General features: G+C 45.3%; 3 protein-coding genes across 9 annotated transcripts; 2 read left to right on the top strand and 1 right to left on the bottom strand.

Moving 5' to 3' along the window:
* The first annotated feature begins 3,653 nt into the window (after positions 1-3,653).
* On the top strand, positions 3,654-19,076 carry PPP2CA (protein phosphatase 2 catalytic subunit alpha). The gene is made up of 7 exons (XM_069028677.1): positions 3,654-3,973; positions 15,097-15,306; positions 15,821-15,994; positions 16,175-16,264; positions 16,547-16,708; positions 17,473-17,591; positions 18,330-19,076. Exons 1-7 carry the CDS (start codon positions 3,872-3,874, stop codon positions 18,400-18,402), a joined length of 930 nt encoding a protein of 309 aa, XP_068884778.1. The 5' UTR covers positions 3,654-3,871; the 3' UTR covers positions 18,403-19,076.
* A 10,247-nt stretch (positions 19,077-29,323) lies between these two features.
* On the top strand, positions 29,324-38,034 carry SKP1 (S-phase kinase associated protein 1). 3 transcript variants are annotated; one of them, XM_069028704.1, is made up of 6 exons: positions 29,324-29,427; positions 31,972-32,068; positions 33,810-33,883; positions 35,090-35,233; positions 35,865-36,005; positions 36,777-38,034. In XM_069028704.1, the coding sequence occupies exons 2-6, from the start codon at positions 31,972-31,974 to the stop codon at positions 36,810-36,812; spliced, it is 492 nt and encodes a 163-aa protein (XP_068884805.1). In that variant the 5' UTR covers positions 29,324-29,427; the 3' UTR covers positions 36,813-38,034. The 3 variants fall into 3 exon arrangements, with proteins under 3 accessions (XP_068884805.1, XP_068884804.1, XP_068884806.1); XM_069028703.1 differs by lacking the exon at positions 29,324-29,427 and adding an exon at positions 30,827-30,887; XM_069028705.1 differs by lacking the exon at positions 29,324-29,427 and adding an exon at positions 31,544-31,607.
* Positions 38,035-39,685: 1,651 nt separating this feature from the next.
* On the bottom strand, positions 39,686-112,531 carry TCF7 (transcription factor 7). Of its 5 annotated transcripts, none has more exons than XM_069028839.1 (11): positions 112,179-112,531; positions 112,007-112,073; positions 111,497-111,603; positions 61,814-61,946; positions 58,645-58,735; positions 52,351-52,461; positions 51,975-52,137; positions 51,655-51,762; positions 49,015-49,063; positions 47,375-47,447; positions 39,686-43,490 (listed from the first exon to the last, which is right to left on the bottom strand). In XM_069028839.1, the coding sequence occupies exons 1-11, from the start codon at positions 112,371-112,373 to the stop codon at positions 43,190-43,192; spliced, it is 1,398 nt and encodes a 465-aa protein (XP_068884940.1). In that variant the 5' UTR covers positions 112,374-112,531; the 3' UTR covers positions 39,686-43,189. The 5 variants fall into 5 exon arrangements, with proteins under 5 accessions (XP_068884940.1, XP_068884937.1, XP_068884936.1 ...); XM_069028836.1 differs by lacking the exon at positions 47,375-47,447 and adding an exon at positions 54,110-54,196 and having other exon boundaries at positions 43,327-43,490; XM_069028835.1 differs by lacking the exon at positions 47,375-47,447 and adding an exon at positions 54,110-54,196 and having other exon boundaries at positions 43,327-43,490; positions 111,497-111,606.
* Between the last annotated feature and the right edge of the window lie 6,977 nt (positions 112,532-119,508).

Below are 119,508 nucleotides of genomic sequence, written 5' to 3' on the forward strand. Positions count from 1 at the left end.
TCACTGATTTTGTCATGTACTATATGGACTCTGAAATTAATCAAATATACAGAAATAGTATTTGTTTGTGGTGATGTAACAAATATCTGATGTAAATGTGTTCTGTTTTTCTTTCGGTCTTTTGCAATGGTTCTACTTAAGATGACAGGTTTATCTGACTTAGTAGGACTGTTAAGACACAAATCATATATTTTATCCAGTAGTGGCCAGTATCTGAATATGCAAGAGATTACATCACATGTACTTCTGATTTTAGTCGATCAGAAGTCCCTTTCCTCATAGAGACAGTTGACTTCCATACAACTGTACCAGGGTCTATATTCTTGGCTTGCAGAAATACATATATTAATCAAAGCTGGCAGCGCTGCATCTAAAGGTGGCTCATTGTTACACTATTGTATAGCCTTTTAATTGTATAGTATAGTCTTTATATTGCATTGCATAGCCCTTTAATTCTGCATTTAGTATTAAAACACCATAGCAACAGACATTTTGGACATGCATTAATGGGTAATTTAGAATCACTAAAATATTCAGAGAGAGTCAAGTGTGAAGAAAACTAATTTACGTGTTTCTTACTCTACAATGCTAAGTAGACAATACGTTGCATAGTTGGACGGTGCGATATAAATCTGCATAAATCTGCATTTAAACCCTGATGTCTCATAGTACAATGGAAATGTTGGTGTTACTGGTAAGATTATTGCAGTTGCTAACACCCTCATCCATGAGTTTGAGGTTAATTTAAGACTAGTACAGAATTAGTTGGCACTATAGGCTAACAGCTGAATAACTTACAGCTGGATGTGTGTAAACCTAAGTGCAGTCAGCCTGACCAGTTCACCTCTCTCCAGAATGCCACACATGTGACACACATGGGTCCCTGACTCAGGTGTCAGCACAGCAGTGTGGCCTCAGTACCCCTGACTCACCGGGGCAGCCGCACCCAGACAGCTCCTTAGGTACAAACCACACACACACCTGGCATATATTCATATACTAAATACAATTTACTACTGCCATCTCACAGGTCACAGTTTAATCTTACTGTGAATCTGAAGCCCTGACAAACCCCCGACTTATGAAACACAGTATGTATCCTTTCATTATCACATTCTCCTTTGAAGGGTCAGATAAACATCTAAGAAGAGAAAAGCAATTGGGACTCTCTAAACTATTGATTGTCATTCTCAAGCCAGAGGGAGGAAGGAGATCTGATTTCTGATCCACATATAGACAATTCAAAATAGTATGAGGATAAAATACAGAGCTAGTGCTTGGGATGGAGATGGAAATTGAGGATTTCCCCTTCTCTGTGAGTGTCCAGATAAATGAATCCTGAATTTCCTTTGCTGAGTCCTGAATTCTCCTATAGTGAGTGGCACGGCTTCAGCTTTCAGTAGCAAGCAGAGAGTGCTGAATCACCCTTCCCAAGTGGAGTTTGTCTGAAAAAGAGCTATGACTGAGTCTTTTCAAACAAGTGTTCCTTTCTTTACCACTATGTTCCTGGGAACCAACGGTGGAGTTGGGAACCATGACAGTTGCTCTCAAGACAGCAGTGATTGTTAATCTGTGAGGAGTCTTGATCCACAGTAGCAGGAAGAAACTATTAACCCAGCTTGTTTGCCTATGAAACTGCAACTGAAATCCTGCCATGTTTTATCAGGTAGGTGTGAGGAAAGCACAGCTTGTGTGAATGGTTTGCAGTGTGATCCTCAAACATCTAACTATGCCAGAAAGTCAACAGTTATTAAAGAAAATTAACTTTAGCTTGGCAAATTACACAAGAGTTGATGTTATTGCTTCATATTCTTGGCATGTATTTGCTCAAGACTGTTTTGGGAAGATGTGCTACAGAGCGAATTCTTGAAACCCATCACTTCTCAATGAATGGTAGTTTTCCTTCTACAACTTCAAGCACAAAACAAAGGTTGTCTGACGATGGGAACCTGTGTAGGAACAGCAAAAATATTTTGGAAGATAAACAAAACCTGAGTCAGGTAATTCAAAACAACTGATGTGTAGCAGGAGACTATGACACCAAGAAACCGAGACTGACCCATGAAAGCAAATATTCCTTACCCCTTGCTCACGATGGAATTCTTAATTTGCTTCAATAGTAGGCAAAGAATTTAATAAGCCAGACTCCATATTAGGCAAGACAATTAACACAAATTAACTAGGAAAAGTCATTGGACCCCTTGAAATTAACAAATCAACATTTTATCAACATTCTGACCCATTTAAATGAAAAAATATTACTTTTTGTTACTGATCATTTCATGCCTTTTAAAAGTTATTTAAGGGAAATCTTCCTCTATAATTTAAGATGCAGATTGCAATAGAATACATAATCCATTAGAAATTGGTGATGCATATTTCTTACATTCTTTTTTATTGCAACTTATCGCTGTCTTACTGACATATTTTCCCTTAGGTAGCAAGTGTCTGATTACACTAAGGTAGCTGAGGTCACCTCTAGTTTCCTGAAAAAATACCACCTTCCTCAAAGTTTCCTGAAATGTCCACCACTGATTTCCTTTACTGAACACTTACACTGCACACATTACTTCTGTCTAAAAAGGTCTTAATAAACTCTAGACTTCCAAGAACTCTTTCAGTATAAATTGTTTTAAAGAAATGCAGCATGGCCTTTTTAACCTAAGCATTATCTGGTGGTACAATTACAATGGTATTTAATGCTCATGATTTAGAAGGGAAAAGCTTTATTTCAAAGCACCCAACACCAGCAAGCGCCATCCACTTCCCTCTTCTCTGACGGACACGGTAACTGGGCTCAGGACTTCAGAATCACAGAATTGTTCGGGTTGGAAGGGACCTCTGGAGATCACCCAGTCAAAACCCCCTGCCAGGGCCGTGTCACCTGGAGCAGGTGACACAGGAACGTGTCCAGGAGGGTTTTGAAAGTCTCCAGAGAGGAAGGCTCCACGCCCTCCCTGGGCAGCTCGTTCCAGTGCTCTGCCATCCTCAACCTAAAGTTCGTTCTCGTGTGGAGGTGAAACTTTTTGTGTTTTAGTTTACGGCGACTGTCAGTCTGTAGTACGTAGTACGTAGACAGTCTTGAGTACGTAGACTGTTAGTTTACGTCCTGTCACTGCGAAGACCCTGACAGCAGCCTCCTGGCACCCGCCTCGGAGATATCTATATGCACTAACTGCAGCGAGAGCCATAAACACTGTGGAGCCGCACAAAGCCCTCAGATACATCGCCTCCCGACCCCGCAGTAGGCGCTTGGCAGGCGGGAACCGTGCCCCGCCTGTGCGCTGCGAGAAGCCGGCGCTCAGCACCCGGGCACAGGAGGGGCCGGCACCGCCATGTCGGCGACCCCTCACGGCGGTGCCCTGGCTCCCGCCTCAGCGCTGCGGCCGGGCGGGGCTGCACCGCGCCGCGCCCCTCAAGCAGAGCCCCCATGGGAAGAGCGCCAGCCCCCGACGGGGCCAGGAGCAGAACCGCGGACAAGGACCGGCACGGAGCACACCCACCCCTCGCTCCCCGGGCGGGAGCGAGGTCACTGCCCTCGCCCTCACCCTCACCCGCCCCCTCCCCTCAGAGCGCACTCGCGGCCCCGCCCTGGCGCCGCGCACGCGTCGTCGGCTCCCGCGGCGTCCCCCTCCCCGCGGTGGGGCCGGGGCGGTGACGTCAGCAGCGGCGGCCATTACACGGTGCGGAGTGAGGAGCGGCAGCGCTGCCGCAGCCGGAGCGCCCCGGGCCGCCCTCTCCCCGCGCTCGCCCGCCCTGACGCGTCGCGGCCGCCGCCGCTGTGGGGAGCGCGGATCGCAGGGGCCCGCGGGGCGGTGCGGCGGCAGCAGCAGCAGCCGGTGAGGAGGAGGAGGAGGAAGGGGAGAGCGGGATGGAGGAGAAGGTCTTCACCAAGGAGCTCGACCAGTGGGTGGAGCAGCTCAACGAGTGCAAGCAGCTGTCCGAGGGGCAGGTGAAGAGCCTCTGCGAGAAGGTGAGGCGCGAGGGGCTGCGGGGAGGCGGCGGGGCCGGGCAGGGAGCTGCCGGCGGGGGCGGTGCCGCTCAGCCGGGCGGGCGCGGGGCCCTCGGGCGGGCCGGGGGCTCGGCACGGCCCGGCGGGGGGAGCGGGCTGGGAGCCGGGGCCGGGCGAGCCGCGGCCCCTCGGCTGTGCTGGAGCCTCGGCTCCGCCTCCCGTTCGCTCAGCGCCTCCTAAAATGGCGCCGCGGCCGTGATGGATCCTCGGGAGAGACCCCCGAGAGACCCCCCGGTTAAAATGTTAAATCAGCCCCCAAAAGCGTGAGTTATTATAGTGAAAATAAAAGGTTGTGGTAAGGGTTTGGAAATTACACGCGATGAAGAGCTGCTGTTTTGATTTTTTTTTTTTTCATTATATGAATAAGCACAGACACTTTTATAGCTAATTGAAGGGTAAATTTCCTTTGGGGTTTTGGCTTCCCTCAGTAAGGTTCTGGGTTGCACGAAATTCACAGAATAAACATTCGAGATCCTATATAACTATATATTTTCGTGGTGATGGTTTGAAAATGTTGAGACGTGGGTGTTACAGAGCAATGTGTCGATTGAGACGTTCGTAGCTTAGAAAGGTTGTAAAGCCAAGTCAGGATAGATTACGTTTTGGAAATTAAGGAAAATGTTGTTCTGGTAGCATCCAGAGGCATTTTCCAGTTGAATTCTAGTTCTGGTTGTAACTTAATAGTTGAGGATTGTTGTTGTTGTTTTGTTTTTTTTTTTTTTTTTTAACTACTGAAGGTTTTATGTATTCCTGTATTTCTAGACTGAAAGATGGAATATTTGTGAGTTGTTTGGGAAGTGGATATTAACGAATACATGAAGTTATTGATGTACTTGCCACAGAAAGTACTTAGAATATTTTAGAATTGGAATCATGCCTTCAGATACTACATTGGGTTGTTTTGGAAGCAAATTGTTTCGAGAGGACTGTCTATGATCTTAGTAAAGAACTTGCAGTGCTTTTGGCCAGACAGGCTTTTGCTCCAATATAGATTTTAATTCACTTGTATTCCAGCAACTCAACATTGTTTCCATTTGATCCAGGCTGTGTATTTTAAACTGTGTTGCAAGCAAGTGGCAATGTCACTGCCTGGTTATTTCCATGTGCGTCTCCAATGACAGTGGTCCAGCTTCTTCCTTGTATTGCTTTGTGCGAGAGGCAAGTATTTCACTTGCCATTGTTTATAAACTGATGGGTATTGAGTCCTGAATCCCACAGGAGAGGGTGCATATGGCCTCATTTTGTGGGGCTGTATGGTAACTTGCAGGACCATGAGGGATGTACAAAAAGCTTGCAGTATGCTGGGGGTTTTGGCTCAGTGAGGAGCAAGCATACAACTAGAAATTCCTTACAGGAGATACAGTAGTCCCAGTCATCAGTGTTGCACAAGATGACATTTTCATTTTTTCCCAGTGGAGAATAGAAATGAGCTGTATTTATGGATAAATGTGTAACGCTCATCACCGAGATAATGGTAAACGAAAAAATAAAAGAAAACTTTGTCTGACTAATGTGTGTTGAGATGAGAGGCTATGAGAACGTGAGAGTGAAATCTACCTGAACAATGTCATTTAGCAGCAGCCTTCATGTTGGCTGAGTTGGGTGGCCGTGAGCTCTGGGTAGGGTGACAATTCCCTCTGTGTGCTGGGTGTGTGGTCAGCACTGTGCAGAGTTCAGCCACGGGGCTGGTGATGTTAGGGAAAATTGATTTGTTGCTGGTAACTACAGGTGGATTTACTTGGACTTTCTGCTAGGAGTAGTTAAGTTTCTTCATGGTTGCTGAGGCAAGGAGTTGGAAGTAGGCCCTTGATGTCCGAGTTTTCCATCTTGTCTCTGCTGTGTTCATGGAAGTGGGGTGTGAGCTGAGTTCTGCACCTTCCTGCTGAGGGACAGCACTTGCTTTAATGTGTTCCCATGCTCCCACCACTGACTCTCAGAAATCTCTCTGGGTTGTGCTTTGTTTGGACTGTTTAAGTAGTTTGTGGATGTAACCACACCAAAAGGCTGTTTTTGCATGAATGGCTTAAAGACAGTGTCAAATACAGCTATTGTTCCAAAGGACAGATGAGGACCCTACTAGGTATAAACTGTTCTTCACCACACTGAATTGTAGCTAGGGCTAGTTAAAATAAACAATCAAAAAAATTTGAGGGCTTTTTCCTGGTAACACTGTTTGATTGGATGATCTCCCTGATGAGTATTTCTTGATCTGCTGGGGCTTTGTGTGTGCAGACTGGTGCCTCTCTAATAAGGACAAGCCTAATGGCTCTCTTGTGTTTCAGTATTGATACCTGAAGAACATAACAGCTTTTTACAAACACAGTAATTGTGTGGCCATTTGTGCATCCCAGTTACTTTCTTGGGGTGTCTTTCACTGAGCCGGGTTACCTGGGTGGTGGTGGTGGGAACTGGGGAGAAACATCTTCGAAGTCTAGAAACAATTTGTAACCATGAATAATACATTATACTTCACAGATGATTTGAAATAATCAACCTCTGAGTAGCAGTTAAATTATTCTAGGCTTAGTACGTGCTCTGTATTTAATGTTACATCAGTTGAGTGACCGATTGGGTGTGCTTTGCTTCAGCATTTGAGAAGAGCAAGTTCTAAAGAAGTGGTCAAAATATACCCAGTCCAGTTACATGTCAGCAGTGTTCTGTTAGTGCTGAATTGTTTATTGGCAGAGGAGAAAGAAAGTCCTTTATTGCCAGGTGAGAGTTTTTCCACTGGCCATTTTGAATGAAAGGATGCTGGTTTAGAGGTTTTTTTTCATACATTGTGAGGGTAGAGGGAAATGGTCTTGTCTCATCTGTGTATAAATGCCCTTTATCACAGGAGCTAGGGTATGGTACATTGCTCAGGAAGGTGGGATGACAGTCTAAAATTGCACAAAGGAGTGAGGAGAATTTTTGGATAGAGTTTGTTTTGGTTATTGCAGAAGGTATCTAGTGCAGGTGGAGGCAGAGATGTCAGAGTCACTCTCTTGAAAACACTACTCCATAATTAGTGAGTTTCAGTGTGGCATCCAGTTTTTGGAGAGAGAGATGACTGTTTGGTCATATATACTGTGTAGAGTGTTCAGGGTTCTTGAATTGCTGGTAAAACACCTTTGAATGGACAGTGCTGCTTGACAAAATACTGTAAACTAAGTGAAGGGCTGGTACTGGTAAAGGCATTCAAGAAGCCTTGATTCAAGCTTTGACTGCTGCAATTTTTGATCTGTAACAATGATATTGGTTACATCTGCTTTTTAATTTGTCACGAGTGCTAATATTCATAGTGTAAATATGTTTCCAGGCCATACTGTCCTCTGGTAAGTAGCTTGTTCATGGTGTATTTTTATAATTTTTTTCCTGTTGCAGAATTTTGATTTTAGCACCTGATCTTCCAAGTTAGGGGTTCTCTAACCAAACATGCTTATACCCACTGTAGCTGTGTGAGTTGCTCAAACTCATTTAGCTTATGTTAAGTGATTTAATTCTGAGAGGACAAGTATGTTACTAATGAAACTAAAGCCTCTGCAATCAAGGTTCAGTTCCTCTAATGTATAGAACTTACATGTTTTGTGGCTCTCACTCCTGTGTTTTAAGCTGAATTGTCTGCCTGACTTCTTTTTCAGACAGAGGCACATGTTCCCTTCTACTTCTCTGCTGTTCAGGAGTTATCTTTCTTAGCTGATTATTTTTGGCCAGGAGTGAATGTTCTAAACTGTTTCCAGCTGCATTTGCAAGGGCTTTTTCATTAGCTAGCTTTTGCATTCCCATATCCATCATGTATAACTAACTATTCTTCAGACTAAGATGATTGGGAAAATTAGTGTTCCTGTCTGAACTTGCTGTAAATCAGCCAAGAAACCTGCCCCAACAGAATTCCCAGGTAGTGAGAGTGTGGTGTACCGTGTGGTGGGCTGTGTATTGGGCAGGTTTTGTGTCCCTCCACCCCTGGCCCTGGCAGAAGAGGAATGTGCAGCATTGCAGTTCTGCCTTAGCACTGCACTGGCTTCTGGATTCTGTAGCAAGGGAGCTCTGCTGCCAATGGCAGAAGGGCCCCTCAGTAGCTGTTCAAGGGGCTCTGGGAGACCAGAGAATGGCTTAGGGCTGCTTTGAACATACCCAGGGATCGAGTCACTGATGGGGCCATGTAGTCACACCTCCTGTCTCTGAAGAGTTAGGAGTATAGTGTACAAAGCTTTTTGTAACATTTAAATAACTGTGTTTTAGATTATTCTGGAACACATTAAAAAAAAAAAAATCTTTTCATGCCCAGTGTTCTGATTTGTTGTGATGAATTTGTTGGTTTTTGGTTGTTTTTTTTTTTTTTCTGGTGGATTTTGTTTTGGTTTGGTTTTTGAGTGGGTTTTTTTTCTTTTATTGTGGTTGATAATGTAATATGGAAATTATCTCTTTCCACAGAAGGCATTTGAAGTGTCAACCTCACCAGCCTTCTCACCTAGTCCGGATTTACATAGAACATCTTGATGTGCATATGAAAATTCAGTCTTGAATGTGCCGCTGATTGTAGCATCAGCAGCTTTCTGGGGTTTTTTTTTTGGGTTTTTTTTTTCAATTCTAGTAAATCCTGTAAAAATAGAGCTGTGCTGGCAGTAAGATGTTGGGTTTTGGTTTTTTGGTTTTTTGCTTTTTAATTGCAGCATTAGTTGTGATCAAGTAGGAGTGAAAGATACTTTTGTTGTTTTGGGCATAGCTTAAGCTAACAGCAGTAAGCACTCCTAAGTCAGAGCAAGTTCCTACTTGAGTTCTACCAGTTTAAGGCTGAAGATATGGATGTGGCTGCAAGACTGATGTCCTCTTCCAAATCTACCTCTGCTGAGGCTGTTGCCTCCTCAGATGTGATGACAGTGCTGCTCTGTGATTGCTTCTGAGACATTTTCAGTTACTCAGCTGGGTTGCCTTGCCCAGCACAAAACCCCCAAACCTGTCTGGCTGTGTCTGGCAGGAGTTCACAAGGCCTCGTACAACAGATCTGTGTGAGGGGAATCAGAGGAGCAGGGATTGAATTTTCACCCTTGCTTAGGGACCCTTAAACACTACACCTGTATTCAATAATGCTGTTGTTAGTTCTTTTTCTTCAGGTAGTATATATTAAGCTGGAAAATGTTTATTCCTGACTAGAGAATGAATGCTGGAGCTCAATTACTCAGTAGCCAGGTATCCAGTATTTCTGCTGAATGTCTTGAACATGCCTTCCAATACAGGTGTTTCGTGCTTGCTGGTCGGCTCTAAACTTTTTCTTGAGTTTTGACATGCCATCCTCCAACTGGTATCCTGACCTGTAGCATGACTGCCAAGCTGTGTTGGAGTTACTGGAACAAAAGGGTTGAGAACTTTGAGTTCATTGCGTGAAGCTGGACTTGTGGATGTCAGGCATAACTAGTTTGGGAGTAGGTTTAGCCTATTTCTTTTAACAACTTGAATGATTCAAAATGAATACAGCTTGTTCTACAGACAGGACTGAAAAACATCCCTGTAAGTGGTCAGCTTCCTGCATTGCTGTCATTGCTGTGTTTCTTGGAACTCCCACGAGGCAAGGAAGGCATAAAGGTTATTGAGTTATTTGCTTCTTATGTTTTTTAAAAAAGATTTTTATAGATTATTTTTCTTCAATTTAAAATTAAAGATACTAAGATCTTTTGTGTGAAGCAAAATAATGACATCGAGTTCTTTCAGAAGATCCTGTTCCTATCCCCACTGCTCTTGTCAGCTACTGCTGGATAAATACCCTTTCCCCCTTCTTGCAGATTTTCCTCTGAGGGAAAGAACACTCATCAGTTACTGAGTGTGTAAGACTGATCTTTTCAAATAGAAATGTTGAGGGGACTATCAAAGTTTGAATGGTGTCAATCCTTTTGTAAGGTAGAGGGGATTATTTGGCAGAAGTTTGCTGCTTGCATGCTTTCTTGTAGATCATCTAGAATTTACAGGAGACAAAGGAAAGTGGTTGTCTTATTTAATCTTACAGCAGTCCTGGCATTGGGATTGCTCTTTTGGTTGGCTAAGATCTTGTATTTAAACTGGTCTCTCTTCTCACCGAACAGAAGAGATTAGAAATGAAGGTGTAGGTGCTTGTCACAAATCCAGAGAGAAAGCAGATGTATCATCTTCTGTCCCAGCAAAAGACTATTTTGCAGCTCAGACTTCTATGTGGATGGAAATCCTGGTTTTACTTACTTTGGAATACTAAATAATTAAATGTCACTGGGGAGCTTTGTATTTTAATTTTGCTCCTACTTATACATTCACATTGAACTCCTTAGTGGATTGTGAAGTTCAGCATAAATCAGTTTCCCATTTGTGTCATGTGTAATTTGACTGCCATGCCCCCTTCACAGAAGGGTTTTATTGGAGGCTTCATTTATCTAATTTTGTTTAAAATGTAAGACAGTGAATGAAAACACTTCTGCTTTAAAAAATGAGCCTATCTCTTGTCTGAACCTGCTCTCTTTCCTCTCCATGTAAGGAGTGGGGGAAACCTTTAAATTGAAAAGCATTGACTCTGCAGAAGAACTGCTGACTGTAATGGATGACTTTGCTTGGAACTGGAATCTCTTCCAGGTCATGATATTTGGACAGCTAAAACCAGTATTCATCCCAATTAGCTGATCATTGTGTCTTTAGTCACATCCTGTGCACCTTAGTGACAGGAAATTATGGGTGTGGTTGAAGTCTTCAATCTCATCAAAATATCTTTATGGTAACTACAAATAACTGTTTCTTGGTTACAGTGGAAGTTTCTCAATACATACTTTACTAGACATCATGGTGGGCTGCAGGTGTGAATTCTGGTCTGCCAAGAATGACATGTTACCATCTGCAACCATGACTTTGGAGCTGTGTTGTCTAATTAAAATAGTGGTTGTATTTCCTTTACTGAGTTAGTGGTAATCTTTTGATGAGTGCTTCATAGTGCTGCTTCGAGCATTGAATTCTACACAGACACAGTGATGTTTACTGTTTGGTTTGGGTCTTGTCATTTTCTTTTATGTGCCCCAGAATTTTTCAGGGTAGATAATTCGGCTGAGTTGTCAGAGCTCATGCTAGAATTTGGGGACCTAAGAAGAGGTTGGAGTAATTAAGAAATATCTGGTATATTCTGGAAACACAGAGGAATTTGGGTACAGATTAATTCAGAGGATTTTGCAGAAATGGACCACTGGAAATTATTTCTGTGAGCCAGCGTTGATGATGTATGCTGCTCATGAGGGAAACTTGCTTATCCTCAGCACAGAGTGAGTTGAGGAAGTAATATGGATGGGTTATGGCTTTTATGGCACTTGACTCTGAGCCTTAATTTGTGGCATATAGGATAAAAATATATGGAGGGAGCAGGGGAAATAAGAGTTGTCTGCATGCATACAACCACTGCATCTCATTAAATGAACTGAGGATCTGCAAATCATATGGTAGTAACGTTAATAGTCATCTTTTCAAAATTCTTATCCATGGTAGTTCATACACTTGGATCTTGTACTGTCTTAAAATGATGAAGCTGATCTTTCCATTTTAAGAACAGCTTTTTGCTGAGATGTGCTTTGTAAGCAGAGGCACCAAAGCAGCTTGGTACTGTTAAGCTGGGCCTTTAGATTATGTGCATCAGGCCAGGTATGGTTTAATTCTTAAGTACTAGGTTGTGCTTTTTATTGTGCTACTCTTTATAATAAAGTGAAAATTGGTTGTTTTCTTGTGTGTTTGAACCAATATTGGTTTTATTCTTGTTGAGTTTTGGATTGTACAGGTCTTCTCTTCACAGTGAAATGACTGAGTAAGCCAGTATCAAGTCAGAATGAATTCCAGTCACTATGACTAAGCTGAAATGTATTTGATACGTGCATATTGTTTGAACTTTGAGATTGTTCTGAGTAAAATACGTAACTTTCCACCTCTGCAGTAGTGTTTATGACAGCATTGCACTTGGTGGTTCTTATACTCTTCTTGTGTAACTGTGTCACAGCTGTGTGTTTTTTCTGTATTAGACTTTATTGGTAATTGGCTGTAAAATTAGCATTTATCAACTTGAAGTAATGTTTTCTTTGCAGTCTTATTCTGTATCTGTTCGCATTTTATTTTGAAATCTGAGTATAGTGCTGAAAAAATAATTAAACTGATTCAGAGGCGAGGTCTTACAACTGTAATATAGTAGGTTGTTGATAACAAGTTTTTGCTTAAGTTAAGTACCCCACACCACACAAGTTTGACTTGTGGCGGTATTCTACTATGTAAAAAAGATCAATTAAGTGTTGGAGGTGTAGAGAAGTTCAGGGCTGTCTTAATGGTAAGAATTGTTAAGAACTGAAAAAAGGCAGAGATACCAAAGAGTTAGTAAGTGCTCAAGAGAATCTGTTTATGAATTTTATAATTGTTTATCCTGATGATAGGCAGTGAAGCCTGGATGCTTCAAAATGTCAATGTCAAAATACTGCAGTGTTGCACTATTATCCTTTGTGGCAATAGGTCACTGAGTTTTTGAAGTTCAAGGGGTGGTGTGTGTGTGTCTTACCTAGTTCTCCTTTGTCAGATGGTTGGATCAAGGAGTTTTCTACCTTCTGCTGAAGGATGCTGAAGAGTGCTCTACTGCCTCTCTGTGAGGAAGTGTAGGAGAGCTGCTGGTGGGAAGTGCATTTGTTGGAGGGAAGATGGGTGGGGGGAGGGAGTTGTGTGATGTGGTGAGTAAGCAGCAGAGATCATGGATCTCGCTAAAAGAATCAATAAAAAGAGGGAGTGGAACCAGGTGGAGTTGCACAGGGCTGTGTTTGATCCAGTACAAGGTCAGGGGCACAGATACTGTAGGAGTAGCATTAGTGATTGCTTACCATTGTGAAATTATAGCATTAAATGTAATGTTGTCTTACCAACTTGTGTTTGTATTGTGTTACAGTATATTAAAAGTCCTTGGGGTTTTTGGGGGGGGGGTTGTTTTTTGTTGGGTTTTTTTTTGGTTTTTTTTGTGTTTTTTTTTGTTTGTTTTTGGGGTTTGTTTGTTTGTTTTGGTTTTTTTTTGTTTTTGTTTTGTTTTGGTTTTTTTGTTTTTTTTTTTTTGCTGTACCTTTTTATAGGAATTCATTTAATGTGGAAGTTGGAGTATAGTAGACTGCTTGTTGGTGGCTTGTTTTCAGGATGTTGTTTTTTCTATCTTCAGCTCTGCTGAAGTTCTTTGTAGAGCCAAGTAGAGTGTTTAAGCACTTGAGGTTGTGCCACTTCTAATGCTGTGGGACATAAGACTGTAAATGAACTAAGCAGTTCTTAACACGGTGTTGCATGAAGCTGGTTTTAGAACATGGAAATGTTAGAATCCCTGCACCAGCATTCCTCCACTGCAGGATTTAAGCAGAGGTTGCTGTTTTGCAAGTTGACCTGGAACAGTCTTTTTCCATCAGAGTAGCTATCTGACTTCTCTGTGTTCTTGGTCATGTGCGTATCTGAGTGATTTAATATTTCAGAAACTGAGGAAGCAGCAACTCAGTTGCTGAGAACTCTGCCATTCTCAGCACAAACGCTGCATACCTTTGATGAAAAATGAATGCTGCATTCTTTGTGCAGTGCTTTAAGTGTGTTAAGAAAATCCAGTGGTAGAAACATTCTAATTAAAGAGCAGGGTTTTTTTTATATCGAAGTGCTGTAAGCATCTGTGATGTTCTCTGTCAAAAGGAGAATTAAGCTGGCTAATGCTTCTAATGTAAAAGAGTATTAGAAGAGGCTAAGGCTGTTAAAACACCTTCAAAACATCCGGTGAGTGTCACTGCGTTAAAATTAACTCAAGTCAGGCTATCTTAAAATAAATCTGCACTTTTAGCATCAACCACAAGCCAGGAATGACCTATCTTTAGTACTGAGCACAACGTATGTGGAAAATGTCATTTGAGACTGACTTTTGATGTAAATATGCCTGCAGAGTGACATCTAAAGCTTTGTGTTGTGCAGGGTGCTTAACCACGCTGCATTTTTGCATTTCTTTGCAGTGTTGAATGAAACATTGAATTTAATGAATTTTCCATCATTAAACTTACATGTTGCTTCTGTTTGAAGTGGTGACTGTGGTGGTCAGCCAGGATGACATGTGGGGACAGTGAGACCACTTTTGGGTGGGAGTGTCAGCCACTGTCTTGTAGACAACTTGGAATATAGTTTTTATATATTCTCTTGTAATGGAGGTAATGAGGTAAAAAAGGATCCTTTTTGAATAGGAGCATTGACTATTGAAAAACAGGGAAATCTTTGTAGATGGTAACTAGTAAACTCATTACTATTTATATTTCTAATACCTTCTTGATTTAGCAAATCATTGTGGCATGTGTCTGGTGACTGTTCTGAGAACAAACTGTAACAACTGTCTTGCATTATTTCAAAATTATCTTTCTGGTGCTATATTTAGCCCGTGCTTCTTCATACAAATTACCTTTGTCTGCAACTTATATATATAACACAATTTTTTGGGAAAAAAATGGTGATAACAAAGATCTTACCCAGCTTTGGTTAATAAAGACACAACTTGATGTTTTTCGTTTGTGTTTAATCACAAAACTTGTTGAGAAAGCTTGTGCAGGTAATGACTTGCTCTGTAATTGCTGGTACCTGTGGATGTTTGTTCTCATTCTGCTTCATGCAAGACTCCCTGCCCTTTGCAGGTAGGTTGAAGATGTTTGTACAAATGGGTGCCAAAGTGTTGGTAGTGTTTTGACCATGTCTGAGTTTGTGCTTTTGGAGGTAAGATGTTGGCAGGATTTTTAGATTTAATTTTTCAAAATACTTAAAAGCTTCTTAAGTTGCAGTAGTGATGATGATTGTTTTATGCTTCACAGAACCATTTTTGTAGAAAGTCTGAAGTTTTACTTAAGATACCATCCTTAAGGAGGGAAAAAAGCCACTCAACTACTAATTACTTACACAGGGTTTCATAAAGCGAAATGCTGTTTTAAATAAAGAAACTTTTACCTCAGGTGCTTCAGAGAAGGAAGGGACAAGAGCTCCTAAAGAGAGCAGGTAGCAGAGTTGGAAGTCATAGAGTGTGTTTTGAATAAAACGGATGTTCATAGACAAACTCACAATTTATGTGCTGTTTTGTTTTATAGGCTAAAGAAATTTTGACAAAAGAATCCAATGTACAAGAAGTGCGATGTCCAGTCACAGTCTGTGGAGATGTCCATGGACAATTTCACGACCTCATGGAACTTTTCAGAATTGGAGGCAAATCACCAGACACAAACTATTTGTTTATGGGGGACTATGTTGACAGAGGATATTACTCAGTTGAAACAGTCACATTGCTTGTAGCTCTTAAGGTAACTTTTCTTCTCAGCTGTACAGTTTAGTGTAAAATATATCATTACTATCCTGACTACACTTAATATCTATTATGTTTTTCATAATGCATAACAATGCATTGGTATTAGAGGTACCAAAACTGACTTCTTGGCTGTCTTAGTTTTCTAAGTCACTTCTTAAAAAAAATTCATGTTCAGGTGCAAGCCTGAGCTTTATCTAAAATGAGTGTTGAGTTATTTATTACTTGACTAAGTAGCAATTTAAGAATCTGCTTGGAGAGATCAGCTTAATGCACAGGTGTAGTGAAGTCCACTAGTAATAATAAATACAACTTGTAATTAATCTCAAAAGTATTTGGCAGTTGAAGATTTCAATAAATTATTCCTTTTTTTACCTCAAAGGTTATAATTGAATCTTCAGAAGGGTTTGGTTTTGATTGCTTTATTGATGTGTGGCAGGAAATGAAAAGTGCAAATTCTGTTCTGGGGAAGAGGTACTCATTGGTGCTCTAAAATAAACTGTTCTGTTTAGGTCCGTTACCGTGAACGTATCACAATTCTTCGAGGGAACCATGAAAGCAGGCAAATCACACAAGTTTATGGTTTCTATGATGAATGTTTAAGGAAATACGGAAATGCAAATGTTTGGAAATACTTTACAGACCTTTTTGATTACTTGCCTCTAACTGCCTTGGTGGATGGCCAGGTATGTTGACATTTGACAAAGTTGAATGTTTTTCGTTTTAAAGGGAGCTCTTAACACTGCATTCTGTCAGCTCTCATCTTTAAGGGAATCTCATGCAGATTTTCTCCTAATCATTTATTCTAACCTGTTCTAACTGCACTGATTAATGCAAATAAACTTCATGTATGTTAACTCTTGCAGATTTTCTGTCTACATGGTGGCCTCTCTCCATCTATAGATACACTGGATCACATCAGAGCACTCGATCGCTTGCAGGAAGTTCCCCATGAGGTACTTTTTTTCTAAGCCAATGAGATTGATGATTCAGTATGTACTGGAGGGTTGAGTTCACAGGCTGAAAATGAAATTCAGATCAACTTAGCAATATTAAAGTGCCTGTCTTCCTGTTCTGGATTTTTTAAAGGAAAAATGAGGGGCATCTCCTTGCTTAAAGAAAGAAACATACTTTTCAAAGCATTGTGCAGGGGTGGGTTGTGTGCAAGTTTTTTGTGGTTTTGTTGGGTTCAGGTTCTTTGCACTTCACCTCTGAAACATCATCTACGTCTCTTACAGGGTCCAATGTGTGACTTGCTATGGTCAGATCCAGATGATCGTGGTGGCTGGGGAATTTCTCCTCGAGGTGCAGGTTACACATTTGGACAGGATATTTCAGAAACCTTTAACCATGCTAATGGCCTTACGTTGGTTTCAAGAGCTCATCAGTTGGTAATGGAGGTGAGCAAGGACAGCCTGTGTGTTCAAACTTTGGATTGTGTCCTTGGTCTGATTATTCCATGCTCTGTGTGTCAGAGATGTGCATCTGCTGCTGTGACAACTGATGATCCACCTGAGAGGCTTCCAGAGACTTGACCTTGACAGTATTCATGTGCTACTAAAGGAGTTTGACAGTGGAATAACCTTTATTTTGGCCTTATTTTCCTGAAAATTTACAGTAATATCCCAAATCAGGCTTTGGTACTAGATGTGGTATTGCATTTCTGTGTAGATAAAAAGGTTTTTAAATATGTGTTCCTTGAAAAAAAAGGTACATTTTTTCTTTTTAGCTTGGATGTATGCTTTTGTTCTTGGCCTCTAGTTATTCCTAGCAGTTCAGATTTCTAAATGCGTGTCTGGATTCTGGTTTTGGTGATCACAGTTGAAGGTTCAGAGTAGACTGTGTAGTTCAAAATTGCTGTTTTAACTATTTAATGTTAATGCAATGGAGAAATCTTGCTAGGTGGTTTGTTTTTTGTTTGTTTCTTGTTTGGTTTTTTTTAATATCTAGCTCATATTTACTAGTAGGAAGCAACCTATGAAGGCCGAAATTCCTTTTTACCCTTTTTCTCTCCAGAAGGAAAAAAAGACACATCCTTAAATTTATTTAAAATAACCCTATAAATGCCACTTAGAGCTGTGTGCATTAAAAGATTGGTTTCTAGTCAGGTGGTTACATGGGGTACGTGAACTTGGTTGTCATAGTTATTTTTTCCTTCCTCCAGGGGTACAACTGGTGCCATGATCGGAATGTAGTAACAATTTTCAGTGCTCCAAACTATTGTTACCGTTGTGGCAACCAGGCTGCAATTATGGAACTTGATGATACTCTAAAATACTCCTTGTAAGTATGTTTAAAAATGAGAATTACATTGCCCGTGACTTTAAAATACCACTTAATTGTGTTAAAGTATGGGGTTTTTTTCCCCTCTGTGCTTCTGGGAGGTGGAGTGAGTATGGAATTGTTGGGTTAGTCTTGGAGTCAAGCCTCTGGAACAGTTGCTGTTGAGATCTTCTCTGTCAGATTAAAGTGAGACTCCTCATTTTTGTTTTGTATAACTACCTGGATTTTAATGAATTACTGTGTAGGGATGTGATTTGAGAGCAGGAGTAGTCTGTCACATCTAAGGTAATGCCTTCCTGTTGGTCTTGGACAGGAGACTTTAGGAATCTTTGAATTCTTCAGATGTTGGGATGTCAGCTTTTTGAATGAGATTTCTAATTAACTACTGCAGCAGCAACTTAACTAGTAAATGATGCGAAAGCACTGTGCAAACTGCCCTCTTTGATAATAACTGGAGACTTCAACTTTCTAAATAGATACTAATGTTTGACCAGTTTGAGTCTTAAAACTAAAATTAATTTCTCTCCAGACCTTCATGGTAAGAGGAATTTAAAATGTGATGGTTATAAGTACATACTAATAGGAGTGGAAGAGCTGTAACACTTGTTCTAGAATACTTAACTTGGTTGATAAAACTTGCAAAGATTCACCTGCATTAAACCACTGTAAATTCATAGCTAGAACATATGTGAATGTAAGCCGAGCTCTTGTGTTTTCATTGATGTCTGTGCTCTTCAGTTTGCAGTTTGACCCGGCACCACGCAGAGGTGAACCGCATGTTACTCGTCGCACCCCAGACTACTTCCTGTAAAGAGATTTTAGACCTGTACAGTATTGCCATGAACCATATGTTGACCTAAAGAAAATGGGAAGAGCAACAGTAACTCCAAAGTGTCAGAAAATATTTAACATTCAAACTTTGTTTTCACATGGACCAAAAGACGTGCCATATTCAATACAAAGCCTCTTGTCGTCAACAACTGTGACCACTTTAGAATGAACCAGTTCATTGCATGCTGAAGCAACATTGTTGGTCAAGAAACCAGTTTCTGGCATAGCGCTATTTGTAGTTACTTTTGCTTTCTCTGAGAGACTGCAAATAATAAGATGTAGACATTAACACCTCGTGAATACATTTAACTTTCCATTTAGCTATAGCTTTATTCAGCATGACTGTAGATAAGGGTAGCAGCAAACAATCATTGAAGCTTAAAGAACATTTTTAAAATAAGTACCAAGGCCTCATATTTGTTCTGAAACTGTTTGTTTTATTTTCAGGGAATACTGTTTAATTTAATTGTATTGATTATTTTTTTGTCTGCACTCAGTTCCCTTTTCCACTCTGCCCTACCATATTGTCCCTTGTAATTGTCCAAGGATAGTGAATTACTTTGAACAGAACTGTTTTTTTCTGTAAAACAATGTTACTGCAGGACAGAGCTGCAGTGTTTTTCATAATAAACTTGTGAACTAAGTATGGAAAAATGTCAAAATTCTAATTGCATCTCAGGTCAACTGTGGTTTAATAAACTAACATGTAGCTGGATGGGTTTTATAAACTTGCATAGAAATTTCCACCTTAAAAATAACTAAAACTGAGGTGATATGGAGTGTGCTGGAAAACTCTGACTTTTGAACCCTGTCCCAGGAAGGTGCCTGGGCTTGTGTCTCACAGCTGAGAACAGCTTGCTGGTTACTCACATGTTGCTCTTTCCCTCTTGGTGCTCTACTGAAATACTCAGAAATGGAAGAATATAGGATCACTTAATTGATTGTGTGTGGCTTTATTTCAAGTGTAAATCTAAGTTTGAGTCATTTACAATGTAGGTGCTAATACTTAAAATCATTTTTCTGAAAAACTAAGAATAAAACCAGTTTTCTAAATATTAAAGGAAACAACTTGAAGTTTAGTACTATGTGTATTTGCCCAAGCTTCCATTCTGAAAAATAGTGGTATGTGGTTTATGTTAACTTCTGTTTAAATATTTCCTTTCTACTAACTTCTTCAAAATTGGAGCCCTGATTTGATGGTTTGGTTCAAAATAGAAATTCAAATGTTATGCCTTCTTAAGGCTTATGTGTTAAACTTCTTGGATACATCTAAATTATGTACCTGGCTGTTCATTCAATAGAAGGACTCCTAACGTTCATATTGTTTGAGACTTTTAAGTTTCTTGGGCACAAGCAGATTCTGTAATAACATGGAGGTTTGTTTTTTACACTGCTTGTTTCTAAGGAAATGCACAGAACTTTCGCAAATGTCCAGCTCACCTGGACCATGCTTTTTGGGGCTTTCTTGCTTTTCTGAAAAGCTGGAGGACCACTTAATTCTTTAACTTGGAAAGAAGATGCTGCATTTCATCAACCATTACTTCATCCCCTTTCAGAAAGGCTCAAGTGGTTGCTTTTCCTTCAGCAAAATTTGAGCTTTGTCCTGTAGGTTGGGTTCCAAATGGCTTCTGGAGAGCTCAGTCTGCTGTAGTTTGATCTCTTACAGGAAGAAGTGCATGCTAAAAGTAAGTGCATCTGCAGTGGCTTTTTTTAGTATAGTGGGAGCTTTTGCTTTGATCACTATTAAAATAATCCTTTGCTGAGAGTAGTTCACGTTCCATTCCTGTCACTTGTCTTTCTCTGTGTTTGTGTAGATGGAACTTTGTGCTTTCATTGACACCATTCCTTCAAGAGGAATGACTTTGCCCTATTTTCTGCTTTCCTTGTTGCTTTAATTGGCATGACTCATCTCCTCTGGCGAGGAGCAGTCCTTTCCTTGCTTCAGTTTCTGTACACAAATCCAAGTGGTTGTTAGTAAAGTCCATGGACAATGTTGGAGTCACTCCAGTTTTCGTGCTTTCCTCTATAATTATGTTGTGACCGCCTGTGTGAAGATTCCAGTGAGAAAGCCACATTGTGAAGAAAAAATTGGTTGTGCTGATGGAGCGCTAACCAACTACAACCATGTTTGGAAGATGCAAGAGAAGAAACAAAGCTTCAGCTATAAATAAATGGGGTTTGATTTATTGGTAGCTGATTGATCAGTTTACCTGCGCAAAATTTCCTTTACTTCAGCCTGTGAGCGTAGTGGCTGCAGCGAAATGAGATGTGTTGGAGATCAGTGGTGACGTTTCCTTCATCTCTACAACGACTGCTGCATTCCATGAAATGCAAAATAGGCATAGCTGGAAATCCCGTATTGTGGTTTATTCCAGTGTTTAAGTGGGAATGTCACACCCAGCTCTTAGCGGTGGGGAGGGCTTACATTGGGGTTCAGATTATCAGAAGGCAGTCGGGAATGAAATGACACTTTTCCATGAACCACTCCTCCTCTTTTTTTATTCTTTCTCAGAACTTGAATAGCGCCAGGCGAATGCTGGTGGACAAAGGCGGGGAGGGTTTGGAGCTTTCCATATTTTGTTTTGTGTAAGTCATTGGCTACATCAGATGTAGGTGGATGTTTGTCCAAGGTAACCAATGTGCGTAACTGTCACCTGGTGCTCATTTCAGATTGTTGTTTCTAGCTGCTGACACTTCTGTACACACTCAGTATCCCTGCTCCAAGTGCTTGGGCCATGTTACATCATTTAGGTCTTAGGATACTACCCTGGCAAGATACTGGATGCATGGGAGGGTGCAGAGTGTTACCTCCTTCCCCGTATGTCTGGATAGTAACAGAACACATTCTGCCCTTTGAAAGAGGTGGTATGGGGACATCCTGCCAATGAAAGCTGTGACATTTCATGTGCCTGTATGTTAGTCTGGTTCCTGTCACAAACAGAAAAAACTGCTGATGGGTACCAATACCTACCAATCCATGTTCGATGGGGTTTATTTTGATTTTATAGTAGTAAACTGAAACACTGAAAGTCTTTTTTAGAAAGCAATTGTGTTTCAAGGGCCTTGGGTCAAAGTCTGCTCTGACAATTTAAAATTCATCCTGAATCTTAAAGGATTTCCTCCTGTACAAGACAAACCCAAACCTGTTATGCAAGTGCTGGGTTTATTTTGGGCCTTTTTTCATAGTTGAATAAACACATTCTTTTCCCCCTCTGACCTCTTCATTTCCTTAGTAATACTAGAGTGCAGTTCCTGCTCTTGGAGGAGCTGTGACCTTGGGAGGGGGCTAAGGAGTAAGTACTCTTTCATTCGGGAAAAATGGTCTGTAAAAAGATGCAAGTGTGATCACAATTTTGAATTTCAAATTAAGTGCTGGTCCAAATTCAGTGAGTTGAAGGTGTGCCTCCACTCTCATCACCTCCTTACGCACCTGTTCACACTCATTTATTGCTCTAATTGCTGCTTGTTTTGTCTGGATGCAGAGCACTCCTGGAAGCTCTTAATGTGTTTTAGGGGTTGTATATGTTACAGCAAATTTTGCCTGAGAAGTGACTTTCTACGTCTTCCATGATTTTTGCAACCATATTCATGGTTTGTATGAGCTTGGATTTTTGGAGCAAAATGTCTGCAAGCAGTGGTTTTTGAAGCCTTGTAGAAGGCGTTGGGTGCCTTCTGTGTGCAGTCATGGCACAGAGTATTGGTGTTCTGCACATTCTTCTGGGAGAAGGTTGGAAACAGGTATAAGTGTTAAGTAAAAATCACACTGGACTCTGTGGAAATCTTTTGGTACCCATGAACACACCAACAAAGCCCTGCAGAGTCAGCAGTTCATGAGTCAGCCTTCTGTGGTTTTACAAAAAGTTACTTTGGTGCTCTAATTCATTTGGCTGTACTCCTTTTGGATGGGAATTAAGGCAGGCTGCTTTCTTGAGCAAGGGACCAGAGTGCTTTGGCATATGAACAGCAAAAAAAGGCTGAAACGACGCTTTTGGTTTTAAATTAAGCAGTGCTGCATGTTTTAGCCTTTTAAAACCTGTGCTGTGCTTAAAAGCTTTATTCTTTAAAATGGGTTCAACTACTGATCTCTTAATTACTCTCTGGTGAACAGAACTGCTTTGGGATGGAGACTAAAATGATTGTTGCTGGTATAAATAAAGCATTAGTTGCTAATAGTACCTGTGACTGGTGATGGAAGAGTGTGATCAGGGTGAGCATCCTGCATGAGAACTTGCAGGAAAGTGATTTTGAGGAGAAAATTCAATTTTGCAGCTACTCTATCATTGCGCAAGGTCGTATAAATTAAACTAAATCTTTGCTTTTGGTTGTCTTGACTTCTGTATTCATCTTCCTCTGTAGATTTCCCCCAAACACATCTGGGTTTTTAGAGGTTAGGTTCTTTTGGTTTGTTTTTGTTGCTTTCGTTTGTTTGTTTTTTTAATTTCAATAAATATATAAGCTGTTTTCCAGATTATGCATTTAAAACTGAAAGTGCTGAACTGTAAAAGATGAGTATCCTGCTTACATTGATAATTGCATGACTGATTGGGCTGAAAGTCTTTAGCCTGGCTCGCAACTGCCTTTATTTTTCAGGAGTTTGAGAAAACACGCCCCCACATCCAGACTAACCGTAAACCTTGCTGTGAAAAACCTTTGTTGTGGCCATCAGTGCAGGAGTGGGCAGTGATGGCTGCTCTCTTCTGCTTCCTCATTCTGTAAGGAGAACTCGGGGGGTGGGGTGGGCCTGGAGATGCCCTGTCTGGGAGCATCCTATGGTGGGTGTTTCATTCCACGCTTGACCCACTTTACAGCCAGCTCTGCTCCTTTTCCGCTGCAGTGTTTGTCCTCGGGGAAGAGGAACACAGCCGGCTGCTGCGGGAGCTGGGACAATGCCCAGGGGAGGGGGTGCCACCGCTTCCGGGGAGAGAGAAAGGCTGGTGCTGGGTTGTTTGTCTGGTAATGAGTTTATGCAGCTTTGGCTCAGCCATCTCAAAATGTTACTGGACTGTCTCTTTCCCCCCCGGAATCCCCTTTAAAATGCTTTGAATGCATTTTAAAATGCTTGACTTCTGAAACACACTATATTTATTTCCATGGGCTTTGAAACCTCAAAGCAACTGCTCGTTATCATCTGTGGTGTCAGAACCAGCCCAGAATTTGCTTTTTGGACTTTGAACGGCTCCAGCGTTGGACACCAGTGCCAGGCAGCCCTGTAAAGCTAACCCAGTTCCCTTCCCCTCGTGCTTATATCAAGGATAGCTACAATTTTATACGGTACCACTGAAGGTCGTTCTCAAGGCCAGGTATAGAAAGTCTGCTCTTTACATTTTCTTGGAACGCCCGGGAGCGCATCTCTCCGGGGCTGAGCTCGCTGGCGGCTCCCGTCCCTCGGAGCGAGCCCCGGCGCCACCGCGTGGCACTGCCCGGCCTGTCGGACCGCGTGTCGTGACCCGCAGGGCCGGGAACTGCTCTGCTGTCGGCAAGGCTGAGACATGCACTGGCCCTAACGGAGCTGAAGGTGGGTGACTCTCACCCTCAGCAGACGGAGGATCCGGTTTGGCTCCTCCAAGGTGCTCCAGATGATTTCAGAGGATGCCAGGGCAGAACTGGAAAAAAAAATCATTGTTTAAATATGGGGAGGTGGAGTGAGGGTGAGGTTAGGAAGTAGATGCTGCAAATAGGTTTGAGGTAGGTATTTCTATTTTCAGTCTTCCTCCTCTTCATCTTCACTTTTTAAAACTGTCTTGAATCCCCGCTGTTATGTAAGGGGAATGGGAGTGCTGTTACAGGAAGAAATAGAAGCTGATAAAAAAATCTCACTTGGTGTCAGCTTGACAGGATTTGGTTACTGGGTTTTGTCAGTCCATTGGTGTCTACTCTGCTCTCAGAGTCCCCACCTGCTGTGATGGGTCCAGCTCTGGGACCCCCAACATCAGAAGGACGTGGACCTGCTGGAGTGAGACCGGGGGAGGCCATGGACGTGCTCCAAGGGCTGGAGCCCCTCTGCTCTGGAGCCAGGCTGGGAGAGCTGGGGGTGTTCACCTGGAGAAGGCTCCAGGGAGACCTGAGAGCCCCTTCCAGTGCCTAAAGGGGCTACAAATGAACTGGAGAGGGACTTGGGACAAGGGCCTGGAATGACAGGACAAGGGGGAATGGCTTTAAACTGACAGAGGGCAGGATTAGATTGGATGTTGGGAAGAAATTCTTACCTGTGAGGGTGGTGAGGCCCTGGCACAGGTTGCCCAGAGACATTGCAGCTGCCCCATTCCTGGAAGTGTTCACGGCCAGGTTGGATGGGCCCTGACCAACCTGGTCTAGTCCACAGCAGAGGGTTGGAACTGGATGAGCTTTAAGGTCCCTGCCAACCCAAAGCATTCTAGGATTCTCTGATTGTGTAACCTGGACTATCACCTAAGTGCTGGGCTCTGCCACCCACCATTTCGCATTGCTGGGGCACAACTTGTATGAAAAGTGACACCTTCTCAAGGATGCTGTTTTAATACAAGTCTTGATGAAGTAGAAATGCAATAATTAGCTTTTTCAGACTTGTATTGAGATCAAGAATTTTCCTCTTCTGATGCTGCTTTGTTCCAAGACTGCTTTAAACAACAGTGGCCCAGGCCTTTGAGCTCAGCAGTGTCTTTCTACCATCTCTCTCACATGAATAATTCTGATGTTTTCTGGTTTTACACTGATCCAGTCAGTTAAATTATTTTCAAACTTGTCGATCTGGTTGCTTGTTTTAAAAAATGTTCATCTTTTGTATTCCTGAAAAAAAAGACGATTTTTGCAGCAAGTCTCATTCTCCCCTACACGTAGATAAGGTTCTTTTTCAGATTCCATGGTCATACCTGGCTCTCTCCCTGACTTGCTCTCCCTGGTTCAGTGAATCCAGGATGAGTTCTGTGGATTTTTCCAACTTATTGATGGAGTAAAGCTAAGCTCTTTCAAGCCTGATTGTCATTAGACTTTGACAATCCCACATCATATTTGTATTGAAAAATAATCAGTGTGTTATCTCCATAGTCTCTAAATCACCACCAGCAGCTAAAAAAATCCTGTTTCTCTGTCAAAGTGGAGTGTGAGCTGCTCTGAAGAGTGGGGGGCACAGTAATTTTTGCCTGAGAGAAACACCTAGGAAGGGAATCTGAGGCTGTGGAGCAGATGCAGGACTGTCTCCAGGTGGCTGCTCCCTCATGTTCAGTGTGTTAAACGCTCTTCCCCTGCAGCTGTGTGGCTGCTCAACTGGCTGTGCCTGCAGCCCAGGGATGCTGTGAGTATGTAGGTCAGAGCTCTTCTGGATCTGATTAAGCGTTAAATCAAGCTCAGTTGCACCAATCTTTTCAGGTATTTGCTTTGGCATTAAGCTGCTCCCTTCCTCCTCCATGTTCTCAGTGGTAAAGACCCTTAATTGTAATTTACCTGTGGCCGATACATGGTGTGATTCTCTGCACTCAGGGAAGCAATGCTCATCTTCAGGATTATTTGCAGTGCAATCATTACCTATATGCAGAACAATTGAAATTGGGCCACCCCTTTTTTAAGCAATCTTTTTCTTTTCCTCACAGCTTTAGCCAAGGATAGGGGTTTTGTGCCATTAATACTGACTGACTCACAGCACTTGGGCTACCGCTGCCGCAGCAGCTGCTTTATCACAACAGATAACGGGAAGCATCTGGAGTGGCTGGGGAGGTTCATTGTACGATATGTAGGGCACAGTGGGAGGTGCTGTCGCGTGATTATGGCATATCTATGACAGCCATCTGCCTCTTTATGGGGTGTGGGGTATTTTTGCTGTTTTAACTTTCCCAGACTTCTGATTCAACAGTAGAATTCAAAGTCCACTGAGGACTGAATTTTCTCCTTTGGAAAGCTGTACCAAGTATAAAGCTCATCAGTAGTATAATTTTGAATTAAATTTATCCAAGACTATAATTAAGCATAGAATTTAGCTTTCTGCCTGTTCCTAGATGCCATTAGATTTGTCTTGTGTTGAGAGCAAACCCCATCCCCCCTTTGCTGAGCCTCATTTGCAGTCTGTGAGTTGTGCTTGCTGGTCACGAGCCAAATCAGAAACCTTGGTCTTTGGCAACATTGGGAAAGGAGATTTAGAATTTGTAGATATGTTTTCCACAGGCCACCTTCTGTTATTTTCTGATTCTCTAAACCAAGGAGTTTTAATATAATTAAAAAATAATAATTTAGGGAAAATAAAGGCAGTGGGTTTTAGTGCACTGAATGTGATCCTCAGCATTGGAGTATGAGATGGAGTGATTGAGGAAGAAAGAAGTAAATGCAATGCTGATACAATCAAAAAGTCACATTAGATGTAGTTTGGAGGCTTCACACTCTATGTATGAGACACACATAAATTAAAAATGAAAATTAGGTCCCATTAAATGGTGAACAAAGAACTTATGTGGTTATCAGTACCAGGACCTTTGAGGAACTCCTGTTGGTGTCCAAGTCTGCTGCCAAGCATCACCTGGCCCCCCCTGGCTGCTCACTCAGCTCGTAGGAAGAGTTCCAGGGGAGCACATGTTACAGAAGCACACAGTAATCCAGGCTGGAAGGGACCAGAGGTGACCTAGATCCACCTGCAAAGTCAGATCAGGTTGCTCAGAGTTGTATTCAAGTCTGCTCTAACAAGCTGCTCAGCATCCTAAAGCCCATGGAACAAGCTTCCCAAGTCAGGCAGTCATCTCCAACAGCTTTTTGGAATTTATAGAGAAGCTGTTCTAAGTGTTATGCTCTGATGTAGAACAGCCTGGCTATCAGCTGAGCTCTAGGAGGTCCTTCCTGGCTGAGAATCTCTTTGAGTCTTCCATCTCTCCAGAGAATCAGCCCCAACCAACAAGGTATTTAATATTAAATGCTTCTCTAATTGTAGTCTCACTTGTTATGTGAGAAAAATACTGGCAGAGGTTGCCCAGAGAAGCTGTGGCTGCCCCACCCCTGGAAGTGTCCAAGGCCAGGTAGGACAGGGCCCTGAGCAACCTGATCTAGTGGAAGGTGTCCCTGCCCATGGCAGGGTAGGTGGGACCAGATGAGATTGAGGTCCCTTCCAACCTTTATCATTCTATGTCTACTCTCAGATGGAAGGGAAGGGAGCAAAGGAGGGAAGAGAGTAAGGAATACTTGACACTTCATTGGCTTGGCTACTGAACTGAGGAAAACAAGATTCTGAACTAAGAAATTCTGTATCTTGGGAAAATTCTTTGTGTTAGAAGATATTTTCCAGTGGGTCTGGCTGTCATTTTTTCAATAAGGTGTGGGGTGCACAGCCTGGAGCTCTCAGGGACCCCAAGGGAAGGGAAACCTGTGACTTACGACAGAATCATTAAGACTGGAAAACATCTCCAAGATCACTAAGTCCAACCCTTGATTGATCACCACCTTGTCAACCGGAGCAGAGCACTCAGTGCTACGTCCTGTTGTTTCTTGAACACCTCCAGGGATGGTGACTTCACCACCATGCCAATGCTTGACAACCCTTTCAGGGAAGAAATCCTTGCTGACGTCCAACTTGAACCTCCCCTGGTGCTGCCTAAGGATATAAATTATGCTGGACTCTACCGTGTGGTGCTGTTGCAGGCATCAGTGTGCTTACAGGCACCCTGGCTGTGTCTGCATTGGAGTGATGTGAAAACAGGCTTTTTGGTTCTTAAAACATTTTTATTTAAGATTGGAAGTAAAAAAATTTGCCAGAATCCTGTGTTGTCACTGTGGAAATATCTTGCCTACTTGAAAGCCATTTTGCCATGGAGAGCGGACGCAAAACTGAGCTCAGCAGTGGAGCACGGAGCGTGTGCTGTGACAGCACAACACAGTGTTCTGGACACCTCATAGCGACGTGAGGGGTCATACCCTGCCCTTCCTCACAAAGCACAACCCTTCACATCTTCTTTTCTTGAAGACCCAGTACCTGTCACTTTCTAGCTCACACTGGTGACCTTTCAGCTGTCACCTGTGCTGGGCACAGCGCTCAGGTGGAACTGTGCTAACACAAAGGCCTGGGCTGTGTTTGGGTGCCCAGCCCTGCTCCTCGGCCCAGCGGCTCCTAGCACAGCTGGTGTCTGGAGATGCTTTAAAGGGCTGAGCTGGAGCCGCCTGAAATTCTTGGCGGGATCTAGGGCAGATATTCTGTGAGCACCACTCAGAGCTAAATCCATTTCCGGCTCCATCAAAGGTCCCGCACGCATTTCCAGTTGAGGAAGGCTGGCTGTTGTTGGAACGATTTTAAACTAGCCGGTTGTTCAATGCTGCTTTTTGGCTAAAACGTCTTCTGCCGCTGCAGCAGCCCCTGACGATGGGGTTTCACCCTGTTTACCTGCGGGAAGCCTCCACAGATTGTTGCAGCCTTACCCCGCTTACCCCTAGGCCTCGGCCTTTCTCCCCGTGAAGGAAAACCCACACCGTGGGCGTTCTAGGGCGAGCCCGGGTTACCGTGAATGACCGATTTCACTACACGACCTGCCATCCGGGCCCGCGGGTCGCTGGAGGGCACCGAGCCAGCCCCCCGACACCACAGGCCGCTCCGGCGCGCTCCACTGCCACGGGAGCCCCGCGCTGCTCTCAGGGGGCGGCCCCGACCCCGGACCCCGCAGGGCCGTTCTCCCCTCACCGGGGCCGGGCCGGGCCCGCGGCACCGCCTCGGCCCGTGGGGAGGGGGGAGCTCCTCGGCCTCCTCCTATTGTGCGGCTCCTGCCGCGGCCCCGCCGCTGCCTGAAAAACTCGCCCCCGCCCGCTCCGTCCCCTCAGACCCGTTTCGGCTCCGCTCGCCCCTCCGCACCTCACGGAAAAGGGCGCGGGTATCGCTTTTTACCCTTTGGGAGCCCCGGTAGGGAGTTTTACTCAGGCGTTCGCGGCGGGCAGCCCGGGCGTTGCGAGGCGGCGAGGGGCGGGTCCTTCCCCCTCCCCCGCTCGGTATAAAAGCGCCGCCGCAGTCGGGCCCGAGCGCCGCCGCTCTCTCTTCACGGTCCGTTCGTGGAGCTGTCGCTGCCTCACGGTGAGGCCCGGCCCGGCCCGGGGAGGGGGCGGGGCGGGGCAGTAGTAGGAGCTTTGTGGGGGTGGCGGGCCTGGCTTGCCGCGGACAGAGGGTCGGGAGGCCGTGGGGTGGTCGCGGGGCCCGCGGCGGGGAGGGCGGAGACGTGAGCGCTCCTGGGCCGTACGGGGATGGAGCTTCTGGGGGTTCGTTGGGGCCGAGCCATCCCGGGCCATGCGGGAATGAAGCTCCCCGGTGTGGGGAGCCTTGCCCGCGGGGGTGCTGAGTGTCCCGGAGCGGCCGCGCCTCAGGTGCGAGTTCGTTATCCGGCTCCTGGTTACCAGCGCTGGCATCCATCCGGAATGGCGCTGGGAGGCGCAGCTGTAGGTGGCTGAGCTCGGCGTTTCAGGCTTAGACATGTAAATTATCGCTGTAATTCAGGTTTGGCTTCAGCCCGGCTCCAAGCCTGTTGTGCTGTTGTTGAATAAAGCTTTTAGGAGTGGTTTGCTTAGTCACCCAGTAGTGCTGCTGCCCGGGGACTGTCACCTGCCAGGGCTGTACTGCAGCTTGCTAAAAATGATTTTTCCCCCCCTATTTTCTAGGGTGCTGAGTTCTGTGGTATAAAAAAACAATGAAAATTTTGATGAAATTCTGGTTTGTTGTCAGCGATAAGGCAGTAATTGAACTTCATTCTACCTGTTTCACACCCTCAGCAATAAAAGTCTTGTCAGAAGAGGGTTTGGGTGATAGGAGGGAAATATCCTTGCAGGGGCTGCCCTGGCTAAGGCAGCATCCCTGCCTGGCTGGCTCTGCTGTGCAGCATTATGTAAGCCCAGGCACAAGGAGGCTGGCGATGGATCTGGGTTTGTTCTGGAGTGCTCCCAGACAGTCACTGTAAGAACAGATGCATTACATTTAAAATGTGTGCCTACAGCACTTTTTCCTAGAGCATCGTTCAAACGGCTAACCCAGAATGGCGCTTTAATCCAGATTTTGGTTTTGTGCATGTGTGTAATATATATACTTGTACCTTTGGAACAATCATGACTATGTCCCTCCAGAACACCCATCTTAATTAGAAGTAGCACTGTCATATAGGGTTACATTGCTGTGTAAACATTAACTGGCTGCTCACTGCCAAATGGAAATTAAAGCAATGAGGACTTGGGGCTGGTGTGAGCTGCTTAATAACACGTGTTGGCCGAGCCTCCTTTGGCCTGGGTTTGCGTAGGGCGGTCAGGCTCAGCCACGCTACACTGATGAGCTCTTAGAAAGAGGTGATGCGAGTTTGCTGCAAGTGGTCCAACTAATTAACTGTTCATAGCTCAAGTACTACTGTGAGGAACTAGTTTGTGACGCTGGGAAGTTTGATGGGGGAAGAACATTTGAAAATTAATTGAAATTGAATTGAAATTCTTTATTCCTAAAGCTGTTCAAAGTAGTTGCAGGCTGTGCAAATGTACACTTCAGTGATCTTGAAGCAGGTAACTTGAGGACAAAAAAAAGGAAACTGTTGCAATGGTTTGCTGCTAACGAATATTTTGAATGGTAAAGGAACTTACAACACATCCTACTAACTGGTTGAGAAGAAATTTATAAAACTTACGTGGCCAGATGGTTGTGTTAATAGTGCCCTTTGGCTGGTTCAAGTGCAGTGATAACCCCCACAGTCTGTATGTGTAGTTTCAGACAGAAATTGTAATCTCCTGGCTGCTGTGTCATGTGCTTTACTTCTGGGTTTGAGTTGTTACATATCTGGAAATACACTTTCTTGTAAAATTTGATTGTGTTTCTGCTAATGACATCTTTTAAGACTGCTGCCTCTTTATTGTAGGTCTTACTACAGTTTGTTTGAGAAACTTTGTTAAAATGCATGGTCATCTCAGATACTAACAAAGTACTGGTCTTACCTCCTGCTTTTCAAGAGCAGTAGTGAGTGCTGAAGGCCTTCCTTGTAGGAGTTTATTGCTTTTTAATCTCATCAGAAAACCAAACACTTTCCTCGAGGAAAGCCTTTGATCCTGAGTAACCTGGTCTGTTTAATTCTGTTTGGAGCAAGGAAGGCTGGACTAGACTCTGTCTAGGGGAATTCCTTCCAACCTTAATGCTATGATTCTGTTCTAGAGGCTATCATTTGAAAACTGCTTTTGAGATCTGACATCATTTGAGCAGTTGAAGTGAGTAGCAGTTGTTTGGATTTGAAGGCAAGTAGTGTTTTGGAAGTGCTGAAAATTATTTCAAGAGAAAGATAGCCCTAGTGTTATACTGAAAAAAAAAAATAAAAGCACTGTTAACTAATCTGTGTATTTTATGCTTTCAAATTAAGGAAAAAAAGCTCATAAATTAGTGTTAGACTTCAGTCAATCCTTGTTTCTTAAGCATGAGGATTAATGAATTTAGGGCTGTTGATTCAAGCAGTGAATAATCTGAGTGTGCCTTAAGTGGCGTTGGGCTATCTGCTGTTGGGAAGAAGCAATTTTAGCAGTAAAGGTGATGCTCATCTTTGAGTCAGCTGAACTTGTAATGTCTGCTGAATATTGTGTGGAAATAACTGTCCTTCTCTTGTAGATGCCTTCAATTAAACTGCAGAGTTCAGATGGAGAAATCTTTGAAGTTGATGTGGAAATTGCAAAGCAGTCTGTGACTATAAAGACTATGCTTGAAGGTAAGAGTGTGAGACCCTGAGGAGGCCTCTTGGACAGGAACTGTGACCAGAGGAGACAAGCTGGTACTCTGCTGAAAAAGGATTCCCAAGTCTATGGAGCAGCTTGCTGTCTCCTGTCAGAACAGCTGGAACTCCTGCTGTTGTAGCTGAAACTGTTTAGGGTGGATATGCTCTTGTAAAAAGCCCTGGTTAAGAGCACTTGCGGGGAGGCCAGTAAAATAAAAGCAGCCCAGTGCCTTGCCTACAGTCTACTTCAGTTTTGTGAGAGTTAAGCAAACAGAACATTAATAATATTTAAAACTTCAGTTTATTTAATCACACAAACGAGTCTTAGAATGTAAATATCACTTGTATGGAGTGGGAGATGATAAATCAATGCAATAAAGAGCTTGTATTGTGAGCTTGTGAATGCTGTTAAATTATTTGGGATAAATACTTAGGTCTGATCTCCTGCTGACATAAATTTGAAACAAAAGAACTCGTGGCGGGGGAGGGGAAATCTGCCAGATGGCTGGGATACAGAGCAAACTGTCTAATCCCTCTAGTGCAAATCTCCTCATTGTTTACTGGTGTTTTTTTCTAGTTTTTGGATGTATTCATGGATTAACTTAGAAATAATTATTTCTGTAGATGTAGTTAATATTATGCTCTTGGATGTAAATCTTTGTTTGGTTGTGACACCTTATAAGAACAGTAAAAATAAGGTTGAATTATGTCAAGCATTGAACACTTCTGTTAATATGATGCTGTTGAACATGACTGGCAACTCAAACAGGAAATGGAATGCATTAGGGTGTTAATTAATAGCCTACTGATAACAACAGTAGCGGACTTGTCTAAATACAGAAGTACATGATTTTTATCATGTACAAATTTGATGAGTGATGATGTTCATATGTTCTTAAAAATTAAGTTCCTTGGTGATATAGAATTGGCTCATCTGTGCATGTAATGAGTGAAGGTCTGCATAGTTACTCAATTACATAACTAATTACAAGATGTCTTTGACAGCTAGGGTGTCATCCAACTGTTAGCATTTGGGTAATAAAAAAAGCACATTCTCTAAGATGGCTAATGTGGTATTTGTTCTGTGTATCAAGCTGACACTTTAATTATATTTTTCTCCTAATTTTTACTTTGATTCCTTGATCATACCAAGGGGACAAATCCAAATCTGCCTGGAGCATGCTGACAAGCTTTTAAAACAAGGAGTGTTGGAAGCATGCTTTATAAATGCTTTATTGATGGAAGGATTTGTACTGCTGTCTTACCATGTGAACTTCTTCAGCTGGTACAGGATCGGTACAAGTGATTCAGAGGCAGAGAGCAGCATGTCTGTGGCTACAGTATTTCCTGCTCATGCAGAGGACAAGACATTGTGTCTATTTACCACACTAGATTTGAATTCTTACTTAATAAATGGAATGGGAACCCTCAGTTAGAACTTGTGGGTTGAAACTGTGTAAGGGGTAAAAATATACAAATGTTTGTCAGATTGTTCAGCTCTCATTTGATGAGGCAGCCTTATCAGCCACTTAGCCTCAACTTGGTACAACCTAGCATGTATAATGTAGCTGTAGCTCCACAAAGCCTTCCAAAAGCTCCTGGCTTCACAGTTTAGAGGTCCTTTGTTACTGATCATTCAGCCTCAGTGTTGTCAAAATAGTGAAGAATAGATGAAGGATCCTAGTTCAGTGAATGGTTTTGTCTGCCAATTGCTCAGTCATCTTTCCATTTTTAGATTTGGGAATGGATGATGAAGGTGATGATGACCCAGTCCCTCTTCCAAATGTTAATGCAGCCATCTTAAAAAAGGTAAGTTGATGAAAGTGGTTGTGCTGCATGGCAGTAAAGAAATGTGAAATTCATCTTGGAGCTGGGTGTTATGAGCTACTAGTTAAAAAATACTTTTCATGTGCTACAAGCTTAACCAAGTCAAGGTGCATGCACACGGGCATGTGGGCTGAGGCTGGCAGGTGGATAATGGCAGAGGACATACAGGGGTGACCTGGAACAGCAAGCTGGAGGCCAGACAGGCTTCCTAAGGTGCTGAAGTGGTGCTGGGGATCTGTGCACACAGGCATTTCATGGTGTTAAAGCACTAATTTTAATTGGACTCTGTAAACTGAGGTGGCTGTTCATGAGATGCAAATGTTTGGAGAAGGGATTAAGAGACAGGCAGTAGTGAGAGTGACTGGCGGTGGCAGTGACAGTGCTTAAGAGACACTGTGTGCACTTGGTGGTATTAAATTCATTAACAGGCCATGGTCATTGGGTCAAGGGGGAAGAGTGTAGTACTGTGGTATCCAAGATTCTTTTTGCTTTCAAATAGAAAGAGTTGTGCCAAAATAAGCACCGAACTATTGTGACTGTTTTGGGGTAAACACAGGGTTAGGAATTGTTTCCTAGTGAAGAGACACATAAATAACTTAAACTTGTGAAGGCTCTTGGGTTGATGAAATGGAACAGGATTGTGCTTGCAGTAGATCCCTGCTCCTTTATTTGTCTGGGTCGTGAGATTGCATGTTCCCAAACTAAAAAAAAAACAAAACCAAACCTGAGCCAACACTAATGGCAAACTTGCTGGCTGAACTTTGTACTGGGGTGAATGTGACCTGCTGGTAGCTATTGCCACTCTGCACTCTTCCCCCGTGTAGTGGTCTGCTTAATACAAAATGTTTCTGTAAACAGATTAAATACAGCAAAATGAGGTTTAGGTTTTCTTTGTACAGCCTGTGTGTTAGCACCGGGACTAATAACTTTATAGCACCAGCAGCTGGCTTTTAAGATTAAGTAATTAACATGCAACTAACTATGTTGGGTATCTTGAAAGCTGTTGTACTCTGGGATTGGGGATCAATTGTTCTAAAATGAAGATATTGAGGATTTGAGCATGTTTGCACAGGATTTTAATATAATCTAGAGAAAAAGGTATGTTTCTTCCAAAATGAAGTTAAGTTTTACTTGGAGTTTAATGGGAGAATCACTTGGATAAAACTTTAATTTCAAAACCATAATTAGGTGATTCAGTGGTGCACCCATCACAAGGATGATCCACCTCCTCCTGAGGATGATGAGAACAAAGAAAAGAGAACAGATGACATCCCTGTGTGGGATCAAGAGTTTCTGAAAGTAGACCAAGGAACACTTTTTGAACTTATCCTGGTGAGTGTCCTCAAGAAGTGCAAAGGCTGTGCCTGTGAAGTGAAGCTCTGCTATGCACTTGAGAAATAAAGCCTTTATGCTTCTTGAGTTACTACTTCATTGGAAGCGGGGATGTGGGGAGGGCAGGTGGTTCTGATAAATATTGACTGAAATTGCTGAGGATGTTGGAATGCTTATTAGCCTAATGCTGGCATGAATCTATACTCACTCATCAACCTTTCTAAATATCAAAATTTCTAAATATAAACATACTTCTCTAAATATCGCTGTCTTTTATTCTTGTGGCTCTCGAGTCCAAGTTGAGGGCTTATTACTAATTATGGAGTTCTGGAGATCTGTATAAGAACTAGACAACTGCCTTGGCTAGTTAACAGTACTGCAACACTGAAGATCTTGGGTGTTTGAAGCCTTCTGAAAGCTCTTTGTAAAAAGAGGAGCAGGAAGAATGTTTTTCATGGTACAAAGGACTCCTGTTTGGCAAGCAAGTTCTAGGTACTGTCCCTTGAAGGTTCTCAAAGCAGAGATGATCTGTTTGCATACAATATTCTACAATTTCATTGTAAGCTTAAATTAGTACATCTACAGAGGCAGAATATTGATATGGAGGCTTTAAATCTGAAAACTCTTACAGGCTGCAAATTACTTGGACATCAAAGGTTTGCTGGATGTCACATGCAAGACAGTGGCAAACATGATCAAGGGGAAAACTCCAGAAGAAATTCGCAAGACATTCAATATTAAGAATGACTTCACTGAAGAGGAAGAAGCACAGGTACTTGATCTGGATTTAATTATAATTTAGCTGCCTGTTCGTGCTGGATTACTGTGTGGTGCTTCATAACTTGTGATGCAAGAGACTTGGTACCAGTAAGTGTAAACTAATGCATCAACCCCTCATAATTGGGGTGGTACTAGTAGAAGACTTTATGATGTCTACCACACTTGCAGCCTGACCTGCACGCTTTGATCTGAAAGGGTCAAAGCAAAGTATATTGATTTTCTAGCTCCAGCATGTCTAGCAGGAAAGCATGTAGGATTGTTTGTGGCAGCCTTAGTTTGCTGGTTTGGGCCTGTAGTAGGAATGCTGAAGATGTATTGCTGCATGTGGCTGGAAAGGTAAGTTTGGGTTCTCTAAGTAACAAACTCACTGATCTTAAAACTTGAGCAATAAACCAACTGCAAAATGGTTGAGTTGGGAAAAGCAGAGCAAGATGCCTGGTTTCTATACAAGGCAATGAATTGTAGACTTGGATATCTTTTCAATGCTATGTCATGAAACAAATAACTTGGACTTAAGGTAATCCATTTGGTTACTTGGTTGGAAAATTTCAGATTTGATCAAACCTAGGCATGAAAAACCTGGCTTATATTGATGAACAGGCCAGTTTGGAAGACTGACTTTTATAATTGCAAAACCTGTGTGAAAAATTAAAGCTGCTTCAAGTTTGTCTCCCTGCAGTAAATAATCCTGAATGCTTATGGGTATTTACAGCCAAGGCTTAGAATTTCACTGCAGCATACTAACAATAAACTACTCTTTCAGGTACGTAAAGAGAACCAGTGGTGTGAAGAGAAATGAAGTATTGTGCCTGACACTCGAACACTGTAAGGATTGTTCCAAATACTAGTTGCACTGCCCTGTTCATAATTGTTAATATTAGACAAATGCAGCAGCAAATGAAGTTGTGTTAGCAGGATATTGTTCCCTTTGCATGTGTAGTGTTTTTTTGAGTACAGATCTAAATCTCTGAGTTTTTACTAGTGTAATTTGATGTCTTTTTACTTTGCAATGAATAAAACTGAACTAAGTGTGACTTCTGTATGGGTAGTAGCACTTCAGGTTGTCATTTTCATTACACTTTTAAACTGTTGAAGTCCAGTTATAGTGCTAAGGATTGACTCTGTTGTAAATAAAAACATCTATGACTTCCCCAAGAAGAACAAAACACTTGTATTTACAGGGTATTGATAACTTCACAAAGAGAACAAACCAGAATGTGTCTTGGGGTACTAGATAAAAGTTACTGGATTTCTTACAAAAACATTGTGGAAAAAGATTAGTGTTACTTAAAGCTATATAATTTTCAAGATGGTTCTTGTCCTGCATTTAAAAAAAAAATTAAATATTTGACCACTTTCTCGTCCTTTTAGTCTTGCCTTACAGACTAGTGAAAATGTGATTTAGAACTAAACAAGCTCCTGACAGTTAAATTTGAATACTTCAGCCATGTCTTGAAGACCTGCCTCTAGGTGATAGCAAATAAAGTGTGTTGCTTTATGCACACAATGGGTGTGTTTTTATACATGTTACTGTTTAAAGTGGAATCCAGATTTGACCAAAAATGACTGACATTACCAAAGTTAATATTATTGACCTGTGCATGCCATTAGTGGCTGGTTTTTAGGCAGTTTTAAAGACCCTTGTGATGTAGCTCTTGAAAACATGGTTTCATGTGTCCACAGGAAATTTTACGCCTCTGTATGTGATATTTCAGCTTATAGAGACTTAATTATTGCATACAAAGCTAATGCAATATCAAGCTTAACTTCTTTGGACAAAGCCACTTGCAACTAGTTAAACAGTAACTGGTTTTCTGATTTTTTTTTTTTTTTTTTTTTACAGTTCCCTTATAGGGAGTAGGGGGATGGTTGTGTGGTAGATCTTTGAGGTGTGCTCTTAGCTTGTATTGCATTCCATTCTCTGTATAAACCTTAGAGTAGAATAAACCTTAATAAACATACTTATCTCACTTGAAATATTGGTGTTTCACTTCTGAATTAATAAAGGGCTTTTAAACTTTTGTTTGCAAATGGTTCTAGTTATTTGGAACTAGACAATATTACTGTCACTTACTGAGTGTAGAAATAATAGCACTGAGGCAGTGGTTAATTGAAATAAAACAGATATAAAGGGTTTTTTTTAAATGACTAATGCAGGGTACTAGTTAAGACACAGTGGGCAACTTTCAAATGAATTGGGTGATGGTTAAATATCCAGAGAGATATTTTTTGATGGCTTACCAAGATTTACCTAAATTTTGAATGTGACCATTATGGAAAGCATTCAGAATTTGCTCTAAAGCAGCATTCAAACCCATGCTTTGGGTACAGCTCCTCTTCACATCTGCTTACTCAGGAGGTTGTGGGGCCTGCCTTTGTGCTGCTGTGCATTATATGGGTGTCTTAGACATGTCAGTGGGCATAAAATACTCCACTGCTACACTTGGACATGCTGAAGCCTTTCCAGCAGCCTGTATTGCAAACAATGCACCTCAGTTTAAAAGTGCTACCAGAGGAAAATCTGATGTCATTTCTGTGGCTATGTTTGTAGTTAATATTCAGTTTATGCTGGATTCTTACAAGAAATAAATCTGTGTGTGCAATGTTCCAGAGTACACTTGTTCCCCCTTAGAGTGCTGTGGCTAATACAGAAGCCTGGTGTAATTGTGTTTGGTGGCAGCAGCCTGTGTAAATTCCTTTGGGTGCTTGTCAGGAGCCCAGTGTCAATGCTTGTTAGCAGCCACCACCTTGCACGATGCCTCATGGTGCTGTAGGGTGAGGGAGGGACACACTTTATCTTCCTCATTGCACTGCTTCAACTGTGCTGTGCCTGCATAACCACACCTGGGATAAAACTTGGTAATTGTGTGAGCAGCTGGCCCAAAGCCTGACCTGTGCTGTCCAAACATGCAGTGGTGGAGCCTCTGCTGCAGCTCCAGGTTGTGACACTTGGCTGTTGGCACTGAAGCACCTGTGGATGTGTAGGGTAGGGCTGGTCTTTGTGCTCAAGGCATTGTGTAGCTTTGGCAGATTTGTAATAGTCTCAGTAGTCTTGGTTGGTAGGATTGCATACAACTGACTCTCTAATTGAAATTCCCCTGTAGCACTGACTCAGACTTCAGCCAGATTCACATTCTGTAGCTGCCTGGCAGGGATGGCAGCAGGAAAAGACTGTTTTTGATTCTCTCAGTTATCTTACCCACTCCAGTAATACTAGTGCTCAGCTGTAGAGAAGGATACTTGAGGAGGTGCTGAGCGTTTGGGTTGTCATGTGGCTGCTGCCTGTGTTCCTGCTTCAGGTGAACCTGCTCCTAGCTACTGTAACAGGCACTGGCTGCCTACTCTGAAATTCCAGAAAGGAGAGATTGATTTCCCTCTGTTAAACTTTCTGTTGCTGTTTAACTTGTATGGTGCTTCCCTAACTTTTTTAAGTCTGTGCATGATCAGGGATCAGGCCTCTCTTGGATAAAGGGATTAAGTGTGGGGGTAGGGAGAGGGAAGGCTGGGTGTCAGTAGGAATTGTGGAAAAAATATTTTCTTCTTCCCCTTGGCTTACTATTTCAGTCTTACCCATTGAAGGTTATTGGCAGTTATTCTAAAAACTATTCAAATATACAAATGCTGAAGGGAAAAAAGAAAATTCCTGCTTGCTTGTCTTGAATGCTAAGAAATAGTTATTTGAGAGTTTGATAGCATTATAACTTCCAGTGGCCTCTTCTGAACAGCCAGTCTGGCAATTACTTTATTTATAAAGCTATAAACATACTTTGAACATAAAAGCCAAAAAATACAAACTCAGTGAAGTAAAAAAATTAAAACAAATGATGGATCGTCATTGGACAAATGAAGGTACAGCTGCAATACATTTTCCCCTGCTACATACATACAGTGGTTTTACTTGTTTTAATGAATTGGTACTTCCATGACTTCTACATTCAGACTGACTTCAGGAATTCAAATATCTGTTTCAGGAAGAGTTAAAACTGCTGTAAAATAACTAGAAAAAAAATCTTGTTGAGAATCTCCTTCTATTAAAAAGAGTATTAACACAAAATAGCAACACTTCATATAGCAGTTCTAAAGACACTTTTTTTTGGTATTAATAAGAGTAACTTTGTTTTGGCATTGGTTATCAGCCGTGGGGCCGTGGAACAGAAGTCCGTCATGCTGTTTTGTCTTGGAAAGGGGCAGCCTAAAGGTATCTTTTTGTGTGTGTTGGAATAAAAATAATGAAATTTTCTCAGTTACCCCAGTATAAACTGACTGCAGTATTTCACAAGTGGACATTCTGAGTTTATCCTGCAGTAGCTGGAAGCACAGGGTAAGGTCTGGCCATAAACCCGTATGTATAGAGCAGAGCACAGGCAAAACAATGCTGTGGGTGTGACTGCTCCAGCTCTGGGGCTCTGAAAATGCTTCTGTGTGCTACGAGGGCCCAGGGAAAGGCTCCTGGAGAAGGGGTGTTAGGTGTCACTAAAGAGCTTTTGCAGGAATCAGTTGGAATAACAATAGTGAGAGGAGGCTGTAATGCAGATGAGCATTTTGCTGGTCGAGGCAGGGACTCACAACACCGTGGAGGGGCCAGAGGAGCCTTGAAATAAGTGGGTGAAAGTCCCAGAGTGAAATGAATGAGGGCTGGTCTGGGTGCCTTGGCCAGTTTAATACGGATCAGGACTTACCCTGAAATTTCCTCTGGTGTTACTTAGACACATCTGCTTTTCCTTTTATACCTGCCTTTGCTTTCCTGCTAAGTTACATCTGTCATCCAACCATGCAGTACCAGTCGGGTGTTAAGTTACACCAGCCTTACACCCAGTGTGGGGTACACCAGGCTATGGTGGCTGGTCTGTCATCTGTGGTGTTTCCAGTAGGTGACACTTGTACAGCACCTTACAGCAGAGGGTCTCAGAGTGACAAATGATGAGCTGAAACACAGCCATTTTCTAAAGCTGTTTTTTTTGTTTGTTTGAAAATCAGATGATTAAAAGAGACCATGTCAGATCTGGCAAGAGTCTACTGAGTTCCTCTGTTCAGCACTGGAACATGCTGTTGGCTAAGCTTGCTAAAATAATTTAAAATAAACAGATTGCATATTGATCTAGTGCTATGTAATTAACCCTCTGAGTGCAGTCTGTACACAAATGTACAGTTGGCATTGGATCAGGTAATGCTATTTCTCCAAGGGTTAAAATGGTTTAAACTTCAAAATGACTCTTTGCAAACTTGTCAGGTTTGTGCACGTAGCTTTCTATCAGTGCTTCTGAAGTTACAGTTATACAGGAGAGGAATAAAGAAATAGGTTTAGATCTCCTAAACTAAAACCAGAAATAAAAAATCTACACTACTGTAAGCAAAACTACCTAAATAAAGGGACTAAAGCCAAAGCTGCTCTACAGACTAGTTAGGTTTGGCTTTTTTTTTTTTTAATTTTAAATCTTTGAGGCATAAACTTGGTTAAAAAGTTATGTTTAATCCAATGTAAAAAATTATGGTTTATGTTTTTGCATTAAGAAAAAAAATATAAAAATATTTTGTACATTATAAAGGTAATCTTAAATTTCTTGTAGTTCTACAATAATATTACTACATAATTTGTATTCAGTACTCCAGAACCTATTTATCAAGTAGGAAAAAAATAGTGCCCCCTCTACCTCTGTGTGGTGTCATTTTTCTCTTCAGCAGTCTGTAATATATTTCTTTCAAGCAGGAAAAAAGTCTGCACTGGACTAGACTGTGGTCTCTGAAAAGACTGTAAACCTGAAGTAAATCCAGCATTTGGAATTATTTGGGATTTACACCAGTTCATGGAGATCATAATCCATCCACAGTGTTTTTTGTTTATCAAACTCAAAATATAAATACAATACCAGAAACCGGTAAACATTTTCAAGCTGAAAAGAATACATTAACATTTGGCATCCTCATTGGGGTGGAGGGAGAGTCTTTTAGAAAAAGCTAAAATAAGATTTTTTAAAAAGTTCTACACTGAATCATGAAAAACAGGGTTCCCTTCTTGCCGAGGGTACATACAGAGGGATGCCTACAGCCCAGGGCAGGGTAGTGAGTGCTGCTCTGCTGCCACACTGCCCCGGGAAGGGAGAGCTCACACCTCCCCCCCGTCTGCTCAGAGAAAGGACCCGCTGGGCCAGCGTGGTCCTCAGCCCTGGGCTAGTGTGATCCTGGGACACTGGCCAGCCTGCCGGGGCTGCTGGCTCCCCACATGCCCTGCCCTGCTCACTGCTGTGGAGGTGCAGAGCTCGATCAGAGCCTACAAAACCAACAGGCTGATTTCTGAGGCTTTGCCCAGCCTGTCTGGTGGGATTTCTGACCATCCACATCTGCAGAGGACAATTCCTAACAGCAGGGCAGACCCTGCATCTGACTGATGCCCTGAGGAACTATCAGCCCTTCTTCCTGTGGCCGGTCCGTGCTCCTTTGCCCAGCTGGTGCTCCCTTTTCCTCTGCCGTGCTGTACGACCGTGGAATGGGACACGTCTGCACAGAGACCTGTTACCTGAAAACAACATCTTCCTGTTCTCAAACAAGAAGTTAAAAAAATTCACCTCATTGGTTTAAATATTTAATGTCTCTTTTACCCGGTCGGATCAGAACACCGGCAACACTACGTTTACTTTTCAGATATAAGGGCTTTAAAAAATGCTCCTATTCCAGCTTTTCTAGCTCCGTGGTGTAATGGCTATGAGAGATCTGTGGGTGACTACACTTTCAAGCAGCTCGGAGGGCAGGGAGCGGAAGCCAGGGTTAGACTGACAGCACCTACCACCTACAGCAGCAAGCTGGGGATGTGACTCTGCTCTCCGCCACACTTAGAGATAACGCAGTAAAAAAGAAACCAAAACAAAACCCCAAACAAACAAACAAACAAAAGCATCACAGGGCAGGGACAAAAGGCTTGTTTACTCATCAGCACTTTAAGTTTTGGCAAGTACTTATTTTTTACGTTTTTTAAAATTGCTTTTCTATCTTTATCACCCCTCCCCTCCAAAAAAACCCCAACCAAGTGAGTTTTCCATCATCCTTTAAGTCATCGTGTCGCCAAACTTTGCGTGTTTTACAGTGAGATGGGGATTCGGCTGGGCCTCTGGTCCTCGTCCAGGTGCAGCGGAACCAGGTGGGCGAGCGGAGTGCCCGGTGTGGCCAGCGACTGGCGAGGGACTATGTCCCGGAGGAGGCGCGGCTGTAGGCGGGGGGCGCGGCGGGCGCCGAGGAGCGCCGGGCGCCGGGTCTGGAGGGGCCGGAGGCGGGCGGGAGGTGTGCGGACACGGGGCAGGGGTCGGGCTGGTCGCGGTGCGCGGGGTCGGCGGGGGCTGCGAGCTGCTCTGACGGGAAGGCGGAGGGGATGCATCGGAGTGCGTCCGGTGGGGATGGAGGGGAGTCTATAGCACTTCCATCGGAAGAAACTGGGCTGGCACAGCGTCCTTCTCCTTGTAGGTACCGAATGCACTTCTTTTTCCTCCTGGAACAGCGGAGAGAGGCCTCTGTGAGTAACGGGAGGGTCCCGGCACCCTCGGGGATCCGCCGTCCCCTTCTCCCCGCGGGGCTGGGATGGCGGCGGCGCTGCAGCGCTGCGGGGACACCGCCGGGCGGCGCCTGCGGGCCGGGAGCGGGGCCGCGGGCGAGGAGAAGGAGGGCATGAAACAGCAGTAAAGATCAAAATGCAGTAATAAAAATGAAAACAGCAAAAAAACCCCAAACCCAAAATAATAATAATTATCAACGCCATGAAATGACAATAATAATAAAAATTTAAAATAATAATATAAACAGTAATTAACACCCCAAACAAAAAAAAAACCCACAAAAACAAAAAATCAAAAGAATAATAAAAATCCAACCCGTGAGGTCATTCCTCACCAGCCACCACCCCAACTGCTCGAATTCTGGGACGCTGTGTGGGTGCCTGGCTCTCACGAGTTCAGGACTAAAGCATTGCCGTGCGTCCCCTCCCCACCTGCCACAGAGCCCACGCAGGGCCCACAGGACACTCATGTGCGCTGGTGTCACAGGGCAGGTCGGCATCACTGTGCTTAGCAGCGCCAGGTTGTGCCTTGCTGGGACACTGCCCTTTACATCAGTCTCGGCTTTTCTCATCCCAAAATCAGAAGGTTCCAAGACCCCATTTCCTAGCACTTTTCCTAGCCTTGTGCACAGTATCATCTACTTAGAACCACAGACTGGTTTGGGTTGGAAGGGACCTTAAAGCTCATCCCGTTTCAACCTCCCTGTGTTAAAGTTCATCCCATTTCAACCTCCCTGTCATGGGCAGGGACACTTCCCACTAGACCAGGTTGCTCCAAGTACCATCCAACCTGGCCTTAGCACTCAGCTCTTCTCTTCTGCTCTGAGTTATCTCTGCATCTGAGTGTACTTTCCATTCATTCCCACCTCCAAGGACAACTCAGTGATGCAGCTGAGCAGAAAGTGCTCAGCAGCCATTCAGGAAAAGGGAACAAAATAGCCTGGGACTGGCTGGAGGGAGATGGTCTGAGCGTGTCTGTGGTCCTGCTTCGAAAGCTAGAACAGTCCCGAGGCCTTCAGAGGAACTGTTGCTCCTTGGAGGGCAGATCACCATCAACCTGCTCACTGAGCTAAGGGAAAATCAGCCCTGACAGAGCTACCAATCACACTTCAGCCCGTGGGGTTCCTGGGCAGGAAATGTTTGCTGTGACCTCCCCTTGGGATGTGACCTCTCCCCTGGAAGTAGAGTACAGGTACAAAATGCCATGTGGGCAGGCACTGGGGAGAAAGATTTGGCAGAAGGATATGAATGGTCCTGCAATGGTGACACTCTCAGTTCCATGCTTCCATTCTGTGGAGTGTGACAGAGCTCATCAGCTGGGGATGGCTATACTAACCCAAAGGGGTTTTTACAGGACAGTACCCATCGGGGGCAGATCTCCTCCCCCAGCTCTGCTCTTCTAAGAAGAAATCTGCTGGAAGCAGGAAGGTCCTGAAGGCAGCAGCACCTGAGAGCAGGGACCAGCCTCCCTTCATTTCTCCTGGAAGAAACGTTCAGGTTCCCTACTTGTTTGGATGTTATGATTTGGGGGTCTCAAAAATACAAGTCACACATCATTCTTGCTGTAGCTGGGTTTGGCCATGATTCCTTCACATCCTGTGACAATTCTGTTCAGTATTTATCCCAAGTTCCAGGTGTCACCTTGTACATCCAGATTGTTTTAACTACCCCTGGCTGTCCAGAGTCAGTCCCTCACACTATCTTGTCTTTGCTCTTTGTTGAGCTGGTTTTCCTTCTCTCCATGTGACAGATCCCTTATGTCACCTGCTTTGGGTCCTTGAGCACCTCAGTATAGATCCTCACACAAAAGAGCTTTCAAGATGTCACCTTAATAGTATTGAGGGGACAATTCCTCTGCTGGAGACTTTACAGCTAAAACAGGTAAAAGAACGTCTCCCACCCGGCTGTCTCATTTGAGGAAAACTGATCAAATGGAGAACTTGCTAATGTGGGCACACACCTTTCTTTGATCTTCCTAATGAAAAACCAGACCCTGTGAGAATGTGTATTAACTAGTCCAGTATTAAACATGACTTGCACTGGAAGTGAACAAGAGCAGTGCTATTACTGCTGTCAGTGCCATCGCTAGCCGTGGTGACCCAGTTAGTGCGACAGGAAACACAACAGCTCAAGCTGAACCTAGCATTCAACTCAAGGGTATTTTCCATGGGCAGTAATTCCCCAGAGACAAGCCTGAGGAGGAGCTTGTGTTTCCCACAGACATCTTGGGAGTAGCTGCAGGATAGAGTTTCAATGACCTCTTTAAGATTACAAGAATGTGTCCATTGATTCATTCAATTTAAAGAAACAGGGAAAAAAGCAGATGTGATACTACAGACTGCTGATAATGGCCCAGTCCATGGGCTATGCTGAAGTGGGTGTTACACAGCTAAAGGAACTGTTCCCTCTCTCTCTGGGAACTGCAGCACCGTGGAGTGTTTGTCCAGGGTATGAGGGAGGAGTGTGAAAGCTCTAGAGCAGGAACACCCAGTCTTAACCAGTTAACCTCTCCTGTGGAGTGGAAATCCTCATGTGGAAGTTGTTCTCCACAGGTAAACAGAGCACATAGGACAGGAGCCCCTGAGTGGCAGCAGCACGTTAGTACGGGAATTGCAGAGCAGCTCTGGCTGACCAGGGCTTGGTTACACAGGGTACACGAGAAGAGCATGCCAAGGTGTCTGGGCACTCCAGCAGCCTGTGTTAATTGGGAAGCGGTGCAGAGGAGAAGCTGAGTTCAGAGCTGGAATGGAGGCAGAGGGAAGGTGGAAGAAGTGCCCATGGAAGAACGGGGCACTCAGCCTGGCGGCACAGCTGCAGGGGGCATGGGGGGCTCCAGCAACCCCCTCTGGACATTCAAGTATTAATGAGACAGTAAGGGAGCTGTGTCTGGACTCTTAATCAATTAAAAAGTGGTGCTTGATGACACTACCCAGGGAATAAAAGGAGAGCAGGGAGCTCTGCTGCTGTGGCACGTTGATGTGCAGGAGGTGAGCTCATGTGGGGCTCAGCCCCAGTGACTGGAGCCTGGAGTGCAGCAAGGTCTGGGCCAGATTTGGGTCAACTAAATGATTTTAGTCACTTCAAGCTGAAGTGAGCACATCAAGCAGTACTTCCACCTTTTTCCTCAATGTGTTGGTGCAAAACTGCAAATTGCAGACCTCTGTCCAAGCTGGAGTCTCTCTGTGCTCTGGCACCGAGATCCAGAAGCTCCTAGGAGCTTTTTCTGCCTGGCTGCCTTTGCAGGCCCTCTGAGCCAGACAACACTTGGTTGATGCACCAAACTTTACTACTGCCTGGCCAAATCCATCTCTGGAAGCCTGAAGGGCACAGCACTGCTCTGTTTGGCTGCTTGAGGCTGTCCCACCCCACCCATGGTGGATACTGCAAAATTTAAGGCTCAGGAAGAACTGGATCTTGAAATACATGGTTAGCCCAGTATAAATAGGAAAAAGAAACCCATTAAATCCTCACTGCTGGCCCTAGGGTGTCACTAATGGGATTGGAAAACACTAATGGAGGAAAAAAAGCCTCATGTCAGGGTCACAGAGGCCTCCATCCTAGAAATAAGGTTTTAAGACCAGGGAAGTCTATCAGCCGAGAAATATGTCCAGCACTAAACCAACACTGCCCCAGAAGGGATAAAAAGCCCAGACTACAGCCTGTCCCTTGCAGCTCAGAAACTCCTGAGGATGCCCAGAGCACACCCCATCCCTGCCTGGACAGAGCAGCCCCCACTGGCACTGGGATGGCTGCGGGAGGACACTTGGAGCTGAACCCACTCTCCCAGGAACACCCAGCAGCGAGGAGATGCCGATACACACCTGCACGGGCCGCACCAGTCCGTTTGTTGGTTGAGACCAAAGCGAGCTCTGCATTTCTTAGGAGAGGCAGGATCTGAACACAGAAGCATGCGCGGCGGAGAATGGGCAAGGCAGAGGCACAAAGAGGAGGAGGAGCACGAGGAAGAAAAGAGGCAACATCATTTTAGCCACTTTAACACACAACTAACAGACTAAAATCCCATTATTTTCTGCTACAGAATGGCACTGGCACCACCTGGAAAAAAGTGATCGTTAGGCAAATATCAGTGATCACTGCTGACAGCTAAAGGTGGTTTGGGAAACAGCTTTGAGAAACGTGGGCAATTACGGGGAAATTCACAGCTCTTCAAATTTCTTAAGTCTGGAAAAGCTGCCAAATCCCAGAGGCGATGCCTGACTCCTGTGTCTGCATCCTTACCTGCTCCCTCCCTTTCCAGCAGCGACTATGTGCGCTGCCAGCGAGCTTGGACTGTGCACGGAGAAAAGAGGAGGAAACGTTGCAGAAGCAGGCTGAAAGCAGAGTTAGCACCAAGGAGACCCAGGCCCAGGGTATTCCACCCTGCCCCCCATCATAACCCTTCCAGTTTTAATGGAAAAGCTGTTCTCCACGGCCTTTCCTAAAACGTTGCTGTTTTACTGTATAATTACGGGACTCATTAGGGTGAAGCGCTGTTTGCTTTCAGTCACATCATGTTTTTTTCTAGTGTTGCAAATGAGATTTGAACAGCACATTTCTGTGCTGGATTCAGCTTCCCTCTTTCAACCACTGTCAATGTCTCGTTGTGTACAACCAGTAGTTGGTTTTAAATCTGTAACAGGCAAAATTATCATTTTTGTATCATACAGACAAAACATATATATGGATATATAAAAATACATAATGCACTCTACATAAAGGCCTAAAAGCTTGTATTCCTCTTATCAGACTCAGCAATGAATGAAATCAACAGTGCTAATTAAACTGTAGGTATTACTGGGACACATCTCTTGATAATGATTCCCTTTATAATGAATATTTATTGGTAGAGTTAATATTTATTCCTGATATGGCAGAAATACTTCAGAAATCAGCACATGAAGAGCCTTGGATGATGGGAATGTGTCTGTGACCAGCTGAAATCTGTTGAAAGGGCCTTTTCTAATCAGCAGGGTGGTACAGGGAGGCAGCTGGTATTGGGGTTTAGTATGACTTTGCTTCAACTCCACATTACTTTGACATGACAACCAAACTTGGGTAGTCCTGTGAATGATCTTCAGTCCTGCCACTGCATTTCATCCCACACACAGCATGGATGCGTTTGAGAGGAGTTTTCTTTAGTTAATAACATCTGTAGGTCTGATGGGGACATTCACCCTGGATGTTTTCAATAGATTAAGTTTAGTGATAGTTCATATGAAGTTATACACTTGCCAAAATCTGATCTTTTCAGTTTCCACACACTACCCATGTTCTAAATCAAACATGTCTATTAAAAAGTCACAGAAAGGTTAATTTACCATGTCTTAAAAAAATAATGAATGTGTATTTCTCTAGTAAAGCTCAGGATAATAGCAGAAAACATGGTGAAACACAACAAGTGCTTCGGATTCTCCCATCTGAGCAGGAAAGCTGAGACAGCTGCCAGGCCGCACGCACTTACCTGAGTTGGAATCTTGCTGCTTTTCCCGTGTTCGTCTCTTCTTTTTCCCCTAGGAAATCAAAGGAAAGGCCGTTACCTGTGCTCCAGGAAACTGAGGGTGCTGTGCAGGGTTTTTGGGACTGGACTGGGTGCTGGGGATGGCTGCTGCCTCCCAGATGACCAGATCTGGTACGAGTCATGGTGCTGCTGGCTCAGCCCATTCCAGGAGGATATGAACTGAAGAAGGCTGCAAAGGGACTACTCAGGTTTATCTATGAGGATGTCCCCTTCCTTTCTCCTCTTCCCACTCCAATGCTCCTAAGAAAAAACTCAGGAGGAGCTCTCAAAGTGAAACCCATGTGTGTTTTTGCGCACTTGCTATGGCTTCTGCACAGCACACATTCGTTCTGGGCTTGTGCCTTTTCTCAGGGATTACCCCTCATTTCCAATACCCCCGGATCCAGCACCACAGGGCATTTTGGCTCAGCACTTTGCATGAGATCTGTGCATATTTAGAAACTGCAATAAACTCAAGAGGCGATGGCAGCCATGTCCCCACTCTACCCCCATGTCTGCTCCATGCTCTGGTTTATGAGTCCAGGACCATGCTGCAAATGCAGCTAAGACCTGGATTTATGCTGCAGGCTGTGTCAGAAGGTGTGAGAGAAAATGCTAGTGGATGTAAACCAGCTGTAATAAAGCCAGTGCCTGTGCCTGCGCTGCTCAGCACCTCTGCCAACTCCTGCCAGAACTCCTCAGCCCACTCTGACACACCTCACCTGGGGATCCCACCCATTATTCCTTTAATTATTGAATTGATAATTTAATTAGTAAGTTTATTGAGATTAATAGAATTAAACAAGATTTGCTGCATGCAATGGAGAGAATATGATCAATAGCTGATGCTCCTGTCATATTCTTATTCCTCCTCCTTGCATTTCTAAGAAGCACTTGGTCCATTTTAGAACCTTCCCTATTTCCAAAACATGCTTTAATGTGGTACCTTGATATTCCCTTAAGTTGCTCCTTGATATTCCCTGATTTCAAATGGGAAATAAAGCTTTAGGAAATCCCCAGAAATTTATTTTTAAATAATACTAATATATTTCAATGCTTTTGCAGTTCTGGACCCATCTCTCATTCTTCTTTCACTAATAAAAAAGTCCTATTTTATCCCCAAACTGCCTCTCTGATTCACAAGATGCTCATCCCCTAATGAGCTGATTAATGAGGGCACAGCAGCGCAGGAGCAAATCTGGCTGTGTGGAGCAGGCAGCTCCCAGGGCTGCCTTTTGACCTGTGACTTCTTATATGACTTTTTGTGGTTTGAGTGAAGGTGGAAAGCTCTGAGCTGTGGTAAGCTTTTTCTTCAGTGGGGGAGCAACTGTACTTCCTGCCTGATATCCGCATCACGTGCTGCAGAAGTGACCTACATTCCTCCTCCTCCTCATCCCTGCTCAACTCCGGAGAGAAAAGCACCTCTTCCAACAACCAGAACACCCAAACCAGCTGGTTTACAGTGCTGGGAGGACCAATATGCACCTTTGGAGCCCACCATCTATCTTCTGGAACAAGGAACCAGCCCTTGGCTCCTCAAGGAACCAGATGAAGATGATACAGGACTTGGATTTCCATGGAGGATGTGCTTGGTCTTGGAGGAAGATGGTGTCATGTTCTCAGCAGTGCTGCTGCCCTCCAGATGTTAATGCCCTCCAGATGTGTGCCCATCAAAATGTGGGGTGGGGGCTTCCCATCACCTCTGCTTTTTCTGCATCATCTCTGCCCTCTGTGTTTGGGGGGAGTTTGGGGTGGTTTGGGTCTGTTTATAGGTGTTTTCTTGCCCCTGGTGGAGTTAGTCACTCTGGAAGGAGGGCTGGAGTCAGTGTGGGATGGATGGGCACTCACTGTGCAGCTCCCAGGGTTAAGAAAGTGTCTGTGAGGGAAATGATGGAGATTAAGATCAAAAGGACAGAGCCCATGAGTGGATGGACAGATATCTGAAGACTTAGGTGTGCTTTGCTTCAGTTCTCTAATGAGCTTGTTAGGCATGTAACAGCAAAACAGTCACGAAAGTCACAAGAAAAGACCCCCTACAAAAAGAGCCACTATTTTAAATCACAGCATCATATAATGATTTGGGTTGGAAGGGACCTTAAACACATCCTGTTCCAACCCCCTGCCGTGGGCAGGGACACCTTCCACTAGACCAGGTTGCTCCAAGCCCCATCCAACCTGGCCTTGAACACTTCCAGGGATGCAGCATTCACAACTTCTCTGGGCAACCTGTGCCAGGGCCTCCTCACCCTCACAGATACCTCACCTGCTGTCCAAGATGCACAAAGCAGTTCGTTTCCATAAAACTGTATTTCCAAGGATAAAATTATATTTCCACAGCACTTAAAAGCTTCTCTTCATTTCTACTTGTATTTGCTTAGACAATAAGCAAATAAATGCCTGTGGTTGCTGGGGGCTGTATCATTCATCCTTTAGACAGGCAACAAGAGGGTGTTCAAAATACTCCTGAAATGTGAATTTCTATGGCTCTTGTGCTGCCAGGAATGACATTGCCAGGACCAGGTATTTGGTAAATGCCAGCTGTCAGCGCCCCAGGTCATTTTGGGCCATGCCACAGGGTGGGGGTCCGAGCATGGTGGCACTTACGTAGTTGTCTCTGGCAGACCAGCCAGGGTAGAGCTGCATGTGGAGCTGCCGTTCCTTGCGGGCCAGTTCGTAGTACTTGGCTTGTTCCTCCCGGGACAGTGCGTGCCACTGCAAGGACAAAGAGCAATGAAGCATGGCCCCACTGTCCCCTCCCAGCCCAGCCCACCGTGGCCACCCCGCCCCAGGGCACATCTGGCCCCCTGTGTTTGTGGGATAAGAGCACCTGGATTTGAAGCAGATGCTGGTTATGCGCTTAAGAGTAGCTGCAAGGGACAGGGATGTGGCACTAGGTGATGACACTGGGCCCCGTGAGCTCTTACCCTCCTTCCCAAGATCTGGTTGATGGCAGCACTCTCTTTCAGGGTGCACTCGGCGATGACTTTTGCCCGCATTTCTTTCATATACAACATGAAAGCGTTCAGGGGCTTCTTAATAGTGGGCTTCTTGGCTTCCTTCTCTCTCTTTGGTTCTGGTTGAGGTTTCCTTGGTGGGAAAAAAGGAGGGGCTGTCAGCATCAGAGCCACCAGAAGACTCGACCCCAAAACAACCCAACAGCACGAGCAGGTGGGGGGCCCGAGATCTGCTCCTCAGATGCAGAGCTCAGTGTTCATCCATCCTCCTCCCTTATGAGCACAGAGTGATAAATGAAATGGGTGTTGAGGTGCTTGTGCTGCTGAGCCAGCACTTCCCACTCACATGTTTCGGTCGTAGTGCTCCATCTCTTGCTTGCCGGAGTGGGGCACGATGGCAGGGTGCGGGATGCCGGTGGTGTGCATGCCAGAGCCCAGCATCAGCGGGTGAGTGAACCTGCAACAGAGAGTGGGTGAGTGGTGCTGGGAGGGCTGCACCGTGCTGGGGACACTGCAGATGCCGGGCAGCCAGGGCGGCGTCTCTCGGAGTGCACTCTGACGTGGCGGAAGCAGACAGAAAGCAGAAGACATGGAAAGCACGCAGGTGCTGCTGGGCTGGTGGGGGCAGGCAGTGCCACCACCCCTGGGTCACCCTCGTGCCATGGCTGGTCAAGCCGTGGGCACGTGGATGGAAAGGATCCGGTGCCACAGTGAGGGAACCCGGCTGCAGCAGGAGCCAGCCTGGCTGAGATCAAGGGCGCTTTCACCCAGCAGTTTCAGCTACTCAGATCTCTGTTGTTGCAATATCTCATTAGCACTGCAGAAAGAAACAACAAACTCAACCTGGCGTTTGGATGGGAGAGATTAGGACCACTCCACACCTGCCTTTTAACAGAAATAGACTAAGTCTGAACATGAACCCAACTGCAACTCTAGGAGGTGCACCTTGCCTAAGCAATGCTCTCCACAACACGGGCTGAGATCACGAGAGGTCTCATTAGCTCTCAGGCTTCATTAGCTCTCTCCGGAGTTTTGGAGGATAAAGCCAGCAGAGTCAGCTTTGCCAAGCTTGCCACTTTATGACTGGAGCTTGAGATGGCAGAATTGCCCATGGGAGATGAACTGTTCATTAGATATGCTGGCACGAAAAGAAAAGCTGTTTAATTTAATCCACCAGCACAGTCTGATCCTTATCTGACCAGGTGTACTTTCTCGGCTGCAGCAGTGCTACAAAATCCACCCCAAAATCCTGCAGGCAGGAGCTCATGGAGGCTGCTGAGGCTCCACAGGGAACCGTTACCTTCTCTTGCCTTCACTTTTGAGGCTGTGCAAGGGTGATGCCTTGTGAGAAAGGAGGCCTGGCAGCACTCCCTCCCCTCTTCCGCAGGATCGAAGGTTGCACAGATCCAGGTTTCTGCATGGCTAAGGGCTCGCATGAGCAAGGATTTACATGGTTTTCCTGTGGGAAATCTCCACTAACAGCTCTTCAGGACAACACAAAGCAGAAGCAAAAGCTGGTGTGGCCCTGGCATCCCTATGAAGCCAAGGGGGCTTTGCCCAGCAGCACGCCTGGAAGAGCTGGGCTCTGTGATTCCCATCCACAGGGGATGCATTTTGCTCACCTGAAGGCAGAGGCTGTGTTCATATCTCACAGAATTGACTTGTGCCAATGGGAGGGCAGGAAATCCCTGTCCACTCCTGTCCTGCTTTTAAAGCTGAGACCAAGTAAACCAGATCCATCTCTGCAGAGCAAAGCGGTGGTGGCAGCAGGGACACACTTAGGATTAGGGTTAGTGACACGGAGCAAAATCCTGAGCAATGGATTCCACCCCATTCTCCCAATGCTGAGCTGAAGGCTGGAGTTTCTGACTCTCTTTAGAGTTCTGCTGATTAAAACCCAACTGTTGTGCATCCTTCATCCTCGATATTCCCCTGAGCACCCTTTGGACCAGACGCTGCCTACAAGCACCTTCTCTTCCCATACCTGCCCCAGGGAGGGTGCGTGGCTGTCCCTGGGTGGCTGTGGTCTGCTGCAAGCTGCTACTGCACAAACTGCAAGCTGTGTGACCAGCTGAGCTGCCCTGTCTCACACAGCTCATACTCACCTGGAGAAAGAAGCCCCAGCAGAAAGCGCTGACGAATACGGCTGTCTAAATCCACATGACGGGAGCGGATAGACAGACTGGCTCTGCCTGGGATCAGGAAGAAAGAGTCTATAAAGTATCCACAGCTACGTGGTATTTCCTACAGATACCCTTTGCTAAGGGGACTCAGAGCACTAATGCCCCTGGTTGGGGGGACACTTGGTGTCCCTTGGGCTTGAGGGGCAGTGTGGGATTTGGATGTTATTTTGAGAGAACCTCGGCCTTCCTACAAAGGTTGGATCCAATTCTGACCCCCTTCTGCCCCTGGTACTGAGTAATGCTGCAGCTTTGAGTTTATCCAGTAATAATGCGAAATGCAGAGGTGTGCTGAAAAATCAGGAGATGTTGCTATTGCACAGAAGAAGTTGCTCAAAAGAGCACAGTGTAACCAAAAAAACTAAAGCCTGCTCAGATTCTCTGTGTGGTGCATAAGAAGCTGCACCAGGAGGGTACATATGAGGAAAACTTCCTTACTGTGCAGTGACCAAGCACTGGAACAGGCTGCCCAGAGAGGGTGTGGAGCCTTCCTCACTGGATACCCCAGGATGGTCTGGACACAATCCTGTGCCATGTGCTCTGGGACGACTCTGCTTGAGCAGGGAGGTTGGACCACATGACCCACTGTAGTCCCTTCCAACTTTATCTCCTCTGTGACTCTGTAATGCCCCAAGTGTGGGAGACTCCTGGAGTCTGGAGAGAAAGTACCTACCCTGCCCTTGTGCTTCAGGAATGCTCTGATTTCCCCAGCACATCCTTTTAAGGACACCCATCAGTTTTAAACAAGCCAAAAGCTCAGTCCTGCATTCATTTTGAAAGTTGTTTCATACTGGGGACCAGGCATGTATCAGACCTGGGGCTGGAAATTATTTTTGAGATAGTAAAATAACTATGCAGGAAGTTCCTTGTTGTTCCCAGCAAGGGAACCCCCACATTTTCATATGGAAATAGCTCAAAAATACCATGGCTTGTTCTGCAAACCTGCCAAAAGATACTTCTAGCCTAAAACTGCACATGGAAACGGAGATCATAGATTTACAGAATGGTTTAGGTTGGAAGGGACCTTAAAGCTCAGCTCATTGCAAGCTCCTGCAATGGGCAGGGACACCTTTCATTAGATCCAGATGCTCCAAGCCCTGCCCAACCTGACCATGAACACCTCCAGGGATGGGGCACAATGGGGTGCTTATACCTGTGCTGGTGCTCATGCTCCTCTGGCCAGGCTGCACAGAGCTGTACCTAAACCCAGGACCAGCTATTTTCACTCTAATGATGAAAAAATCCACAAAAAATCCACTGTCATTAAATGTGGTGCTCTGTGAAGGACAAAGCTCCTGGATGCCTGGGATTTTTTGGGGCTAAAGACAAGTTTCTGCCCTGAAGAGGAATAATGACAGTGGGGCAGCAGTCAAGCCCCTGAGCTGCTCTGGGCAGGAAGGAGGCTCCCGTTCCTGCTGCTGTGTCTTGGCTTGAACGAAATCTGCCAGATCTGTCTGTAGGAAAGGCAGCCAGGGCTGTTTAGACCCTGGCAGGCAGAAGCCCTCTCCCACCCCTCAGATGTCGGTGGGTATAAACACACCAACAAACAGCCAAGTGTTGCCGTGCACCGGGAAACCGAAACAACCTTTGAAGTTGGAGGCGGCTGCCCCAGGGCTGAGAAAACACTTGGAGCTAATCCAGAAGCAAGCTGTGTTACTCCAGAGGCTGGTACATTGGGATAGGAATGGAGTCGGGCACTTGCATCTTCATCCGAAGTCCCTCTGACACGCAAAATAAAGCAACTGCAAAATCAGTCCCTGATGATTGGGAGTGCACAATTACAGCCCATATCATGGCATTACAGACTGGTTTGGGTTGAAAGAGACCTTAAAGTTCACCTCATTCCAAGCTCCTGCCGTGGGCAGGGACACCTTTCACTAGATCCAGATGCTCCAAGCTCTGTCCAGCCTGACCATGAACACCTCCAGAGATGGGGCAGCTGCAATGTCTCTGGGCAACCTGTGCCAGGGCCTCACCACCCTCTATGTAAAGAACTTCTTCCAAACACCTAATCTAACTCTCTTCTTTTAGTTCAAAACTGTTCCCCCTTGTCCTATCACTATCTGCCCATATAAAAAGTCCCTATCCCTCTTTTATAAGCTCCTTTTAGGTATGGGAAGGGACTCTGAGTCGTCCCTGGAAATTCCTCCAGGCTGAACAACCCCAGCTCTCCCAGCCTTTTTCTAGAGGATCACCTGGTGATGGGAGAGTGGCTCAGAAAAAAGGCTGTGGGATGGTGGAGGAGAGGCTGCCATGGCACCGCCGTGCTCGGCCCCAGGAGGCTTTTATCTGACTGTCATCCCAGCTTAATTACAGAGAGAGTGATTGCAGCTCCTCCTCCTGAAGCGCTCGGTGAGAACAAAACCAGTTTCTGCCCAGCTCCTGCCTGTCAGTTTGTGGAGGAAAAGTTGCTTCCCGTGTGTGGCTGCCCTGACTTGGCAGCTGACTTGGTGGCACCAGCACAGCCATGGAATCCTGTAATGATTTGGGTCGGGAGGAACCTTAAAGATCATCCAGTTCCAACCCCCTGCCATGGGCAGGGTCACCTTCCTCTAGACCAGGTTGCTCAAGACCCCATCCAACCTGGCCTTGAACATTTCCAGGGACGGGGCATCCACAGCTTCTCTGGGATGCATCCCTGGCATGACCATCCCCAGCACATCCATCCCTGGCACATGGCCCCTGCTGCCTGCTGCTGGCATGAGGGGGATGCTGCCATGAACCTGCTGGGCTTCAGTGCTTCTGCACCCACCCACAGCGGTGTGCTGAGCCTCAGCTGAGGACTGGGCACTCCACAAAGTGGGTTTGGGGCTCTTTCCGTACATTCCGGGCAAGGAAAAGAATGAGCAAAAGCTCTGTTAGACACATGTCCCTCAAGGTGCTGCTCTCTGCATGTCAGGCTGTTTGTTGCTTTACCATATCTGCTTATTAGCCATTAATGAAGGCATCTGATGAGGCTGCAGGAGGATGCCAAACCCCATGGATGCTGGAGCAGCTCTCAGCCATGAAAGCTCTCTCCACCACCAACCGCCCCACAGAACCTCCATAAAAAACCAGATTGCTCTCCCTTCCTGTGCCCAGGGCTGTCTGAACAGCACCATCCTAACCCAGGAGCGGACCTTCCATTTGACAAACAGGCTCCTTTCTCCCCACTCCAACTATTTCTTTCAGGTTGCAGCACCGTCACCCCAATCCTTGTTTTTCCTGAGGATGAATCACATCATATGAGGAGTTAAATCATCACCCAAGAGTAGCAGATTTAGCACAGAAGGTAAAATGTAATCTCTTTGAAGCCAGACTGTATCAAAGGCCTCATCCTCTGTTTCTTTGTGGTTAAATATCTGAAACACGAAATTCATAAGCAAAACAAAGCAAAAAGCTAACATTTTACTTTGTGCTTTAAGAAGCTTCCCCTTTCCCAATTTGCAATATGTTCTTGTACCTGGAGCTCTCCCCCAGGCTCTGCCAGGGTTTTATCCACCGGCATTGGGGGGATCTGGCCACACCCCCTGTGATCACCTGCCCTGCACTCTCTCCTCATCCCAGCAACCCTGAATTGCCACCTGCAGCCACCAGTCTCCCTGTCAGCCTCTGCCATGTCCCTACATCATCACTGGGGATTAAAAGTTAATCTGAGCAGCGATGATGCCCACATGGCAGCACCTGCCAGACCTGCTCTCTCGGTGTTCTCATGGTCACGAGGACAAAAGCCAGTGGCAATGACTACAGAGAACACACTGGTGTAGTTTTAACTTGTGTCCCCAGGGCAGGTTTACCACCAGGCTCTGCTTTGCAGGGTGCTCCGCAGGGCTGGCCCACGCAGGGGGTACATTTTGGGAGTGCTCCAGCTCATGGCCTCTCCTTTCCCATGCCTGCTGGGGCAGTGGTTACCAACTGGCTGAGCTGTGGCCAGGCTGTGGGTACTGGGGTTGCTTCCTGGCAGGTCTCTACCATGATGTACTTTTTCCCTGTATGTCAGATTCCAAGAAACACCATGGCCTGGCAGATGGAGCATCCCACAGGATTACTCTGTGCTGGTGGCATGCTCAGGGAAAGCACTGTTTGTGCTGAAAAGTCCAGCGAGGGAGAAAATTACCTCCTACTCAAAAGAGAGACTTTTGCTGTGATTAGGAGGGGTGTGTAGGAAGCTCTCGCTGGGTTCCCTAGTCCACATAGACAGATGTAAAGCAGGAGGCAGTTTTGAATTGGGCAGGTTGTAACCCCTCTCCAGGGATGCCTCAGCCAGGACACAGCCTTCAGCCTCTCCATGAGGCTGCTCCCCACCTCCAAGACAGGGCTAAAATCTCCTCCCTCTTCGCACAGCACACAGGAGGGGTGAAGCTGGGAGAAAGCACCGTGGAGGTCACGGGGAGCAGGCGCAGTGGTTGGCTCAGTGACCCATCCCCGCCCTGCACGTCCAGCGGGGCTGGGGCTGCGCGGGCCAAGCCCTCCTCACTCACCATCCCATCGACGGCGTGATCTGGCTGACTCCTCCGGGGGGCAGGGGGTAGAAACCAGGGATGTCTGAGGTCTGGGAAGGACGGTGCACTCCTGGAAGAAGGGAGAAGGAGAGGAGTTGGACCTGGCACTGAACTCCCTGGCTGACCTGGATCGTTCCCAACCCCCTGGCTGCTTCATCTATGGTCACTTGTGGACAGCTACATGAAATAGCACTCTGCAAGTGGCAGGATGGTGTAATTCCCTTTTATTTTCTGTGGTTCTCTCTGTGGGGATGTGGTGGGTCATCCATGTTGCTGCAAAATCACAAACACTCACATAAGGGGGTGGAGGAGGCATCTTGCTCTTGCACAAGCATCACAGCTGCTCCGTGCCACCCTGAGGCCAAGCAGCACTGTGCTTTGGTAAGGATTTGGCTAACTCCAGGCTCCCCTCTGCCTTTCCCAGAGAGCCCACTCAGGTGCTCAGTAGATGGTCAAAGCCATTCCTATGCTCCCTCTCCAACTGTCATCCACAGGACCCCCCGTGAGCAGGCAGTGGGGATGTTCCAGCAGTCATCACTTCCAACTTCATTTTAAGCAATTTGAGTTCAAAACAATTGTTCTGCGGCTCTGTGGGTGCCAAGAACTGTGGAGGTGGGTATGGTGCCAGCTGGGAATTCACCCTTTGTATGGGGAATCCCTGTGTGATCTTCAAAGCCGCTGGCACAGGCAGCATGGCCAGGGGACACAGCCGCAGCCATCGCTCCGTTCCTATCTGGACTGAAAAACATCCTGTGGAGCCTGGGGCTGTGAGTGGGACTCAGACAACCATGGTGCTGCTCACAAAAACAGCCTCCAGCTGACCCCTGGACTGGGAAACTGGGGGGTGCTGAGGCTGAGCTCAGGCACAGCATGGTGTAGTGATGGCTGCTATTGAGCCTCAGACAAAAATTGGGTACAGGGATTGACGAGTGGCTGTCCTGGGTGATAAATACATGGACTAAATTGGTGATGAGTTGCAAGCAGTTGCAACTGGATTTTTTTCCTAGGTGTATGAATGATACCTTATTAACTAGGAATGACATCAACCAATTCCAAGCATCTTAGTAGGCAGCTAAAATAAACACATAACTGACCTGAAAGGAATATATAACCTAATATGAGATTTGCTTCAAGTGGGACTCAGTGGCCCACAGAGGGTCAAACAAAACCAGCCCTGCACAAGGCAGCTGATGGAACATCCTCAGATTTGCACCCCCAACAATATGAGTTGCGTAAGTCAGAGCACAAGTTATTCTTGCTGGCCCAGTGGTTGGGACACCAGCCACTGACTCAGAATTCCTGCTTGTATTTCCTCGTCTGTGTGTCCTTGGGCTACTGTGAGAAACTTTAAAGGGATGCTGGGAGAACGAGAGTGACTCTCAAGTGCTTACTGTGGGTGATAATGGGAGCTATTTCAGTGATGAAGACAGAGATGGGGCACAGCCAGGATGAACAGGGAAGAAAACCCTCACCCCAGCAGTGTAGGGATGGGGCATGTATGTATGATCACAGCTGCACCACAAAGGCGAGACCCAGCTGAGGACGATGGTCTGAACCTCTCCTTGAATAGCACCTGGGGGGCCTCTGGGACAAACAGACTCCTGTGCCTGTAAAAGCACAGGCTAAATGGGAAGTGGAAACTGGACAGTGCCTGCAACTGAGGGCGCAGGTGGGCAGTCCAAGGACAATGTCCTAGAACGACTGACCCACTGCAGAGATGAATGCTCAGGGACTGCTCCAGTGCCAATCGTAGCCTCTACAGAGGGATATAACCAGCTCTGCCCTTGGGAGAGCTGCTCTTGTATCACTTAAGGTTTTCCAAGCTGACAGTGAGTCCCAGGAGGCAGCTCACAGTGAGGGGCTCTTGGAGGGGCAGAGCCCTGCCAGGTACAGCAAAGGCAGTGTGGGGGAAGGTGTGTCAGCTTGCCTTCCTGCGCACTTTCTCTCCAGAATCAAACTCAGCCATTAGCTGAGATTTTAATAGGTTTATTTTGTTAACTCTTCCTATTTTTCTGCTGAGTTTATTATGCTCTGATGGCTGAGAAGCAGTGTGCTGCCTGGAAGACAACCAGGATATGCCTGGGTATCTCTTACACCAGACCTAAATCCTACCCATCTGCATCCCTGTTGAGTCCAGAATGTGGCCTTCAGGGTCAGACCAGGGATTATTCAGTGAGTCCTTCAGCCAAGAGCATCTTATATAACCCATTGTTTTATCAGTGATGTTAACTTGGTGAAGCTGATGCCTCTGGGACAGTTTGGATCACTCCTGGGTGGAGGCCTTTGCCCAAATCACAACAGTTGGTTTTGTGCCTCTGTTTTGGCACTGATTTCTGGGCTATGATGGACACTGACCTCCTTCCTGAATGCAGTTTGACAGAAAACTGTCAATTTGCTTGCTTTCCCACAAAATCAAGCCCAGGTTTGTGTAAAAGCCTGGCTAATCTGAACAGAGGTTCTGCACTAATGTAAGGTTGAGAAAAGTTTGATTTTGCACTCAGTTTGCCAGGAACCCATGAAGAATGATGGAATGATGGACTGGGGTGAATTCCTCAACACATACCTGTATTTACAGTTTATTTTAGAGGGTTTAACCTCAACATACTGTACTTTCCTCCATCGCCTCATAAGCCAATTGACACAGCCTGGGCTCACACAGGAACACAAAAAGCCAAACTGTGTGACAACCAGATAACGTGTGGCTACGGGGACACATGTGTCACTATCCAGTCAACTATCAGACACTGATCCTGTTTAGTCAAAATATTTCCTGTTTCAAGCATTTATTTTCTCAAAATGACGACCTGACAACAGTTTGGGTATGAGTCAAAGGAAAGATTACTTTCCATTTTCTGGTTGACTCTTGTGCATAATCATGCAGGCTCTGGTCTGGTCTCAAGGTGCAGGACAGCTTGTACAGAGAACTGAACACACTCCATCAGCAGGGCTGGCCCTTTTGGTATCAAACTGCTCACGGCCAGACCACAAAGCATTGCCAATAAGCTAAATAACCTCTTACTGCTAAGCAATGTCCCAGCTGACCAAAGCTCCCAGTTTTTCTCATTGATTTGGGACCAGGAAGGTTACAGCCTCAGTGGTCTCCAGCTCTGTCCCTCTCCCAGCACACAGGTCCCAGTGCTGCCATTACCTTGTTTCTGGTTGATGTCAGCGGGCAAGTGGGGCGAGTGGGAGCCGTGGCTGAAATGGTCGTTGCTGTACGGGATGAGCGGGGTGAGCGGGTGCACTCCGTGGGACGGCTGCACGACGGGAACTTTGTTGGACTGCAAGACACAATGACAGAGAGGACTCAGAAGTCATCAGGATCCACCAGCAAGGAAGGCCAGTGCCCTCTGCAGTCCTGCTGATGCCAGCAAGGCTGGGAATAACTAAAAACACTTAACAAACCCTAAACAAATTATTAAACAAACACTGCAGCATCCTGCAAAAAAAACCAAAAACCATAAACCAAGCAGGGAAAACAGCTGGAAATGATTTCTTGGATAAGTGGAAAACAGATCAAATCAGCATGAAGTTTTCAAAATTCAGAACTTTTTTTCATTCATTTCCAGTCTCTTTTATTCCAGGATGAACGCTCCAAGTGTGTTACCCAATGCAAAGCTCTTGTTCTCTGTCCTGAGCTACCACAGGGTCTCAATCTGGACTTTCACAGTGAATCCTTCATATTCACTGTGAAAGTCATGTTTGGGCTTTACTTATCAGGCCTGTCATGCAAGGACAGACACAGGATCATGGAATCATTTAGGCTGGAAAAGACTTTGTAGAGATTGTCAAGTCCAACCATTAACCCAGCACTGCCAAGGCCACCATTAAACGCTGAGGGTAATGCCTTTGAAAATGGGACATAGTCACCAGTGAGCCCTTGGGCTGAAATCCCTGTTGGACTGAGCTCCAGTGCTGGAGAAGGACCAGAGGGAGCTGAGGTAATGCTAGAGATGCAAGAAATCCAGGAAAACTAAGCAAAGAAAAATCCATCTCCTCTTGTGTCTACTCCTGGTTACGCACAGCTTGGCTGTTGGAGCCCAACACCTTGGAAAAGGCCCTTTTTGGTGAACGCAACAGGAAGTCCTCCTGCATGTTGGAGCAGAGAGAGGGGAACCTGTTTGGAAGAGCTGCACAGCTGTAAGGAACACACACACACACATTCACACACGCTGCCATCTACGCAGCCTCCTCGCCTCGAGCGTCTCGTGCTGCTTCCTAACATGCCCAGTTTCGCCCATGGTTGCCTTTAAATCCAAACTGACTTCGTCTTGGTGGTGGAATGTTAGGATTTGTCCCAGATAAATCCACAAAAAGAAACAGGACTAACAGCACTCCAAAACAGGGTGAAAATGGAAACAGAGCAGGTCTGACAGCTCTCCAGGGGCTAGGAGCTGGGCACTGCCAGCCAGTTCTCATCAGTCTCACTGGGATGTCTACAGATGATTTGCTGTGTGACTTTCGACAAGTCATTTGATCCCTGGACTCAATTCACTGGTGCCTTTCACTTTGGTGATGATTTTGCTCAGGTAGAATGAGCACGAAGCTCCGGTTGGCTTTGGTGGAGGAGGCACAGATGCAGACAGTGGCTCTGGCCGGCCTGTCCTGGACCTATCCCGGCTGCTCCAAGTGAACTGGGAGCCCTGGGCAGGTCCTGTGTTTTGCATCCGTGCTCTGAGGAGGAAGCCCATGAAGCGGAAAGGAAAACAAACTGGTGGAGACGCTGCTTTACATCTGCCTTTCCCACAAAGGTTTGCTCATGCAAATAAAAACCAAGAGGCACGCAGGTTTGCATTTGAGAATGAATGAAAACCCCAATTCCTGATGCTTAACAGGTGTAGATTTACTGTATACAATGGGGTACTGGGAACGTAACCCCCCTTCCCAGCACAAACTGGTGTGGTACAAGCATTCCAGTCCTGCAGCAGGGCCATGGGTTATGCGGTTTTCCCATTGAGAGCAGCACTGGGCTGGTTCCTGCTTAGTTAAACACATGTTTAGAACTCTGAGCTTTTTCTATTCTTAGCCATGAAATGAGATGAAGCAGAGCTTTTCAGTGATATTTCTAAAATTAGCTATGGTTTAGCTTATTTAAGAGCCACAAAGCCTAAATGAGGGATATGCAGTTCTACGTGTACATTTTAACATGAGACTGGAGCAGAACGAGTTCGATGTTGAGCTGTTTGGAAAACCTCAACTCAAGCATTTCTTCTGTTCAAAGTAGGGCAGATCTTTCTTTCCCATTTGCCTTGTGCTTGATCCAAAGCACAGCACCATTCACCAGCCAGTCTTGCTGCCTGATGACTGTGAACAGCTTTCAGAGCAATGACAGAAGACACAGACCACTAAAAAGGCAGATGAACTGTTCTGATGCTGATCTGCAGGATACCTCCCCAGGGAAAAGCAGAGAGTACATGTGGTTAGAGCAAAGCATGGACTGTCCTCCTTCCCATCAAAGCAGAACTTTCAGAACAAGTTCTGGAAGTGTTCAAGGCCAGGTTGGACTGTGCTTAGAACTGATCTAGAGGAAGGTGTCCCTGCCCATAGCAGGGGATTGGAAGGAGATGATTTTTAAGGTCCCTTCCAACCCAAACCATTCTCAGATTCAATGATTCAAAGGTAACTTGGTGGTACAACAAAGACTTGCAGCTCAATTACTCAGCTTTTCCATCAGACGGAAAACAAGATGCTGCACCATTAAGAAGAGCTGCCTTTCCCATGACCCTTCTACATTTGGCCCTTGCCTCACTCAAAAACTTCTTTACTCTATAAAGCCATAAAGATCTGGTGGGGAAGGATGACCAGCAAGGAGACAAGAAAAATTTCTGCAAGGGGCTATTTATGCCCCTCCTACTTTCTCCATTAAGGAGTTTGTTACAGGAACCCATCTCCCAAAATGAAGGGAAGAAGGAAATGCTGCACAAAAATATGGAGAAACAGAGAAAACTCTGTGTTGATCCTGGTTCAAAGACTGCAGCTGCCAATGATTGTGGCCCATGGCCATGACTGCAGCTCCTGGTCTTCCCCAGCTGCACTATGAAACCATACCTGGCTTATGGAAATCCATATGCCAGAGAAACAGGATCAATCCTCTTTTTTGCAAGGTCTAGATTACGTTCCTGCAAATCAGCTGCAGCACATGAACCCTGATGAGGCTTTTCAAAGCCAGAACTTAGCAGGTAACAATGTTTTATGCCATAAAATTAACCTCAAGTAAATGTTCTCTCCCAAGAGGATTGATTTGACAGGAGGGCAGTGATTTGGCATTCTCTCAGCAGGTCCCCTGGGAGATCACAGGGTGCTGCCGGTCAGGACATCACAGAGGACGTGCTGTGGTTTGGTAAACTATCTTATTTTGTCTCCTGGGGTTCAACACAGCCCAGAGCTGCAATGACAGAGCTGCTCACTACCCACCCACCAAAAATAAAGCTGCTGGTGCCAAACATCATGGTCCCAACACCAATTTGTCACCTCCTGTCCTTTAGCAGCTGTGGGGAACATGAAAGGGCTCCAAGGACAGCATTGCCTCACCTCTTTCAGCACAGCCCTTTGAAGACATGTTGGGGAATGAGCTGTGCAGCCACAACCTCGTACAGAAAGGAAGAGACACATTCACAGCAACAGCAGAATGGTATTTCCAGAGGGGACGGAGCAGCAGGACGGGGTTTGCAAGCCTGGAGGGCTTTTCCCCCCTCTCAAATTTGCTAAATTGCAGCTCTGCTGAGTGCCCAGCTCCCTGGTGAGCGCTGCCCCCTCCTCCCCTGTGTGCTAGGCCAGGCACTGATGCTGCAGCACATCTCTCTCCCAGCACCAAACACCCCACCAATCTCCCTGAAAATGACTGAAAAACCCAACGCTATGGAGGGAAGAGGATCCCTCCTTGAAGCCAAGATGTGACTTTAATAATTAGAGGTAATTACAGGAGCACAGAGAAAACACAGTTGCACTAATTGTTAAGAAAGACTAACTGTTGGCAAGGCAAAATTAGATCTCTCCACTCACACACGGGTGTGTGATTGTGATGGGATCTCAAGGCCAGACAGAAAACTCTCTTCTGAGCACACACAAACCCAGTGGATCTTGCATATGAGGATCACCCTCACCACTGCAGTCCCAGTGTATTTTGGCTCCAAGGTGCCTGACCAGGCTCAACATCCTTCTCCTTTACTCCCATTCCCCATCACACGTGCTCTGGCCACAGGTAGCAGTGGGGTTATACAAGCTGCTGGGATGCTGCTGGTTGATCAGAACTATAAATGAGGGTTTGTTTAATCAAAATGTGGGGTTTTCACTAGAGAATGGTGTGAGATTATAATCAAACATTTTCTGGAAAGCACCTTGTCTTAGCAAGTATTTGAAATTCATTTTTTTAAAGACTTATCTATTTAGTCATGACATGCTAAAAATGAGTAGTTTTACTTTGCTGGTTTGATGGAGGATTTTTCTCTTAAACTTTAAAGCTAACCTTAGAAAAATGTAGCACAGAAGGTCAAAAGTCAAAGTTTGAGTGAAATGATCAAACTAAAAAAATTTCCATGGCTGGTAAAACTCTTTGAGTTTTTAACTCTGGGAAAATATTAGAGAGAAAAAAAAAGAATTTTTTTCTGCTCGGATCAGTTTAGGAAAAGAAACAAATGAAAAAAAGAAGAGGATGTTTTGTAACCTGTGGAAAGTATTCCTTTTTACAACTGAACACAGCTATTAAAAGCAGCAGTGGTCACACCATGCTGCCTGGGGGGCTGCTGAGGATCCCGACATCCCACCAGCACTGGGCTCCACTGCTGCTTCTATGGATGGGAATGACTTTAATTTTCTGGTAGAAGACAATTCAGAACTAAAATAAAGTAGCTTAATTCTACTGTCCCTTCCAATCGTGAAAAATGTTAAATTTCATGCAGGTAAATTTTCTTTGGGGATGTGACTCCAAGGGGTGCTGTGCTCCCCACGGAAGATAACAGGGTGCTGCCTGCCTTGCACAAACCACAGCTCCCAGAACATCAGCCAACATTCCTAGAGCCAAAACTGCTGGAAACCCCTGCACTGTGGGAGCCACTGTCCGTCCATGGATGCACAGGAGCCTGCAGGGAGAGGAAAGTCCCATAACCCCTCTGTGACCCCTGGAGCCAGGTGCCCCCATGGCCCAGACCGTGCTGAGGGAAAGCTGGGAGCACCCTGGAGGGAGCAGGATCTGTCCCCCACAGCACAGAGTGCCTGGGTGCAGGAGCTGGTGGCCGGGGTGAGCGCTGTGGTTTCCAGCCTCACCGGGGAGCCGAGCCGCAGTCAGGTGAGATTACTCACATTACTTTCAAATTTTCCCACACTGCCAGCCCCAAAAACAGAGAAATGAAGAGCTGTGGGGCAGCCCAGCAGTGACCCATGTGTGGTGAGGGGCCTGGCCAAGGGAAGGGAGCTGGGGCTGGCAGCTGTGCCGTGCTGGTGGCCATCACCACCACGGCAGAGGCGGGTTTTGGCAGTCCCAGAGCCCTGTGCCACTGGCTGCGCTGTGTGTTTGGCTGCTGGGAGCATCCCCCAAGGCTGTTCCCAGCTCAGATGGTGGGCTGAGCTCCGAGCAGGTCTCCGTGCTCCTCTGCCCTGCGTTGATGCCTGGGTGCAGCACAGGAGCTGCAGGCTGCAGTTCAGCCCCGAGTCTCCCCATATGTGTTTGCTCTGACGTCACTTCTCAGAGAGAGTGAGATGAGTTGATGTGTCGGCTATGAAAAACAAAACCTACCAAGTTTTGCTGTGGCTGATTCAATGAGGAATTAATTCCTCTTCACTGCAAAATTAGTCATCATGCCACAGAAAGAAAGGTATAAGGTCAGGCTGCACCAAGCATGCACTGCTGCTGGGGAAGCTACCTGTGACCAGGGGCACTGTGCCTTTTGCTCTTTATCCTCCAATCAGTCCAAATTAGCAAGGCATTAGGGATGTATTGAAGACATTAGACCAGGTTGGATGAGGCCCTGGGCAACCTGGTCTAGTGCAAGGTGTTGCTGCCCATGGCAGGTGGGTTAGAACTGGATGATCTCTAAGGTTACTTCCAACCCAAACCATCCTGTGATTCTATGGTATTATTAAGGACATTGTTAGGTACATCCTGCAGCATCTGCTGCCAGGAGGGCTCACAGGAGGACTCCCAGGGGAATGTTGCCACTTGGGGCACCAGGGACCCAGAGCCCATGACTCAAAGCCAGCTCTCCACACTCTTAAGTTCTGGTAACACCTCCCAGCTCAGGGCCCCAGACCGTGTCAGCAGACACCTTCACCCATCATTTCCCCGTGCTGTTATACCAGGAGATGCTGTGATAAAAGATCACCCTAAGTACCCACTGCAGACCGTTTTTGGCACTGACTGCACGCGCCAGGGCTGGAGCCCTTGGTAGCTCGTGGGCAAAGGCAGCGTCGACTCATTTCTTGTCTCAGCACACTTTTTTCTCTTTTCTCACTTTTGCTGCAGTCCCAGCGCCCCAGCCTGCTGCTGCAGCGGAAAGGAAACAGGGAAAGTTAAAGCTGCCCACGCTCAGGCACTGCCCTCATCCAGCTGTGCACCCCTCCAGCAGAGCCAAATTTTGGTGGCTGCAGCAGCAGCAGCAGCAGCAGCAGCAGCAGCAGCAGCAGCAGCAGCATCTCCCTGGCCACTGCCCAGGTCAACCAGCATGGCTGTGGCTCAGAGATCTGGATATGGTTCTTACCCTCAGCACCACCAAGGGTTCCTGCAGAGCCCAGAGACCTCATCCCCAAGACCAGAAGAGTCCTGCTGCCCTGTGCACCCCACCTCTGGATGGCTCTGATGTACTTATGAGCAGCAGTCAGAAGGAGAGGAAAGGAATAATCTGCAGCTATTAATTCTTGCACCAATTCTGCATATGAATTGCAACAAGGAGCTGATTGGTTTAAGAGACATGTCCCACATACAGGCAATACTGTCTTTGCTCAGGTTTTTATCCAAACATTGTCCTCGCCCTGGTTTTTATCCCGGCACTCTACATTTTGTGGTTGATGGAGCATGAATTCCCTCAACTCTTCCCTTTCCCTCTGATTTCTTTCAGCTTCTTTAAAATCCAGCTCTGCTTTGAAAATGCTGATGAGGCACCTGGGTAGCCCTGATCTTTGCACATTCCAGGGGATGCGCTCGCCTTAGTGGCCAGACTCAGCTCCCTTGATCCTGATTCCCCTGTGACTGGGATGTGCATCACGGAACAAGTTCCCTGGCATTTCACCTCTTCTGTGTCTGAGCACTCAGAGGGGTGACCAAGCTCCAGACACGATGGGGACAAATCACAGAATCACAGAACAGTTTGGGTTGGAAGGGACCTTAAAGATAATACAGTTACAACTCCCTGCTATGGGCAGATATACCACCCACTAGACCATGTTGCTCAGGGCCCCCTCCAACCTGGCCTTGAACATGTACAGCGATGGGAGAAATACAGCAAAAGTACTTAAAAACGTTCTAAAATTTCTCAGTGACCTTCCATGCTGCTGCTGGTTTCTGGTTTTAAGCAATAAGGGTTATTATTTTTCAGTCAAACCCTACAGGGGAAATAAGCTGAGTTTTTTGCCATTTATGGGCACAGGAAGAGCTGTTTCACTTCTCAAGTATTTATCTTCTAAGAGAAAGATGTAGGTGGTTCTTCCTGAAAATTAAAAAAAAAAAAAGAAAAAAAAAAGGCATGGAAAAATAAAGATGAAAAGTCCCTCCCAGAGGCTGCTCTCTTAGGGTGACTGGGGGCAAGTGTAGAGGCAGCTACACCCTATACCAGAGAGATGGAACCCCAAAAACCCGAAATTTAGGCATCACCACCCAATGTTTACAGTTCCATTCAGCAGAAGAGCCACCTCACTCCAGAAGCCTCCCCAAACCCACAGAAAGTGCCCTCATGCAATGCTTGCCTTGCTTGGGAAACGCTCCTGCTGTGATGCTCAAAGCATCTGCTCAGGAGAGGACAGAACCATCCCTCCAGTCCCAATGTGCACTGCCACATGGAACCAAAATGCTGGGGCAATCACCCAGGGGCTGCACTGGAGCACCAAACCCCTGCTAGTTTCTCCCCAAAACCAGGGCAGTTTAATTCTGGGGCTGCATCAACCCCCAGCTGTTCCTCTTGTTCTGCAACATCCATCCCTGGTTACTGGCTCTCTCATGTTCTGGGCTACAGAGAAAAAAAAATCTCTGTCCCCATCATGTCCTGTGGTTCTGAGAATTTGAATCAAAACCTGCAAACCCTGGAGTTACTGGTAACACTTGAGGCTGTGAACACGAAGGCTCCCACTTGACCTGTGGAGGCTGATAGTATCTGACCTGCTTTATTTCGCTCCACTTTTCGAAGGTGAGTGGTCGATCCAGTACCCAGAATTAATCAGGAAAACGCCCGAGAGAGCAAGGGATGGAAGCAAAATAAAAATATGTCACAGAAGCAAGGCTTGCCCTGTTGCCAGGCTTGAAACACCATTTCTCGAAGGAGCAGGGATGTCACCCTCTGTGTGCCTGGCAGCACCAGGTCCAGACAAACTTCAGGGTGCAAGGTTTGGTGAAACACTGAGGGTCTGCACTGTGAGAGCCGTGCCTGATCCCTGGTGCTGCTGGCTTCAAGGATTTTCACCTGCTTTGAGAAGCCATTTGCAAACCCCAGCCCCAGCTGTGTGCTGGATCTGAATTGAGATGGTTTTGGCATCTGATTGTCACATCCGTAGATATTGGGAAGAAATTATTCCCTCTGAGGGTGGTGAGGCACTGGCACTGGTTTCCCAGAGAAATTGTGGCTGCCCCATACCCTGGAAATGTTCCGGGCCAGGTTGGCTAGGGCCTGCAGCAACCTGGTCTAGTGGAAGGTGTCCCTGCCCGTGGCAGACGAGATGGAACAAGATAGTCTTTAAGGTCCCTTCCAACCCAAACCATTCTGTGATTCCAAGATCCCTCCTCTCCAAGGATGTGCTGCAGCAGCAGATGGAAAAACCTGCAAGATTTCTGGGGCCATCTGCCAGCAACAAGAACTCTCCAGGTGCCAGCATTGTGCAGTTTTCTGGAGGCAAATATTTGCTTACAGAACCCTTGGGCGTGAGGAGAGGGGTCCTGGCTGCTGGCTGCGTTTTTTTTCTTTCCATTTATAACAAAAACAAAACCAGCCCATGGACTTGAAAGAGTGTGGGGGAGTTTACAAAACACAACCCCCCAAAACACTGTGATGTGATTTAAAACGTTTCGATTCACCAAACATCAGAGGGGTGAAACCTGCCCCTCCACATCACAGCAGTGCCAGGGTGCAAGGCCACCATGGGTGACACCATCCTGCCGGTGTCACCCCTGTCAGACCAGGACCTAGACAGGAGACCTATCATAGGATATTTGCCCCTTGTCTATAGGCTTGGGAAGGGACAGTCACCAGCCCCTCCTGGCAAGCACTACAGTCCCTGTTTTATTTTCACCTTTTTCTTTCCCCATCCCCTCTCCCCCCCCACATCCCCTCTCCCCCCCCACATCCCCTCTCTCCTCTCTCTCTCCCTCTCCCTCTCCCTCTCCCTCTCCCTCTCCCTCTCCCTCTCCCTCTCCCTCTCCCTCTCCCTCTCCCTCTCCCTCTCCCTCTCCTCTCCCTTTTAAATCTGCTAGTCTCAAAGGTCAGCTTCAGGTGAGACCTCACTATCTGACAACAGCACTGGTTGAAAGAAACAGACAACAAACCCAAGTTTCTCACCCCATCTGAAATCCCCAACTCGCTGACAATGCTGCAAAAAACCAATAGTAATAACAGGAATAATAAATAAAAATAAAAATGGTATTGTAATGCTGCTGACTTGTCCAGAGGGAGCTTTCTCCCATGGCACCCGATGGCCAAGGCCACGCACTCGCACAACATCAGATGACACCAAAGGAAAGTGTTTTACCATGTCAGAGGTGGCCATGTCCAAGCCCATGCCACAATCCAGTAACAGATAAGCCAAAACAACCAGGGATGATAATATGTAATATCATCATCCTCTTTGAGAGCACATTTCTCTGTTATGGTGAAATCCTTTCAAATTTATACAAATGTCAAGCACATTTCCAGCATGGATGGCCAGGAACGAATGAACCACGGCTGCTCTGAGCCTTCCCTGGGGTCTCTCCCAGACTCCTCCACAGCATCATTCCAGCCCAATGTGGGGACAGATGTCACTCCCTCCCTAACACTGGTTTTGCCAACCAGCGAAGACCAATGGGTGAGGCTGTGGCAAGGGGCATGCCTCCCCACAGGGACCCCCAAATCCCCCTTCCGATCCTGGCACGGAGAGAGGCGAGCTGCCTGCTGCCACCCCCACATTATCCTAATCTGACTCACATTTATTTCCCAGTTTCCATGATAAATGGCTCTGTGGGGGCCACGGAGGGAAGATAAGCCCCTCTGGAGCCGAAGGGATGCTCTATGGACACCCTGCAGCAGTAAGGCGATAGCAGCTTTCCTTGTTGCTCACTTTCAAGGGTGACATGTTTACAAAGAATGCTACAGCCGCTAATCCTGGATGATACCCTGTGTCTGCCTGAGAGAAATCCTAATTTTCTCGATAGGAGGAATTAGTTCCTTTAATGCTTAATACCCTTTTCTTCCTCTGAAAGCAAGCAAGCATTATTGTGTAGAGCGGAATAAACATTTTAATTAAAATGTGGAATTTATCTCCCAGTCAAATTCATACGAGCCCCCGACGACACGTCAAACTCTGCTTTCCCATTTTGAATCTTCCTCTGATCTCTTAATGCGAGCAGCTGAATTAAAACCTGGGCTTGGTGGATTTGCATATAATTAGAGAGCAAGGGAAATTAATAGGGAATTGAATGGGTTTCTCCTCTGCCCATCTGATGTTTTTACTAGATTAAAAAGAGTTGATTTTTTTTAATGACTGCAAAAATGTATTAAATATTATTTAACCTTTTTTTGTTGGGGGGAGGGAAGCAGACAGACTAAAGAAACAAACTTATACATATGATAATGAACAACTCCTATCGTGGGAAGCAAATATCATTGTAATTAGGATTAGAAAGGAATCCTAATTAATCTTGTCCTGCCACTTGACTTCTAGAAGTTCCTTAAATGTTACCTCCTATGAGATGTAAAACAAGGAGCAGTTTAAATGCTCGGCAGCTAATCCTGGCGGCCTCAGCAGCATGGGGCAGAGGGTCCTGGATGAAGTTTAGGCTGGAGAGGTCTGATCCTGTGAGCTGGACTCAGACTTACGGGCAACATGCAGCTTTGCTGCCTCAATCTCCTAATTCCCCACAACAAACTAGGTAGTGAGCTAGCAAACCAAGAGAGATGGGATGCACTAAGCACCATAGCAACCCCTGACTCCATCCAAAGCATCTTTACAGATCTTTTTCCAATTTATTTTTTCAATATTGTCTATTCAGAAATACTTCTGGGGCTCGTTTTTGGAATGGGACTCCAGGTAAGGGGTGGGAATATATGAGGTAGCTCTGGTGCTATACATCCCCACCCCATGCCTTGATTTCATCTTCTCCACACTCGTGATGATAAAGATTACGCACCGTGCCGGTAGTAAGTCATACATATTTTAACTCGGCTCTTGTCATGTGTCATCAAATCCTGTTTTTCAGGTATTGAGATTCATAGATTTAATTGCACAAGATTTTACTACAGGAGTGGATGGTCATGAGATTATTTTCATCTTTATGTCTTGGTATGGAAAGCAGCTTGGAGAGAGCTGGTTTCCAAACATCAGGGCCTGGATGAGTGTCTCATTTTCCAAATACAGCCAGATACAGTGCCAGGAGGTGCCATAATGGGGGATTATGACTTGGCCTATTAATAAATATAGCAAACTTTATGTTCTATGCTAAAATAAAAATAATAAATGATCCCTGCTATGGCTAGGCTGGCTTCTCAGCATATTTTTACCAAGAGCTCCCATCAGTTTTGGCTATGCCTTTATGAAAGCGACTGTCAGCAATGGCCCAGGGATAACCTGGTTAGGACAGACATGAAAAATTGTCACTTCGAAACCAGAGACCACACAAAACGTTCCCAGTCTTGGATTTCATTTTAACCCTGGCTAATCATATGTTCATGAGGCAGGACTGATCAAAGGCTTCACATTGAAAAAATGAGAAAGTCACAATTTCACATGGTTTTGATGAGAAAAATAATTGATGAAACTTTTCTCTTTCAACTTGGTTTTGCTTTGAGTTCGGGGTTCACGGGAATACAAGAAGCAACAGGTGCAAACCTATGAGGGCTGAAATCTTAGTACAGTTCTAATAATGCAGTTCTTACTGGGGAGCTTATCACCTGGTCCAGGACTGCATGGGGTCAGGAATTTTAAGATACATTACATTATTTATTTTTCTCAGAAGAACCCACAACTCTTCGTAGGGTGCACCAAACTTCACCACAGTTTCGCTGGGAGAAGTTAAAGTGCAGGACAGAGTCCTGGTTACTGCACTCACCAAGCCCCAGATATAAGCCATGTTCATCCCGAACCTTTCTTTGTATTTTCATGCTCTGATTCTCATCTCTGGTGACACTTGCAAGAGCAATCTTCTGGTGGGCTGTACCCCTGGCTGATCACAGAGAGGGTCCTGGTGGCCTGACCTTGAGTGGGGAAAGCAGCCCGAGGGAAGTGTCTGTTCCCATCACCCCAGTGTGAGATATCACCATTTCACGGAGGTGGTGAAGGGCAAAAATGTTAAAGTACCAACTTTGCTGGCTGAGGTCAGACTTTGTTTTGTTGTTTTCCAACACAGCTTGCCCTGGGAGCTCGCCCTGCCCCCCAGTCAGCTGCGACATGGCACTCTGTGGAAGAGATTTTCCAGAAAAGTGAAACAAAGCAGAACTAAGCAAACAGAAGGGTGTGTATGGAGTCAGTCCCACAGGAGGCAGGGACCAGGGTGGCTGATGTGCAAGCAGCCACTGCGTCCCAGCACATCCCAGTACGTCACTGGTGCAGAGGTACATCCGCCAGGTCTGCCCGCACCATTTGCCCCCAGTGATGCCACCATGGTGCCACCACAATGCCAGCTGCTTCCATGAAATGCAAACAGATCCACAACAACTGCCCCAGAATTTGCACCCATTTAGATGAAAAGAAGAAGAAAAGAAATTCAAGAAGGAGGAAGAATACATGATAACATGAAGCTTCTGGCATAGATTTTTTCCCAATCAGATAATTAACTAACTCAACCCACCACCAGAGATCAGGTATTTAACTGCAGGTCATTTTGCAACACAGACTTTTTTTTTAACTTACTTGTCATGGTCTCTGATCTATTATAGTAACTGACAGCTGTATTTGCTGAACAATGGAACTGAGGTTACAGAGAACACTGATTATACAAAAAAACCCCAAACCATCTACCACACCTGTATGCATACAACCTCCACATGCCTATAATGACATTTTTAAGCTTAGGAATTATTTAGGGCTTGAGTTGGAAGTCCATGTATCCCACATCTGCTTTCGAGAGAATCTGGGAATGCAACACTTATCTTGCCACCAGGACAATGATACACAGGCAAAAGAGTCCTTGCTTCAGGGCATTGCTACACAACTAAATCCTATACATATATTGCATTTTTTATAGTAAAAGTTCTCTTTATTACCTATGGATTGTACATTTGCTGAAAAAAACAATTGAAACACTATTACCATTGGGTTAGGATTTACATTCTTCCCAGCAAAGTTTGCAATTAAAAAATAAGTCCATCTCTCTTCTGGCCATTATCCAAGCTCCTTAGAAAGCGAAAGGTAAAAATCGTATGGTTTATAGAGAATTATACTTTTTTACACTTCTCAGTTTTAAGTGCTACACAGATAAAGCAATTTCTTCTTAAAACACATGTTTAATATAACATCTTCCCTTTAATTCTTCGGCTGGCTCTCTCCTCTATTTCAGGACATAAAGCAACTTGGGACTTTCTGAAGAAATAAATCCCCAACCTGAGCCAAGCCCTAGCTGATGGGATTTATAAGGAAACACCCTCCCAGAACAGGTGACTCTGTATGTCCCCAGCTGAAGGGGCATTTCCAAACACTTTTAGCAAAAGATTAACAATTTAGATTCATGGAATTGAAAATAAGGCACAACTCATGCCAAAGTCAATGAAGTATTCCTACTGATTTATCTCATCTAAGGCCAAGAACACGACATTAACTCCAGTGTTGGCAGGTGTTCATTCAGGAGTCACAGAATCGTTTAGGTTGGAAAAGCCTTCTAAGATCATCGAGTCCAAATGTTAACCCAGCACTGCCAAGGCCACCACGAAACCACGTCCTGAAGTGCTACATTTACATGTTTGTTAAATCCCTCCTGGGATGGTGACTCCACCCTAAGTGCCTTGGGCAGCCTCTTCCAGGGCTTGACAACCATTTTGGTGGACATTTTTTCATAATATTAAATCTAAACGTTCCCTGATGCAAGTTGAGGCTGTTTCCTCTTATCCTATCACTTGTTTATTGGGAGAAGAGATGGATCCCTACCTGGCTCCACTCTCCTCTCAGGGAGTTGTAGAGAGCAAGAAGGTGCCTCCTTTTGTCCAGGATGAGCCCTCCTAGCTCGTCTCCTCATGAGACTTGGGCTCCAGACCCTTCTCCAGCTCCAATGCCCTTCTCTGCAAACTCTCCAGCACCTCAATGTCTGTCTTGGAGTGAGAGGCCCAAAACTCAACACAAACAGAATTTGAGGTGCAGCCTCAACAGTGACTGTAGAAATAGGAAGAACCAGAGTTTCCCACAAGATAAATATTTGTTTGTTGTGTTGCAAAGAGACCGGCCATAAAATGCTGCCTTTAGTCCATCTCTCTTATCATCACATCTACCTGCCTCAGCTTGAGTGTCTTGTATGTGTACAGGGCTATATTCAGATCAGAAGTTTAACAGAAATTGCATTTCTTAACTGTAAAGTGAATTTTAGGGTGGAGACTTGTTATCTCCTGAATCTGAACAAGACAGAACTCAGCAGACTCAGCTCTGCTTGTGGTCTTCACCAAGCAAATATTGCTTGTAACGGGAGATTTTATATAAAATATTTCTATACATTTGATGCAATGACATAATAATAACTACCAGTGACTGACCAAGGTCTTACAGGCAGCTCAGGGATGTTTCTCTGTCTGTTTGCTGGCTGACCCCAGAGAAAGGAGTGGGGAAATTACTCAAGAACAGAGCCTAATGAGCATTTTTCATTATTTTGTCTTTATGACATCAAAGTTTGCCACTGATTTCAAGAGGAGTATTGTCTGCCACTCTGTAGCCACTAGCACAGAAATCTGTGAGCATTAAAAACTTAGGTTAGCAAGGGCATAAATCCCTGCACATACACGAATGTCCAGGCACATGCCAAGGCTCTCCTCCTGCACCAAGGAACCACAGAACCATAGGATCTTGGGATGGTTTGGGTGGGAAGGGACCTCAAAGCTCACCCAGTTTCAACCTCCCTGCCATGGGCAGGGACCCCTTCCACTAGAGCACTGTAATGGAGATGTGCACAAACTACCAGGTCCTGGAGACATGGCAGAGAAAACAAAGGAGGGAAGCCAACATAACAGCAGTGAGTCACTGCTGCAACCAACATCCGGGCCCCTGGCACAGCCCCCAGCCCCACGGGCTGCTGTGCTCCACTCTCCTCAGAGGGCCCAGCACGGGAGGAGCACTGGAGCATGGGGCAGATCAGCCCCTCACCAGCACCCTTCATTAATCCTCAGGCTCGTTAGGTTATCAGGACCCGACTACTCCCATTAAACAAAATCCACTTGCATGTTCCATTTAAAAAAAAGTATTACTATTCTAAATGACTATAATTTGGGCTTGGGACTAATAAATCTTAATTATTCAGCAGAAAACAAATTGTAGTGTGGGATTTAATCCCTCATATCTACTCTATCTACTACAAATGAGCTACCAGTGATCTAAGAATGAGCTAACTGGCAATCAGCGATTACTTGATTTATTTTTTTATTTTCATTCTCCATTGGGTATTATCTGAATACCTGCAGTGCCTCTACTCTCACCTGACGTGTACCACGCTGTGCCGCTGCAATGACACCTGCTGGTGGCTACAAACCTTCTCAGCTGGCCTAGGTGACTTTATTCCCCATAATAAAAGCAGCAGCTACGTGCTCCTGCACTTTTGGATTTGTTATGGTATTTTTTCCTCCAACTCAGTACAGAGCTATGGAACAGTATTTAGGTGAAAAGGAGGAGTAATTCTGCTACACCTGGGCAAATTCAAGAGGTAAAACCCACCCCAGCAGTCCATGGAGCACAACACTGCTATGACAAGTCTTGGTGGTTTCTCTAAAAATCCCATGTGCCATGGGTAAAAAAGGAAGGGGCGGGTTTCACTGGAATGGAAGAGTTAATGTAATTATAAGTTATGGGATCATGGCAAAATCCAGATCAAAGAAAGGCACTTCCCATGGCAGATCTCCAGCAGTTTCAAGGAAAGATAACCTCAGCTCTGTCTGGGTGGCAAAGAAACGCATTGGCCACCACAGCAAAGGACCACACGACTGGAGTACTGTAGGACTGTGAGCCCACAAACTGGCAGACATTTCCCTTTTTCTTGCCTTGGGGGTCGGCTGACACACATTCCCCACGTCCCAGCAGGGCTGCCACTGCACTCGGTGCTGCTTCCCATGGAGCCCATAAGCTGTTCCATGGAGGAGAGGCTGTGCCACATGAAGTGGATGTCAAGGCCAGGTGGGACTACTGGAAAGTATCCCTACCCATGGCAGGAGGGTTGGAATGAGATGATTTTTTAGGTCCCTTCCTACCCAAACCATTTTGTGTTCTCTGACCAGGATGGACTGTGGGCCATCAGGGCTGTGGGGCCGCAGGACAGTCCCAGTTTCCCTGAGGTGCCATGCTGCACATTGAGTGCCCAAGCATCTTTAAAATAATTCCTCATGGGTCTCACTGAAAGCTAATTATCTTTATGCTAATGGATAATTCTGAATCCTGGTTCCCTTTGTACTGGGATTCCTACTGCCAAACCTGAGGTGTGAGGAGACACACCACCAAAGCCAACGCATTTCAAAATCCAGAGGCATGCTACAGATGCCAATAGGTAAAAGCATTTGCCATAAACAATCCTCCAAATGGGCCAGCAATCATGGAGGGTGGTGTTTGATGGCATCTTTCTGCTGAGACTGAATTCCTCGTGTTCCTGCACCACAGACTTGAACTCCGATTGCAATAGCCCTGCCCCAACCAGGGTGAGGACACATTGGAAAGTATTTACAGTCATCCCTGCTGCTTGGGATTTTTTGCTACAAGGTACATTACTAGAAGAAAAATGCTGCAATAGAATTTTAAAGATTTCAAACAGAAAATTATTGCCCAGAGTAGAAAGAAGGGGAACATAGCCTGATATTGCAACTACTCTACATAAGGGAAATACTTCTCATCACCACTTACTACACATGATGGGATCTCTCTATTCTATCATATTGAAACAAGATAAGAGTTAATTTAAATTCTGGAGATAGTCACTTAACGATTTCAGCAGGAGGGGGCTGCAGGCAGCTTCCTGGCAGGGAGAAACCTCTAAGCCCAGCAACCATCCCATGCCATGGCACAACCCAACCACAGTCTGTGGACTTCCAGGCAATGCAAGAAGTGAGATGATGGGTGAGATCAGGGCAGGATGGAGACCGAGGGACATGAAAAGGCTGTTAAATTTCTCATGTCACCAAAGAGTACCAGTCTATGAGCTTGGAAGCTTTGAAGAGTCCGATTTGTAAAATCGAAAGAAATGAAAATAAAATAATTAAATAAGTCAGATGGCAGCTAACAGACTGCTCACCTAGCATTTTCCCACCTCGGGCAGGAGCTCTGATTAATGCTAATTATCTTATCTTCACATTAGATCCTGATGATTCATCACTTACTACCCCAGGAATTATGACGCACTGGGGAGAGATATATTTGTAGATTCCATGGGTGTATGCCATGTCTGGAACACTTAAATGATTTTGGCATAAAAGGGACCAACCACAAGCCCAGCTAATCAAACCAGCATTTCTCAACCTACACCTTCCAGTAGTTATAAAAAAGATTCAGAGCAAAGACAAGACTACGGCACTGAAGACAAATTTATCTGCCTCATCAGTGGTGTAGAATCTTTGCAGAACAAAGGGCTTTATCGGCAACCTGCCAGGAGCCTGTGGCTGCTCCTCATTTGCATATAAATTTAAAAAGAATTTTAATAAGTGTTAAATGCACACGATTATTTCTTATTTATAGCTGAAAGTAGGTGTATGCAGTGCTTTATAAAACATAGAGAAGAGAAAAAGTACCTTTAGAAGCCTGAATGGAAATCAACAGGAAAACCTGTGACTGCTTCACTGAACTAACTTTTGGGTACATGGCTTTGCTCCCCCGTGGCCACAGGCACAGTGGGGCCAGCTTGGAATACCAGCCTCGTCCCTTCACATGTGATGCATCAAATGAGAAAGGATGTACTCACAGCTGTGTGCTCCTCCCCAGAGAGGTGCACAGATGGCCAGCTGTCCCTGTGCCACTGGGTGACTGTCACTCAGCATGGGGCTGGAATGGAGCAGTGCATCCTCACACAGCTTTGATGGGGGTGGTCTGCAACACGGGGGGATGCATTTGGGATGGATTTTGACCTCAAGTTGCTTTGCATTCACTTGTGAGCAAGCATGCAAACAGCCTGGAGATTCTCTTCTTCTGATAGCTTTTGAACTGTTGATCACATAAATCTCAAGCCCTCTTGTCGTATGTAAAACAGGAGTAGCAGTCATACTCCTTCCAACTGAAATTTCTATTCCACTCCTATTCTATTCTATTCTATTCTATTCTATTCTATTCTATTCTATTCTATTCTATTCTATTCTATTCTATTCTATTCTATTCTATTCTATTCTATTCCTCTCTCTCTCTCTCTCATTTGTCACTGAGCTGCAAGGAAGGGAAGGTCATTCCCTCACACTCATCGCACCACCAGGACCTGCCACCTGACTGTGTTTGTTGTAAACAGGATAAAACAAAAAAAAGCTGAATTTTACTGTGGGGGTTGAAGTTTCAGCTGTCTTTCAAAAGCAGTGTGGAGTCATGAAACAGAAGAGATCAAAGACTTATTTGCAAACTTGAGAGTTATTATTGGATACAGTCCCTTCTCAGTCAAAGTATCTTGATCTCTTCTGGAATTCAGAAGAATTTCCTCAGAAATAGATCCTTGCACCACTGTGGAGCTGCAGTCCATCAAACATTTTATTTACAGGTTAATTAAGGAAACTGTTCTATCCCAGTCATCTCTCAGGGATGACATCAGATACTCTTCCTTGAAGTCTGTTTTTTCCAAGGAAGACTTTTGTCAGACCAAGCACCTATGGTACCAATGTTTGTTTTATCCATGTGAGAGCCAGCAGGGAAATCTGGGACAGGACACTTCTGACCTACTTGTGTGTGAAACCAGCACTAGTGACTGGAGACATGCCACAGTGTCATCACTTTCCCATTTTTTCCTGGCTCATGGCTCCTGTGAAACATGAGCCTAAACAAATCCTAAAGTTCATCTGGAGAACAATATTAACCTCAGCCCTGACCCCAGTCCCAGCTCATGGGACTCTGGATTTCAGTGTGGTTTCTACCCAAAAAAAGCATTCTAGCAGGTCCACCTGGATTTAAGGCAGGTTGTATATAGCTTCCATCTTTATGACTCGGGTGAGAGTTTTGGTTAGGATTAGTATTGAGCAAGGGGAAAACAATGGCACTGAGGCTGGAGTAGGTGTTAGGACCATAAGTTAGGTCAGGAAGAACAGATAAATTTGGGTCATGAGAAGGTTCAGTGGAGGCAGATGAGCAAAGTATGGGGAGAGGACATGGTGCTCTTTGAGAATTTTTTTTTCTGGAACTGGCAAGGGCTTCATGACTTTGGGAAGGTCCAAAAGACACTGATGGGCTAGGATAATAAAGGGATTTGGGGGAGACAGCACCAAAATGGAAAGCTCATGGTGAGTGAATCTGTGACTCCTTTGAAATCTGGGGTCACCAGGAGTCACTGGAGCAGTGAATAGGCTGAGATTGAGGTCAGGGTTAGAGTTTGAATCCAGCAGATTATATGGTGGGCTCTGATGCCACATCTGCAGCCATTTCATTTAGCCTGGGAACTGGGAGAGGTTTCTAGGTCTGGGCTGATATTAAATGTAGGATTAGGGCTTGAACCAGGAGAAACCACTGAGATTGTACTACAGGCATCACTAAAACAACGTTAGAACTGCTGAGTGCCCCTGGGCCATGCTTCCAACCACAGCCAGCAAGGCACTGATGGCCAAGGCTCCAGGCAGTAGGTAAAGCTCAGTTGGTAAGTGCCAGTTGAACAGTGTCTCATGTCCAGATCATGAATCCAGAAGCAGCTACACTGTCTCATGGCTTTTCTCAGCCAAATCTTAGTTCTAAAATTTTCTCCTCCTATCCAGTGTCTCCCAGCAGCCCTAATGCCCATGCAGGTCCTTGCTCTGTCCTGATTCCTCTACCAGCCCAAACCTTCACCCTAACACATATCTTACTCTAACTCAAAAAACAGATTTCATTTTTTTGCTAAAATGTACATTCAAGCCAAATCCTCACAAAATTGTTGCCATGTGAGAGATAATCACATCTTGGCTTTCTATTCCCAGCTGGTGTTCTGCAGCTAGCTCATTCTGGGCCTTAGTGCTAATGAAGAATACAAGGAGTAAATGAGAATGAGTAACTACACCCAAAATCTGTTTCCTCCAGGGCAGGCTGACTGACCTGTGAAACCCACATGTGTTATGTTACAGACTGTACACCTTCAACACTGCAGGAGGAATCAAAAGTGAAAGCAATTATGGATGTGGAAGGCAGTTCCCTCACCCACCCCAGTAATGCAGGATGATAAACACATACAAGTGTCCTTTGCATAGATCTCTACTGGGAGGTCTTTTTTTTTCCCAGTCCAAAGGTGGAAATGATCCATTTCAGATGATGCATTATAAATGTGGTGTGCCATACTTTTCCCCCTGACTTTTTGAGTAGTAAACAAATAAAACCATGAAGAAGCAACAAATAAAACCTGGCTTTCCTTTTACAGGCACAAGTCACTGGAAAACAGGCAGCAGCTGTAACTGTGCTGCTAAGAAACAAGGTATGAAAGGACTCCTGAGCCTCGTATTTTTGGGTGTTGCTACCTGCATCTTAATCCTCAGCCTGCTTGGAAGCAGAGAAGGGGGAGCCTAAATGAGTTCTGTGTACAAGTAATTCTTCCTGTCTCCCTCAGCTCCAGTGGAAGGGCCATACCCTGCCCTTTCCAAGCTGGAAAGATGTGTCATCCATATGGGATGCTGAAGCATATGGGTCTTGTATGAACGAAAGCAAGGAAGATTTTCATGCACTTACAAATAAAGACTTGAACTTGCTTACAAAGATTTGTAGAATCCTAGAAAGGTTTGGGTTGGAAGAGACCTTAAAGCTCAACCAATCCCAACCCCTGCCATGGGCAGGGACACCTTCCACTAGACCAGGTTACTCCAAGCCCTGTCCAACCTGGCCTTGAACACTTCCAGGGATGGGGCATCCACAGCTTCTCTGGACAACCTGTCCCAGTGCCTGCCTCCTCAGGGCTAAATAGAAGCTAAATGTGTGTATGTATGGAATATTGCTGAGGTCACGTCTGTGAGTGTTGACTCCCTACCAGCACAAAGCCTTTCCTCCATGGCTCGGGGGGCTGGAGCTCCACTCAGCCTCTGCCGACACAGACACAGGCAGCTGCTCACTACAACCTGATTGCTCTGCAAGCCAAAATGGCACGAGGACGTCACCCTACAGCAGCCTGGGTGGGTGTGCGTGTTTATCTGTATTTGTCTGTGTGCACACCGAGGAAGTTAATTTCAGTTTCATATCTGAAATTCTTCACTGCTTTAGCTACAGTCTCCTCTGTCTTTGGTCTGTGTGTAGCCAAGTTCAGGTGAAAAACACCATGTCTGTATTTTCCATGGTAAACCACACAGGGTTTATACTGACATCACTGTATTTGCAAACATGCAACTTCTGCATGAGCCAAATCCTGTTTCATTTGAAACCCTCACCCCCAAAGTGTCTGACGCTAGAAAAAAGAAAGTTAAATTCTCGACCACAAACAAAAAAACCTCATGCTGGCCCCACTGTATCCTGTGTACACCATTAGAGAAATAGGAGGCTGTGTTTTGATTTCCATGCCGTGTTGTCTTTCTGGTCTGGCTAGGGTTGGTCTAAACTGTATTCTGAGCAGAAGGAGAAGCTAATCCTTCACCACCCTCCCCCTGTGATACAGGATGAGCCCAGGTGTTCTCAGGCACAGGAGCAGGGATAATCACCCTCCAGGACCACACATTAATTTGTTCTGCTCTGTTCCTAAATTCAGTCTCTCTGCTTCAATTATCTCTCTTCTTTTCCACCCAACCAGCAGCATAAGATTTTGCAGGCTGAGTATTTCAGGCTCTCAGATCCTAATTCCTTATTCCTGTTCCTGATTTCCCATGATATGGGAGCCTTTTCTTTGCTCTATACATTGCCTGAAGAATGGGAAGCAAACCCAGGGCTCTAAGAACACTTTTTACGACCCAGACACTTCATTACATGGCTCCCTTTTCAGCGGGTGCTTTAAACAGAAACATTTCACTGAGGGAAAAGAAGATTAATCCAGTTGTGAATGACCAGATACTCTCATTAGCACTGGCTGACAGGCTTTTCTTCGGAAAGTTGCGCCACTGAATCTTGCTTGCCTACATTCTTTGTAGGTAATGTAATCCTCATTTAAAAGTTTGTGGCTGCCCAACATCACTTGTTACCTCCCTTCCACAAACAGCAGGGGAAGGCAGAAGATGCAGAAATTAGACTTTATTGCTGGCTTGTACTCCATGGTGTGTCACAGGCTTAGTTTCTCTCAACAGAAGTGAACGAAAAAATGAGGTGAAAACTAGCTGAATTCCTCATCCCAGCTTCTGCAGCATCAGCAGTGTGGCAGCTCCAGGCAATAATGCCCAGCATCCAGGGACAGGATGAATTTGGGATTCACCCAGCCCTCGCCACTGCTCCAGGTACCTCCCTGCGTGCTCACTGTGAGTAATGAGCATTATACCCTGCTTACTCATCCATTATTCACAAGTAAATCCATGTGTGGTGGCTTGGAAATGAAACACAAAGAGAGATTTTTATATAAATTTCTATCTAAACATGTTACTGTGAATATTATCCAGACTGAAAAAGGAAGTACTGTCCAAGACCAGATCAGCACACATTTGCTGTGGGGGGACAGGAGTCATTCCCAGCATTTTCAAGGAGTGGCCCACTGCTCACTGATGGATCATTTCCAGACATTTCCACTCTTACCTGTGATTACAGCAGCTCAAGCTTCTCCCCTCCCTCTCTCTGGGCATTTTTTGGGTGACCCAGCAGCTGCTTGGATCTCCATTGCTGCTGGTAGCCCCAGCACTGGAGGACAACACTTCACCCATGCTCTCTCCATCAGGCAGCAGAGCTCCTGACTCCCTCCTTTTAGCTCATTCCACCCATCCTTGTCACAAGGGAAAATACAAATCCCTGTGAGCCTGCTAAGGGAGCAGGAAAACAGAGATCAACACCCAGCAGCACTTGGCATGCTCTGCTCATCGTTTAAGAAGCTGAGTTTTAAAAAATGTGTCAGAGTAGCAACACTTTGCTCCTTTTCTGTTCTCTCCTGATCCCAGAACGTGTTACGTCTTAACCAAATGCCCCAAGGGGCAGAGCAGTGCACCCCAGTGAGTCATCCTAAATAGCACCCTACATCCTACCACTGAAGTGATGAACCTGACAGCCACTTGCACTGCATATGGAAGTCAGGACATTCCACACATGTGAAACAGAGAGATTGACACAGCTGATATAGAACAGTCCTTTCCTTAAAGCTGATCAAGAATATGCTGAGCTACAAGGCAGGGCAACAGGCGGTCCTGTGGGAATAATGGAGCCCCAGCATGGTACCAAGGATGCTGCTGTCCTGAGGCACCAACCTTATGGGCTCCCTTAGGAGTTTGGTACCCAGGATACTGGGGTCACTGGATTAATTCCCTGCTTCATAGGCACTCACTGCTGCACTGCTGCACCTCCTCCCTTCCTGTGTGATCTGAATGCTGTCAGCACGCCAGGAATGGGAAAATTGAGAGGACAGAGTGGCCCAGGGATGTTCCCAGGGAATGAGGGCTCAGCACCCATGTGGCACAGGGATGCAGGAGAAGGATGCACTGGAGACACAGTCCTCTGCCTCAGGAAGATTCAAATAAATACCCACACTGCCACTCTAACCTCTATCTTCCCCCAAGGAGGGAATTCCTTTGAGGACTGGGGAAATCCCACAGCATCACTAGATTTTCTGGGAAGGCTGGAGGATAAAAAAGGCACCTGCCTCCATTCAAGTCTCTAAAGCCTTAGAGGCCTCTTTGCCAGCAGAACATCAATGAAATAATACTGAGTGGTTTGTGGGATTGGGATAATTTTATGTAGAGGCATTTTGAAAAGACTGGATCACCACCACCTGGCAAGAGTGAGTCAAAGTTACATCTGAAATCCTCCTCAACTGCAGAAGAGGTGCTCTTAACATGGCAAAGTGCTTAAGAGGAGAGCTGCTTTCCAAAAGAAAGTAATTAACTCTTTTGTCTTAATTCACGTGGATGAGCATCAGGAAGTGACTCTGGAAAATGCCCATATTGGGTTCCATGGTTGTCAGCCTGTGAGTTCATGATGCAATTCCAAGACTGAAATTAAATGGCTGTTTTTTCAGTGTTAGTCATGCAACCTTTCTCTGGGATCTGAAGGTCAAGCTGGGTCAAACTCTCTCCTTCCTCTGCATGGTCACCAATTCTAAGGAATATATAGGTCAGATTCTATGCAGACACTCCTGCAAAGCTATTACTTCAAATTATACGTCAATTATATGTGTTGAATTTAGCAACTCTTCCTTTTAAATGCAAGCTTGTTTCAGGACTTTAAAACTCTTGGTATCTGCAGTAAAATACTTTGCTTTACAGTAGTTGTCCTGAAATTAGACAGGACCAGCAGAGAATGGAAGTTGTCTTCTTCAAGGAATTGTGTGGTGGCCTTCAGAGTCAAATTCTGACGGCCAGAATTGGCCAGAGAATCTCAGAGATCTCAGAGAATCTCAGCCCCACAGTTGCCCCTAACAGCAAGGGGAAGGCAGAGAATTGAAGGGACAGAAAATACACTTCATTGTATTTCCTTTCCTGACTTTCCATTTCATTTAATTTCATTCCTCAATTTCTCATTTAATTTCTTTTCATGAAATAAAACTTCTTCATTTCATGAAAGGAAATGAAATCTCAAGATTTTAATGAAGATCATTTCATTAAGTTTTGGCTCATTTCACTGCACTTCATTTCATTTTACTCTATTCCATTTAATTGTTTTCACTTCATTTCAGAATTCTGTTTTTTTTCACACAAACCTTTCAGCAAGCTTAGCACTGTGGCTGAGATGCCCATCCCCATGCATGGCCCTCATCTGAAAGGTGTGGAGGCAGCAATGTTGTGCTTTGCTATGATCCTCTTGATATGAGTTTTCCAGCCCAAGTGTCCAAGGAGTTCTAGCCTATTTCCCTCTCTCCACCCTAACTCCAGGCCTAATGGCAGCTTGTCACTGGGGCTGAAGTCCCCATCACCACGGCTGGTTCAGATCAGAAAGATGCAGGAGTAGCAACGTTGTGGCCCTGCCGTGATCACCCTGGCATGCCTTTTCCAGCCCCAGTGCTCCTGGAGCTGTAGGCTCTTTTAATCTTTCAACCCTAACCCTAACTGTAACCCTAACCCTTACCTTAATGGCATCTTGGCACTGGGCCAGAGGTGCTCATCACCAGAGGTGGCACAAATTAAAAAGTGCGGAGTTGGCAATGTTGGCACCCTGCTGTGACACCCTTGCAAAGCATTTAGAGTGCCATTGTCCCTGGAGTTGTAGGCTCAGCAGCTCCCTGAACTGTAACCTTACCCCTAATGGCAGCTTGTTGCTGGGGCTGAGGTCCTCATCACCATGGCTGGCCTGGATTAAAAAAGCGTAGAGTGAGCAACCTAAAAAAGGAGATGCTGATCTAGAACTGTCTACCTCTTTCACAAGAAACTTTTTCTTCAACAATGAAGAAAAAAACCTACGTTGAAGAAAGCTATGTTCACATGGAACTCAGGTGGAACTAGGGAGACTGGATTAGAGTCAGGATTAAAGAAAACATTAAAGAATCATATTCCTTGTTTTGCATAGGGCAGTGCTCATGAAAAAACACCTAAAGCACAGAAATAAGCATAACGCATTTTTTTTCACCTAATCTGGTCATCTGCAAAGAGACACGGGTAGCATTACACACATGGCAAAACAAAAATGTAGGAAGCCAAGTGCAGCCAGTGATTCCAACAAGTAAATGAAGAAATTCAAGCAGAATGAGATGAAGATGCAAGACTTTCTGAATGACGCTGTCGAGACTCGCTTGCAGGCCTTTGCAGCAGCATGGACTGGTTGGCTCCAACAGCAGGACATGAGATTCTACCGCTTCTGTATTTTTCCTTCATAAAGTAGAGACTACAGATTTGTGGATTAATTAAGCAGAAATAATTTGCTTTTATTGTTGAAGCTCAATACGGACAAAATGACAGAAATCCATGAGCAATCAAGCAAGAAAAGCCTCATGTGAAATGCAGATGGAGTCAAACTGGGGGGCAAAGGTGCCCCCAATTTTCCAAAGTAAGATTTCACTTGGTGTGACAACCTAACTGCCCACACTTGGAGCACAGCAAATTTCAGACTCCTGGTGCATCTGGAGAATGCACCACAAGCCCTGCCAGCTCCCAGACCATATGAATCATGCCTTGGGATTCTCAATTTCAAAGTATACAAGAAAAATGCTCCCATTTGATACCACAAAGGTCCTAAAATGTCTTTGGGACTGGGATTTAGCATTCACCACTCTGTCTGTGGATGAGGTCCCCTCCCAAGAGCCAGTCTGCAATGTCTGGAAAACCATGACCCATCACAGCAATGGGTGCACCAGGGTCACTGCCTGGGAACATTTTGGACATGTAATGATAAAAGGCTTTTTCCACATCTGTCAGAGGTGGAGGTGTTGAGCATGTAAGGAAGCGGAGAATTCACAAGCTAATTTAGCAAAGAAAAGGAAGTTTGAGAGGCTTTGTGGTAAAGTCAGTTAAAGCAATGGTATAGTACTGAGGTAAAAAAACTGAAGATACAAACCCCACATCATCCTAATCTCTGTTTAATCAATGCCATTGAAAGAGGCTGAGAAAAAAAGTGTGTATTTCACTCTGTCAAAACCAGGCATTTTTGGGCCTTGATTGGTGGTAACACATCACTGGAAATGTGGCATCCTACAGTGAGCTGACCTGCTGAAATATCCTTCAGTTTATAATATATTTGAAAATTTTATAAATATCTAGGTCTGCTCAGGAAAGGCATACAAGTGTTTTTTTATTGAAATTCAACAGGATTTATGCAGCACAGACCTCTGGGTACACAGTCAGCAAAGCTTTCATGTAGCAAAACAAAAAAAATTACAGAGTCCTTGATCTTGCATGTATAAATCCAACACTTGCAAATACAAATATATACAAATAATTTTATGCACCAATTGTTAGGCTGGTTTAGACAAGACCATCCATATAAGTGAAATCATTTCCCTACGTGAGCATCTGCAGGTCCAAGCCTAACACCCAGCAAAGACTTTGGGAATGCATGGCAGAGGCAGTAACCATCAATTTAGCAAAATAAGGCATTTATGGCCATAAATCTTTGGTATCCATACAAATCAGATGAGACACAAGTTTTTAATAATTAATAAATTCTCTGTGCTATTTGGTACTGGCACAGGTTGCCCAGTGAAACTGTGGATGCCCCTTCCCTGGAAGTGTTTAAGGCCAGTTGGACAGGGCTTGGAGCAACCTGGGATAGTGGAAGATTCCCCTGCCCATGGCAGGGGGTTGGAACAAGATGAGCTTCAAGGTCCCCTCCAGCCCAACCCATTCTGTGATTCTGTGACTTTGGTACTCTCTCTTTTGGACTCTGGTAGCCTGGATTCCTTATTTAAGAGAATTACCCTGAGAAGGGATTAAACCAATATAATATGCAGATATTAAACAGCTGCCTGCAGAATTTTATCTAGAAACCTACAAAACTTTTAAAGAACGATTCATTTAGTCATGAACATGTTGATCGTGGTATGGAAAGGAGTGAAGAATTCTATCTTTCATCTTTATTAGAGAATTACACTCCCTACCACAGAAATCCATAGAAAAAAAACACCCTAAGATGATCTTACACCCTCTGGGAGTCTTGCACATGGGCACATAATACCTGGAAGTTTCCTAGGAATCTGAGGACATAGCTGTTTTTTTGGGAATAATTCATAAACAACAAGAATAGCCAAAAAGTACGAAGAGCGGCTGCTGGAGAGAGAGCACAACAGTGATCAGACAAACCAGAGGAAAACACAGAGCCCCAGGATAACAAAAGCTTCAGGGCTTTCCCAGCAGCTGACAGTACACAGAGCATGGCCCTGCCAACTCACACCAGCTCAACATCCAGCCCTAGCTACAAAGGTAGCTACCCAACATTGTCATATTCCACCTTCGGAGCTAAAGAAAACAAATTACCCATCAGCAAAGAGATAATTTTTGCCACTAGCGTGTTCTGCAAGTGTAGGATACAGCACTCCCAGCTTCTGCCTTTACTTGTCATTTTGTGTGCAGAGATAAAGCATTTCTGCACAGCCCTTGTAGTAAAGGCAAATTTTAAATGCAGGGCTATAATTTATTTATGTACATTAGAAACTAGCTAATTTGCACTAGTGACTAGATACCCTATTGGAGCTTTTCATATTTTATGAATCAGCAAGCAAGCTAATGAACAAACAATTAAAGAGTGAACAAAGAAATGTACTTTGTTTGTTACTCTTTGTGAGTTCTAATAATATATCATATTAGTGAATACATTTGGTTCAAGTGATGCAGTCTAGACAGTAACCCACACCATGTGCTGAGATATTTTAGAAAAGAAGGGAAATGTCTGTGCAGGGCATGATAATGCGAAAGAAGGCAGGGTTGTGCACGCTGGTGGGCAAACCCAAGGCAGGCAGGGAATGCCTGAAAAGGAGGAATGCTGCTCTGAAAGGTCTGGGTTGATATCATAGAATCATACAATGGTTTGGGTTGGGAGGGACCTTAAAGCTCTTGTTGTTCCAACCCTCCTGCCATGGGCAGGGACACCTTCCACTAGACCAGATTGCTTCAAGCCCCATCCAGCCTGACCTTGAACATTTCCAGGGGTGGGAATCCTTAAATACCGCCGTGGGTCAACAAACATGCAGCTGTTATTTGCACAGAGAAAATCAGATCGTTTAGAGGAGGTAGAAATTAAAGCAAACAGTGCTGCCCGGGTAAGTGCCAATGCTGCCATCAGTTGATGAGGTGCAGGCGGTGGGTGGGCTGTGACTCTCAGCTCCCAGAAAAGAGAAGTGAAGTGCTCCAGTAGCACATTCCCCATTTCCAAACCTGCCTGCCCTTCTCCATCCCTGGCAGGAAGTGTGCATTTGCACCTCACCATGCACCCTGTGGCAAGCGGAACCTGGCCTTCTGGTACGGCGTCACAGTGTGCAGGCGTCACAGGAGATGTGCCCACAGCTCCTGGGTGGCGGCTGATGGGGCACCCCAGCCACCCCAACCCTGCTGCCACAAACTGGCTCCATGGTTGTGTGCTGCCAGCTTTGCTGCCAGTTTCTGCACCCCAGCTATCCCACCATCAAACAGGCCCAGCAGCTCCACTAGCGACCAGCAGCTCCAGCTCTTGCTGGCTCTTTTTAGGCCAGCTATAAAGCTGGTAAACACTTGGACTCGTCTGACAAAACATTCGAGCAGGAGGAAATGGGGTGTGTGCAGAAATACTCCATTACATATTGTAATGGCAGACATTAATTCAATGTTAATAACACTTTGCACTTTTCAATCACATATTCTAAAACCCTTCAGATAGGTGGGGAAGCATTTGGCTGATGATTACTGGGCAGAGCCCAAAGGTGTATTTTTCCCTTAGGCACGAGGAGATGAAGTGACTTGTCAAAGTGGCAGAGCTGGGAAGGGAATCTACATTTACCCATTTCCAGACCTACATTCCCATCTAGTTGCCAGAAAGAGGAGTTAATTTAAATATTACCGTTTGCTGACCTACTTACAACACTACCATCAAAACTTGGAAGCCGTGATCAAGTATATTCCCCTCCATAGTTGGGCTTTTTTAGGATAACATTATCTTTGAAGTACGCCTTTCAGCTGCATTAAACATATGGATCATTATTATTTGCTCCAGTTTCTTAACGAGTCCCTGTTTGCTGCGATTCAGCCGCTGCAGACTCTGAATAGACTGTAGCTCAGCTTCACAGCCCTGAAAAACACCTTCCCAGCACAAGGATTGCTCTTTGTTACTGTGACCCCATGGCCATTGTCACACTCAGCCCAAGAAGCCTGTGCAGAAAGAGCAGAAAGTGTGACTGTTCCTGTACCTGCTCCTGTTTGTCCTCTTCTCCTTGGTTTTCTTTCTAAACAACCTTCTCCTTCCTCAGCTAGCCCATCTTCAGTACTTGCTGGGACACTTTGTCACCTTTTATTGTTAGCCTTCCTCCCTTCACCAAAACCCCAAACCCTTTCCTGCTTGCAGAGAGAACTACAGGCATAATCGAATGTCAACAACCACAGCATGCAACGTGAAAGACATTTACAACATACTGTGACTTCTTCCCAACAGGCACATCCCCCATCATGGCTCTGCTCCTGCAGTTCCTTGTGTCCCAGTCCCCCACAGCCCACCAGGCATCTCAGTGCCAGGCAGGACAAACCCCCGACGGAAACTTAAGCCACTGTGCTAGATTAAAAAAGCTGATAGCAAAAATTTGATGTAAGAGGACAGAGGGAATGGTCAGCATTGTGCCCAGTTTAGAGGGCTGACCTTCCTAAGTAGGTCACATTGTGTGGAGGGGAAATCACGGCTGCCCGACCCCGCTCAGCAAGAACCTCCTGGGTACTGTCACCCCGACCACACTCTGCTTGTCCCACGCACTGCTGGGAAAGCCGACCTGCAAAGCTGCCTACGGCCATGGAAGGGCAAAATCCCCATTTTAATCCCCTGGGCAATTCCACCCCAACCAAAACACCATCCCCAAACCTCTGTGTGCCTCTCCCTGCATCTCCTGGAGCCGTTAGCCGTCCTCAGCCTCGCCGTAACCTCACTCTATCCAGACTGTTTACAGACATTTTATCGAGGTGCACCAGGTGTGGATGCGGTTACCGACTTCGAGACTGTTTACCTCATCCTCCCTTCTGCATCACATTGTCACCAGCTGTATGTAAAAATCAGATAATGATGGTACTTTGGTCACAGCCAGCTCAGCCTCTGCACCTTCCCTTCACACATGCACTGGAGGACGCAATGCATGTACAATCCTCGCAGCAAACCACACACACGAGCTGCTGCAATCAAATATCTGCCTTATCTCATTTTTTGCTGAAGTAAATTACACTGAATTTTTTTTTTTTTACCCTTTTCAAAGCTGATACACAAATGACAGGATGTTGTTGAAGGAAAATATGAGCTTTCATAAGCTATTATTATTAGCACATGTGCACCTCTCTGCTGCTTTGATCTTACTGTAGGTTTGTGTTTATTCCTCCTGACTCTGTACCGACTGAACTCAAACCTGATGTCTGCTCCGATAGAGATCACGAACAATTAAAGTTGGATTTGTTAGCCACAACATTGTGGAGCCAGAGCTATGGGATAATTACCAGGGTGACATTTGCCCGAATACACTATATATAGTTTTCCCAAAGTCTCTGGGCTGTGACAAGGTGTTTGCTGTGAAACGGAAGGGTGGTGATGTGTACTGAATGAGCGCTCTTTGATATTTCACATGTAAGCTAGAGCATGTTCAGATTTTGTTTGCAGCGGAACCGTGCTGCTTCTATTGTTTTCCGAGCAGAAAAAATAAAGCAATGTTCAAAAAAACCATTACAGGCTGCCTTAAGAATGGTGTCAAGGATTCACAGCCATCTCAGCTGGGTCAGTGACCAAAAGAAGCTTATATATTATTACATATAGGGTTTTAAATACTTCAGCTGGCAGCATGGAGTCAACATTGCTGCAGAAAAGGAATTCCCAGTGTGGTTCTGCTTCGTTCACCAGGGAATCCTCTGCTGAGCTCCAATCCATTATACAACCCCAATCTCTCCAATGCAGAGGAGTTGTGCAGGAGTTGGACAGGGCCCTGTGCAACTTTATCTCTTGGGTGGCATCCCTGCCGATGGCAGGGGTGGGGAAATGAGAAGGTCTTTAAGGTCCCTTCTGACCCAAACCATTTTGTGATTCTGGGATTCTGTGACTCCAGTCAGGCAGGGTCCATTTGTGCTTGGTACTGTGCAGACTTACAGGAGTAGAGTCCTTCAGCTGTAAAGGCAGCTGAAAACAACCACATTTACTAAGGCAGATGGAGGGAATGAGTTATAGAGAATAAAGTAACAAGAATGGGACAGGTGTTTTTAGACACTGGCTTCATGCACAATTAAACAAAGATTTAAGTGCATGCTTTAAGCCCAGCCATGCTCTCACACATCAACAGGCCATGGAAGGCAGCACGTGGGGATAAGCACTGCAGTGGTGTGAGACTCATGTCTGGAGGAGTGACTAAGTCTATCCATCCTTCCCTGCATCTGTGGTGCTACAATCCCCTTCTCTGTCCCCATGTGGCACAGAGAAATGCATTAAAAGCACCCCTGCAAAATGGGGAGAGTGATGGATTTCTAAAACCCTGCTCAGCTCATTGACTTCACAGTGCCCCACCAATGTTTGCAGCCCCATCCATGCTGGTGAATGCATGGGCTTGTGCAGACTGATGCCACCAAAGTCTCCGTGAATGCCACCAGGTTTGGTGGTGACACACAGGTGGCAGATGGCTTGCAGTGCTGGCACAGGTCCACTGCAGGACCAGATGTTGTTTGTATTGAAGGGTGATAACAAACTGTGCAACAGCAGCATCGAGAGGCTGGAGAGAGCTATGGGAGAAATACATGAGGGAAAAGAGTACATCAAGGAACAAAGATATTCTTGAGGAATGGGTCTGTGAAAATTCTAACCTGGTGAAAAATGTTACTTACTCAACAAAGAGAGTGAAAAACAACCACACAGCCCAGACAGTTTTAGAAAAAGACAAGGAGTTCACAGGACTCTGAAAATTCCCCATCAGCCCTAACGACTGTGGAAAAGGAATTGGGAACGGCAGCAATCACAGGAGACAGCGGCTGCCAGCACTGCTGAGTGATATTTACATCAATGTCCTGCCAACAATACCATTACTGGATTATCAGGGTGGATTAAGCCTTTAGCCAATTACCCCGACTGGTAAATTGTAGATTGTCTAGACTTTTTCATGTTCAACAATATGCATGAAGTTTCTCTTTATCGCTACAGCATCACACAGTGCTCTTGTGGGATGTAATCCTGTGCTTCCCCAGGAGGTTCAGGTGAGCTGTGCCTGCAGCTCCGGGTTGCCTTAGTGTGGCCCTGTGCACAGACAGATTTATTTCAGACAGGATTCTCATAAATTCAGAACGACTTCCAAATTTCTTGACTAGGAGATCAAAGAGGCAAGCATTTGCTTCATGCCATCTGGGGAGCTGCTCGACAGGGCAACGCAGTCTGGGGAGGGGGGAGGAGAAGGGAAAAAAGAAAGTCTTGGAGATTATGCCCTCAAAAACAAACTTAAATGCCACCCTCACATTAAAAAGCACTGGTTGGCAGTAACAATTAATTTCTTAACTGAAACCCGCCCAACTGTGTCCAAGTGTTTTAATTTGCCTATTGCTACAATATGCAAGGGAGCTGGCAGTAATGGATTTGCAATTAAAACTAAAACTGGCAAAGAAATCGCAAAGCTGGCAAAAGAGCTAATCTGCAAGCCATGATCACAAGATTACGAAGTGTTTATGAACATGCTAATTACCCGAGCACATCGCTGAGAATGGCTTGTAGGAGAGAACACTGGGTTTGCGTGATCTAAATCCCTGGATCTGCACGGCCAGCCCAGTCAGTGTTCTACCTACTTCCCACAGCTCCCAGGTGCTGGGGAACAGAGGGAATCATTGTGGTTCCTGTGTGGAAGCAGGAAGAGGGACAAGGGACTGAGAGACAGACAGTCCCTGTACCCTCCCGCATCACAGCAGGGGAAGCACGGATGGCAGTCGCCTCTCAAGCAGGTAAATGCCAGGAGTCACTGCGACTCAACTGGAATATGGAGACCAATCAGTGCGAAATTAAAATCAGCCTGAATAAAATAGCGCCCTATTTACTTTCATCCTGCTGTCTCTTGGCTTTATAAATAGTTATTCCAGCAGGTCCTGGATATTGTCCAGTTGCAGAGCACACAGCCCATGCTGCAACCTCTGGGAGCAAACAGGCATCTACTGCCATGGGCATGAAACCTTCATGAATTACCTGCAAGGGACAGGATGGGAAGGGAAAAGGGCTTAAAAAGTGATCAAACATCCATGCAAACAGCTCATAACAGCAAGTGACAGTGGTCAGGGGTACCGTGAAGAGCAATTCTGAACCACAGGAGAAGATTTCAAGGAGAAAACAGAGTGGAAGAGTAGTCCCAGAATAAAGGGCTGCTGGGAAAACTGAGATTCTTTAATATATAGGATTAAGGATTGCCAGTATCCTCAGGGAGGAAATGCAAATGGGGTTCAGACCATTTTTTCCATAAAAATTAGGAATGAGAAAGAATAGACTTTGAAGTTCAACATGTTAGCAAATGAAAGCAACAGCAAAGGAGACACAAAGAGAAAGCAAGCCCTGGACGCCTAGAATTATGTCTTAAACACTTGGTACCGAAAGACAGAACCTGAGGTGATGAGGAGACTTCCCTTAATGCCATGCACAGATCCCAGAAAATCTCTAGATTAGAAATTGCCTGAGAAAAAAAAGTATTGCACAACCAAGGCAGGATGGAATACAGCATCCGAATGGATTCTTCCGGCCTTATTCAGCCAGACTGGGATGATGAGGCTGTGTGGAGCACAGCGAGGAAGACATGATGGCAATACCAGGTTGCTCTTGGAGGCATGGAGTAGGGAAAGGATTTCTGGATGGTTCTCTTTGCTCTATGAAATGGTGGCTGAAGTTGGCATAGAAGGAGGTGACAGCTGACAGACATCTGTGGAGATGTCAGAAATCCAACGGGCACTTCTACAGAGATTTGCAGGGTTGGCTGTGTTGACAGGGACTGACCATGTCCAACACCCTCATGAAAACCAGGCAGTTGGTCTAGGCTGCACAGAGGTGATGAAGGACCAGGAGGACACTGTAAGGACACACAGCAATAGTCATCACTGGGTCTGTCTGGGAATGGATGGTCTTTGTGGTGACTCCTCGGAGGCATCAACGGTCTCACTCATATCTGGGAACTGGCTGGGATGGGCACTTTGTATTTGGCTGATGGTCATTTCAACCTATGTACTTGGGTAAGGCAATTACAGAGCGAGTTCAACCCCTCATTACTGGTGGCCATGGAATGCCATGTGTCAGGAAATGGCACCCGACCATTGCTCATGCTGATAAGTGCTATGGAGTTGATTGGTGCTACGGAAAGGGTGGTTCAAGGGAGAAGAGCTTCAAAACTTGGCTTGGACATTAATTTATCCATGCCTGCCTCTAATGCACTGTCAAGCAGTTAATGTATGTCCGGATTTGGGGGTAACTGAGTGAAACTCGGGAGTCCATGGCCTAGAGGAGATGGTACATCAGGATAAAGCAAAGATGAGATCATGTTGGGTCCTTCAGACTATGATCGCTGTGGCTCTACAGTGGCTCCTTCCTCAAAGGGAGATGTGTAGAGTCTAAAAGTTTAAAGATTATAACACAATCACAAAGTCTTCAGTTGGTTTTTTTTCCTTCTTTTAAAAATATATTTGGGAGAAATGTTTCCTAACATCCAGAAATTTGGTTAGCTCCTCTGTACTTTTTATCCAGCATCTAAGGCAGGCTCTGCTACTGCTGGGGTCTGCCATTCTGCCTCTTGCAAGGAAAGCCCCAGATACAACTGTTGCCTATTTAAAGTAATCTACAAACCAGTTTAATAAAAGCTGACTGCATCTGCTTCCATGTTATTAGTTCTGCCCCAAAACTCTGTTCCTGGCAACACAATGTTCCACGCTAATGAGCCAAATCTTCCCCTCCCATGGCAGTACTCCTAAACCTCCACACCATTCAGTTCACAAAGTTACCACCCTGTTTTTCCCTCGGGGGAGGGAAGGATTGCAGCTGCAGAGGGGGTTCTTCAAATAATATGAAGGCCAAAGATCTGTGGGAAAATCTGCTCTCAGACAAATAGCACTTGGGGGCATCTGCAGAGAGAACCAGCCCCTCTTTACTTCTGTCTGGGTCCCACGTCCTTCTGGCAGCAGAGTTTTTTGTGAACCAGGCTGCCATTAATCCCCTGCCAGTTCCTACACCCTACCATCCTCTGTGGGCAGACAGCACCGAGTGGGAGATAATGCTGCAGGGAAGTGGCATTTACTTCAGCTGGATTTTGTGGCCTCTTGGGAGAGTTTCAACTTGGGGCAGTTATTTCTCACCCGCTCCTGCTGCAAAAAGGAGGGATTTGGTGTAGACCAGTGCAACTTTTCTCAGCTCCTTTTCCAGTGAATTTTCACCCACTCTTGCCATTTTCTTCCTGTAGCACTGAGCGTGAGATAAACAGCAATTCGAGGTTATCGTGCTGGAGTGATGCTGCCCAGATTAAAGCGAAATCAGATAACTCATTACCTAACTGAAACTTGCTGTTAAACTTTTAGAGAGAAGTGATAACATCTGAGAGCTGGAGGACTCTGCTGCCCTGGCAGACACCCTGCGGCACCCCAGCTGAGCTGGGGGGCTGCACCCCGGCTCTCCTGCCTGGCTGCCTCCACACCTGGGATGGGGAGATGCCTACGGATGTGGAGATGCCGGGATGCAGAGATGCAGATGCCCAGGATGGTGAGATGCAGAGATGCCCAGGATGCAGAGATGCCCAGGACACAGATTCAGAGATGCCTGGGGTGTGAAGATGCCCAGGATGCAGAGACACAGAGATAGCTGGGATACAGAGATGCAGAAATGCCTGGGATGCAAAGAGGCACAGGGAGCAAGGCAGAGCCCCAGCCACCACAAACACATGTGTTTTTGGCCTCCACACACTCACACCTGGAGCCTCCAGTAAGGAAAATTTAGGCTTGGGAAGTTGACATGGGCAGTTGATGGCTTTCACATTCTACACATGATGTGCTTGCAAAAGCCATCTTTACCCTGTTGAGCTGAGTTTCCTTGTGATTCTAAAAGTTGGACTGAACTCATCTGACCGCCTCCTCTCTTGCTTTCTGCTATAAACCTTTCTGCACCCCATGCGACAGCAGCATCTCCCTGGAAAAGTTTTCATCCACTTCAGACTTTGCCTCAAGCTATTAACTGACAAACTGGCAGCAAACTACTGTTAAATGATTTCCTAGAGATTACTGTTTAAGTAAAAAAGGTTCCAAGATAAATAGACTCATTCTTCATGACAAGGAATTTAAATTATGCATCCAGAGGTTTGGTACATGTGTCCAAAAGCTATGCTGTGTGATCCTGTGATCAGGAGGTTGTTCTCATTACCATATTACAAGTGGGTAAATGACATTTATTCCTGGTTTAATAACAAGGATTTGTGTGTCGTGTATTTCAGACAATGTTTTGAACCATGCCATCATCACTGCCATCCAGCTAACACCACTCTATGAAATTATCATTTAGGCTGAGAAGGTGATTTGTTTTTAAAGGAAGATGCCAGTTGCCTTGAAGGAGTTGTGGTCTTAGGGCCATCTGCAACTTCCTAAAAGATTATGAAATTGCAATTTGTTTAATATCTTGAAGTAAGTGGTTTAATAAGCAGCACAGCTTACTCTTTTAGGCTAGTCCTCTGATCATTTCTGAAACATCCCCTCTCGCAGCAGCCTGTGTGGGATTTTACATTTCATTTCAGTATCGACATTGCCATACTCTCCAAACATCACTTACACATGAAACAATAAAGCTCCACAATACTCCTGGGGGAAACTGAGTCACAGAAAAACAAGCTCCTGTGGGACTGGGAGCTGAAGCTGGGATAAAACCACGCTTCCTCTGCCGCAGCCCTGCACGGCAGTTACAAGACTATCCGGTTCCTCTGCTATAAAACGTGGTAACATGCCTCACTTCTTACCTGATTTTGAGAACATCCTGTGTTAACACATAAACAACTGGTGCTACTCATGTCTGTTTATTTGGCTATTTACACCGTCTGCCACAGCACCTGGTGCTCTCTGGTAAGAGGATCGCTCGGCTCCCGTATCAAACGAGCTCCCGGTGCACAGGCAGGAGAGAGGCAGCTCCCGCCCACAGAAACAGCAATGCACCCACCCCACAGTCAGGCATTTACCACGGGTTTCAGAAGGAAATTTGGATGAAGAGTTATGCTTTTGGATATGGGAGCTGATCTTTCAGGGATTCACTGCAGCCTGCCTCATCCATCACTATGCACTTATGTGCAGATCCATGCGCTAGATCTGTACAAATAGTGTATTATAATTTGAAAACATTCTATTTTACACAGTTTGAATATATGCATGTAGTTATATACTAGTTCCAGTAAATGTCAATAGCCAAACAACTGGCACTGACATATCAAGTAATTTTCTGCACTCTTGAGTCAAGAAACTAAATTTTCTCTACAACAGCTCTTGCATTCAAGTGCTGCCAGAAGACCCAGTCAGGAACATTTGGTGCTTTTACCTGAAATCTGCTCCTAGCAGAAAAACCTGAGCTCACTAGAATAGTAAAAAACTGACATTGCCAGATATAACCCCAGTTTCAGTCACTCAATTAATTACGGAAAAGAGAAAAGGGCTTAAGCACGATGCCAGCTTCAAGCATTAAAAGAAGCATTAAAACTTTTTAGCTTTTTCTAAACACCACTGTCTATTGCATTATAAAGAGCAGGATGCCAATAGAAGCCAAAATTTCTCAGCCCTCGGTTGGAAAGAGATCCTTCAGTTACTGATGACTCCATGTAGAAATTAATGCATTTACACTACAAAACTATTGCCTTGTCAAGGTGTTCCCATGTCTCCTAGTCCAGCTCTTCTAGGGAGCTAAATTAGCAACAGTAAACCCACTTCTGTGAAGTCATTTTACAGCATTTGATTCTTCAGAATTGCTAACAGCCTGCAAGAAATCAACTGACCAAGGTAAAAACTGGAGAGTCTGTTTGCCTTGGAACAGGACCCCCACCCTGGACCAGAGACAAGAGCTGCCCTGCAGTTAAAACAACCTGGAACAACTGTAAGTCTCCCTGTAAATCCCTTGGAGTTGCATTGCTGGGTGCGTTTGCGTCCTGCCCCACAACAACCAGAGCTACATCTGATTTGAATGAAACTTCAGACTTCATGATTTTCATGCCAGCTATTTCAGAAGCAATGTCATTTTCTTCAACACCCTGTTATTTCACTTGCCATCTCCACAGATTTTGCTCCAGTTCCAGAAGCAAACTTATTTTGAGAATATAGACTCAAGCATTTCCAAGTGGTTTTAGAAGGGCCACACACTTAAAATCCAGGATAGGCTTAAAACACAGACTTCAGCCACCCTCCTGTGAAGGTGTGCATCTCCAGCACCATCATATTGCTTATAAAAGAAAAATGCAAACAAGAGATCAGAGCTGAAGATTCCAACATTTTTCAGAAAACTATCCCTATAGTAATGCTTTCAAACAAATAACAAGTGAAAACCGAAACACAAAAGCAATAAAACCAAATCTGATGAGCTCTTCAAAAAGATCTCGAGCGATATCAGCTGGCAGGACTCTGTTGTCTACCCCAGAGCTACAGCAGTTGATCCCAGCCAGGGCTTTGCTGCAAACACACCGAAGCCAGGAGGCTGCAGCCTTTCATATTCCAAAACAAAAGCCAAGTTCTGATCACTGGGATGAGGAAGAAATTTTTTGTTGTGGATACATTACTGTGTAATTACTGCAGATTTCATTTACTTTCTTTTGAATACTACAGCAGATACAAAGGCCGCATAGATGTGGCAACTTCTTGTGTTATTATCTAATGCTCTAGGTTTACATTTTAACAGTTAGTTCCCCAAAATACCAGGGATGTGTGTGTCTATTGAAGGAAAAAAAAAAAAAATTCCCTGCTGGAAGACAGGGAAATACAACTCATATTGCCAGCTACTGTCAAACTGATAGCAAGGAAAGAGTTTCACATAAAATTTGAAAAAAACCCCACGAAAAGTCACGTACCCATTTTCTCAATAAAATCGGGGTTAGAAACATGGGAATAAGATCAGAAATGAATGCCCCTCGGTAAAGGACTATCCATGGGATGAGATGTAAAATTCCGTAAAGCACAAATATTGCTAAGAATATTCAAAAGTCAAAGCTTTCTGTGAGTGTGCATGCATTGAGATGTCAACACAACTATATCACAATCACCGAAATTGCTACTAGCCTGCATCCTCTCTGAATGGCTATTTTTAGGACCTGGCCTTTCATGTGGTATAATGATGTGGATTTTACAAGAGCATTTATAATGTGTTTCATACGGTGTACAGCCCTGGAGAAATTGCTTTGTATCAGAGAAAGTAAAACAAAAAGTTTTGGATGTTTATTTAATTTTTTTAGAATTTTATTTCTTATTTTATGTTACTGCATCTGGTTTCAATTTTGGGTTAATAGGCATATTTAATTTATCTATTTATTTAATTTATTTAAGCACTCCAAGGAATACTCAGCACAGCATGATGCAATCTTGCAAAACATCACTTGGATTTCTAAATCCATATATTCTTTTGGATGGTGAGATTCCAGATCTGGCAATGCCACAGTCTGCAAGTCATAGCAGGAAGCTAATGCTCAAAGGCCAATTTTTGACCTGGGGTTTGGTGGTGTCAGGGGTTCTGCTGTGTCTCCCACTTAGAATCCAAAGACAACAACTCCTCCTCACTATCCTGACTCCCACACCAGTAATTCCCGGGCAGCAGCAGCACGTTCACCTCATCAGCCTCTCCATGCTAAGAACAACAAATTTTCATGTGGTAGATCTTACGACGGTTTATTTCCTAAACATGAAAGCAATCTCTGCAGTGCCATATCCTCAGTGTCAGAATAAAAATGCCACATTTCTGATCCTTTCTGAGCATTTCGCTGCAAAGAGTCTCTTCCCAGCACTTCTTCCCCAAGTGCCTTTATAATCACAGCCCCCTTGCACCCAGTCAAACACACCTTATGACCTTGGACTTTCATATTTTACTTTTGTGTAGGTCCCATCAGAGCAGAACCTCAGTTTACGCTCATGGATGCTACTCCTCAGAACAAACCACAGCAGAAAACAAATTCAACATAGAGCAGACAAGCTGAATCACTTAAAAAAAAAGAAGTCTTTTTTTGGTCAGTCTGTGATTACTATGTAGCTCTTCAAGGCAGACGTGTACTTTGTATATTATAGTTCCAGATTCTTCAGTGGAACAAAGGAGATACTGTTGAGACTTTTTTTTGCCTATCATTTAATCAAATGCAAAGTTGTTATAACCAGAGGGGAAAAGTGCTCTAGATTCTAGTATCCAGTTTTACTTTGGTTTCAAAAACTTACCACAGCACGGTTGAGTTTATTGTTTTCTTTCACAAAATACTAATTTTGGGACCCCGTGAAACACAATGAACCAGATTCTTTTCGTGGCAGCTGAGCTGTGTTTAGCACAGAGGTGGTGAATGGGAAAGGAGCAGTGGTTTAAAGCCACTGTGGTGACCTCTTGCCCAGCCCCTCCAGCCAGCAGGATGCTCTGGATGGGGACAGCTGATTTCATCAGGTTTTGCTAACCCTTTTTTACTGACCAAGTGTCCCACTTTCTCCATGAATCCACTTCACAGAGGGGGTTGTGGTGGAACAGTCCTTCATTGGGAATGGTCAAAAATAGCATGTCCAGAGAAAGGCAATGGAACTGATGAAGGGTCTGGAGCACAAGTCTGATGAGAAGCAGCTGAGAGAGCTGGGGGGGCTCAGCCTGGAGAGAAGGAGGCTCAGAGGGACCTCCTTGCTCTCTAAAATTACCTGAAAGGAGGGTGGAGCAAGGTGGGGGAGGAGGTTCAGTATTTTCTCCCAAGTAACAGGCAATAGGATGAGGAAATGGCCTCAAGTTGCACCAGGGGAAAGTTTAGGTTGGATAGTAGGGAAAAGTTCTTCACTGAAGAGGCTGACAAGCCCTTGTACAAGCTGTTCAGGGAAGTGGTGGAGTCACTATTCCTGGAGAGATTCAGAAGACATGTAGATGTGGCACTTGGGGACATGGCTTAGTGGTAGCCTTTAGTGGTAGGGCTGGGTTAAAGGCTGGACTCGATCTTAGAGAGCTTTTCCAGCATAAATGATTCTATGATCCTAAATTATAAAGACTCGAAGGCAAAAACCAGTGACAGTGCAGTGCTAAGTTGCTCTGCAAGGAGGTGCAGGTAAGAGCTCTTTGTCCAAGATAATTGACCAAGAAAAAGATCCTGCTGATTATCAAGCCTGAGAGGCACATGGTGTTGCAAACCCTTCCTTTATGAAACAAAGTCGGTGGGTTTGTGAGCCACCAGCATGTGCTGAACTGGCAGTCTCATGGTGAGAACAAGACCTTGGTTGATGCTCACAGAGGGTTTGGTCCAGACTTTGCACGTTCTTTGGACATTCACCCTATGAAACACTTGCACTGCCTGGGGCCTGGAGGGAGCCGTGCCCTCTCGGACAGACCGTTGGACAAGCCAGCAGACAGAACAGGCACCCGGTCTTTACTGATTCAGCTGGATTAAAACTGGAAACTAGGAAGTGAACAGCTCTGTATCCTGTATCCAACCCTCTGAGTCACCCGTTCGCCTACCAAACCTTTGTTTCATCCTCCAGACACAGAGACTAATGAGCAAGTATCTTGTTATAGCCTATTTTTTAAAAGAGAGATTCAAAGAACAGCACATGAAAGAGCCTAGAGGGGGGACTCACATGTCCCAGCTTGGCACCAGCCTGGGATTTGATCAGGCTGAGAAGTTTTCCCTGCCGCAGTGGCTCTGCAAAGAGTTCAGGAAGCAACTTGTACCTACTCTGCTATTGCTGTGCCCTCCACCCACCATTGGTAAATGATGAGGTAAGAGCATGTGTACATCAGGCTGGCAGAGGTGCTGACATAAGCCATCTCCTGGCTCCCTGAGCAGTGAGGTGGAGTGGCAAAGACATAGGAAACCAAGGGCCCTGAGCAACCTGGTCTAGTGGCTGGTATCCCTGCCCATGGCAGGGGATTGGAATGTGATGATCTTTAAGGTCCCTTTCAACCCAAACCATTCTGTGTTTCTATGAAGTGAGCAGCAAACAGAAGGAGAGTAGCCAAAGCCTTGGAGGGGTGGGATGAAGAGAAGATCCCACAGTGGCTATGCCTTCAAAAAGACAGTTCTGGCACCTAATCCCTCTTCAAATCAATGGAACAGAGAGGGGAAGATAATCCTTGAGGACTTGTTACGGAAAATGTGATTCACACATGGTGCAGGAGGTTTTAGTAACTGAAGAGTAGCACGTGCCTGACTATTATTCACCCAAACCCACCCTGTCCAGCACAGCCTCCCTGTGACAGTAACGATGCTCACAAGTGCTTGGGTCCTTCCTCACCTTCTCTGCGGTGAATTGGCAAGGGGGCTCAAAGGCCAACCCATAGGAAACAAAGGCTAAATTTGGTCTTGATGAACCATGGCCAAAAGGCAGACAAAGAACTGCAAGTATGAAATTAATGGCAAGCTGTAGATGCTTCCTCAAAACTGTTGATGTTCCTCAGCACTAGGCTTTGCTCTGCCCATAACCACCATGCCGTGTACACACAGACACAGTCCACACCAGATAGCCATCTTAGGTGTGCAGCTCACACCAACCCATATCCCAAAATCCTGCTTCCCTTGCAGATTATGCTACAGATAGAGAGGGTTCAGCCTGTGATTAGGATCTGGCCCTATACAGAAGATCTATGACAGCAGGCAAGAGAGTCCTCCCTCCAGAGCCAGCAATGTCTGTGTAGTCACAGGAACACACGGGGTTACTGGACTGGGTACCAAGGGAGAGCAAATGCCAACACACCCCACTGCATGGATTAGCCAGGGTTTTCACCCCAATGCAGGAATTTAATGGTGCCAATAGAGTCATGGCATGAGAGGGATCACAAGCTGTGAAGCAACACACGAGTGAGCACATTGCAGAGCCCCGCCTGCTCCCCCTTCTCTCAGTTACAGCTTTGGATACCAGACCAGCTCTGCACTTTTCATCTTGGACATGCCATGTGCCACTCAAACCCAAATCACTTTGTTCTTCACAGTTAAAATTTCAAACCCACTAATCATTAACATGGATGAGCTTTGGGAACTTCAGCTGATGTTAAGCTTCTACTTTTCTCTCCAGATTCCCAACCGGTCAAGCCCATAACATTTCACAAACAGCAATGGTCGGAAATTTGCAGGAACAGTGCCTTTACCATGCATATCTCATAGCAACTCCCCACCAACAAAGCATCCCATGCCTGGGAAGCCAGTTCCAGGGTAGCCTGTGAAGGAATCCCAGTGGGAGAGCAGATATTGTTGAATTGTCTGAATCCCGTGCACACTTACTCACATTCACAGATTTACATAAAACTTGCTTTTGTTTCCCTGTGACATTTTGCTTTCTCTTTTTTTCATTCCAAACAATTTTAAAAGTAAGGTTATATTAGACCACACACATGCAGTACTGTATCATGTCGCTGCTTCTTAAGCAGAACTCTCTAATTTATTTCAAAGGGAAGTTCTGCTTCAAAATTGAGGGTGTGATATGAACTCAGAAATTAACACAAGAATTTTCCTTGGGGGGAACAAAGACTGAATCAGACATGCAATAAATGACCTCGTAAGCCCTGTCTCTTGGTACATCCACATATCCAAAATTGTTCTTTAATATAAAACATTATTTTCACCACTATCTTATTTCAAGCTAGGTAGAAGAGCTGAAAGAAGTGGATTTGCTTTGGTCAGAAGGGAACAAATTACTCATCTGTCTGTCTGCCAGGAGGTCCACCAGCAGCCACCGCACTCCTAACGCTTTTTGCTGGGAATGTTACAATTTATGGGGACAGGGAACCATCCTGGTGAGGTCCTGCAGTGCAAGCCCTGCTGCTAGGGAACCTGGCTGGGATGCTGCTCTCCCACAGCAGCAGGCACTGTTGGCTTCCTCCACACACAACATCTGGAGAGGGATGCAGCAGTGCTCTCAGAGCAACAAATCCCCATCACACGGTGACTCCGGGGAGTTTTCCCACTGGTTTCAAAAAGATCCAAACTCAACACAGGAAAAAGCAATACTAAACTATTGCTCTGACAGTGCAAGTCAGGACAGAAAGGCAGAGAAGCAGCTGAGCTGCAGATTTCCTTCCGCCAGCTGCTGGCGGTGGGGGGGGAACAGTCTTCTGCTGCAGAGGGATGGAGCAGAAGGGGATGCAGCAGGAGGAGCCATGTCCTGGGGCTCAGCTGCTGTTGCTTCAGCTTCTGTCCAGTGAAGAGCAGTCCTAGACTGTAGCTCCATGCTTTTTGACCTTGTGTTAGACATTTGGGCCCTGTGGCCCCAGGCCAGCAGTAACTGCACTTTCATCTTGCCCTGCCCAAGGGAACATTTCATACCCTCTGAACAAGCTCAAGGAGCTCAGTGGACCACAGGGAGCAGGCTCTGAAAAGCAACATTATTTGTAAGTCCTGCTGTCTTATTTGGGGACTTCAGCTGTGCAGGGCTTGGGAAGGTACCCCCACTCTTCTGCTCCCATGTAAGCTCTGGTTTGACAACTTAGTAATTAAGAAAATGAGGTAGTGTCTGTTTTCCAAAGAAAAAGAGCCTTTTACACTTCTGTTTCTCACACAGGCAGAAAGTCAAGTGCCTCAGCTTTATATATAGAACATCTTAATCCTGCCTTTACACTCCTCACACACTCAACAAACACATCTGAGGTGCACAGAAGGTGTGAAGAGCTCCCCTCGGATCTCTCCCATCAATGGAAGCAGGGAGACCTCGTGCCCTATATACAGGGCAGCATGGCTCATTCCCCTATTTTATAAACCTATTTACAAAAGGAACTTAAAGGAACTTATAAGTGCTCCTTTTACCATTTAACTACCACACAGTACAAGATATAACAATGTTCAGAAAACCCCCTCAGGTCTAAACTCAATTATACAACTGTAGCAAGAAAAATATTTTAATCTGATCAAAGTGTTAACATGTTTGACCATGTCTGACCTCTAATGTTTGTAACCACCTAAAAGGCTGATGTTCTTACTAAGGATGTACCTTAATTTGATTTAAAGTCATTTGTACTATTTAAAAAAGGATATAGTTTTATGATTTTATATTTAATTTAGAAAAACAGTTCCTCAACTTCTTCATATTCTTTGGAAGTTTCTTGCAGATTTTTAACACATAAGTCCTACATATTTCACTCTGGGAAAAGCTGGACTTTGCATAAGATGGGATAAAGTGGAGCCATGAACGACCACACACACAACACCTGAGAGCCAGGCGAGAGACAGCTCTCCTGGGCCTTGCAGTGTCAGGATTTCAGATGCACACACAGGCTATGCCAAGATGCTCTTGAACACCTTTGACTGAGAGTGTGCCCTCCCCAGCCCAGCAGCTGATGGGGTTCACAGCTCCCAGAAGAAGGGATGCCTGGGCTCAGCCCCCTGCCTTATCCTCAGCTCCAGCAGCACCTCCAACCTGCCCGTGCCCCCAGCGACAGCTCTACTGACAGTCCAGGAAACCTGTGCCTGCCAAAACCAGCAGCACTCCAGCTGAATCATCCTACACTGGCATTTCCCACCTTCAGCCAAGGTGGGCCACCCTGCTACAGGGAGCTCCTGCCACCCCCTCTGCTGCTGGTCCTCCAGGGACCATCAGCTGGGCTTGGCTTTGCTGCTGATGGCAGGTACCCAGCCACCTTCAGAGCATCACTCTGGAGCGGCAGCAGAGCACATAAATAACACAGCTGCGTGTGTTTTGGTAAAAAGAGGCAATTTTGGCTGGGAGATGTGGGGAGCTGAGCAGGATGCTCAGGTGAGCAGTGTAACAGTTAGTGGCTACAAACACCTTAAGGGAAACAAAGCAAAAGTGACGCTGCTGAGAAAATCAGAAAGAAAATGGGAAAGCAGCACCCCGGTATTGCTGGTAGCAACACACCCAGCCAGGCAGGCACTGGGGCCAGTCCAGAGCCACTTGCAGCTCCCTCACAGGGTTTGTGGGGGGCCCATCGAAAAAATGTGGTTTTACAGAGCGTTGTAGGGCAGGGGTTCAGCCCCAGCCTCCGTGCCGGCTGCTCTGTGTCTTTCAGGGAGTTATACTCTATTTTCAGTTGGGTAAATTACTGTTTTCAATGTAAAGCCCTGACAGTTTGCCAAAGTACTCCTGGGTTAATTTTTTAATTGATTTTTTTTGACGATTCTAAAATTAATCCTACTTGCAAACAACTGTTTCCAGGAAGCCTCATTAACCAAAATACAATCTCCACTATCAAGTGCATGCATGACTGTGATACGTAATCCTATTCACTCACACAACCCTCCTCCCTGACTCTACTTCTGCTAAAGTATTAATTAAACACACTTTTATGGATGGTTAAGTATCTGCAATCTTTGGTCACAGATCTGACCTCCTCAATTATTGGAAGCAGCCACCAGATTATAGCCCACACTTTATGTAATGTACACAGCAGCAATAAATCTCTATGAGAGCAATCCATAATTTACCATGATAACCTTTGCAGAGTCAATAGAAATATAAGACAAAACTGCCCAGAATAATATATTGGAATAGTAATTGTAATAAGTTGAAAAACTGGAAGACTTGCCTTCATCTGAGGAAGAAAGCTTCCCTTGTCTGTTAGGGAACAGATTTTTAATTGAAAACGTCAAATCAGCTCTTCATAAACCACGGCAGGATCGAAACAGGCCTAAAGGAAGCTGGCTGAGGCACTGGATGATTTTGGTGGCTCTCAAGGGGATGGGATTCCTTCTCTGCTACTTATGTTTTCTCCCTTTCAAGTTCTGCACAGTCTATTTGCTCCTGTCTGCTGCTCTGACAGTAACAGCTTGGCTTTTATTCTGTTATCAAAAGAAAAGGTGATTCCTAAATCACAATCTACTTCATAGCCTAGCTGCTAGTAAATAGGCTATTACACTCTGCTGCCCATCTAGGAAGAGTTTAAGATTAAAAGAAATATTCCACTATAGCAAAAAGTTGCTGGATTAACGTAACTCTGGACCTATCCAGATTCTATCTCAGGGAGCAAATGAAATGTGTTTACATAAGACAAATGTAAAAGCATTTAAAGTTTATTAGGAAGAGAACAGCTTAATATTTTAGGGGATGAGTGGGATACCTGGTCCCTGGACAAGGTGGGAAGCACCAGAAGAAATGCTTATTTGGGTTACAACAACGTACATTGGGCCTGCCTTGCAAACACTTCTTTTCTTGCTGTAAACTGAAGGAAGACTTATAAATTTAGGGATAGATCCTCAAAATCTGCAAACTTCAGCAAAGTTCCAGCAGTCTGCAGCCAAGAAAACTGAATCCCCTCGGAAAAGCTGTGTGGGGTACAGGCAGGCTCTTGCAGGGACCTGTCTCCTGCTACCCAGGCCAGCTGGGTCCACTGTGAGGGTACGGCACTGATTCCTACAAACAGTACTGAGTTTCATACTCCACAGTCCATCAATTTTTCATAACACCAGTTTTACATCCTACTCCTCTTGTGAACAAATGACCGGATTAAGGATGGGTTTATAGATTCTTTTAAACTTTATCCCTTTAAAAGTTAAAACCTGAACCTGAAGTAAACCAAATTACATTCTGTCCTCACTTGCCGATGGCTAAAGCAGAACAATGTCTGAAACAAATGCAGCAGTGCCGGCTCCGAGGAGCAACACCAGCACCGACTGTCTGCTGCAATGTCAAGACATTATTTTCTAAAGTTCTGATAGAGATGGTGATGGGAAAAGACAGCTTTTGTAATGAAGCCTTTAGTTTAATCATTCAGATAGCAAAACTTAGAAACATGAGAACATACAGAATTACTAAAGCTGATTTAAACCGAGAAGGAAAAACTTTACAGGAAGAAGACGGGAATAGTCCTCCAGCAGCATGAAGCCTTTTCCTAAAAACCTCTATTGCCATTTTAGAAGCACAAAATCCACTTTCTGGGCCATCATCCACAACAGAGCCCTAACACACAGAACGCCAGAACCTGGCTGTTTTACAGGCAGACACATCGAACTCAAGCTCAGCTGCAGGACATATCCCTGAACACATACACAAAGACCAGGAGCTGCTCCTTCCAAAGCCCATGACCCAGAAAAAGGAAGAGACATTTTTCCATCAGATATTAGGATTTGACTGCTAGAAGAGTAAAGCCAAACCTAGAGGATGAGGAGACTGGAAAAGCAGCTCCTCCAGCAAATTCAGAGCGAAGCAGGAGCCTCCTGCCGAGCATCTCTCCCCCTTCCCACTGCTTGTCCCTTCGGCTTGGACAGAACAGTGTCCAGGTATTTCAGAAACTGGGCTCCAATTTGTCAGGAAAAAAGCATGTGTAGGTGCCTGCACAATACCTGCAACATACTTTAGAAGTGAGAGAGGCCACAAACTTCTCCATGAGGAGAGGAGGAACTCACCAGAGGTGACATAGATCCATTGGGCAGATATGGATCTGAGAGCATCAGGAAAGGGTAACCGGAATATGCAGATCCTTTATACATCCCTGGGTCCTGATGTTTCATACCTGCTGAAATCAATGTTCCCTGTAAAAATTCATCTTATGACAGGTGATTCCCCTGTCTGTTGGGGGCTCCCAAAGAGGTTACAGCATGTTGTGGGAGTCTTTTTGTTCCCATACTCCTCAGAGAAGGTGTTTGGGAGTGCCGGGGTCCCCCATGGGTGCGGACTCCCACAGTGCGGACACTAGGAAGCCTCGGTGCTGTCAGTAGTAGCTTTCCACCTGGGAGCTGTGGTGGCCAGGCTGGCATCCCTCACTCCCAGGGGTGACAGGGTGACGGGCTGGGGAACCGGGGGGTCACCACCCCGGGGAGGGTGAGCAGTAGACGGGGCGCACTGGGGGAGACCAGCAGGAACCGGGAATGAGGAGAGGGGGGACATACAGACACGCGGAGGTTGCTGTGACTAACCATCATCCATGTGGTCCGGGAGCTTCTCCTGGTACACCCTCTGCGGATCCTGCACTCGCCGGAGGGCCTGCACGGGGAGGAGAGAGAGGGGCAGCGCGGGGGCGTGGGGCGGGGGCCGCGGCGGGGCGGGGGGCGCGGGGCCGCCGTGCGGGGCCGGTCCGGCCCGGCTCACCTCGGGATCGGCGGCGGCGGCGGCCGGGCTGCCGCTGCCTTCGGACTCGTTCACCAGCGAGGACTTGAGGTCGGCCAGGTCTCGCTCGGTGAAGGCGTTCTCGGGGATCTTCTCCTCCTGCTCGCCCTCGTCCTTGAAGGCCAGCATCTCGTCCGTGGCGCCCAGGTCGTCGCCGCCGCTGCCCAGCTGCGGCATTTTCCTCCCGCCGCTCCCTCCCCGCCGCGCAGCAACTTTCCCGGGGAGTATTGTTCTCCCGGATCAAGCCCTTCGCAATTATTACTTGTTTTCTCTCCCTCAATTATTTTCTTTCCTCCTCTTAAAAAAAAAAAAAAAAAAAAAAAAAAAAAAAAAAAAAAAAGCTCTCTCTTGAATTTTTTTCTTTTTAAAGTTTTTTCCTCCTTTCCTTTTAACTTTTAAACTTTTTTTTTCCTTTAATTTTGTTTCCCCCCTTTCCAAATTCCCTTTAAATCCTTCCTTTAGAAAAAAAAAATTAGAATTGCTTTTCCCTCTTCACTCTTTTCCTTCCCCCCCCTTCTTCCCTCCCCGCTCCGGCGGCTCGCGGGGGGCTCGGCAGGCTGCGGGCGGGCAGGCGTCGCGGGATGCCGGGCTCCACGGGCCCCCCCGTGCCGCCGCCGCCCCCCCGCCCTCCGAGCCCCGGGAAGTTTGGCTGGAGCAGCGGGCGCCGGCGGCTGGCGGAGCACGGAGCGCCCGGTCCGACTGCGAGCGCGGCGGCGCGGCGGGCGAGCGCTGCGACATCAAAGCGGCCGCCGGGTGATTGGCAGCGCCGGGGCGGGGCCGGGGGCGGGCACACACAGGGACACAGACACAGGGACACACAGACGCAGACAGAGACGTACACACTCGTATGAGCGCACAGAGACACACACAGACGCACACCGCACACACGGTCCGACGCCAAGTCCCTGCAGTAAGGGCACAGCCGGCCCGACGCCGTCCCCCCGACCGCGCTACAGCGGGGTGACCTCCTCCCGGCCCGGCTGCGGGGTGGGGGGCTATGGGGGTGCGGGGTGGCCCGAGGGTGGGCAGCACCGGGGGCTTGGTGCAGCCCCGGGTGTGTGCGCGCATCTGTGACACACACGGGTATGCACGTGCATCTCTGCTCGCACATCTGCACACACACCTGTGCCTACCTGTGTGCACACATGCCTGCACGCAGGGACATGCCTGCACACACATCTGAGCACACACACACACGCCCCGTGCACACCCGTGCACATCGTCCACATTCCTGCCCACGCTTCTGTGCATGCACATCTGCACACGCACCGTGGCACAAGCTCGCCGGCACCCACTCCTGCATGCCCACAGCTGTGCATGCACCTGCACATGCCGGCACTTACTCACACATGCACAGCTGCACGTGCACACGTCACACACATCCACACATAAGTCTGTGTGCACACGTCCATGTGTGCACAGTCCATACACACGCATCAGCACGTGTCAGGGTCTGCAGGGCCCCACACATGTCTCTACAGGTGTCTGGGTGTACAGCTACACACACACCTGTATACACACACAGCATGCACAGCTGCACATCTGGCACACACGAGCGCTCGCACAAAAGCACACGGCAGTGGGATCCATGCAGAGCCCCAGATACATCAGCACAAAAGAACACACAACTGCACACATCAGCATGCACAGCTACACATCTGGCATGCACAGACATCTGTACACACACAACTGCACACACAAACATCTGCATGCTCATATTTGCCTATGGAGCTACAAGCACAGATTAGCAGCACATGACTAAACACAGAGGACAGAAGGCTGTGGAGCTGCAGACACACATCAGCACGTGTGTGCACACAGACACATCAGCTCATTCGTGTGTGCACACACAAGAACACATCAACACATGTGTGCATACACCGAGACATCAGGACATGTGTGTGCGCACAGAGAGACATGCATGAAGGCATATGCACGTGTACACAGTAAGACATCAGGATGTGTATGTATGCACACAGACACACCTCAGCACCATTTATGTGGGTGCTGAAACACATCAGGACGTGTGTACAAACACACACTGTGACATCAGGACACGCATGTGGGCACACACTGAGACACATCAGGACACACATGTCTGAGCACAGGCACACACAGCACACGTGTACACACACACACACCCCCCCACAACAGGTGCCCATTCCCAGCTGTGGGTGCAGACACACCCGTGTCACACATGGGTGCCACTGGCCGCCCGCCGTGCACACCCTGGGCACGGGTGACGCTCCCGCCATCGCGACCTCAGCCCCTTTGGAGCACAGACATGATGTGGGGTGGCAGAAAATTATTAGTTTTCCTGCCTGGCCCCGAGGGTCAGGAAACAAGAAATTACCATCTTCGCAGCCCATTTTGAAGGCACTAGACACTTGTGTGTTGGCGTCGGAGGGTTTTTTAAGCAGTTCCCATGGAAAAGGAAACTCCCCATCTCTTCTGATCACACACGACAGGTCCTGTGCATGTCTCCAGTAGCTTAAAACAACACACCGATATTTATTTTCCTTAATTAAGATTGCATAAGATAGCCCTGGGTCCTGGAGACTTTGCTACAGACTGTAATGACGCCATGTAAATTGTTTTTTATGACCCAATATACAACATATTGTCACATTCAGCCCTTGAATAGGAAGCTAAAAATCTTGGTCCCTATTTTTCTTGTTAATTAGGGTATTATTACTAGGGATATAATCTCATTACTTTTTGGGGAGGAGAAGAACTAGTTGGAGCCACTTTGAAAAGTACTTGAATATATTTAAATGGAGCAAAATCTGTCTTTCTGCTAATTGCTGATTTTGCATGACACAGAATTATTGTTCTGATTTCGGGGCATGGTTGATGCTGGGCTGAAGAAGATGGAAGAGGGGAAGGATGCTGTTTGCTTTTTTCCTGCTCAGTTTTCTCCTCCAAATGAATGAGCTGCCCCATAGGAAACTCTGTTGGCAAATTTCCATTCTTTTAAACATCCCAAAAATAAAACAAGATGCAGCCACTTTGAGGAATAATCATTTGAATGAAATATTTGCTACTTTAAGATTTTTTTTTCTTCTTCTTTCAGATGATCCTCTTGTTTTGCATGTGAAAAAAATCGTCTGAGATTTACAGCCCTCCCAAATGGAGATAAAGCCTTGGCAATGAGTTGGAAACCTGTTGTAATCTGTGATCCAGGAAACAAAGAGCCTCATTAATGCAGAGACTTTGGTGAGCCTTTGATGTTAGCTAGCATAGCATTCACTCTCAGTTCCATTTGCATTTAAACATTCATAAAAACATCATCTCTGCTTCCTTTGCCTTAAGCAATTTAGGAGTAAAGTATAGCTTCTATTTAAAGAAACCCACTGTGGTGAGGCTTAGAATACAAATATCACATAATCTTCAAGCAGAGCAAATATTTTATCCTACATTTCTGGTGGGCACATTTAATAATATTATGTGTAAGACCCAAAATAAAAGATCCATCTTACTTTCATTAACCTTACACCACATATTCAAGTCAAAAGAGAAAATGGGCCCTGTTAATTCTAAATATACTACATACCAATTTGTGGAAGGAAGAGAATCCACAAGATTTTACATTATTGACAAGAGCTGAATTTTTGAAAACTGGATGCCTACAGCAAGGTGCCTAAATCTGTATTTAGGGACACAACACTGAAAACTGTGAACAAGATCAGATTTTTTTTTTTTTCTGAACTGCAGAATCTTCATCCTGGTTTGAAAATGGAATAGAAAAAGATTTTAAAAATTATTTTAATTTTTTTTAACAGAATCAGAGAAGTAAAAAAAAAAAAAAAAAAGAGTAAACCTAACTTGTGAAGGTTTTCTTCCAAGAGAAGGCACTGTTGCTCCCAGATGGCATCCTGAGGGAATGGCAGCATGTGGGGAATTTGGGGAATCACTTAGAAAGCAAAGGCCTGTCTATCTTATTATCTTTGTAAGTATTATTCCCCAACACACCTAGGAGACGTGGAATAGTGCAAAAAATACTGGACTTGGCTTGTATATTAGAAATATTTAGAAATATTCAGCTGGGGTTGTCCATGTTCCCTGTACTATTAAAAATAACTGAGCAATGGAAATTGTTCCTGTGTCACACTGGGAGCTCTTGATATTCCTCCTCTTATGAGCAAATACAAGGAAATCTTTATGTTTGGTGCTGTGAGTCAGTGCAACCTGGCTGGTGTTTGAAGCATTATAAGCAAGTTTCCTATATGATGAATATCCAAAATTAAAAACTGAAATGGAAAACACTTAAAACCAACTTTACCTTGGATAAAATATTTCTGGAGCTGGATCAAAGGAAAACAAGAGCCTGGCTTACTTGTCAGATCATATCTGCGCTGAACTTCAAGGTTTGATATGTATTATTTACATGGAAAAGGTCCCAAGAAACCAATTTGGCACTAAATAACTTCATTACGTTTTTTCGCTTGTATGGGTGATTAAATCAATCTAGGGTTCCTTTTAAAATTTTTTTTGAAAGGTGCAGCCATCTGTGAATTGAGGAACTTCTCTGATGTCATCTTTGTGCTTCAGACATACTTTTACCCCTTCTTTTAATTTTTTTTTTTTTAATAAGGAAACTTTTAAAGGAGCATGTTTGCTTTACTATTAGATTTTCTAGCTGTTCTTCCAGTAACTGTTTAGAATTAAAGGTGTATAGTAACTTTTTAAAACATTTTAACTGCAACACCTGTAGGTAACAGCAAACCAGATTAAAATATAACCAAGTCTGTCTGTTAGTCCGCCGTTCCTCATCCTGCATTTATCAACATGTTCCCTGAATGCTGTGTGTGAAACTCAGCACATGTATTTTGTACCATGTTTTGCACAGCAGCACTGTGTGGTTTTATACATTAGAGTAAGTGAAGCCTCTCCTTTAAAGTTAATGTAAATGTTGCCACTGACTTCTCCTAGACTAGAGTTCCGCCATCTGTGCTTTAAAAATGCCTTCCTTGGATTTATTTCATTTAGGGGCTTTTTTTTTTTTTTTTTTTAATTTTAATTGATCAGTTTGGAGTAGCTCCCATTTTACTCTGTTTGGACACACTTTGTCCTTGCAGACTATTCATTTAATGTGGGTAAGGGACACATCTACTCCTGGCAGGTTAAACATCCTACATCAGGTTTCCTATTTCATTGTATTTGCAGCAAACATGTTTCCCTGGTATGCATATACAAATCCAAATATGATTTAATTTAAACCCAGATTTATTTAAGCTTTTTTTTTTTCTTTTAGCCAATTAATCAATTCTCCACTAACAGAGGAGCCTTCTGAATATTTACCATTCTTTTGGAGAAAAACATTTGCACAACCATCCCATAAGGATGGCTTGATTGATAGATTGGCAGTGCCAACGTTTCAGATGAGACGGATGAAAACTTCTGTGCGGGATTCCAGCTGGGAGCAGGAGATCCTGGAGGACAGGCTGGTACCAGCTGAACTAATCCTGGCAAGTGACCAGCGTAAATCAGGCCACTGAAAGCTCTGTTTTGCCCAAAGGGGTTTACACTGGTGTAATTACCTCAGCATAGTCATAGCAGGAACATTTCCTTAGTCTAGACAAGCTCTAATACGTAAAATAGATCTATCGTTTGCAACTGAAACATCCCGACCCAGCTGAGGCCAGGGACAAGCCTCGTGTTCTCTTTTCCATATCGCCTTTCCTTCACTGGTGTATGCCCAGGTACAGCAGGATTTGGGGTTGGGTTGGAGCATCCAGGTTGGTTGGTCTGCAACAGAAAAGAGGGTCAAGCAGTGGCTCAGCCATTTCCTGACTGGATTCACTCTGCCCATCTTAATCTTGAGGAATTTTAAGTGTTTATTTGACTTCATGCATTGATGTAAATGTACTTAAAGGATTCCCTGAGAGCTGCCAGAAGTTTGCTCTTAAACTACCAACAGAAAATTGACTCCCTGACACTGCAATATTTAGGTTGCTTTCAAACATCTATATGCTTTTCTGGAAATGTTTCCAGCTGTTAAGACTGAAGACTCCATTTTTCCCCTTTGGGAGTCAAGTAGCAAAGGCAGTGTGGACTGCTGACTGGGGCCAGCATCCTGCTTTCTCCAGGAAAAGAGGATAATCTCTCTCAAAAGACTTCATCAGATGTCAAAAGCCATAGTGTGAAATCCATTTTGGAGCCTGTGATCTTTGGATCACTCCCTGTGTGTATGGCACAATCAAATCTCCCAATTTTTGGTTTTTTACCCTCTGTTCTGATTTTGTCAGGTTGTAAGATCATCTCTTCAGGCAATTTTCACTTAACAAGTCTTTTCTTTGCTCCTGATACCAATAGCACTTCACATTATTGAAGGACTTTAAAAGACTAATCTATTTTTCACCCTGTGTGTTTTGTCCACCTCTTGCTGTTGGAACTGGACCAAGCAACTGGCATTGCATGTAACATTTCTTATTACTCTCACTGTCAGGTTCTCAGGCGCTTGCCCAATGCTGGAAGATCTGAGTTTCAAACAGGAAGGAACATGTTTATTTGTTTACAAAAACACTTTTCCAGGGCTGCATCCTGTGGTCACACAATCATCCAAGGAGTCCCTGCTCCAATGACTCATGCCTCTAAATTAAAAGGATCCATGAAGACAGATTTGCAGAATCACACTCATTTCTTCCACAACCATTTTCCTGTAAACTATAGGGAAAAGTATGTTGATTTTTAGGTCCATAAAACTTGATTTTTTTACCAAACCAAGGTACAGAGCTCCTTTTTTCTCTGAAAGCATCCTTTACATTTTAAGCAAATCCTTACAACCCAGTGGAAATAGCCTCTTGCTGTGCATTTGCTGCAATTCACATAGAGTACACTTTGTCCTGGGATTCCTGTTTGAACATTGGATGGACCAAAGTACAGGAGAAATCCAAATATTGTTCTTTTAGCTCAGGCTCTGCTCAGACGTGCTGTCCAGACTGCAGGTGAGCCTGGTTAAGAGGGGGTGATCCAGCCCCATCTTCCAATTGCTTCTTCCCTTGTTGTGTATTTCCCACCAAAGGTGCTCCATCAGACAGGGCAGTGTAATTTCCCACATAGGCACTCCCCAGCTTGCTTTTGCCTGAATGAGCTCATTTCTAAAGGACAGCTCTGGTGTTAGTTAGTGGATTAGTGGAGTTAGTGGAGGGAAGTGGTGGAGTCACCATTCCTGGCAGTGTTCAAAAAACCAAGTTAACGTGGTACTGTGGAATATGACTTAGTGTGCATGGCAGTATTCAGTTGAAAGTTGTTCTCAATAATCGTGGAAGTATTTTCCAACCTTGATAATTCTGTGATTCTATGATTAATT

The sequence above is a fragment of the Aphelocoma coerulescens genome, chromosome 13 (assembly GCF_041296385.1).
Source record: "Aphelocoma coerulescens isolate FSJ_1873_10779 chromosome 13, UR_Acoe_1.0, whole genome shotgun sequence".
Classification (NCBI taxonomy): domain Eukaryota; kingdom Metazoa; phylum Chordata; class Aves; order Passeriformes; family Corvidae; genus Aphelocoma; species Aphelocoma coerulescens.

Excerpts from the sequence above, each read along its gene's own strand:
- SKP1 (XM_069028703.1), top strand. The coding sequence starts at position 30,861 with ATGTACACTTCAGTGATCTTGAAGCAG. Across the intron at positions 30,888-31,971 it reads CTTCAGTGATCTTGAAGCAG|ATGCCTTCAATTAAACTGCA; the intron begins GTAACTTGAGGA and ends CTTCTCTTGTAG. Across the intron at positions 32,069-33,809 it reads TATAAAGACTATGCTTGAAG|ATTTGGGAATGGATGATGAA; the intron begins GTAAGAGTGTGA and ends TTCCATTTTTAG.
- TCF7 (XM_069028839.1), bottom strand. The coding sequence starts at position 112,373 with ATGCCGCAGCTGGGCAGCGGCGGCGACGACCTGGGCGCCACGGACGAG. Across the intron at positions 112,074-112,178 it reads CCGCCGCCGCCGATCCCGAG|GCCCTCCGGCGAGTGCAGGA; the intron begins GTGAGCCGGGCC and ends CTCCCCGTGCAG. Across the intron at positions 47,448-49,014 it reads GCAGCAAGATTCCAACTCAG|ATCCTGCCTCTCCTAAGAAA; the intron begins GTAAGTGCGTGC and ends TTCTGTGTTCAG.
- PPP2CA (XM_069028677.1), top strand. The coding sequence starts at position 3,872 with ATGGAGGAGAAGGTCTTCACCAAGGAGCTCGACCAGTGGGTGGAGCAG. Across the intron at positions 3,974-15,096 it reads TGAAGAGCCTCTGCGAGAAG|GCTAAAGAAATTTTGACAAA; the intron begins GTGAGGCGCGAG and ends TTTGTTTTATAG. Across the intron at positions 16,709-17,472 it reads CTCATCAGTTGGTAATGGAG|GGGTACAACTGGTGCCATGA; the intron begins GTGAGCAAGGAC and ends TCCTTCCTCCAG.